At 46.0% G+C, this 143843-nt stretch overlaps 6 protein-coding genes across 9 annotated transcripts; 4 read left to right on the plus strand and 2 right to left on the minus strand.

The window, feature by feature from the left end:
* Positions 1 to 1949: 1949 nt before the first annotated feature.
* Positions 1950 to 21822, minus strand: LOC137536341 (oocyte zinc finger protein XlCOF22-like). The gene is made up of 5 exons (XM_068258518.1): positions 21714 to 21822; positions 19573 to 19668; positions 15758 to 15904; positions 15580 to 15652; positions 1950 to 3789 (listed from the first exon to the last, which is right to left on the minus strand). The coding sequence occupies exons 2-5, from the start codon at positions 19648 to 19650 to the stop codon at positions 2345 to 2347; spliced, it is 1743 nt and encodes a 580-aa protein (XP_068114619.1). The 5' UTR covers positions 19651 to 19668; positions 21714 to 21822; the 3' UTR covers positions 1950 to 2344.
* Positions 21823 to 21946: 124 nt separating this feature from the next.
* LOC137536342 (zinc finger protein 1 homolog) lies at positions 21947 to 37140 on the plus strand. Of its 3 annotated transcripts, none has more exons than XM_068258520.1 (5): positions 21947 to 22320; positions 28590 to 28702; positions 29116 to 29307; positions 29396 to 29519; positions 35181 to 37139. In XM_068258520.1, the coding sequence occupies exons 2-5, from the start codon at positions 28625 to 28627 to the stop codon at positions 36446 to 36448; spliced, it is 1662 nt and encodes a 553-aa protein (XP_068114621.1). In that variant the 5' UTR covers positions 21947 to 22320; positions 28590 to 28624; the 3' UTR covers positions 36449 to 37139. The 3 variants fall into 3 exon arrangements, with proteins under 3 accessions (XP_068114621.1, XP_068114620.1, XP_068114622.1); XM_068258519.1 differs by having other exon boundaries at positions 21947 to 22316; XM_068258521.1 differs by lacking the exon at positions 28590 to 28702 and having other exon boundaries at positions 35181 to 37140.
* A 23918-nt stretch (positions 37141 to 61058) lies between these two features.
* LOC137534584 (gastrula zinc finger protein XlCGF53.1-like) lies at positions 61059 to 84030 on the minus strand. The gene is made up of 5 exons (XM_068256150.1): positions 83428 to 84030; positions 75329 to 75447; positions 74611 to 74769; positions 69627 to 69696; positions 61059 to 63103 (listed from the first exon to the last, which is right to left on the minus strand). Exons 2-5 carry the CDS (start codon positions 75419 to 75421, stop codon positions 61707 to 61709), a joined length of 1719 nt encoding a protein of 572 aa, XP_068112251.1. The 5' UTR covers positions 75422 to 75447; positions 83428 to 84030; the 3' UTR covers positions 61059 to 61706.
* On the plus strand, positions 83845 to 93594 carry CLP1 (cleavage factor polyribonucleotide kinase subunit 1). Its single transcript, XM_068256151.1, has 3 exons — positions 83845 to 83904; positions 88739 to 89401; positions 91954 to 93594. Exons 2-3 carry the CDS (start codon positions 88748 to 88750, stop codon positions 92629 to 92631), a joined length of 1332 nt encoding a protein of 443 aa, XP_068112252.1. The 5' UTR covers positions 83845 to 83904; positions 88739 to 88747; the 3' UTR covers positions 92632 to 93594.
* Positions 93595 to 110852: 17258 nt separating this feature from the next.
* LOC137536344 (zinc finger protein 260-like) lies at positions 110853 to 120295 on the plus strand. The gene is made up of 3 exons (XM_068258523.1): positions 110853 to 110932; positions 116065 to 116153; positions 118051 to 120295. The coding sequence occupies exons 2-3, from the start codon at positions 116120 to 116122 to the stop codon at positions 119802 to 119804; spliced, it is 1788 nt and encodes a 595-aa protein (XP_068114624.1). The 5' UTR covers positions 110853 to 110932; positions 116065 to 116119; the 3' UTR covers positions 119805 to 120295.
* A 14451-nt stretch (positions 120296 to 134746) lies between these two features.
* LOC137536345 (zinc finger protein 501-like) lies at positions 134747 to 139226 on the plus strand. Of its 2 annotated transcripts, none has more exons than XM_068258525.1 (2): positions 134747 to 134828; positions 137294 to 139226. In XM_068258525.1, exon 2 carries the CDS (start codon positions 138431 to 138433, stop codon positions 139100 to 139102), a length of 672 nt encoding a protein of 223 aa, XP_068114626.1. In that variant the 5' UTR covers positions 134747 to 134828; positions 137294 to 138430; the 3' UTR covers positions 139103 to 139226. The 2 variants fall into 2 exon arrangements, with proteins under 2 accessions (XP_068114626.1, XP_068114625.1); XM_068258524.1 differs by having other exon boundaries at positions 137294 to 138432.
* Positions 139227 to 143843: the final 4617 nt, after the last annotated feature.

The raw sequence follows: 143843 nt of genomic DNA on the forward strand, positions 1-143843 counted from the left end.
GTCTACGGCGACGCGTACATTTTAAAACAATTACCGACGCGTCGTCATTCTACATTATCCGCGCTCCTGTGCAGGCGCAGTACAAGCTTCACCTTGGGCTCTGGCAGAAATAGCTGAGCCTGATCGAGTCCGCTCTACTGTTTTCAGGGACTGCCAGTGCTGGACCCCCAAGACTGAAGAGGATGGGGAAGTCTCAGTAGGATTCAGAGGCTTTCCACTCCCTAGGCAGTGCACCCCAGGGGCAGTTTTCTTCTTTACAGGATTACTACAAGTAACATACTGAACACATTGGATTTGCAGCCCCACCTGCTGGTGGTCGTTGGTAAGTTCAGGAAATACGGGCAGCAGTGGAAAAGAAAAGCATCAGGAATTAACCAAAAGTTTCTATTAGAATCTAATGATAAAAGCAGCTTAAAACAGGACACATTTTTATCTGCTCTGTTTCATCACTCCTACAGAGTAACTTCCGTAGTTTTATAGCTTTGTACAAACGCTTGGCCGATGTCAACCGAAATAAACAAGGAACGGACGAGAATCGTTCAACAAAGGCATATGTCCCAACGACAGTAAAACACCGCGATTATTAGGCTTCCTGAACACTGCAAATCAGTTTTGCGATTCCGTTTCCGATTGTCAATTCTGATTTTCCCTAAATGCAATCAACAGAAAAACGGAGGAAAAACCGCAGCATGCAGTAACAATTAAAAATCGGAGTCGAATGTAAAAAAATCAGAATCCTAAACGCATGCAGTGTGCAGGGAGCCTTACAGAGCTTAGTGGAAGGAGACTTCGAGGAATTTATAAGTAAGGGTAATTTACTTACTTCAACCAACAGTCCAGCTAACTGACAGTCGTTATGCAGACATTAATGGTTGATGTGTCTGACTGAAGGTGCTTATTGCCTTTAAAGAGACACTGAAGTGAAAAAAAAAATGATGATATAATGATTTGTAGGTGTAGTACAGCTAAGAAATAAAATATTAGGAGCAGAGACATACGTCTAATATTGTTTCCAGTACAGGAAGGGTTACGAAACTTCAGTTGTTATCTATGCAAAAGAGCCATTAAGCTTCACGATTTTCAAAGTTGCAGAGAGATCTGTCTTCTGAAGCTTGTTCTCTCAAGTGTCAGTATCTTCTTTTTCTCTCCAGAGGACAGTTCAAAAGTTCAGGCTAAGTTCACAGTGGGACGTTAAAGTCGCGCGTTAAAACAGCATTTAACGCAGAATAACTCACTGCAATGAAAAATCAATGCCCTGTTCACAGTGCACACGTTGCGTTGGTGTCTAACGCTGCACGTTAAGTAAAAGTACTGCATGCAGTGCGTTATACATGTTATTAGCTGCGTTGGACTGTTTGCACATGCTCAGTAATGACTTGGAAGCATACTTTTCATTGCCTGTATTTTTTACTGTATCTGCTGTATGCGACGGTAACGCTGCTTTGCCACTTTTTGGGCGCGTTGCGTTGTAAGCTTGCGGTGCGACTTTAACGTGGCATCAAAACGCAACGTCCCACTGTGAATCTAGCCTCAGTGGCCTGCTCTGTAAAATCATTTAGAATGCTGAGTAGTGTGTAAACTGCAAATATAAGAGAATGATACAATGTTATAAAAAACACTATGGACTTGATTCACAAAGCGGTGCAAAGTGTTTGCACGCCTGTGAAAAGCCCTTTATCACGCCTAAACTCAGTTTAGGTGTGATAAGAAGAAACTCGCGCGATCTCCCGCACGCAAAGTTTTGCGCGCGTAGCGCACCGCGCTGCGCGCGCAGTGTACCATGCTTCGCGCGCAGCGTCCATTGAGCCCTATGGGACTTTGCGCGCGGTGCGCGGTGCGCTACGCGCGCAAAACTTTGCGCGCGGGAGCTTCGCGCGAAGAGCAGCACAAATCGGTGATAACTCAGCTTTGCACGGCTTATCACGCCTAAAGTCTTTTAGGCGTGATAACTGAGTTATCACCGCTTTGTGAATCAGGGCCTATATAACTGAAAATAAAAATATGAGAATATTTTCTTTGCTACTAATATTCTAGTAATTATCCAAACTACACAACCAATTCATTATATTTTTTTTTCCGATTCAGTGTCTCTTTAAAACGTCCAGGCAAGAATGATAATACAGCATTTTAAGTTGATGATAAGCAATGTCAATGGCCCCCAGTCTTATTTTGAGGGCCAGTTATTTGGCCTCTTTTATCCACAGGCCTTTGAAAAGCTGCTGTATAGGAGTGATGAAATGTCTTCTATCCAGAACAGAAAATAATGTTCATCTGAGGCTACCTTACATTATTTTCTTTGGATATGCCAAGACCAGGTTAAATAAGAGCATTCACAGAAACATTGTTATGGGAAAAGCACCACATTGCTTTGCGTTTCCAAACTGGCCAGTGAAGCCTCTGAGGAGTGGGCTATCTGGTGGCGGTGGAGGTAGGAGATGCGAGTAAAAGACCTCCCACACTGGGAACAGATATAAGGCCGTAGCCCAGTATGGATTTTCTTATGATCAATCAGCCCCGACTTCTGTGTAAAGGATTTGCCACACTCCGTGCATGAAAACGGCTTCTCTCCAGTGTGGATTCTCTGGTGAGCAGTCAGCTGGGCGTTTGAGGTAAAAGATTTCCCACACTGAGAACACTTGTAGGGTCTCTCCCCAGTGTGAGTCCGCCTGTGCTGGTTCAGTGTGCTCTCCTGAGCAAAGCTCTTTTGGCATTCCGTACAGGAATAAGGTCTCTCTCCCGTGTGAGTACGCTGGTGTATAATAAGGTGCGACTTCTGAGAGAAACATCTCTCGCACTCCGAACAGGCAAAAGGCTTCTTGCCATTGTGCGTTCGCTGGTGCCGGATAAGGAGTGACATGAAGGCAAATAATTTCCCACAGTCAGAACAAGCGTAAGGCTTCTCCCCCGTATGGGACCTCTGATGGATGCCGAGCAATGCCTTCTGACGGAAGAATTTACCACACTCTGAACATTGAAAAGGTTTTTCCCCGGTGTGGATTCGGTAATGACGAACAAGGTTGGCCTTGTTGTCGAAACCCTTACCGCAAGCAGAGCAGGAATGCGGCTTTTCTCCAGAGTGGGATCTCACATGCGTCAAGAATGACGACTGGTGGGTAAAACACTTTCCACAATCCCTACAGGAAAATGGTTTTTCCCCAGTATGGATGCGCTGGTGCGCTATATACAGGTACCTCATCGCAAAAGTCTTTTCACACACAGGGCAAGTGAAAGGCCTGGGCCTTGTATGAATTTGCTGATGTTTCATCAGATGATCTTTTGTAGCGAAACATTTCCCACATTTTAAACAGGTCAAAGAATGAGGCCCCCTGCAGGCCACCTGATGTCTCAGGACGTCGGCGTTGCTGATGAAGTTCTGATTGCACTCCGCACAGCAGTAGATATTAGTTTCTGGGCTTTGGGATGGTGCAACTGACTCTACCACCCTCTTATATCCATCTTCAGGCATCTCAACAGAAGTTCCACTTCCTTCTTCAGTTTGGGACAACATTGAGTACAGGTTTGCATTTTCATCTTCTGAAACTGATTCCTCTTTAATATGGACAAACCTGTCGTAAGGCTCAAAAACGCAGTCACTAGATGATCCTCCAATATGACGAAACCTATTATGAGTCCAGTAGTCTCTGTCCAACATCTCATCATCTTTGTAGTCGGATTCCTGACCAACACTGACAACAGTGAAGTCAGTTTCCGTGTGAAGACCTCCATAAAAGTTAGATTCATCTTGTATAGCTCTGCATATCTCTTGCGTCCCATCTCCCTCAGATAAATCTGTTAAATAAAAATATGTTTGGATTACTGGTTTATTCATGTTTTCTAAGTTGGCTTCACAAACATCTCAATTACTTTCATGACTGAATATTGCCACAAACCCAAAGGTTCCTCTCACACCTCTCAACCTCAAACTGCACATACTGTAGATTTTCCAGCATTCGGGACTACAATCTAAGTACCAGGTGAGAGCAGGCTAACAGAAAACCAGTGCGAACACACATTCAATCAAATCACTTTTCATAACATTTCTATACAGGAGGACAACCTGAAAAGAAACAGTTCAAGTGTACCAGAGATCACAAAGTATAACGAATCGATACTTACCTGGGGCTTCCTCCTGCCACATAAACATGTGAGGCCCTTGCCGTCCTGCCGCGGTCTGCTGTTCAGCCGCAATCAGCTCCAGTAACTTGCTTAGTTGCGTAAAGTCTGGGTCTTCTGTGCATGTGCGGACCTACTGCGCATGCGCAGTAGACCCGGTCTGACGTCGCTGAGCCAGTTACCAGGGCTGATCATGGCTAAACAGCAGACCACGGGAGGACTGCGAGGGATAAGTTAATTGGCTCCCCCTAAAAAAATTGGCCCTAGACTACAGTACTTACACTACATAATATAGACATATGGCAATGGTAGGGATTAGATTGTGAGCTCCTTTGAGGGACAGCTAGTGACAAGATATATATATATACACTGTACAGCACTGCGTAATATGTCGGCGCTATATAAATACTAAATAATAATAATAGGAGGAAGCCCCAGGTAAGTATTGATTTTTTATACTTTGTGATCTCTGGTTTCCTTTAAGCAAAACTCCTTTGTTTTAGCCCCTTTTAAGCAAAGCACATTGGGCCCAATCCAATTCACTTTTTCTCCTAAGTTTTCTCATAGGAGATAATCTATTATACTCTGATTAAAATACATTTTCAGCACTCTGCAATTGATAAAAAGTACCAAAGTTAGATGAAAAAGTACTGCCAATTATTAATTATTAAGTATTTTCATGCTTTCTGGTGGCTTAAAGGCATGTTATGGATAAGATGTTAAATATCACCTTGGAGAAAAAAAACTTAGGAAAAAAAATGGATCAGGCCCAATATCTCCATGGTAGCACCCATTCAACGGAGGTGGATTCAACACTTAATACTCAGAACAGAAGATAGCCTTAAAAAGTAACTCAACCCCAGGTTTTAACTTCATTCCATGCAAAATCATTAACTTTTCTTGAACAGATCATCAGGAAGGTCTGTGTGGCTGATATTGTAGTAAACCCATAGGCAAACGCAGGGGGGTATTACAGCTGCCCAGAATCCCCCCTCAGACCAGGGCTGGTGCAGTGTTTGGGGACAGGCATGAGTTGAGACACCAGAATATCTGCAGGTATCAGTGGCGTAGCTAAGGAGCTGTGGGCCCCGATGCAAGTTTTACAATGGGGCCCCCCAAGCACTCTATACATAACAGTTGATACGGAGCACCAAAACCTGCCAATGGCAACTACAGTGTCAGAGGTGCAAGAAGGGGATGGGGAACAGTGTGCTAATGATTACTATTATTCAAAGTATCTATAGAAGTGATTATTATGAGCACAGGACCAAAAGAGAGCTAATACTGAAGTTGAGGGAGGGCCCTCCTGGGCCCCTCTGGCCCAAGGGCCCCGATGCGGTCGCTACCTCTGCAACCCCTATTGCTACGCCCCTGGCAGGTATCCTGCAGCTCACAGCATTGCCCCCTTTCTTTCCCAGCTACAGTTAACTTTGGATGGAGCAGCAGCATGTGTACAGAGCATGGAGCAGCAGCGTGTGTACAGAACATGGAGCAGCAGCGTGTGTACAGAGCATGGAGCAGCAGCGTGTGTACAGAGCATGGAGCAGCTTTGGGAAACAAAGCGGAATATTTTGTACACTGAGGCAGACCGGGCACTGTCACTTTAAATGCTTTTATTTTATCTTGCAGCCATATATACATTCATTGTTGTATGGACATCATATCATTTTCTTCCTACAACATAATTGTCACAAACCTTAAGTGATGACGGTGCTGGGGTGTTGGGGACGTGGATGACCAAGGAACAACGGACGGCATGTACTTGTTAAAGCGGAATATAACCCTGCATTTCAACTTTGCTCTAAAACATTATTTACAGTATATTATATGCAACCAGCATTTTTTTTTTACTAGACCAGCAATGGAAGGGTTACACAGAGCTTTAAAGTTCCTGGAGATTTCTGCAGACGCATCCGAAGCTGACATAGATACATTTTGTTTACATAAATGTATCTAAGTGTTGAATGTGACTCACTCTCTCTGACTGAGAAGGAGCTGGAGGACAGCCAAAGAGTGTGTAACTATTTATCAATAGATACATTTAACTAAATAGAATGTAACAATCTGAACTTCTGCATATCTCTCCATGGAACTTTAAACCTCTGTGTTTAACCCTTCCAATGCTGGTCTAGTAAAAAAAAAAATCCTTTTTGCATATAATATGCTGTAAATAATGTTTTAGAGCAAAGTTGAAATGCAGGGTTATATTCCGCTTTAACAGAATCAGGTATGAGCACAGCCCTGTTCCCTGCAGTGTAAATGCTTCACTTTCCCCTTCATTAGCAATGTTGGCTGTCCTCATTAGTATCTGTATCCAAACTGCTCTTGATCAATCTCATCGTCGATCAGGAGCAGATCGGATATTTAGGAAATAATAGTCAGATCCTGTCAGTCGGACGGGAAATTACATTATGTGTACCTAGCATGATGTCCTACCATATTATTATACTGTATTGTGCGTGGCTGAGGGAGACCTTTCAGGAATCCCCCCCTTGAAAATCCTGGGTTTGCCCCTGAACCCCCCCCCCCCCCCCCCACAGTGTGATGTCAGGGCCATGACCCTGACAGTTTCCTGTCTGTGAACCTGTGTCTCCCTCTGTGTCTCATCTTTACTACTAGCAGACAAGAAAAAAAACTAGACGGCACCAACTGCCATTATCTACCATGTTTTCCCTAAAGTAAGACATCCCCTGAGAATAAGTCCTAGCATGAATTCCTAGCATGCTTGAATATAAGACATCCCCTGAATGTAAGCCCTAGCAGCAGCCCACGTGACACCAGCAAGTCACGTTCTATGCAAACCCTTGATACGATACAGGTGAGCAGAAGTATAATGTGAGTTCTACAGTCCTGTAGAAGTATGTGTATCAGGCAATTTGTGTTTTTGTTGGAGCCAGCCCTCCTGATCTGTTGTGATAAGCATCAGCAGCACTTCTTCACCTTTTCCCAGGACACAGCTTATCCTTCCTATCATAGCTCCGGGGAGCCTGACAGAGTTCTCTGCCTGCAAGAAATAGACTCTTACCCATATAATCAGGAGAATCAATTTTTTTGTAAGTGAGAGCCAATATCTGCAAACCACAAGCTCTGTGCATGCTGCTTATGTTTCAGCATGGCATGCAGTATAAACATTTTGTATAGGAAAACTACCAGCGTTTCCCTCAAAAATAAGACATCCTCTGAAAATAAGCCCTAGCGCATCTTTTGGAGCAAAAAGACCACACTTACCTTCGGTAAGGTCTTTTCCAGTAGTCCAGGGGACAGCACCCCTCCTCTAAGACTTGTCTCCCCTCCCAATTCTGGACAGGAAGCTATTAAACAAATACATTTGCATAATGGACAGCAATACATGTATAAATACAAGCCACTCACAATGATTCCTCAGTAATAATAAAGATGACCCGGACTCACTATACAATGCTTGCAACATTTCTTTCTTAATAGCTTCCCACATAGGGTGGGAAGTAGGGGTGCTGTCCCCTGGACTACTGGAAAAGACCTTACCGAAGGTAAGTGTGGTCTTTCCCAGAACGTCCCTGGGACAGCACCCCTCCTCTGAGACGATAAACAAGATTCTCATTAGGGTGGGACCACTGCTTGTAGAACTTTTCTACCAAAGGCTAGATCACCACTTGATAATAAATTTAGTCTTTAATGCTTTACAAATGTATTTTGGCTGGACCAGGTAGCCGCTCTACAAATCTGCTCGATGGAAGCTCCAGCCCTCTCTGCCCATGAGGTTGCGACACTTCTTGTAGAAGGAGCCTTGACACAAGTTGGAAGAACTTTACCCTGTGATTGATATGCCATCAGAATAGCCTGTCTTATCCATCTAGCAATAGTTGGCTTTGACGCACGGAGCCCCCTATTCTTTCCAGCAAACAGTATGAACAAAGCATCTGTCTTCCTCCACGATTTAGATCTTTCCAAGTATTGGAGCAGACACCTTCTGACGTCCAGACAATGAAGCTGTTTCTCCTTCTCATTAGACTGTTTCTCACAAAAGGAGGGAAGAAATATCTCCTGAGTTCTGTGAAAAGTTTAAACTACTTTTGGGAGAAAAGCAATATCTGGCCATAAAGTAACCTTATCCTCTGAAATAATACAGTAGGGAGGCTTAATTGACAAGGCCTGTAACTCACCAACCCTTCTTGCTGAAGTAATTGCAAGAAGAAATGCCATTTTCAGTTGTTCCGAAATTTGGTCAATTGGCTCAAAGGGAGGACTACACATGGCCTGTAAAACTATGTTTAGATCCCAAGATGGGGTTCTAGGAACCAATACTGGACGTAACCTCTTAATTGCCTGGAAAAAAACGAAGAATTAACTCTTCCTGAGCTAGTCTTCTTTGTAAAAAAACACTGATTGCTGCTGTTTGTACCTTTAGTGTACTAATACTTAGTCCTTTTTCAAATCCTGCCTGCAAAAATTCTAAAACTGATGTTGATGAATGAACATTCATAGATCTCTCTAAACACCAGGTATTATAGATTCGCCAGGCCTTCTGATAGATTACTCTTGTCGCTTTCTTTCGACTTTGAATCAAGGTTTCCGACAGACCATCTGAAAACCCCTTAGATTTTAGAATGTTCCACTCAGGTTCCATGCAGAGAGATGCATCTGCTGAAGATTTGGATGAAAAGCTGGTCCCTGCTGCAATAGATCCAGACGTTGAGGCAAAAGCAATGGAGGACTGATAGATAACTGTAATAGACTGAACCACGGTCTTTTCGGCCAAAAGGGAACTATCAAAATTACTCGGGCCCTGTCTCGACAAATCTTGCTGATAACTCTCGGAATCTGGGATAGAGGGGGAAATGCATACATCTGCCTGACCCCCCAATCTATCGAGAAGGCGTCTATCGCCCATGGCCTGTCCTGGGGCCATAGGGAGCAAAAAAGTTGACACTTTGCATTGCTCTTCCTTGCAAATAGATCCACCTCTGGATGAGCCCAGGCTATGCAGACCTCCTGGAAAACCTCCAAGTTCAGGGACCACTCGTCCTGCAATAGAGCCGATCTGCTTAGGTAATCCGCAAGATGATTGTTCACACCCCTCAGGTGCACTGCTCTGATGGATTTTAAATTGCTTTCTGCCCACAACAGGATCCTTGATGTTTGAGACCATAACAAGTGACTCCTTGTCCCTCCCTGCCGGTTGATGTATGCCACGACACTGGCGTTGTCTGACCGCACTAGAACATGACAGTGGCTGATGTAACTGTGAAAGTGAAGTAGGCCCATCCATACTGCCTGCAACTCTCTGCTGTTTGATGATCTTCCTCTCATCAAAGTGGACTACTGACCCTGAGCTGGTAGAGAGTCTATGAGCTCCCCATCCCCAGGAGCTGGCGTCCGTCGTCATGATCTTTTCGACTGCAAAAAACCACTGTCGACCTTCTGACAGACGTACTGGATTCTGCCACCAGCTGAGAGCTGCCTTTACTCTGAAAGGAATCACTACTCTTCTTTCTAAGGATGTTATCTTTCTGTTCCAATTTTTTAGAATCCAATTTTGAAGTATTCTTGAATGGAGTTGTCCCCACTGGACTGCAGGGAAGGAGGAGGTTAGAAGGCCTAGAATTGACATCGCCCTTCTTAGCGTAATCGAACCTGTGGTCTGAAAAGAAAGAACAGCATTAAAGATAGCAGTTACCTTTCTCTGAGACAAAAACACTCTTTCGTCAAAAGTGGAAATAACAAAACCTAATTATTCAATAGTCTGTTTAGGTTGAATAGATGATTTAGACCAGTTAATAAGCCAACCTAAAGATTGGAGCAACTCCAGGGCTAAATTAATGTGGACTCTGACGGAATCTACTGACTCTCCCCAGAACAATAGATCATCCAGATAGGCTAAAACATTAATAGATTTTTACCTCAAAACAGCTAAAACCTCAGGCATGACCTTAGTGCATAACCAAGGAGCAGAGGCTAATCAAAAAGGTAGAGCATTAAACTGGAAGTGCCTTACCTCTTCCTGAACGCTGATGGCAAACCTTAGGAACTGTTGAGACTGTAGGTCTATCGGGATGTGTAGATAGGCGTCCTTGAGATCCAATGATGCCAGGAAGCAATCCTTCTGTAACAGACTTATAACAGAATTGATATTGTCCATCCTGAATTTTCGGTACTTTACGGCCTTGTTCAGGCTTTTTAGATTGAGGATGAAGCGGAACTCCCCCTGGGGTTTCTTTACAAGAAAAAATGGTGAATAATATCCCTGACCTCTTTGGCATGATGGGACCTCCCTGATAACTCTTTTTTGTAGTAACATAGTCACTTCCTTTTGTAATGCCACTGATTGGATTTCTGTTTTTGGTCTTTGATTTATCCAGAACCTTCGTGGGGGGGGGGGGGGGGGGGGGGGAATACTGAAATTCTATGACATACCCTTCCAACACAATCTTTTGTAGCCAACGATTTTGAGGAAGAAGGAACCACTGCTCGTAAAAATGGGACAGTCTTCCCCCCACCGGGATCCTGACGTCATTGTTTATTCTGCTGGGAGGTATGGGAAAGATTTGATTTGGCTTTTTGAGGCCTACTTGGCCCCCATCTTTTCCTAGAAGAAGTTTTGGGATCTTGCTCTGGTTTAGTGGCACGAAAGGAACGTTTGGGAGGAAAGGATTTCCGCTTTAAAGGAAAATTCTTTTAAGCATCAGCAGTTCTTTCCAAAGTCTGCTCCAACTTCGAGCCAAAAAGAAATTCGCCTTCACAAGGTAAACTACATAATTTAGAGCGGGAAGAGTTATCTCCCTGCCAAGTCTTTACCCATATACCACGTCTAGCAGAGTTTACTAAAGCCGTGGTCCTGGCCGTCAATTTCACCGTATCATCTGCAGCATCAGTGAGATAATTGGTGGCATTGAACAGTTTAGGAAAGTCCTTCAATATTTCTTCCCTAGGAACCCTAGAAGCAATTTTGTCCTGTGTTTCCAACAACCAGAATTTTAATGATCTCCCAACTGCTGTTGAAGCTACTGATGGTTTAAAAGTTAGTGATGAGGACTCCCATGCTCTTCTAAGGAGATTATCCGCCTTTTTGTCAATTGAATCCTTTAAATTTCCAAAATTCTCGAACTGTAAATCTTTTTTCTTTGACACCCTGGAAAAAGATGGATCTAGTTTGGGAGATGTACCCCAGAATTTCTGGTCTTCCGCACTAAACGGGTATCTACGATTTAAGGAACGAGGCCAAAAGGCTCTCTTTTCAGGTTCATCCCACTCCTTTCTAATCATATCTTTTAGAGAAGAATGAACTGGAATGAAACTGGACTGGGGATCCAAGGGCGTCAAAGTCCTCTGTTCAACAGTAAAGCAGGCCATACACTGGCTCGATTCACGGCCGTTTCGACAGCAGATCCGATCCTGGGATCGAATCTGCTGCCAATCGCTTGCGCTAAACGCACCCGCCGATCCGATTCCCTCCCGAAATCGGATCGGTCCGTTGATCGCGCCGTGCAGGAAATTACCCTCGATCGCCTGGCGGTAGGAGCGCGTCGCTTGCGGCGTACGATTCGGGCCCGATCCGAGCATGTATACATTACCTGAAGCTGGCTCCGGGGTCCTCTTCTCCTCGCTGCACCGCATTTCCGCATGTCCCAGTGTACGCTTATACTTCCTGTGTCACTCCGGTGACCAGGAAGTTGAAATAGAGGGCGCTCTATTTGAACTTCCTGGTCACGGAGTAACACAGAAAGCGCCGGGATGGAGCAAGAACAGCGGTGCGGTGCAGTGCGGAGAAGACGCCCGGGAGCCAGCCTCAGGTAATGTATACGGGGGGGGGGGGGGGGACAGGCGGCAGGAGCAGCTGAACAGATTGTGATCGGTTTCAGGCTGAAATCGATTCACAATCTGTTTGCAGTAAAGGCAGCCATACGATCCCTATCTGATCAGATTCGATCAGATAGGGATCTGTCAGCTGGTCGATCTAATGGCACATCGACCAGTGTATGGCCACCTTAATACCCATAGCCGTATGCATATCAGATAACAGATCCTTAATCAGGTCTGGAGAAAAGGCAAACTTTTGCCCTTTGTCTGGTTTATTCGCTGTATCATCAGCTGAAATTTCCTCAAAGGAAGATGTTTTACCCTCCTCCTCAGAATTATCTGAACCTTCTGAATCTTCTCCCCTCTTTCTCTTTGGACCAGGTAGGGAAGGTATAGGGATAGGGCCCTCAATATTTGACGAAGTGCCCTCCATAGGGAAAGTGCCTTCCACATGGGAAGTGTGCTCCTCAAGATCTGGAATTACAGCTGATGAGGATGATGCTATAGCAGAATCCTTCATTTCTTTTATGGCTGAAGACATTTCTGAACGCATCCAACCCATTAAGTCTTTGAAAACCACTGGGGATTCATCCTTTACAATTTTATCTGTACAATATTGACACAATTTCTTTGATGAAGGAGCAGATGATGATATACGATTGTTGCAGATAGCACATCGTCTTTCTTTGGAGGATGATGAGTGTTTACTCTGAGTGGACTGAGAAGATTTATCCTTTTCCTTATCTTTGTCAGCTTTTGAAGATTTAGGCTGCAATATATAGATAAGAAAGAAACTATCAGTCCCTTCAGTGTATACTTAACCAGCCGGGCGGTATGGACGAGCTCAGCTCGTCCATCACCACCAGAGGCTGCCGCTCAGGCCCTGCTGGGCCGATTTTTATGAAATAAAAAGCAGCACACGCAGCCGGCACTTTGCCAGCCGCGTGTGCTACCTGATCGCCGCCGCAGCGCTGCGATCCGCCGCTTGCAGCGGCGAAAGAGGGTCCCCCCAGCCGCCCGAGCCCAGCGTAGACGGAACAAACAGTTCCGGCCAGCGCTAAGGGCTGGATTGGAGGCGGCTGACATCAGGACGTCGGCTGACGTCCATGACGTCACTCCGCTCGTCGCCATGGCGACGAGGTAAGCATAACAAGGAAGGCCACTCATTGCGGTCTTCCTTGTTAATTCTGATCGCCGGAGGCGATCAGAATGACGCGCCCAGAGCGCCCTCTAGTGGGCTTTCATGCAGCCAACTTTCAGTTGGTTGCATGGATTAGTTTTTTTTAACTAAAAAAAAAACCCTCCCGCAGCCGCCCTGGCGATCTTAATAGAACACCAGGGTGGTTAAACAGCATAGTCCGCAGAAGCAGTTTAAACAATTTCTCACCAGAGAGGTTTCAGAGCCAGTCTCTGCAGATTGCAGTAAAGAAAGGCCTGCGGCGCCCTCCATGATCCACCAAACAGCATTGAGTCATGGACAAACAACAGATTATTTAAATCTTACCCTCCTCCTCCTTAACTACCATCAGCTGCCTCTGTTCCCCTGCAGCCAATCGCCGTGATGATCACCGCCGCGGCTCTGCAATCAGGCCCGATCATGTGATTAGTCATGTGGGACGCCAGCACATGACGTCATCGCACTTCTGCCGGAACTTCCGGTTAGCGCTCTGTCGTCCTTAAAACTTCCGCACTCTAAGGAGAAGCCTCCACTACGCTGGGCGCATAGCACACTGAGTCCCCTGCTCAGCCCTTCCTTGCCTGCCCCACGCGCTGCACCTGCCGCCTGACATGGGAGCACAGAGACCCCTCCATCACCTCTGTCCGGGACAGGAAAAACAACTAATGAGGAATCATTGTGAGTGGCTTGTATTTATACATGTACTGCTGTCCATTATGCAAATTTATTTGTGTAATAGCTTCCTGTCCAGAATTGGGAGGGGAGACAAGTCTCAGAGGAGGGGTGCTGTCCCAGGGACGTTCTGGGAAATTAATATAAGACAGTGTCTTATTTTCGGGGGAAACACGGTGTAACTACAACCCCCAACAATGTGATAGACTACAAGGTTTTTTTTATATATCAAGGAAACTCCACTTCACTGCATGCGTTGATAAAAGTCTGACTTTATTGAATAAACATGGACAGCAGCACCAATAAGCTTCCGCGTGTCGGAGCATAGAGTGGCTTCTTAGTCATAGCTACGGCACTCTTACATTTTGTTCTATGATGATGATAACGAGCAGGCTGATTGTGGATCAAACAACATGAACAAATTACATGTCATGCCAGGCTCTGTCTTAACCATTTGCGTATCAGCAGTTTCTGGCCCCTTTAAAGCAGAATATAACCCTGCATTTCAACTTTGCTCTAAAACATTATTTACAGTATATTATATGCAACCAGCATTTTTTTTTTACTAGACCAGCATTGGAAGGGTTACACAGAGCTTTAAAGTTCCTGGACAGAACTGCAGACGCATCTGAAGCTGACATAGATACATTTTGTTTACATAAATGTATCTAAGTGTGGCATGTGACTCACTCTCTCTGACTGAGAAGGAGCTGGAGGACAGCCAAAGAGTGTGTAACATATATCACTTGTTACATTCTATTTAGTTAAATGTACCAATCTGAACTTCTGCATATCTTTCCAAGGAACTTTAAACCTCTGTGTTTAACCCTTCCAATGCTGGTCTAGTAAAAAAAATGCTGGTTGCATATAATATGCTGTAAATAATGTTTTAGAGCAAAGTTGAAATGCAGGGTTATATTCCGCTTTAAGGAACAGAGACTGCTGGCACCAAAAACCGCCACATACCGACAAATCGCTACACATACCCCCTGCTTCCTCACTGCTGCAGGCTCCTCCCTCTGCCGTCACTATGACGGCAGGGCTGTGTGTGCAGGTCGGGAGCCGCTTTCATTGGCTCTTGACCCTGTCCGTCAATGTAAGCCAATGGGATTGGCCTACAGTGGTCATGCGGTCACATTAACTGCAGATGGCCCTTCTCTTGTGAAGTATCGCTACAGTGATACTTCACTCGCTATGTAAATTACTTCATTGCTATGTAAATTAATACAGTAGCGGCCGCGAGTGAAGTATCCCGGTAGCGATACTTCACAGAAGCGGGGCCACCCGCATTGCTTTGCGCATTACTAAAGAAGGCACACTCCTTACATGGCAGCACGCACTGCGATGTAAGGTGTGCATAGGGCACACTACGAGTCATTAAGCCGCGCTGCATTAGCAGGGCTCGATTTATCAAGCAGCTCTATGTCTGTCAGAGCCGCAGCACCACCTGCAGGACAGGTTCGTACTGCTCTGGTCCAGAAGCAGTTTATGATAAAGGACTGGGAGGTTTTTTATTACATACCTGATCAGCTGTAACTTATTCATGCAGGTGATCGCTCCGCCTCCCTCATAAAACTACGGCGGAACTTTTCAAAGTTCTGCCAAAGCTCTGGCCACCACCCACCACAATCTGTATTGCCGTGGCCCACCACCGCTCAGCAGCTGCTGGTGGCTGCTGAGCTCAGAGGCGGGCTACGGCAACGCAAGCGGAGGTTTCCAAAGAGCTTTGGAAGACTTCAGAAACATGGCCGCTATTGCATTGCCGAGGAGAGAATTGGAGCTTCACCAGTGTAACAAATTACAGTGAATCAGGTCAGTAAGTAAGATAAACTGCTACCTACCAATTGATGAGAGAGTCTGCTGGTCTACCGACTCCATGTCCTTCTGCAAAGAATTGCATTCTTCTAAAAACTCCTGCCCAGAAAAAAAAGGAAGTCACATGACAGCACATGATGTGGTTACTATAGAGACACATCCCTTGTTACAGAATACCGCCACAGAATTCCCAGAGCTACTTACCTCTCCTGACAGCAGCTCCATCAGCTGACTAATAACAGCCAGCATATTTGTTTTGTTGCGCCCTCCAGATGTTGTGGAGAAAGGGGGGAGTACTGTGGTGGGGTCCAATCCACCATTAACAGAGGATTTGTTCACCACTATGTAATCCTGTGTGAAAACAAAGGCAAAATAATGCTTTACTATAACACACTAATATTACTACTATCCTCCTCCCCTCTCCAGTCAGGTCTGTGTTTTATGAATGATGATACCAATGACATTGTATCTGGAATTAAAGTGGACCTAAACCCAGGACTTCCTCTCTGCTCTAAGAGATAAGCAACAGCATAATAACGCTTGCAGAAAAACATTTCCTTGTTAAAGCTCATAGAGCTTCTCAGAGATGCTGCAGTGCAGTTACTTTCTGGTTTGCTGAGAGCACATACAGGGTTAACCTCCCTGGCGTTATGATTATTTCCAGATTTCGGGTCTAAAAGCCGTGCATTTTTTTTTCACAAGCTTTTAGACCCTAAAAACCTAAGAAAAGAAAAATACCACAGGAAGCTCTGCAGCAGCTCCTGCATATAACTCACTCAGGCACGGGATTACCGCTCTGAGCTGTGGATTTCCATCCCGAGCCTGACTCGGGATTACCGCTAAGGAGGTTAAAGTCCTGTGTTTACATATAGCCTGTCTGACTAGCACATCGTAGCACAGTTCAGACAGAGATGACAGCTCAAATTTCAGTGGCTTATTACAAGCACATAAGGAAGAAATAGACAGGCTGTTATCTCTAAATACAGACAGGGTGGTTTTCTCTGTGTTTTCCTCCTCTCCTGTGGAAGAGTTTAGGCCCTGATGTGACGTCATCTGACATTCCTTAGAGAGGAACTGTCATGAAAATTTTAAAACACATACAAATAAGAAGTACATTTCTTCCTCAGTAAAATGAGCCATAAATTACTTTTCTCTTATGTTGCTGTCACTTACAGTAGGTAGTAGAAATATGACATTACCGACAGATTTTGCACTAGCCAATTTTCCCATAGGGGAGTTCTCAGGGTTTTCTTAATTTTTAAAAGCACTTAGTGAATAGCAGTTGTTCCGTCCAACTGCCAAAATAGTGTGCAGTGAGCAGGGAGCCTGGCCAGGATCCTCTATAATAATCTCTCTGTGTCGCTGGGTCTACTAGTCTTTGTATAAATCTTTTTCAGGGAATGTCTTTATAAAGAATAAAGGCCATGCTGAGAATCCCCTACGGAGAGATGGACTAGCCCAAAATCTGTCACTTCTGTCAGATTTCTACTGCCTACTGTAAGTGACAGAAACATAGGAGAAAAGTAATTTATGGCTCATTCTGCTCAGGAAGAAACGTACTTCTTATTTGTATGTGTTTTAAATTTTAAGATTTTCGCGACAGTTCCTCTTTAAAGGGGAACTGAAGAGAGAGCTATATGAAGGCTGTCATGTTTATTTCCTTTTAATCAATACCAGTTGCCTGGCAGCCCTGCTGGTCTATTTCTCTGCAGTAGTATCTGAATAAAACCAGAAACAAGCATGCAGCTAGTCTTGTCAGATCTGACTTATAAGTCTGAACCACTGAAACACCTGATCTGCTGAATGCTTGTTCAGGGGCTATGGTTAATAGTATTAGAGACAGAGGATCAGCAGAGCTGCCAGGCAACTGGTATTGCTTAAAAGGAAATAAACATGAAAGCCTCCATATACCTCTCTCTTCAGTTCCCCTTTAAATACTCTGCAAGGAGTTTGTATGTTCTCCCCGTGTCTGCGTGGGTTTTCCTCCGGGCACTCCGGTTTCTTCTCACATCCCACAAAACATACAGATAAGTTAATTGGCTTCCCCCTAAATTGGTCCTAGACTACAATACATACACTACACAATATACAGTATACATATGACTATGGTAGGGACTAGATTGTGAGCTCCTCCGAGGGACAGTTAGTGACAAGACTATATATATTCTGTACAGCGCTGCGGAAGATGTCGGCGCTATATAAATACTAAATAATAATAATAAATACTCCTCTGTAACTAGAGGTGTGTTTTATTAATATTAACAACAAAATATCTCTCTGTACTGAATCATAAAACGTAACTTTTATTAGGGATCAACAAAATAAAAGAATCTGGCTGAAAAATACATTAAGTATACTTGCAAGTAATGCTCGGCCTACTTAGTCAGCATATATAGGGATAATGGGATTATCCAAGGCCCTGTAGCAAAACTAGTTAAATCTAAAATTACATAACCCCCACCAAACAACCCGACATGTTTCACTTCTAACTGAAGCTTTTTCAAGGGAAAAGTGCTAAGAAAGTGCAATTAGTGATAAGGTGCAATAGTACATTGTAAAACAAGTATAGATATTAGCCGATAGGCTTATAACATTGTAGCAGCCAAACGATAATGGCGGCTTCCTCAAGCTTATATACCCTACAAAGGCAATTAGTCACATGCCACCTCCCCCTGATACTTCCCCCAAATACACCCACACGCAGGGCCAGCACTCCATTGGTACACCACCATGTCCATCAAAGAGTCCTCCAATGGGAGATGAGGGTTCATATTATAATGTAAAGGAATACAGCCCCTCTATATAGGTCCCTATTCCCCAAAATCCACATATAGGTGCCTCACCTCCAACCCTTACATCGGCATGAAAATAGAAGCGCTTACAGCCAAGCCGTAGCTAACCGCGGCAGATAACGCTAGGTTCCACAAAAGGTCTCCTCTGATTGGTGGATGGGCCGTCCTCCGCGTCATACCGCTCTGCCCTATCAGCGGCGCACAACAGCTAAACCGGACAACAGGGCGCTTCCGCATTGCGCACCCTGGAACGCACACGTCATAGTTCCTTGTCCGTGCCGGATACCAGAACGGTGATAGGCTGGTGGTTGTTACCATGGCGACATTTCAAAATAAACACAAACACGCCCCGAGGTCCCACATAAAGCTAGACCCCATAACGCGCCGCTGTCTACATACCTATAACAATATGTGGGGAGAGACAAAAGGCTCTGGCGCCATCCATTAGTATATAAACATTACCCAATACAACTCTCATCCCTGCATATAATACACATGGAAGGAGGGGAGGGGGCTAGAGGTGAAAAATAAGCACACATGTCAGTGATCCACTGGGTCCTCTACATGTAAGTGGAGGGAACCAAAAGGGGGACACTATAAACTTTCTAGTAGAGTGCTGGTACCCACAAAAGTGAGTGACATTGGGGGCACAGAGAGAGCCAGCAAAATAGAGGGTATAATCTAATAGGAACCCAAACCAAAAGACAAATTGGAGTCTGCAGGAAACCGCTAGTATTACCAAGCATACAGGCAAGTAAGGAGACTGAGGGGAACAGAGGGGAATCTGCAATGCCTGGGAAAACTATACATAATATATCATAGAAACGTCGAGAAGGTAAAACCTTCATTCAGGCCATCCGGGTTCAAAGTGCCCAGTCTGTATATCCATCTGGATTCCAATTGTCTTAACTTTTGATCCAGATTTCCCCCCCGAGGTCCCAGATGCCATTGCTGGATCACCCAGTATTTGAACATATCAATATCGCCCCCATGTTTTTCATTAAAATGGCGGGCGACGGAGGTATTTCTCTTGTGCTTAATGTCCCCAAGATATTCCAGGATCCTTGTCTTAACTGCCCTTGTGGTTTCACCGATGTACTTTTATTAACACAGGTAATAATGATGTAATCTAACAGTCCCACGGTCTTTCCCTCCTCTTCAGTCAGGTCTGTGTTTTTCTAACAGTGATATGACTGAAGTCATGTGACCCTCCATAATCCTCCTCACCTCTCCAGTCAGCAGGTAGATCATTTCAAAAGTGATCTTTAGGATCTTCTCCACCACTGGACTCTGATAATTCTCCATTCTCAATGGATCATTCAGCTGGTTAAAAGAACACAAATATTACTTTGAATTTCCACCGATTATCACACATGACAACATTTTCCAATAATGCCCACTACAGTTAACGATACATTTACAGGTCATAAAAAAATAAAGAGCAGCCTCTGAGCCTACATCATTAATAAAGTCCAGAATCCTTCCCTCTGTTCAGCTGGAACACCGATGCCAACCATTTCCAATGGCCTTCTGTTAGAAGACATATTTGTATTCAGAACAAAAGCTTTTTCTCTGCCTAAAACACAGTCCATTTCAGCTAAAGGACCACTATCGCCAAAAATTGTAAAATTTAAAATACACGGAAAAACATAAATAAAGTACATTTCTCCCAAAGTAAAATGTGGTATAAATTACTGGTTTCCTCCCACATCCCAAAAACATACAGATATGTTAATTGGCTTCCCCCTAAATTGGCCCTAGACTACGATACATACACTACACAATACATACATAGATATATGACTATGTCAGGGATTAGATTGTGAGCCCCTCTGAGGGACAGGTAAGTGACAATATACTCTGTACAGCACTGCGGAAGACAATGGCACTATGTAAACTAATAATAATAATAAATCCCATTCCATTGGGGCAGACAGAAACCTAAAGTTTTGCTGTTCTGGTGAAGGCCTTGTTCACATTAGGCAACGCACATGATCGCACGCCATCTGCGTCACTGTGCTGCTGATCCTATTCATTACAGTGAATGGGATCAGCTCTGCTCTTTACCAAAAATGCATGCAGCAGATCGATAGCGCATTGCACTGCTGCGCAGCGCATATAATCTGGACTTCAGAAGTGCTGTCTATAAACTTCTGCCATCCTTGCGTGTTGCACACAATACGCACTGCCAAAATGCGCAGGGCGTATAGTGTGAACAAGGACTAAAGCCTCCTAAAATGTATGTTTTGGCAGCAAATCCAAACATACAATAGGCAGATGGCAGATGTTCAAGGTCTGAAAAAAACCTTCTGCCCATATTGCAGGCTGTTGAAAACTGCAACTTACGGTAAATATTCAATTAAAGTATTTTCAAGATCTCCAGTACCTGTGAATAATCCACCTGGAAGCTTTCTCCAGCTCGGAGGAGACCAGCTGGCCTTTGCCAACAATCCACAATTTAGCAGGATAGATCGTACAGCAAATGACTCTTTTAGCTTTTGCCTGACAGCCATAAAATAAGAGCAAAGTTCAGCAGCTTGATGATGACTGGTCTGGGATTAGTACACAGTGGAGGGCGGTGGGGGAGTGAAGCCTGTGCACTTTTTTAACAGAAAAGTGGCTGAAAACCAACAAAATGTAGAAAATGTAGTTTTTTTTTGTTATGGTCTGTTCAGGGGCGTAACAATAGACACTGCAAGGGATGCAGCTTCAGGGGGCCAAGAAGCAGCAGGGGGGCCCATGGGGGGCGGGGGAGAAGTTTATTTTCCCTGTCCTGAGACACTGACAACTAAGGGCACGGAGAGAAAAAGAAAAAGCTTTCTGTTGACTGCACAATTGTTCCAATGACGGCCTCTGCTCAGCCATTGATAAAGAATCATACAAAGTTTTGGAGACAAAGATTTGTAGACAGTCCCTATTCAGTGTGCAACAGGGTCTTGTGTACAGCGCCCTGCCCCCAGCCTCTCTACCCCTCCCCAAGTGCTCTGTAATGTAGTGATGCTGGAGAAGTCTGAAGAGCCAGTATCCTGTCTATAGCTTTACATATTAGGTTGGTGTTAGGCTGGGGGAGGTTCAAGGTGAGGCAATTGTGATGGAGTAGGTCAAGGTTAATGCCAAAAAATAGATTAGACTTGGGGATCTGTTAACTCAGAAACAAGATCACAAGCACCCTGTAAGAGCTTGTTACTATGCACATATCTGTCATCAGCAGCCGGGTACATGCTGAATTTAAAATTTTATGTAAAAATAATGATAATAAAAAAACATATAAGCAAAATCATTTATCAAACTGTTCAGTCTACCCCAAGTTGTAATATATGCAACGGATTCATAGCTTTATAGAAATATATCCAGGTGAACTAAAATACCTCCCAGCAAGAATCCTCCCGGAAATGAATGTTCTTTTGTGACTCTGGAAATAATTACACCCTTTCCAACTTCCTGGTTTTGCGTTCCAGGACACTTCCTGATTTTAGGTTCCAGGGAACATCCTTATTTGCGTCCCACCAGCTGTCCGGCTGCATGAGCTCAGCATCGCCATCTAGCGGTGGAATCACTGCTGCGCTGCAGCCATTGGTGGGAGCTGCGCGCGCCTTCCTGTGTCCGTTGCTGAGAAGTTGAACCACAACAAGCAGCAAACAAACTGCAACGTATCCAACCGTCTGTCTGCGCGGCTTCCTGTCTGCGCATTGTGGTCCGCGCGGGTCCCCGGCACACCTACACTGCGATCTATCGCCGCATCATGGCAGCCACAGGCAGAGCCGGGCGGAACTAGAGCATCGCCGGGACCTGATTACTCGGTTAGAGTTTCGCTGGGTCATCTACATTGCACTTGGAACGAGTAAAGTCAGTTGAAACGCAGACAAGAGGAGCTTTATTGACAACGATCTGTGCAGACAGAAACAGCAGAAGACCGATAAGAAGAACCATTTCTGTACAGAAAAGGCTTGGAAGGACCCAGGGTGGCTGCAGTAGGTAATAAAATACATTACTTGCCATCATTATTTTTTACTCTATGCCTGTACATATTCTGATTGCAAAGCCATCCTTTAGGTTAGGCTGGCCATACACATACGTTTCCACCCAATTTCCCAAAACGACCTATTCCTTTCTGAATGGGATCAACTTGAGAAAGAATTGATTCCTACTACACACAGCTCATACTGAGAATCGATAGAATAATCGCAGCATTGCAGCAGTGTAACGCTACGAGCTGTGGATCACCCGCTGCGTCTGCCTTGATCAATTGATCTAGATTTTCCAATCTATAACTTCAATTTTTGGTCTTAATCGATCTGACATTTACAGGGAATCAAGTGACTGAATCTGCAGGAAATGGAATGGGAAAATCGATGTGTATGGGCACCAATGTGATCTTGCTAAAGGTGGCCACACACAATACAATAAGATGATCAGATTTTACGGCAATTCGATAAAAAAGATTGTATTTCCCATAAAACTGAAAGTTTTTGAGCAAGAAATCCGATTTCCCCGCTTTTATTTGATAAAAGTAGATTGGGAATGGTGGATTTTTCTGATTTTTTTTTTTTTTATGAAAACTGAATGGTTTGTGGTATGTATTAATATATACACCCAAGCAATTTTCTCAGTGTTTCCAATCATTTTTATCATAATTGAAGAAAAATTGAACATATGTGTGTGGTACATTGGGATTTTTGAAAAATCAGTCCGAAAAATTGATTGCTGTTCTTGAATTGAACAGATATTTTAAAAAATGTATGGTCTGCGGCCACCTTTACAAAAAAACTATTGAGCAGTATACCAGTTCCCCCAAATCAGAATAAGTTTATTACGCCAAGTAAGCACTTACAAGGACACAAACAAATCAATACAAGGACAGACAGTGTGTATATATATATATATATATATATATATATATATATATATATATATATATATATATATATATATATATATATATCTCAAGTCAAGGACAGTATGTAAGTTCTAGTGGCAGGGTGAGAAGTGTTCATTTACAGTTCTGTGCTGAATATTTTCAGAACCTAGGAGATCTAGCGTGAGTGCTGTTAAAGAGAGCCCGAGGTGGGCTAAAAAATAAAATAAAAAGTAGGCTACCATGGGCGTCCGCAGAAAATTATCGGGGGGCATGTGGCGCGCTTAGCGTGCTGTGCAAAAATAATGGGCGTGGCCATGGACCATGATGTGGGTGTGGTCACGGGTGGAGTAAAATTTACATGAACTTAGCAATGGTGGGACATTAGACTAGGACTATAGTAAACATTAGATTACGAGCGCCTCCGACACAGGTGCCCGGGTGCCCCCCCAGTTTAGGTAGTGACAGGTTCCCCACCAGTTTAGGTAGTGACAGGTTCCCCCCAGTTTAGGTAGTGACAGGGACGCCCAGTTTAGGTAGTGACAGGGACCCCCAGTTTAGGTAGTGACAGGTGCTCCTAATTTAGGTAGTGACATGTGTCCCTCAGTTCAGGTAGTGACAGGTGCCCCTCAGTTCAGGTAGTGACAGGTGCCCTCAGTTCAGGTAGTGAGAGGCGCCCCTCAGTTCAGGTAGTGACAGGCGCCCCTCAGTTCAGGTAGTGACAGGCACCCCCAGTTCAGGTAGTGTCAGGGACCCCCAGTTCAGGTAGTGTCAGGGACCCCCAGTTCAGGTAGTGACAGGGACCCCCAGTTCAGGTAGTGACAGGGTCCCCCAGATCAGGTAGTGACAGGGTCCCCCAGATCAGGTAGTGACAGGGTCCCCCAGATCAGGTAGTGACAGGGTCCCTCAGATCAGGTAGTGACAGGGTCCCCCAGATCAGGTAGTGACAGGGTCCCCCAGATCAGGTAGTGACAGGGTCCCCCAGATCAGGTAGTGACAGGGTCCCCCAGATCAGGTAGTGACAGGGTCCCCCAGATCAGGTAGTGACAGGGTCCCCCAGATCAGGTAGTGACAGGGTCCCCCAGATCAGGTAGTGACAGGGTCCCCCAGATCAGGTAGTGACAGGGACCCCCAGATCAGGTAGTGACAGGGATCCCCAGTTCAGGTAGTGACAGGGATCCCCAGTTCAGGTAGTGACAGGAGCCCCGCAGTTTAGGTAGTAGCAGGTGCCCCTCAGTTTATATAGTGACAGGGACCCCCAGTTTATGTAGTGACAGGGACCCCCAGTTTAGGTAGTGGCAGGTGCCCCTCATTGTATGTAGTGACAGGGACCCCCAGTTTAGGTAGTGACAGGGACCCCCAGTTTAGGTAGTGACAGGGACCCCCAGTTTAGGTAGTGACAGGGACCCCCAGTTTAGGTAGTGACAGGGACCCCCAGTTTAGGTAGTGACAGGGACCCCCAGTTTAGGTAGTGACAGGGACCCCCAGTTTAGGTAGTGACAGGGACCCCCAGTTTAGGTAGTGACAGGGACCCCCAGTTTAGGTAGTGACAGGGACCCCCAGTTTAGGTAGTGACAGGGACCCCCAGTTTAGGTAGTGACAAGAACCCCCAGTTTAGGTAGTGACAAGAGCCCCCAGTTTAGGTAGTGACAAGAACCCCCAGTTTAGGTAGTGACAAGAGCCCCCAGTTTAGGTAGTGACAAGAGCCCCCAGTTCAGTTAGTGGCAGGTGCCCCTCAGTGTATGTAGTGACAGGAACCCAGTTTATGTAGTGACAGGGGCCTCCAGTTTAGGTAGTGGCAGGTGCCCCTCAGTATATGTAGTGACAGGGACCCCCAGTTTAGGTAGTGACAGGGACCCCCAGTTTAGGTAGTGACAGGGACCCCCAGTTTAGGTAGTGACAAGAGCCCCCAGTTTAGGTAGTGACAAGAGCCCCCAGTTTAGGTAGTGACAGGGACCCCCAGTTTAGGTAGTGAGAGGGACCCCCAGTTTAGGTAGTGACAAGAGCCCCCAGTTTAGGTAGTGACAAGAGCCCCCAGTTTAGGTAGTGACAAGAGGCCCCAGTTTAGGTAGTGACAAGAGGCCCCAGTTCAGGTAGTGGCAGCTGCCCCTCAGTGTATGTAGTGACAGGAACCCCAGTTTATGTAGTGACGGGCCTCCAGTTTAGGTAGTGGCAGGTGCCCCTCAGTATATGTAGTGACAGGAACCCCCAGTTTATGTAGTGACAAGGACCCCCAGTGTATGTAGTGGCAGGGACCTCCAGTGTATGTAGTGACAGGGACCCCCAGTTTATGTAGTGACAGGGACCTCCAGTGTATGTAGTGGCAGGGACCTCCACTGTATGTAGTGACAGGGACCCCCAGTTTAGGTAGTGACAAGAGCCCCCAGTTTAGGTAGTGACAGGGACCCCCAGTTTAGGTAGTGACAGGGACCCCCAGTTTAGGTAGTGACAGGGACCCCCAGTTTAGGTAGTGACAGGGACCCCCAGTTTAGGTAGTGACAAGAGCCCCCAGTTTAGGTAGTGACAAGAGCCCCCAGTTTAGGTAGTGACAAGAGCCCCCAGTTTAGGTAGTGACAAGAGCCCCCAGTTTAGGTAGTGACAAGAGCCCCCAGTTTAGGTAGTGACAAGAGCCCCCAGTTTAGGTAGTGACAAGAGGCCCCAGTTTAGGTAGTGACAGGGGCCTCCAGTTTAGGTAGTGGCAGGTGCCCCTCAGTATATGTAGTGACAGGGACCCCCAGTATATGTAGTGACAGGGACCCCCAGTGTATGTAGTGACAAGGACCCCCAGTGTATGTAGTGGCAGGGACCTCCAGTGTATGTAGTGACAGGGACCCCCAGTTTATGTAGTGACAGGGACCCCCAGTTTATGTAGTGACAGGGACCTCCAGTGTATGTAGTGACAGGGACCTCTAGTGTATGTAGTGACAGGAACCTCCAGTGTATGTAGTGACAGGGACCTCCAGTGTATGTAGTGACAGGGACCCCCAGTTTATGTAGTGACAGGGACCCCCTACTCACTATAGATCCAGCAGCAGCCCAGCGTGAGCTTCAGACCTCAGAATTAGCTGGCGACCAGTTAGAGCGGACACACAGTTAGGTCTAAACGATTTTAGAAAAAAATTGAATTGAGCGATTTCTGTCCGAAATTACGATTTCAATTTGAATCACGATTTCCTTCAAATCAAGCATTGTTCCCCTCCTCTGTGCGCCTATGTCACTGTCTCTCTTTGTGCATCATCTGTGTCTGTGTGCCCCCTATGTCCCCCAAGCTGTGGCAGTGCTGGACATACCTTCCAGTAAGAGTCCAGCGATACCCATCTATCCACTTCGCCTCCTGCAGGCTCTGATACACAGCATACTTCCTGCATCTATTGTGACATACAGGAACCAGGAAGTATGCCATGCACAACAGCCCGCAGATGGCAAGAGAGGATGGACAGAGTTGAACTTGTGTCGGAAGGTATGTCCAACACTGCCGATGCCACGCGCCGCACACGCCGGGAATTGGGGTAAGTTTGAAGCCGCTTCTTCAAACGTACCCAATGTGGAAATTATGACACCACAGAAATTGTTGCTTTGACGATTCCGAAATTGTGGTCTTGGTATTCGCGATTTCGGTTTATCTTTCAGGCCTACACACAGTCCTCCTGATCGGATGTCTGACACTAGGCTGCCTGCTGGAACTTAGGCAGCGGGGACGCCCTGGGGGGGGGGGGGTGGACAGGTCAGGGGCCCCAATTTGCCTGACGTGCGGACGCCCATGTAGGCTACCTGATCCGGGGGCTGAGTGGATCAGGTAGTCGCAAAAACCGCCGCTCCTGTGGGCCGCACTGGCCCACTTTCACTTGCGTGACCTATAGGTCACAACGCTGCAATTAGAGACTGTGCTTTTCTCGCAGTGTGCAGGGAGGTTGGGGAACGGCAGGTGGCGCGGACAGGGAGTGAGAGCTGCCCAATGGCAGCTCTAGAAATCCTGCAGGAACGTTTTGTACAGCTGTTCCTGTGTCTAGAAGTTTTTGTTGTGATTGCCCAGAATCTTACTCCTGAAGGCAAGAGCTGGAAGATGGAGTGAGCAGGGCGAGGGGGTCAGAGGCAATCTTCTCTCTCTTTCTGCACCTGCTAGTGTAAAGATCCTGCAGGGAAGGTAAGCTGCAGCCAATTATTCTTTGCGCTGTTCGGATGATGCACTGTAGTCTCACCTTTTCTATAAAAGTATTAACTCTACATCACAAAGATATCAGTAATCACATCCTCATATGACCCTCCTTACAGTGCCCCTGACGTTTTGATTATACTCCTGTGTTTTGTCTTCTCTCCATTGCCACCGGGGCACCTGTACCCTGCAACCTGACTGCACATACAAGGTCATGCACGGGGCACAGGAGATAGGACAGAGGCGGAGGCAGCTGCACAGATTTCATGCTAAATATTGGAGCTCCGTGTGCAGTACACTGGCAGCAATAGATCCCTCTCTGATTATATTCGATCAGAGAGGGATTTAGATTCTCCTTTGGTACATTAATCGGCCTGATGAAGTGGGCTAGTACCCACGAAACGCGTATCCATTGCATATAATAAAATCGTTATTTATTCACCACTTGTCTTCATTGAGGTAAGCCACTTTGTCTTGTATTTTGTTTTTACTTTTATTGTTTTTAACTCAGTTTTATCATATCTTGGGCACCTCTTTACCCCCTGTGTGTTTCCACCCTCCTTTGGAGGGGTGTTCTAATTGGTCTTTGGTGGTTCAACCATTTTTTGATCTTTTGGTTATCCTTTATTTGGAGAGCAACCGCGTCCAGCTAGGCTTGACACCCGAGTGGAGTCTGGTTTGTGCATCTCCACCTGCCTACAGAGGTTGGTTGCCCGACTGCAACCTTCCTTTGCGAGTACTTCATTTTACATTACCTTGTTGCATTCCCTTATTGTGTTTTTTCCTCTCAGGTTGTATTCTGATCACCCTCCACATTTGCCTTAGGTACAAAATACTCTACCTTTTTTCACTTAACACTGGTCAGCCTGGTCACCTCCATGAGACCAAAGCAATCCATTCCTGATCTTTCTGATTGTTCTCACCACTGTTCTAACACATCCCTCTGTGGCATAAAATACTCTATTCCTCACTTTCTCTTACCACCAGAATATCAGGCCCTGCAACATGATCCTGCACAGGCAAGAATGCTATTTGGTACATATCCCAAAAATTATTATGAGAGCCCAACTATTATTTTTTCTTCTCATAAATCATGCTGTGAGGAGCAGGAGGTAATCTGCTGTCCCAATTTTGGATGGGGTCTTTCCAGATTCTATTAGCATTCAGGCTTGCAGGATTACTTCTGTCATTTTGCTTTTTGTATTTTAACGTGTATTTATTCTATTTATTTTTGAGTGGGAACCACTTTGTATACATCAAAAAAGTTAAGAATGGAGCAGGAGAAGAGCTACACAACGGAAGAAATATTAAATCTTACTTTGGAGATCATCTACTTACTGACTGGAGAGGTGAGGGGGATTCTGGGTATGTTACATCACATGACATCACTATTATCTCTGGTATTAAAACAGAGACCTGACTGGAGAGGTGAGGGGGAGTCTGTGTATGTTACATCACATGACATCACTATTATCTCTGGTAATAAAACAGAGACCTGACTGGAGAGGTGAGGAGGACTCTAGGAGTGTCACATGACCTCACTTTAATCTCTTACAATAGAACTTAGAACAGACTGGGAAGATGTGAGAAATTTTGGGAGTATCACATGATCTGATCGTTACTCATTATAAACTGACTAAATTGTAAACATCTGAAAATAATTTTGCAACACTCTTCTAAATATCGATACATTATTTTTTTAAATGTTTTAATTTGGTAAATAGAGACAAAACTGATATATTGGTTTCTTTTTTTAATATAGGATTATGTTGTAGTCAAAAAGTCATATGTGTCAAAACTGGCACCAGGCAACTGCCCCCTTGTATTAGGAGGGTGGAGCAGAAGCCAAAATATTGTTATGCTCCCTCCACCTCATTCCCTGATGCTTGAAAGGGACAATGAGAAGAAGATCCTGGAAACCACCAACAAGATGATTGAGCTGCTGACAGGAGAGGTGAGCAGTGCTCGGAATGATGGGACATTAACCAGTAAGTAACACAGGGGGTGTGTCTGAATGGTAACAGTGTTTCTGTTTGTGTCAGGTTCCTGTAAGGTGCCAGGATGTCTCCATCTATTTTTCTATGGAGGAGTGGAAGTATTTAGATGGACACAAAGACCTTTACAAGGACATAATAAAGGAGAATCAAAAGGCATGCACATCCCCAGGTAAGATCCAAGATGCCCACTGTTTCCTTAGAGGACACCGAGTGATAAATAAAGAGTGTTTTAACTTACCTCGGGCTCCTTCCAGCCCCTGTAATCTTGTAGGTCCCTAACTGTCCTCCTTTACCAGACCTTACAGTAGATCAATGAAAGCCTCCTCAACTGAGGGATTAGGATATTAAGCATCAGGGGATGGTCTCTACAAATCAGGGTGTAATGCTTGGGATACACAGTACATTTCTGTACCGTGTATCCGCTGATGCTCCCAGTAGAGTTGGGCGAACTGTTAGCGCAACTGCAGCCGAACTGTTCGGCTGCCCAACCTGTCATGTGGCTGTGGCTCTTACTACTTCCGGGTCGCAATGACCCGGAGTAGTACGTCTGCGCTGGCCCGACGGAGTGCGTCCTAGATAGGGCTCCCGTTGCCGGGCACTCTCTGCGCATGTGTGTGACGTCATGAGTGACGTCACACACATGCGCAGAGAGTGCCCGGCAACGGGGGCGTGATCTAGGACACGCTCCGCCGGGCCAGCGCAGACGTACTACTCCAGGTCATTGCGACCCGGAAGTAGTAAGAGCCACAGCCACATGACAGGTTGGGCAGCCGAACAGTTCGGCTGCAGTTGCGCTAACAGTTCGCCCAACTCTAGCTCCCAGCTGATAATTTCCGACAGGTCCGATGACCCGCCGGATCGATTCCCTGCTCGATCCCCACGAGCGGACAATAGCGGGGAGTCAAGCGGAAGATAAGGAAGCGCGTCCGGGGACGAGCGGGAATCGATCCGGACGGCGGCGGGAGTCGATTCAGCAGCTAATCAAGCCGCCAGGTCGACCCGTGTATGCCCAGCATAAGGCTAACAGACCCTGTATGAAGTTACAGATAAGTCAACAGGTAATAGATGTGAAACAAGTGAGGCCAGAAATACAAACAGTAGTTTAAACTCTCTTTTAACATAAAAATCACCCTCAAAGTTGCTGCAAAATCGATTTTAAAAAAGTGATTCAGAAGCGATTTTGCAGTGGTCCTATCTTTTGCATTGGAGCGCAATCTCTTCAGAAATGCTGCAGAACTCCTGATCAAGCTTTGTCTAAATTGCAATTGTGGGTGTGGTTCACCTCCGCTTACTTTCATCAGCGTATCGCTCTTGGGATCGCTAGGGATCACATAGTGCAGCTGAAATCAGGGATGTGGAGTCGGTACAAAAACCATCCAACTCCTCAGTTTATGAAACCTCCAACTTCAGGTACCCGAAATTGCTTCACTCCTCGACCCCGACTCCACAGCCCTGGCTGAAATCACTCCATTTGGACTTAGCAGCATCAGGACAGCTACATTAAAGGAAACCTGAGTGGTGTATTGATACTTACCTGGGGCTTCCTCTAGCCCCATGAGTTGTGTGGGCTTCCTCACCATCCTCTCTGACCCCTCTGTTCTCTTGTTATCCCCCCCGTAATGTTTTTGGCCGCGCTCTTCTGCGTATGTGCAGTTTCGCCACGCGCACACTTTCTGTGGTGGCGGAGAGCGGGTAGCCAGGTGTGCACAGAAACGCACGACTGACCACATTACGGGGGTGGATTACAAGAGAGCAGAGCGGCCGGAGAGAACAGTAAGGAAGTCCACACATCTCATGGGGCTAGAGGAAGCCCCAGGTAAGTGTAAATACACCACATTTCAGGTACACTTTAAAGGACACCTGAAGTGAAAGGTATATAGTTGGATGACAATCACTAATTGCCCATCACAAATAACATTTTGTTTAAAGTGACACTGAAGCGGATAAAAAAAAATGATATAACTAGTAGACCCAAGCCCGTTTAAAAACAGGCTCTAGGTCTTTTTCCTACCGCCAGTGCGCATGCGCGCGCCCGCACCTGCCGCGCTTGCTCCCTGGTCCCCTCCAGCTGTCCGTACTGCGCACATGCGCAGTAGCAAATACCAGGGTCAGCTGGACGCAGCAACACAGGGAGATTATTATAGAGGATGAATTGGATGTGTAGTACGGATAATTAATAGAACATTGGTAACAAAGAAAATAGTCTCATATATTTATTTTCAGTTATATAGTTTTCTTTATAACATTGCATCATTCTCTAATATTTGCAGTTTACGCACTACTCAGCATTCTAAATGATTTCACAGAGCAGGCTAATTACATTTTCATCTTTCCTCTGCAGAAAAAACTAAATACAGTGACTTACACTTGAGATAATAAGCTTCAGAAGACAGAGCTCTCTGTGACTTTCAAGTCAGAGAGCTCAGTGAAGCTCTTTTGCATAGATAACAACTGGAGTTTCTTAACTCTTCCAGTACTGGAAACACTATTAGACTCGTATCTCCGCTGCTAATGTTTTATTTCTTAGCTGTACTACACATACAAATCATTATATCATAAGATTATTTTCACTTCAGATTCCCTTTCAGAAGAATTACAAGTTTCACATTCATATATGCAGCAAGCTGTTATGCACTGTGTGTTCTGATGCGCCTCTTCCATAGCCAGTATTAAATGTAACATGAATTAGTGCCACAGTAGCTCTTCTGTGGGATCAGAGCATAAGGGCAAATCGCAGCTTCCGCTATACTTCACTGAGCTTTGGGTGGCCAGGATCTTGTCGTCAGTTCACCAGGTGACTTCTTTTGGTCCACTTCTGTTAGGTAATATTAACCACTGCATTCTGGGAAAATCCCACCAGACCTGCCATCAGAGGAGTAGCTATTGGGGGGGGGGGGGGGGGGGGGGGGGCAAGGGGTAGGTCTGTCCCCGGGTGCAGCATCTGGAGCGCGCAGTTACAGGTTTTTCCTTCCCTGATACGTCTCCGAAGAGTCTATGAAAGTCGGTGGAAGGATCCAAAATTCTCCCCTGCTTCCTCCTGCTCATTGCCCCGGAGTTTTGTTTTACCTCCCTGCTGTCAATCAGCGCTTGCCATGTTTGCATCAGCAAAGTAGATCATGTTTATTTCTGCATGTCTCCCAACTGTCTAATGCCTGGTACACACGATGCAATTTCCTGCCAGGTGGATGGGTCAAATTGATCACAGGATCGATTCTGTGCAGTGCTGTTTTGAAAATCGATCCTGTTCTTAATCAGGTGCAGATCGGACATGCCGAAAATTATTCTAAAATTTAAACATCTCTGGGAAAGCATGATGGACCCCTTCATGGTTCACACCTTGTCACGAGAGGGCGCAAAAACTGACTTTGTCCCCGGGTGCTTAAAGGGAAACTTAACTGGTGGGGGAAAAAAAATTCACTTACCTTGGGGCTTTCCCAAGCCTCCTGCAGCCGTCCTGTGCCCGCGCCGGTCCTTTGGTGCCCTCCGGTCTCCCTCCACGGCTAAGTTTCGTTTTTGGACGACTGCCAGTCGTCCTCGGGCAAAGTGTCCTCTTCTTCCGCATTCCCTGTCGTAAAGAGCCGTAAAGCGCGTCCGCATGACGCAAGACGCGTCATGCGGACGCGCTTTACGGCTCTTTACGATGGGGAATGCGGAAGAAGAGGACGCTTTGCCCGAGGACGACTGGCAGTCATCCGAAAACGAAACTTAGCCGTGGAGGGAGACCGGAGGGCACCGAAGGACCGGCGCGGGCACAGGACGGCTGCAGGAGGCTCGGGAAAGCCCCCAGGTAAGTGAATTTTTTTCCCCCCCACCAGTTAAGGTTCCCTTTAAAACCGTAGCTACGCCTCTGTCTGCCATTTTGGAGAAGCTCCAATACAGTCATCTATTTATCACAAGGTTTCCTTTGTCATAGCATCTCCTATCTTTATACTTGCCCATTTTTCTTGCTTCCAACACATCACTTTCAAGAACTGATGCATGGTACACACCATGCAATTCTTCATTAGATTTCGGGCTGAATCCATAATTTCCAACATGACCAATCAGATTTCCGGTCGTTTTTCTGATCGATTTTTGTACAGAATCACATTGGACCTATCAGAAATTATCGATTTGACCTGAATCTGACGGGAAATTGCATGGTGTGTACCAGGCATTATGTTTCTCATGCTTTGAGTGTTGCTCTTGTGACAAGATAATTAATGTTTACTTGTGAGTGGTTTTAAGGTGGACCTGAACTCTTGCACAGGACAAAAGGAGAACCTAGAGAAATGCACCCTGTATGTAGAGAGTTTAGCCTGTCTAATTCCCCCTCATCTGTGACTTATCACCTCTGTAATTTGATCTCTTCAGCTGTGTCAGCTCTGAAATCTCCTCTGCTATTGCTGAGCTGCTAATTTGTAAATACAAGATGTTAGCAGGAAATAGACACTCTGGGGCCCGCCCAGCGCCGTTTTGGGGGGCAGGAGGGGTTGCAGCGTATGAGGGGAGAGCAATGGCCACCCAAAGCGGCGAGGTGGGCACTCCCTCATTTCGGGCTCTTTCTTCAGCGCTTCCCCCTCCAGCATCAATTGGTGGTAGCAGCAGCGGGCAGGAACACGGAACAAGGACGTACCTCTTCCATGCGTTCCATACGTGGGAGGTTCCTTTCTGTAAGGGTCTGACACTAATTCCTGTTTATCAGGAAGTAGCGTGCGACGCTTACAGAGATCAGACCTCCGGCGCATGGAAGAGGTATGTCCGTGTTCCATACCCGCTGCTGCTGCCGATTGAGGCTGGAGGGCTGAAGGGAGAGCTCAAGGTGTGGGAGTGCCCTAACCCCGACCCCCCCCCCCCCCCCCCGGCGCTGTTGGTGGCCATTGCTCTCACCTAATGCGCTGCGACCGTGGGGGCACCTAACTGGCTAGCTATACTGGGGCCACCTATACCTAGCTATACTGAGGGCACCTATACCTGGCTTTACTGGGGCCGTCCATTCCTGACTATACTGAGGGCACCTATACCTGGCTATACTGGGCCCACCCATGCCTGATTATACTGAGGGCATCTATACCTAGCTATACTGAGGGCACCTGTACTTAGCTATACTGAGGGCACCTGTACTTAGCTAAACTGAGGGCACCTGTATCTAGCTATACTGAGGGCACCTGTATCTGGCTATACTGAGGGCACCTATACCTGGCTATACTGAAGGCACCTATACCTGGCTATTCTGTGGGCACCTATACCTGGCTATACTGAGGGCACCTATTCCTAGCTATACTGTGGGCACCCATGCCTGGCTATACTGTGGGCATCCATGCCTGGCTATACTGTGGGCATCCATGCCTGGCTATACTGTGGGCATCCATGCCTGGCTATACTGTGGGCACCCATGCTTGGCTATACTGAGGGCACCCATGCCTGGCTATACTGGGGATGGGCACCTATACCTGGCTATACTGGGGGCAACTATACCTGGCTATCTGCACTGGGGGCATGCGGCAGTGAGCTCCATGCACCAAAACCACCTGCTTCGGCACCTATACCTGGGGTGGGGGGGCATCCACATTTTTGCAGGGGGGCCCAATAATTTCTAGTTATGCCCCTGATCCAAAGATATTATGCATGCAATCTTTTGTATTATTTTATTTATTTTTTCACTAAGAATGCTTGGTAGTTTACAGGAAAAAGCTAATATTCACATATAAGACAGGGGTTCTTGTAAATGGGGAGACACGCTTTTTCATACATTTCAGGCACTCAACGATCCACCATGTGTAGAAGGCAGGAATTGTGTTCCTCTTCTGAAGCATGCATCTTCTTAACACTATGACATTCTTTCCAACAGATGCAGTTAGTGGAACGCCATCCCCTTCAGTTTCTCCATCATCAGGTAGTCAAAATAAAGATCACTGTGCGGTCATCAGCCCACAAACTGCCAAAACCTCACTTGAAGGACCAAAGATGACCCTGACTCCAGAGAACATCACCGTGACAAAAATTTCAGTTAGAGAACAAGAATATCTCCCATCTTCTGACACCTCCAAGCAAAAAGGTCATCTTCGGAATACTCCAACCCAGAGAAAACCGGAACAGTTGTTTTACAAAGGTGATGGACTCACCAATACTAATCTCCACAATGTGCATTCTACTTCAATTAAGAAAGAACCGGTCCTGCATCAGGAAGGGCATCTCAAAAACTCTGTTGAGTTGTCACAAGTTCATCATTCACAGTCGTCTTCTTCTTCTACAAGCGAAAAATCGCCCTCAAATGATAAAGTCAATCACTCTGAGAATGAATACATATCTGTTATTATTAAGGAAGAACCAGAGTCATGGGTTGAAGAACATCAACAATCCAAAAATAATACATCACCCGGGCAGAGCCAAACCCAGTGGGTAACAAGCTTTGGAAAAACTGTACAAGAGAGTCGTTCGGACAACACAAAGTGTTACATATGTAATACATACCTCTCTCTGCAGGAAATGGCCCATGCCGGAGGTGGACTGTATCCATATTCTATCTGTGGTGGATGCTTTGCGGCCAATTCCCAGATTATAACACCTCAGGCGATGCTTTCAGAAGAGAAACTTCATTTGTGCTCTGCCTGCGGGAGGTCCTTTGCAAACAAGCATCACCTTATCCGACACCAGCGAGTTCACTCGGGTGATAAACCGTTCTCCTGCGTCGAGTGTGGGAAATGTCTGTCCAGCAAACAGAACCTGGACCGCCATAAGAGGATTCACACCGGTGAAAAACCCTACGAGTGTTCCATCTGTAAGAGGTGCTTTGCCCACAAGTCGGCCGTCATCAAGCACGAGCGCATCCACACAGGGGAGCGTCCGTACAGGTGCAGCCACTGCGGCAAGGGCTTTGTGGCCAAGTCAGAACTCGTGAAACATGAGAGGACTCATACTGGAGAGAAGCCATACTGCTGCACTGAGTGCGGAAAACGTTTCAGCCGCAACTATATCCTCCGCCTGCACCAGAATAGCCACTTGGGAGAGACAAAGTATGGCTGTGCCGATTGCGGGAAAACCTTTCTCAGGAAATATGACCTTGTTCTGCACCAGCGATTGCACGTGTCAGAAAATCCATTGGCGGTGCAGATTTAAAGGGACAATTCCACTTCAGTTGAGGGGAAAACCTGTTACTTTCAGTATGACTCTACAGTCATGGCCGAAATCGTTGGCACCCCAGAAATTTTTCCAGAAAAGTAAGTATTTTTCGCAGAAAAGTATTGGAGTAACACATGTTTTGCTATACACGTGATTCCCTTTGTGTGTATATTGGAACAATCAAAAACAGGGAGGAAAAAAAGCAAATTGGACATAATGTCACACAAAACTCCAAAATGGGCTGGTCAAAATTATTGGTACCCTTTGAAAACTGTGGATAACTAAAATAGTTTCAAGCATATGATGCTCCTTTTAACCACTTGCCGACCGCACACTCATACCGTGCGGCGGCAAAGTGGTAGCTGGAGGACCAGCGACGCAGTTCTGCGTCGCCAGGTGCCTCCCTAATTAATCAGGAAAGGCCGCTCGCGCGAGCGGCCGTTTCCTGTCAGATCACGGAGCGGGTCTCCGTGAATAGCCTGCGAGCCGCTGATTGCGGCTCGCAGACTAAATGTAAATGTAGGAGACACATGTCTCCTTTGTTTACATTGTACGGCGCTGCTGCGCAGCAGCGCCGTAAGGCAGATCGGCGATCCCCGGCCAATCAGCGGCCGGGGATCGCCGCCATGTGAAAGGGGACAGCCTGTCACTGGCTGCACAGGACGGATAGCATCCTGTGCAGCCCCGATCACCGGGGGGGGAGCAGGTAGGAGAGGGAGGGGGAATTTCGCCGCGGAGGGGGGCTTTGAGGTGCCCCCCCCCCCGCAACACCCAGGCAGGCAGAAGAGATCAGACCCCCCCAGCACATCATCCCCATAGGGGGGAAAAAAGGGGGGCAATCTGATCTCTCTGCCTGCTACCTGATCTGTGCTGGGGGCTGCAGAGCCCACCCAGCACAGATCACTAAAAACAGCGCTGGTCCTTAAGGGGGGGGTAAAGGGTGGGTCATCAAGTGGTTAAACTCACCTTAATTATCCAGGCCATTTTTGGAGTTCGTTTAACATTATGTCTAATTTGCTTTTTTTGCCCCCTTTTTTGTTTTGTTCCAATACACACAAAGGTAATAAACATGTGTATAGCAAAACGTGCTACTGCCATACTTTTCTTTAAAAAATACTTGATTTTCTGGAAACATTTCTGGGGTGCCAACAATTTCGGCCATGACTGTATATAGTGCAAGAATTGATGGCAATCATTATCGCAGCTTGATTACATATAAAACACAGCCATTCCTCTGAGCTTCTTTCAGAAATAGGAGCGTCCGTGTCGCTGCCAGACAGTGGATTAGTCCAGGGGCCATATGCAATTCACTTTTTCACCTGAGTTTTCTCCTAGAAGATAAGTTTTCATCTTCAATTTAAAATAACTTTCAAGCACTTTTCAACTAAAAAAAATACCAAAACGTAGGTTAAAAAGTACTATCAAAATTATTTTGAGTATTTTCTTGCTTGTTGGTGGCTTAAAGAGACTCCGTAACAAAAATTGCATCCTGTTTTTTATCATCCTACAAGTTCCAAAAGCTATTCTAATGTGTTCTGGCTTACTGCAGCACGTTCTACTATCACCATCTCTGTAATAAATCAACTTATCTCTCTCTTGTCAGACTTGTCAGGCCTGTGTCTGGAAGGCTGCCAAGTTCTTCAGTGTTGTGGTTCTGTGATGCATCTCCCCCCTCCAGGCCCCTCTCTGCACACTGCCTGTGTATTATTTAGATTAGTGCAGCTTCTCTCTGCTCTATTATCTTTTACAAGCTGGATAAATCCTCCTATGAGCTGGCTGGGCTTTCACATACAGAGGAATTACATACAGGCAGAGCTGTCTGCACTCTGCAGGAAGAAACAGCCTGACACTTCAGTGGAAGATAGCTGCAGGGGGAAAGAAACACACAAATGATCTCTTGAGATACAAAAGGAAGGCTGTATACAGCCTGCTTGTGTAGGGATGTATTTTCTATGTGTGGACATACTGTACATCAATCTACTTCCTGTTTTGGTGGCCATTTTGTTTGTTTATAAACAAACTTTTAAAAACTGTTTTTAACCACTTTTAATGCGGCGGGGAGCGGCGAAATTGTGACAGAGGGTAATAGGAGATGTCCCCTAACGCACTGGTATGTTTACTTTTGTGCGATTTTAACAATACAGATTCTCTTTAAAAGGCATTTTATTGACAAGTCAAAAAATTTCACCTAGGAGGAAACTCAGGTGAAAAAGTGAATTGCATATGGCCCCAGGTGTTTAAAATAAGTAACATTGGCCCCTACTCAGTGCACCTATTTACTCCTGCAGTTAGGTATGAGTTTTTGAAAGGTTTACAAACCAAATACAAAGAGTATTGTTGCCAACATTTCAAAGAAAAGCAATTTCATATATAAGCCCATAAATGAAGATTCCTCGGCTTATGAGCTTCTGTAGAAGAGAAAATAGGGCTATACTAAGTGAGACAGCAAATCTGGGCAGAATTTTAAAACTTGTCTTTTGTTAGATGATTATTCCCCTTCCATAACAGGGGCATCCAGAGAGGAGAGTGATGTCACTTTCAGCTGATGCCATGCCTCCCTACTGACTGATAGGCTGTGATTGTATAGTTTGGAGATGTGGCTTTAGACTGATAGCCTTTCATAGCTGTCATTCTTTATTGTGGAGGTGTGGCTTCAAATATATAGCCTATCATGGCTGTCATTCTTTAGTGTGGAGATGTGGCGTCAGAATTATAGGTCTGGAGGTGTGGTTTTTAAACTAATAGCCTATAAGGGCTGTCATTTTTTAGTATGGAGGTGTGGCTTCAGACCGATGGCCTATCATGGCAGTGATTCTTAAGTGTGAAGGTGTGGCTCAAGACTGATACCCTATTATGGCTGTTATTCTTTAGTGTGGAGGTGTGGCTTCAGACTGCTAAGGGAGTAGTGAGCACATACCTCAGGAAGTTTAGTGAAAAAAAGTGTACAGCTAAACTTCCTGAGGTATGTGCTCACTACTCCCTTGGCAGTCTGAAGCCACACCTCCATACTGAAGAATGACAGCTATGATAGGCTGTCTGAAGCCACACCTCCATACTAAAGAATGGTCTTTAGTATGGAGGTGTGGCTTCAGACAGCCTATCATAGCTCTCATTCCTCAGTATGGAAGTGTGGCTTCAGACTGCCAAGGGAGTAGTGAGCATATACCTCAGGAAGTTTAGTGGAAAAAAAAATGCATATTGGTGATATCACTACATTATGTTTAAAAACTGCTATTCTTTATTGTAGCTAGTGCCAGTTATCAAACTCCACAGGGCAACATGTGCAATGCTCCCATGTAGCACATTAAAGCAAACCTGAACTGTAAATAAACTTATGAGATCATTTTTTAACAATAAATCTTATGAGATGATTAATTGTATGTGTTGCAGTACAAGTTTCTAAGATTGAATTCTAAGCAGTAGCCATGTTAGGCTGATGTAAAATCTACTTTATTCAGCTGCAAAACAAAAAAAATAAGAGCTGCTTGAACTTCACAGCCCGCCTTATTTCCAGCAGTGTTTCCCCAGCCAGATAGAAGTGTTTTGGCTTCTGTTCACTTTTCAGGAGAGCATGAGCTGAATTTGGCTGCTGTTTGATTGCCTTATTTGCACAAATAAAATTACTGTTTTTTAACCCTTGCAATGCAAAAAAAAATAGAAATGAACCTTAGACAAGTTATTAATAGGACTAGTAAAATATGTACATACGTTTATCTTGTCAGGTCACGTCAGTTCAAGTGCTCTTTAAAAGTGTAATACAACTAATGTGTGTATTAATGGCATACACCTGCCTTACCTGTTTTGATGCATTAATTCAATAGTTTATAATGCTGTAACCAACAAATAGCATTATAGGTAGCAAAAGACAGATGAATTGCTCTGAGATTTTGAAAAGTGCCATTCCTGAACTTTTTTTTGGGCACAAAATAATATTGCGTATTAAAGAGAACCCGAGGTGTGTTTAAAGAATGTTATCTGCATACAGAGGCTGGATCTGCCTATACAGCCTAGCGTCTGTTGCTATCCCAAACCCCACTAAGGTCTCCCTGCACTCTGCAATCCCTCATAAATGCTGTGAGGCTGTGTTTACATCTGTAGTGTCAGTTTCAGCTGCTCCCCCCGCCTCCTGCATAGCTCCGGTCCCTGCCCCCGTCCCTTCCCTCCAATCAGCAGGGAGGGAAGGGATGCAGGCGGGGACTGGAGTTCTGCAGGAGGCGGGGAGAGCAGCAGACTGACACTATAGAGATAAACACAGCCAGCTCTGACAAGCTGTTTGTCAGCAGCGTGGCTGTGATTTATGAGGGATTGCAGAGTGCAGGGGGACCTTAGGGGGGTTTGGGATAGCAACAGAGGCTGGGCTGTATAGGCAGATCCAGCCTCTGTATGCAGATAACATTCTTCAAACCCACCTCGGGTTCTCTTTAAAGGGAAGGTCCAGAATACACAAGAAGTAAAAATCTACTTACCTGGGGCTTCCTCCAGCCACTGGCAGCCGTCCTGTGCCCTCGCCACAACTCCGGTGGCTCCCGGTCTCCTCCAGTGCAGATGTCGGCCTCGCCAGGTCGGCATCTGCTTGTGCTTCAACATGCAGCTCAGTGAGTCGCACTGACATCATCCGGACTGTATTGCGCAGGCAGTACAGTCCGGATGACTTCAGCGCGACTACTTGAGCCGCACCGGAGGGGAGCGGAGCTGTGGCGAGGGCGCAGGACGGCTGCCTGGGGCTGGAGGAAGCTCCAGGTAAGTAGATTTTTACTTTTTATTCATCTTGGACGTTTCCTTTAAATTCTCCTGCTGATACAGTACATGAATGATTATAAGAGTAGTAGAAGGCAAGGTTTTCACTATGGGGATTGGGTGAGACAGAGTAATATTTTATAATGATAATAATGTTAAGCATGATGGGTATGACCCAGATGTATGTATGTCTGGCCTGTTTCTGGCATAACATTTCACTGAGACCTTTTCCATTAGAAATATCACTGCTGTACAGACTAGTTTGTAGTTTTTGTGGTTGTGATTGGAATTGATTTGCTGCGACATTTACAGAAGTATTGTGCACGAATTTACACAAATAAAACAGTTATTTGTCTAAAAATATAAAACTGGGCCTTACTCTGAGTACAGAGATATGGCCACTGCGGCCTAGCGCTCCTCAAATCCACACTGGTAGTTGTCAACAGAACCCCACTGTCTACCTCCTGCCTTCTGTGAGTATACAGGAGGTAACATCACTTCTGTTCACTGTCAGAATGGATCTCAGGGGCAATATGCCACAGTAGGCAAATCTCTGTATCTGAAATGAGAAGCAAATTACAGTGCTATTACAGTATATATAAATACATCCACCTCCTACTAATGCATAGTCACCAACTGTGCTTTTTTGGAGGGACACTTCCTCTTTGGGAACTAAATCCCTCTGTCCCTCTTTCTTCTTCCTTTGTCCCTCTTTCAGGACCGGTGTACAGATCTATGTAAAATGTATTTTTCTTCTAATAAATGTGCTCATTTGACTCGAATCCCAATACTTGCACCTAAAAGCATGCTCAACAATAAATTTGGTGTGTCCCTCTTTTAACAGCAGAATCGGCACATATAAAGTTATTTTATTCACCCCCCGCCCTAATGCAGAGAGGTTCCTGAAATCCTGCCTTAGGTTTTCCCCAAAGCCTTGTAGAATCAGCCCTCCATTGTGCTGCCACAGCCTTCCCCAAGCTCTGTGGCCACCCCCAGCTTTGTTGCTGCAGCCCATCTCCAGTTTTACAGCCACCCCCAGTTGTGTTGCTGCCGGCCGCCCTTAGCTCGCTGGCCACCCCCAGCTGTGTTGCTGCAGCCCATCCCCATCTGTGTTCCCGAAGCTCGCTCCCAGCTTTACAGCCACCTCCAGCTGTGTTGCTGCAGCCCATCCCCATCTGTGTTCCCGCAGCCCGCCCCCAGCTTTACAGCCACTCCCAGTTGTGTTGCTGCCGGCCGCCCTTAGCTCGCTGGCCACCCCCAGCTGTGTTGCTGCAGCCCATCCCCATCTGTGTTCCCGAAGCCCGCTCCCAGCTTTACAGCCACCTCCAGCTGTGTTGCTGCAGCCCATCCCCATCTGTGTTCCCGCAGCCCGCCCCCAGCTTTACAGCCACTCCCAGTTGTGTTGCCGCAGGCTGCCCTTAGCTCGCTGGCCACCCCCAGTTGTGTTTCTGTGGCCACCCCAGTTGTGCTGCCGCAGGCCACTCTTAGCTAATTGCCCACCCCAGCTGTATTGCTGCAGCCTCCCCTTAGCTCTGTGGCTACCCCCAGTTGTGTTGCCGCAGTTGCCCTTAGCTCGTTGGCCACCCCCAGTTGTGTTGCTGCAGCTCCCCTTAGCTCTGTGGCCACCCCCAGTTGTGTTGCTGCAGCCCCCCTTAGCTCCACCCCCAGTTGTGTTGCCACAGGCCGCCTTAGATTGTTGGCCACCCTCAGCTGTGTTGCTGCAGCCCCCCTTAGCTCTGTGGCCACCTCCAGCTGTGTTGCTGCAGGCCGCACTTAGCTCGCTGGCCACCCCCAGCTGTGTCGCTGCAACCCATCCCTAGCTGAGTTCCCGCAGCCCGCCCCCAGCTTTACAGCCACCTCCAGCTGTGTTGCTGCAGTCCATCCCCATCTGTGTTCCCACAGCCCACCCCCAGCTTTACAGCCACCCACAGTTGTGTTGCCGCAGGCCATCCTTAGCTAATTGGCCACCACAGCTGTGTTGCTGCAGCCCCCCCCCCCCTTAGCTCTGTGGCTACCCCCAGCTGTGTTGCTGCAGCCCCTCTTAGCTCTGTGGCCACCCCCAGTTGTGTTGCTGCAGCCGCCTTAGCTTGTTGGCCACCCCCAGCTGTGTTGAAGCAGCCCCCCCTCAGCGCTGTGGCCACCCCCAGTTGTTGTCGCAGCCTTCCCCAGTTTAGTGCCCGCCTATTAGGATTTCAGGCCCCCCCCTTTAGCTCTGTGGCTACCCCCAGTTGTGTTGCCGCAGTTGCCCTTAGCTCGTTGGCCACCCCCAGCTGTGTTGCTGCAGCCCCCCTTAGCTCTGTGGCCACCCCCAGCTGTGTTGCTGCAGCCCCCCTAGCTCTGTGGCCACCCCCAGTTGTGTTGCCGCAGCCCCCCTTAGCTCTGTGGCCACCCCCAGTTGTGTTGCCGCAGCCCCCCTTAGCTCTGTGGCCACCCCCAGTTGTGTTGCTGCAGCCCCCCTTAGCTCTGTGGCCACCCCCAGCTGTGTTGCTGCAGCCCCCCCTTCGCTCTGTGGCCACCTCCAGTTGTGTTGCTGCTGGCCACCCCCAGCTGTGTGGCTGCAACCCATCCCTAGCTGTGTTCCCGCAGCCCGCCCCCAGCTTTACAGCCACCTCCAGCTGTGTTGCTGCAGCCCATCCCCATCTGTGTTCCCGCAGCCCACCCTCAGCTTTACAGCCACTCCCAGTTGTGTTGCTGCAGGCTGCCCTTGGCTAATTGGCCACCACATCTGTGTTGCTGCAGCCCCCCCCCCCCCTTAACTCTGTGGCTACCCCCCAGTCGTGTTGCCCTTAGTTCATTGGCCACCCCCAGCTGTGTTGCTGCAGCCCCCCCATAGCTCTGTGGCCACCCCCAGTTGTGTTGCTGCAGCCCCCCCATAGCTCTGTGGCCACCCCCAGTTGTGTTGCTGCAGCCCCCCTTAGCTCTGTGGCCACCCCCAGTTGTGTTGCCGCAGGCCGCATTAGCTTGTTGGCCACCCCCAGCTGTGTTGCTGCAGCCCCCCCCCCCCCTTAGCTCTGTGGCCACCTCCAATTGTGTTGCCGCTGGCCACCCCCAGCTGTGTGGCTGCAACCCATCCCTAGCTGTGTTCCCGCAGCCCGCATCCAGCTTTACAGCCACCTCCAGCTGTATTGCTGCAGCCCATCCCCCATCTGTGTTCCCGCAGCCCACCCCCAGCTTTACAGCCAACCCTAGTTGTGTTGCCGCAGTTGCCCTTAGCTCGTTGGCCACCCCCAGCTGTGTTGCTGCAGCCCCCCTTAGCTCTGTGGCCACCCCCAGTTGTGTTGCCGCAGGCCGCATTAGCTTGTTGGCCAACCGCAGCTGTGTTGCTGCAGCCCCCCCTTAGCTCTGTGGCCACCCCCAGCTGTGTTGCCGCAGGCCGCCCTTAGCTCGCTGGCCACCCCCAGCTGTGTTGCCGTAGGCCACCTCCAGCTGTGTTGCTGCAGCCCATCCATACACAATCAATCGATTCCGGACTCAACCCTTGCACGAATAATCTTTAGAATTTATTGTAATAATGTATGCGGTTATACAGCAGACAAAAAAGCACAACGTTTCGGGCAACATCTGGAACAGCTAATTGGCCACCCCCAGCTATGTTGCTGCAGCCCCCCCCCCCCCTTAGTTCTGTGGCTACCCCCAGCTGTGTTGCAGCAGCCCCCTTAGCTCTGTGGCCACCCCCAGTTGTGTTGCTGCAGCCGCCTTAGCTTGTTGGCCACCCCCAGCTGTGTTGCTGCAGCCCCCCCTTAGCGCTGTGGCCACCCCCAGTTGTGTTGCCGCAGCCTTCCCCAGTTTGGTGCCCGCCTATTAGGATTTCAGGCACATCTTCGCATTAGGTCAAGCGGGTGAATGAAATTACTTTTTATTTGCCGATTCTGTGTCAATGTTAAAATGGGTACACACCAAATTTATTGTTGAGCAGGCTTAATTTTTTAATGTATTGATATTTTTTTTAATGAAAATGAAAAAATAAAACAACTAATTAATATTACTTATTATGAAGGAAAAACTAATGAAGATAAAAAGCACCAGTGTTGTTTGTATTGTAAAACTTTTTTTTTACTATGAATTCTTTGAGGTGTGCGTTGCTAGGGGTGTGGTTAAAGGTGTGACAGGGGCGTGTCTTAAAGGTCTCCCTCTTTTTTTCTCTCAGAAAGTTGTCAGGTATGCTAATGTTTAAACAAAAAAAAATGATTTCAGTGATTCACCAGGAATGTAAATAACGATGTCATAAAACCATATCAGTTCCAAGCCTTAATATAAAGGTTGGTACACACCATGCAATTTTTCCTTCAGATCCTATTCCAGCAAATGATCAGATCGACATTCACATCTGACATCAATCGGATACAGAAGAAAGCTAACTTACACGTATTCAATTTTTCCAAATTATGATTGGATATCAATTGCAAATGTATTAAAACGTCACACACGGATCAATAGCCACTATTTCATTTTATATTTTGCAGCACGTCTGATCTGCTGCGGATAGAGAAAGAGATTTTGAGCTAGAGTTGATCGCTGGCAATCAGATGGCTGCACATGATTTGATGTTTTTCTCAATCGCAAATAGGATCTGACGCAATATTTGCATGGTGTGTAACAGCCTTAGGGCCTGTACACACTGCTGCGCTTGCGTTGCGTTTTTAAAAACGCATGCGTTTTTAAAAACGCAAGGTCTTTTGAAAAAGAATGAAAATCGTGATGACTTGTACACACTGGTGCGATGCGTTTTTAAAAAAACGCAAACGCAGTGCCTGCTGCGCTTTTTTAAGCACAGCGCATGAAAAACGCATTAAAAACGCATGCGCTTGCGTTTTTGCCTGCGTTTTTCAGAAGTCAGTATCCCAGAAGACTCTGCAATCTCCTGATTCCTGTTGAAATGTAAACTAGAAAAAAAACAAAGGATTCTTTAGCCAATCAGCAATTACAAGAAAAACGCAAACGCACAAAAAACGCAGGCAAAAGCGCATGCGTTTTTAAAACTACAGGCACTTTAAAAACGCATGCGCTTGCGTTTTTGCCTGCGTTTTTCAGTGTGTACAGGCCCTTAAAGGATATTTTAGTCCTTAAAGGACACCCGAAGTGAAAATAAACGAATGAAATAAACAATTGTATCTATCCTCCTCCTCTTAAAAATGACCTTTTGAAGATATTCTACAGTTTTATTGTATATTTAAATCTACTTTTTAAGTTTTTATTGTTTTTGCTCAATGACACATTCATTGAAGTATACCAGAGCTAAAATATATGAACTATTGAACCTTTTATCTCTTTCCTGCTCTCAGAAGCCATTTTCTGCTAGGAAGTGTTTTATAGTTGTAATGTCTTATCAGTGAGGGTCACACTGTAGTCTGGCCCAGTCCTGACTCAGACAGGAACTGCCACTTACATACCTGATGTTAAAAGCTTTCAGGCAGAGAAAGGAAAAAAAAGGAACACAGCAGTTATTTGTGTGCAAGGCATTGTACATACACATGTCTATCTCATCATGTCACTTCGGGTAGCCTTTAATTGATTTGGTAATTGATGCCCTGTGTGTGTGGGGAGGTGTGCATAGGCTTACCACACCTCGGGGTTGATTCACTATCACTGTAGCTCCCCTTACTGCATGCTTAGCGTGCCTTTTCAGAGTTAACGTGCCTTATCAGAGTTAACATGCCTTATCAGAGTTAGTGCGCCTTATCAGGGTAGCATAACGAGCGCTATAAACTTATGCCTGCTAATTGGCAATGACGAGAGCTCCACTTGTCCTGCTCTGAACCCCTGCGGGTCCAATCACTTTAAAGGACACTGTCCCCGCACTTTGATTGGCCCAATAGGCTGCCTGTCACTTGACAGGAAACTTGACAAGCAGCCTATTGGGCCAAAGTGCGGGGGTAATTTCCTTTAAAGTGATTGGATCCGCAGGGGCTCAGGGCAGGACGAGTGTACCTCTCTCGTCATAACCAATTAGCAGGCATAAGTTTGTAGCGCTCGATATGCTACTCTGATAAGGCATGCTAACTGCTAAGGCACGTTATTTGTTATAGTGAATCAACCCCTATGTGTGTAATTATTGCTTTGTTCTTTGTATTTAATATACGGTCTGATAGTTCAGTAAGCAGAGAGCCCACACGTTACCTTATTTTGTCAAGTGGGGCTTCAGCTGCTAAAAATCCCATTTTAAAAATGCATTTGAAGTGAGCTGAAGCAGCCTAGCTGAAAGAGTTAATGTCAGCCTTTGAGGGCAGGGTTGCCGCTTGGCTAGGGGTCATCATGGTGGTCAGACTGCAAGAGGGAGAGGCTCAGACAGACCAGGAACTTTAAAGGACACCTGAAGTGAGAGGTGTATGGAGGCTGCCAAATTTATTTCATTTTAAACAATATCAGATTCCTGGCAACTAGTATTCGAACAAGCGGAAAAATCAAGATTTCCCTGATCAAAAAATAAAAAAGGGAATAGTGTATGGCCACCTTAAAGGGGAATTGAAGTAAGAGGTATACGGAGGCTGCCATATTTATTTCCTTTTAATCAATACCAGTTGCCTGGCAGCCCTGCTGGTCTATTTCTCTGCAGTAGTATCTGACTTACACCAGAAACAAGCATGCAGCTAGTCTTGTCAGATCTGACTTTGAAGTCTGAAACACCTGATCTGCTGCATGCCTGTTCAGGAGCTATGGCTAGGGCCCGTTTCCACTAGGGCAGTTTCGCGGCGATTCTGCAGAGTTTCCCCGCACATCATTCGCACGGGGAAACTCTGCCATAGGGGATGACGGCGCTGCGGCGGAATCGCTTGCGGGAGCGATTCGCCCGGAACCCCCCGCAGATTTCGCCACGGAGGCTGCGAATCCCATAGCCGTGCATGGCACGGCTCATGGGATTCGCCTGCGATCCCGCCCACCGGCTCAGTGCGGTGTGCGTCTGCGAGACGCATAGTATTAGAGGCAGAGGATCAGCAGGGCTTCCAGGCAACTGGTATTGCTTAAAAGGAAATAAACATGGCAGCCTCCATATACTTCTCTCTTCAGTTCCCCTTTAAAGGACACCTGTAGTGAGAGGGATATGGAGGCTGCATAAGGTAGGTTGTCTCACACTCACTATGGGATAAAACCATGTAATGTCCCTTGGAGTGCAGCAGCAGAAGAAAGGGGATGACGCTCCTATAGACCATATGTATATAAAGGCTGGCACTGGCACATCACATGCAATACTTTTATTGTAACTTTTAAAAAAGTTCAAAGCCAACGTTTCTGAACTTCTTAGAGTCCCTTTATCAAGGCAATAGGTGCTCTAGGCAATTATGCTGCTGCTCGCTCAGTACATATCACAAAGTGTAAGTGCTTAGGGTGATCTCACCCTGACCTGCAAATTAAGCAGTATTGCTTAGTGTGTGGCGGACAGATTAGTGCCTAGAGCACATATTCCTTGATAAAGGGACCCTACGCGGTTCTGAACCATTGGCTGTGAACTTTTAAAACATTACAGTAAAGTATTGCATGGGATGCGCCAGACTTTGTATGGATATGGAGGCTGTCATATTTGTTTCCTTTTAAAGCGGGATTGTCACCATAAAAATCAAATTTCAACAGCAACTGTTCTGAGTGTATTAAGTGATAAAGATGCTAATCCTGCATTCAAAACTTTCAAAACTTTTTCTGCTGTTATGGTTTGGAGTTATCACATACCTTAGGAGTACTGGCTCTTTAATAGCAATTGCCAAACAGTTGCATGCTGTGGGTTCTATTTATCTATAATATATTCCTCCTCTTCCATTTATTTCCCTGCCTAGCTGCCTATCTGAAACACGATCCTCTGCTCACTTGTGCTTACAAGCAAGGCTGAGGTGACTCAGTGATTGGAGGAGAAAAGAAAAAAAGTTAAGGGCAGAAATGACAACAGGATTTAGCCTTAAACTGTGGGCAAAAGACATTGCCCCCACCAGGAACAGAATTCTCTTCATTTACTATATAAAATTCACTGAAATCAAAACGTGGACAGTACAATACATGTGTTATGTAAGTAGATCAAGTATTTATCTACTTATATACTGTATGGCCATATGCAATTCACTTTTTCACCTGAGTTTTCTCCTAGGTGATCATTTTAAACTTGTCAATAAAACGCCTTACAAGCCACTGAAAGCGGGAGAATACTCAAAATAATGTTGATAGTACTTTCTCACCTCCGGTACTTTTGGGAAATTTTTTTTAGGTGAAAAGTGCTGGAAAGTTATTTCAAATCGAGAATGAAAAATTATCTCCTAGGAGAAAACTTAGGTGAAAAAGTGAATTGCATATGGGCCTATGTGTTTTTTCTGTGACATAGTATGGCTAATCCCTACTGCTTCAAGCAATACCAGTTGCCTGCTGTCCTGCTGATCATTCCAGCATCAGTAGGGTCTGTATTAGTGATGATCGAACACCTAGATGTTCGGGTTCGGTTAGGTTCGGCTGACGTCATCCAGCCCGCCTTCCCCCTCCCGCCACCAGGGGGCGCCGGTCCTCCCGAGAGCCAGCCTAAGCGCCCCTCCCGCGCCACCGCCTGGCGGTAGCGTGGGAGGGGCAGGTCCGGCTCTCGGGAGGACCCCGGCGCCCCCTGGTGACGGGAGGGGGCAGGCGGGCTGGATGACGTCGGCCGAACCTAACCGAACCCGAACATCTAGGTGTTCGATCATCACTAGTCTGTATCACAAAACTGAAGCAAGCATGCAGCTAACCTTGTCAGAGCACCTGATCTGCATTGTTCAGGGTCTATGGCTCAAAGTATAATGCCTGGTACACACCATGCAATTTCCCATCAGATAGATGGGGCGATAGATAATTTCCGACAGATTTTCTGATCACTTCTATGCAAATCGTTCAGAAAAATGAATTGAAATCAGATCGGACTTGTAGGAAATTATCTATTTCACCCATCTATCTGATGGGAAATTGCATGGTGTGAACCAGGCTTTATGCTGGGAATACACGGCTCGATTCTGCAGGCGATTCTCTTATCTTTTGCTCGTTTTTCTTATCTTTTTCCATTGTCTCCCGTTCAGAATCGAGCGCGGAAACGATCGGGCAGGAGATTGGATGTGTTCGAAATGATCAATCGAGTCATCTAAATGGCTCTAAATCGAGCCGCGTATTCCTAGAATTAGAGGCAGAGGATCAACAGGACAGCCAGGCAATGTGCATTGCTAAAAAGTAAATAAATATGATGGCCTCCATATCCCTCTCACTTCTGGTGTCTTTTAAGACTCTTTCAAACAACTGGTGTTGCATGACAAGTCTATGTGGCTATGGATCATCTACTGCTCTTCCACCTGCCCATTCAACAAAGATTTTCCGACATGCCTGATCACCCTTCTTGATAAACTGCATGCTGTAGGACTGACATTCTCTCACTGTATGTGTATTGTGGATGGAATGCAGCTACCCCCATTCCTGACCACAAGTCACACAGCTGCTGCTTTCTGCTAGTCCCACCCGGCCACACAACAGAGCCTGCCTAGTGTCATCCAGCAATCCCCAACAGCTGGGACAGTGAGGGGTGTTACCACAGGGAACCAGTGTGACTCGCAGTGCACCTTGCCTTCATCCGGCAGAAATGACATGAATGCATGTTACTGGTTTCTGCGCAGGAGTACAGTGCGTTCTCAGATTTCCAGCAATGATTTCCCCAGTGGTAGATTCTGCAAGCATATGAGGAGCCATGTTGTATCCTTCTCTTTTTAATATGACTCCAGAATGTCCTAGGTACATCCAACAAAGCATTGTAACAATAACTTGATAAAAGCCCTTTTTGCCCATGTAGGACATGAAAGTCAATTAATTTGGCCAAGCAAGTTTGCACTTACAAGGAATTTGACTTGGCAGTTGCTTAACAGACACAAACAAAACAATACAAGGACAGACAGTATATATAGTACAAGTCAAGGACAGAATGTAAGTTCTAGTGGCAGTGAACAGGGTGAGAAGTGTTCATTTACAGTTCTGTGCTGAATGTTTTCGAGACCTAGGAGATCTAGCGTGGTTCTGCATTAACCTCCCTGATGAGCATTTCTGTCTGGAATTAGGAGTCAAAAGCGGTATATTGTTTTTCAAGAATTGTAGGCATCCAATTCTTAAGTCATAACTCACCAAAATATACCAGAATAAAAGCCTGGTAGACTTTCTGCATATAAAAAGACTACAACACAAATTTGTTGAATTAATTAAATGTATGAATAAACTAAAAAAATTGTGAAACTGTACAAAAAGGCAGACAGGGAGTAGTCAAAATCCAGGCAGAGGTCGGTGCAGGTGGTAGGCAAAAAGTAGTCAAAATCCAGGAAGAGGTTAGTGCAGGCGGCAGGCAGAGAGTAGTCCACAACATCCAGGCAGAGGTCAGTGCAGGCGGCAGGCAGAGAGTAGTCAAAATCCAGGCAGAGGTCAGTGCAGGCGGCAGGCAGAGAGTAATAATGGCAGTATTTGTATAGCGCCTTTCTCCTGTCGGACTCAAAGCGCTTGCGAGGCAGCCACTAGAGCGCACTCAGTAGGCAGTAGCAGTGTTAGGGAGTCTTGCCCAATGAACTCCTTACTGAATTACTGGCTTACTGAACAGGCAGAGCCAAGATTCGAACCCAGGTCTCCCATGTCAGAGGCAGAGCCCTTAACCAGTACACCATCCAGCCACTGAGTAGTTGACAACATCCAGACAGAGGTCAGTGCAGGCGGCAGGCAGAGAGTAGTTGACAACATCCAGACAGAGGTCAGTGCAGGCGGCAGGCAGAGAGTAGTCAACATCCAGGCAGAGGTCAATGCAGGCGGCAGGCAGTGAGTAGTCAAAATCCAGGCAGACGTCGGTGCAGGCAGAAGAAAAAAAATTTCTATATATATATATATATATATATATATATATATATATATATATATATATATATATATATATATATATATGCATATAATAATTAATAATAATAATTCCTTTTTTTGTATAGCGCTTTTCTCCTGTCGGACTCAAAGCGCTTGTGAGGCAGCCACTAGAGCGCACTCAGTAGGCAGTAGCAGTGTTAGGGAGACTCACCCAAAGAACTCCTTACTGAATAGGTGCTGGCTTACTGAAGAGGCAGAGCTGAGATTCGAACCCTGGTCTCCTGTGTCAGAGGCAGAGCCCTTAACTATTACACTATCCAGCCACTGTATATACTGTCTGCATATACATGTGTATACATATGTATATACATGTACATATAAACGGCTCACTTCCTTCTTTTTCCCCCTAACAGTCCAGGTCCCCTTTGAAAGTAAGACCCCCCCCCCCCCCCCCCCCCTAAGACGTCACACCGCTCCGCCACACTGATTGGCCGCCAGGTCCACGGAACAAGAGTAGGGAAATTTGGAAAACTTGGCAGCCAGAGATAAGCCGCAGACAGCGGCGAAAAGGCAGGGAGGAAGGCTGGATTGCGCGCGGGACTCAAAAACAATTAATTCCCTACCCTGACCTGAGCTTGGGCTTACCGCTCGCAGCTCTTTATTCCTACCCCGAGCTCAGGTCGGGGTTACTGCCAGGGAGGTTAAGGATGGCTACCACCTGAGGGAAAAAGCTGTCTTCCAGTAATCGAGTCAGCGCCATCTGTAATCTTATAGCTCATGAGGGAAAAAGCTGTTCCTGTGTCTAGATGATTTGGTTGACCTGAATCTCACTCCTGAAGGCATAAGTTGGAAGATGGAGTGAGCAGGGTTAGAGGGGTCAGAGGCAATCTTGGTCGCTCTCTTTCTGCACCTGCTAGCGTAAAGATCCTGCAGGGAAAGTAAGCTTCAGCCGATTATCCTTTCCGCTGTTCGGATGATGCGCTGCAGTCTCACCTTTTCTAGTACTAAGCAGGCGCCTAACCATACAGGCATAGATGATGTCATGACGGATTCAATGATTGCAGTGTAGAACGACAACATTCATTTTTGAGGTAGGCCAAACTTTTCCAGGTGCCGTGAGCATTACATCCTCTGATGCGCTTTCTTGATGATAACAGAGTAACCAAGCAGCTTGGGGTGATCCAAAACCACAAGGAAAGTATAGGGGACCAAAAGAGACTCCCTCCTACTAAAAAGCAATGCTTAGTTTGGTTTGCCTTCTTAAGACAGAAGGTATTTGCGATAAGTCAGCTTTAAGTGAACATCTGTGGTTACCCACAATGCACCGCTACTGAATATGCCGATTATCTCTTTACGCGAACCGCTTGTACATAGAAAGCCTATAGCTTTAAATTTTACAGAGCCACATCAACCCCACATGCAGACAGCCTGTTTCTTGATGGTAGTGACAGTATTTTCCCATTTTAGGACATCACTTTTACTTTTATTAAGCTACTCCTGTAACTTTAAAAAAAAAAAAAAAAACTTACCGTACATACGTACGTCAGTAGGGAGCAGCCTCTGGATGTCAGAGGCTTCCCTGGTCCACAGTGCCCCTTTGCGGCTGGCTGGTACCCTCTTCATCTCCATGACTGTGTTCCCCCTCCGTATACGAGCACGGCCAATCTGCACAGTCGGTTCACGTCTGCGCAGCAGCACAGAGCCGCTGGTGCACAGATAGAAAAGTTGTGCGCATGTGGCACAAGCCGTAATTCACATCTGCACCTTGTGATCACTCACAGTACACAGAGGGAAGTCCGCCCGCGAGCAATCTTCAGCATTAAAGTCGAATATTGTTTAAAGGATCCCAACAGAAAAACAGAGGGGTGAAGGAAGACCTTACTGAGGTAACTTTTTTTTTAGTTATTTTTTTTTTTTAAGTTATAAGTGTCCTTTAAAGCCCTTCAAAATATGGACATACTCAAAACAACCTGTCTCAGATTCTCTGGATGCGAACACAGTGAATCCAGCGCAGGAGATTTGGGCGCACAGGGAGTAATTTCGTCGCCGTCAGAAGACGGACCTGAAGTTACTTATAACACACTATAATTCAGCCTCCTGCAATCGCTGGAAGCCAAATTATATAATTCCCCCACAATCCATGGCGGCCTGGAGGGGGAATAGTAAGTAATATGGCCCGGACTTGTGCAGAAGCCGGATCAGCCATGTACTGCGCTGATTCCTCTCGTACGCCTCTGGATGAGCTCTATCCTGGGCTATATACAGTACATACATGGGGCATTTAAGCGCTGGCGAGTTCTTCATTCAGGCGACTGATCAATAAAAATTGACACCCGGCAGGGTGGAAAAAAAACTTGCTTAGGCCCAGTGCACACTGGGCAGATCCGCCAGCCGCATCTGCCTGAAAATCCGCATGGCTAATGTATCTCTATGGGCTGGTGCACACCGGCGGTTTGAGGTTTTTAGCAAGCCGCAAACGTACCTCTTGCTGCACGTTTGCGGTTTGCTTAAAACCTCCAACCGCCGGTGTGCACAAGCCCATAGAGATACATTAGCCACGTGGATGTGGCCGGCGGATTGCATCAAGATCCGCCCGGTGTGCACTGGGACTAAACTCTGTCATCCACACCCAAAACCGCTAGCGTTTTGTGGATCTGCTAGCTGTTTTGGTGTGCACTGGGCCTTAGATCATTTTCAAGCGATTTCTCCCCTATGCAGTTGCTGATTTCATGCTGCCAGAAAAAAAAACATGAAGGCAAATGAGCACAAGCTTATCACCAGCTTGGAACAAGTGAAAAGGCCCTACTGCTCACCTGCTGCTGGCCTGTTTTTTTGGGGGGGTGGGGGGGGTTAAGGAATGAAACATGACTTGAAACGTGAAAGAAGGCACATCGGATAGTTCTTGTGCGCAGCAAAACCCGCACGATAATGGGCAAAGGGCACACGTTGCTATAGCAATGCATATATATATATATATATATATATATATATATATATATATATATATATATATTCGCATCAAGTTAAAGCGTTAGGCTAGGTTTTCGTCACAAATTCTTGAAGAGTTAATTCGCGACATACAACCAACAGAGATCCAGCCAGCGTGTTTACTTTGGTGGATCCACTGAGTTTATCAGCTTTAGTTTGACGATTTTGTGTAGATTGTAGGGTGGGAATGGGCGCGCTTTTCATAATATGTTGTTCCCTGCCTACCTTTATACCGCTTTCTACTGTTTTTTTACTGGCTGAGCTGAGATGTAGCTGAGCCAAGCGCTTCTCAGCTACAGAGAAGCTTGGCTCAGCGACAGACCTGCACTGTACCTACTCCTACCTATTGCCTGATGAAGCCAGGTCATACCAGTGAAAATGCATTGTATTTTCCCCTGGAGTATGTAAATCAATTTGTTCTGCTAAACTTTGTTGGTATATCTTGTGTCTGTTTGGAGGAGGTAAGTCCACCACTGCCTCCACAAATTAACTTTTTAGACCTATGTATTCTTTTGGCGCCTCTGTATCCGTTACTTTGTTCGAAGTCCATCCTTAGTGGAGGGCTGTCATCCCCTTTTTTACCTGATCTACAGAGAGCGACTTCTTAATCCTTAGTGGGATGGGGGAGAGCATGAGACTATTGCATCTAGATATCTACATGGCAGCATCCGTTCACTGTCCAGTAACCGCACCGCATCAGCCACTGACATAAAACATGCAGTCACAGGCTGAGACCAATGGCGCTATTTGGTTGTATAATCCAGCAAATTAATGACAGGGGAATGCCGTAGATCTCTGGTAGAGTGGGAGTGGAACTATGGTTGTCATTGGTAACTGTTAGTTCAGCCAGCTGTGTAAACTGGCCCTGAGTAATTATTTTCACAGCATAGCAACCCTTGTTAGGTCTAGTTCACATTATAAATTGCCAGTGCAAGCACTGAGCACTTTTGTAAGTGCTTTTCTGAGCGCTTTCTGAGTGATCTCCGATTGAGTAAAGCTCTTTTGTGTGGCAATTAGCATTTTTTTCCCTTTCAGTCAATCAGGAAGTGAACTCTGACCTGGAACTGAATCACTTTAATGTTATTTTTTTTTAAAAACACATACAAAATTGCTTTTCTCAAGCGCTTTTTAAAATTGCCAGCGCTTTTAAAAAAACTCAAAGTGCTCATAGTGTGAACAAACCCTACACATTTTCCACACCTTGACTAATCCATTCACAGGCAACAGACTTTGCGCCCGATCCAATTCACTTTCTCTCATACATGATAGTCCACACCTTATCGATAAAATGCATTTTAAGCCACCAGCAAACAAGAAAATACTCTGAATAATTTGGACAGTACCTTTATGTCTACTTTTTCATTTGCAGAGTGCTGAAAAAGTTATTTTATACAGAAGATGAAAAATGATCTCTTTGGAGAAAACATAGAAGAAAGGTGGTATTGGGCCGTTTAAAGCTCCCATATTACACACTCTGTTCAAGCAGCCACACGTTTCATGTTTTTTATATATTAATTTTATTTTATTTACAAATTATTGATTTTTGGAATCAAACATTTCCAAAAGAGTTCCAATCGATTACAATGTTTCAGTCAAATAATTATCAAATGAATGACAAAAGTGAACGGTTTATCAAATAAACATAGAACGTTTAGTAGTGTGGTGTGTGGCCAGGGCCAGTTCTGTCATGAAGCAAGGTGATACATTTGCATCAGGCTCTAAAATTTTAGGGACAGCATTTTTGTACTTTCCTGAGGAGGAATGGAGAGGCTGAGGGTGAGCAGTGTGTTTGTCCCAGACTCACAGCTAGCCAGTGTGCTATTGTGTTGACCAGCAGCATGTCATGTGTGAACATTAAATGAAGCAGAGTAAATTGTCAGGGCTGTGCAATCATTCCCAATCGGGAGGGGGGAGAGCATCCTCACAAGTTTACCTCAGGCAGCAAAAAGTCTAGAACCGGCCCTGTGTGTGGTCACATTGAGGAAACCTGGAAAGTACCATTTTACCTTTATCAAACAAGATATTTGCAAGTATTCGGCTCCACGTGATAAAAAAAAGTCATGTAAACAGTTATAGAAGCTGGTGTACGCAAAGCAGCAAAAATGGGCAAGTATAAAGGTCCGAATGATTTTGACAAGCACTAGATTGTGGTAACTAGATCACAGGATCTGCAAAATGGCAAAGGGTCTCATGGGGTAAACAGCAGTCAGTACCTACAAAAGAGGTGCAGGTAAAGACAGCTGGTGATGGGGACATGTGTGCAAGGCTCACCCGTGTGCGTGAGGAGAGAAGGCAAGCCTGTCCAATCCCACACCAGAGCTAGTGCAGCACACATTTATTAAAAACATAATGCAGCCATGAGATAGATGTGCACCTCAGCTTGCTGCATGTAGAGCTGCATAGCCACAGACCAGTCATAGTGCCCATGATGAAGCCTCTCCACCGCCAAATATGCCTACAGTGGTACTGGAAAAGACAAAAATCTGAGGCCCCACTTCACAAGACTTACAGCACAACTGCCTTGGGTAGGAAAAAAGTGGATTTTTACTTACCTGGGGCTTCTCCCAGTCTTTGAGCTTTGTTGTCCTTTGGATCTCCTCCGTTGTGCCTCTCAGAAAGATCCAAGCGCCTCCTCAGATGCGTTCCTGCCATTGGGAGCATTCTGGGCATGCACGGTACAATTCTTTTGAGGACCATGCAAGAGCGGAATGCTTCCAGCTACAAGAGCGCGATCGAAAAGGCCAGAGATTTGAAAGTAGGCCCAGGTAAGTACAAATCCGCTATTTTTCCCCCCAATTCAGGTGTGCTTAAAAGTGGACCTGAACACTTGCACAAGATAGAAGGAAAACAGAAATGCACCGTGTGTTTTTAGAACGTTTAGTCTATTTAACCATTTCAGCCGCCCAGACGTGATCCTCACGTCCTCACGTCCAGGTGGCTGCTCTGCTACGGTGCCGCGCTTCAACGCGCTCCCGTGCGCGATCGTGGGTGCAACCCCGTGCTGTCCCCCGGTAGCCCTGAGATCAGTGAACAGGAACATGGTTCCTGATCACGGATCCGTGTCCCCAGCAGAAAAACCGAAGCGCTTTTACTAGAGGCTTCAGTCTTTTCTGCAAATAAAATTTTCCGCGTCTTTGTGCTTCTGGTGATCGAGAAGCAAAAGGAGAAAAAAAATAAACTCAAGGTGGCCATCTTGTGGCCAAATAGTAAAACTACATCTACATATTTTTTTACATTACAATTTACACATATAATAACATTAAAAATTAACTGTTTATTTCCCACACCAAAATATTACCCAAATAAAATTTTTCATAGGAAAAAAAAAATTTACAATTAAAAAACAAACAAACAAATAGTTACCTAAGGGTCTGAACTTTTTAAATATGCACTTGAAGGGGGTATACTACGAACATTTTTAAAATTATAAGCTTGTAAATAGTGATGGACGCAAAACAGAACAAGTGCACCTTTATTGCCAAATAAAATATTGGCGCCATACATTGTGATAGGAACAAAATGTAAATGGTGTCATAACCGAGACAAACGGGCAAATAAAATACATAGGTTTTAATTATGGTAGCTTGGATTATTTTAAAGCTATAATGGCCGAAACCTGAGAAATAATGAATTTTTTTCCATTTTTTCTTATTAATCCTGTTAAAATGCATGTATAAAAAATAATTCTTAGCAAAATGTACCACCCAAAGAAAGCCTAATTAATGGTGGAAAAAACAAGATATAGATCAATAAAGTGTGTTAAGAAGTAATAAAGTTATTAGCAAATGAATGGGAGGTGAAAATTGCTCTGATGTACAAGGTGAAAAATCCCAGCGGGCTGAAATGGTTAATTCCCCTTCATTTGTGTCTAATCACGAGTTGTAATTTGATCTCTCCCACGTGCCACATGACTGCCACGGCAGAGATGGCAGATAAGCTCATTTGAAAGCACAGGCTGTTAACAATATGTGTGCTTCCTTGAAAGAAGGAAGTAGAAACCGTGCAGATTTATTGTAGGATTTTTGTCAGCTGTAACAGAAATGTTTTTCTGTAAAGGTTATTATGCTGATGTGTATCTTTTAGAGCAGAGAGGACGTTTTGTGTTCAGGTCCACTTTAAATGATCTGCTGCTAACATCTTGGTGCCAGACACCACAGAATACCTTCAAAGAAGACCTCTGGAGCTTTTTGGTGGCACACGATATTAGGCAGGTGGTTTTAAGATTTTCTCTGATCAGTTTATCTTGTATGATGTAGATTCTTGTTTCAAAGTAGAGTAATCCTTTAAAATGGACCTATACTTCTCCTGCTTACTTGCCTTTGTTGGGAGGAAAGGTTGTAGATTCTTTGCAGTGTCCAATGTCTATGTACAAGTTTCATAGATATTATACTTTCATTTAAAAGTGAGATAAATCAAACCTGAAGGGAGAGGAAACTCACTGGTTTCCTCTCACTTCAAGTGGAAACTGATAGCTGCCATATTTTTTTCTTTCTAAACAATACCAGTTGCCTGGCAGTCCTGCTGATCTCTTTGGTGGCAGTAGTGTCTGAAACCGCACACCTGAAACAAGCATATCTGACTTCAGCCAGAAACATCTGATCTGCATGCCTGTTCAGGGTCTATGGCTAATGGTATTAGAGGCAGTGTTTCAGCAGGACAGCCAGGGAATGTGTATTGTTTAAAAGGAAATTAATGTCAGGCTTTCTCAGTTCAGGTATACTGTAACAGGATATCATGATGACACTTGGTCTCATAATACAGTTCCCCTTTATTCCTTTAGGTTCCTGCCATATCGTGCTGACCTTCCTCCACAGTATTCCACCACACCGTCTGTGCAGCTGAAGGCCATGCTAATGTGTATCACACGGTGCGCACACTTACCTTCGCCCTCTCTCCTGCATGTCATGTGCTGGTTTACTTGCTGCTGCAGCCTCACAAGATGAGGAGACATCATGCGTGTTGACTACTGATTGTTTCTGCCTCCGAGGAAGTGGCGTCTGGTTGTGAAACCCGGCGGGAATTCATTCAGAAAATATCTGGACGTATCTTTACATTTGTTTTATAGAGATTTCCTTATTTAATGGACTTTTAAAAGGATGTAATTTTTCAAAATGTATAATGGTGTACAATGGTTTGCTCTGTTATAGAAATCCTATTCTGAAGCATTCATCTATGTATGTAAATTTGAGGGGAGGAGCCTACAGCAATTTTCATTTGTGCAGCGACTATTACTTACAGTAAGTGTTTTTATTGACGGTTCTGATATCTTAATGACTGGCTTTGGACTGGTTCATATCCTCATGGTGGATTAATACGGTTTTCTTTATTTTCAAAATCACTTACTAAATCGCAGTTGCTCATTCCAACTGGCAGAATAGCGTGCTAGTGAGAAGGCTGCCTGTCTGGCATCTTTGTAGTGATCCTTGCCAGGGAATACGTTTAAAGGTGGCCACTCGAACGATCCAATTTCTAACGAAAAATCGTTCGAGCGATCAAAAATTCTGATCGGATTGGTTGTAAATAATCTCCATTGATGGGCACAATCAATTATGATCTATTATAAAGCTAGTCGTCAGACTGAATTTTGGTTAAATTAAAATTTGGATCTTCTTGATGGTTGTGATAGATAGGAAGCAAAGATTGGTTCATTGGTGTAGTGAACGATTTTTCTTCCGATCAGAATGATCTGATCGCTCAAAAGATTTTTCGCTAGAAATTGTTAGTGGCCACTTTAAGAGAATAAATTAAACATTTAGGTCCCCCTGAGGTGAAAGATTGATCCAAATCCTGCCGGTAAAAAGTAAAGGTGGCCACAATTTCTAGCGAAAAATCGTTTGAGCGATCAGATAATTCTGATCGGAAGAAAAATCGTTCATTGCACCATCAACGAACCAATCTTTGCTTCCTATCTATCACAACCAACAAGAAAATCCAAATTTTGATTTGATGAAAATCCAGTCCGACGACTATTTTTATAATTGCATTTAATCTGTTGTGACCATTAACAGAGATCATTTACAACCAATCAGACCAGAATTTCTGATTGCTCAAACGATTTTCCGCTAGAAATTGGTTCGTTAGTGGCTACCTTAAGAACCATCAGATTATCAATTCTTACTGTTAGTGACAGCTATATGGTTACAAAGTCATTTACAGTGTATTTCACTCTGGAAGAAATGCAAATCTGTAAATGTAACAGTTTTTTTTCATCATAGTGCCCCTTTATGACGAAAGGGATGAAGGGAACCTGAGATGACAAGAAAAAAAAATTAATACCGGTACATAACTGGGGCTTCCTCCAGCCCCTTCAGCCTGACCGCTCCGTCAGCGCCGTCCTCCGGCTCTGGGATCTTCCATAAGGGCTCCTGGTATGTTCGTCCAGTCGGCGCATGCGCAGTGCAGCCACGCGTGATCCCCTCTCCCACTCCCATGGCCAGGAGAGTTCTGGGCTTGTTCAGTAATACTGTGCAGGCGCAGAGAGCTCCTGGCGACGGGAGTGTGGCAGGCGACCGTCGCAGGGCCACGCATGCGCACTAAGCCCCGACAAGCTGAAGATGCCGGGAGCCATTACAGAAGATCCTGGAGCAGGAGGACGGCGCCGAGGGAGCAATCAGGCTGAAGGGAACTGGAGGAGCCCCAGGTATGTATGATTTTTTTTTTCTTGTCATCTTAGGTTCCCTTTAAGATCAGAAGTGTTTATTTACGTTCTCCAACATTAGGGATCCTCTTGTTGCTGAGCTGCTGTCTCGTGACTTTGTAGATGTACAGCTAAAGCACATTTGCTAAAGTAAAACATCCCACACTGCAAGCAGGAGTACGGTTTGCCACTAGGTTGTCTTCTTTGGTGTCTAGCCAGATAAGATTTGTAATAGTAAGATTTCCCACAATCCGGACAAGAATATGGCTTGTCTCCAGTGTGGAATTTCTGGTGGCGGATGAGATTGGAGGTGCTGATGAAACTCTTGCCACACTCTGAGCAACAGTAAGGCTTCTCGCCAGTGTGAACTCTCTGGTGCGTGGCGAGGTGGGAGCTGCAGTTGAAAGACTTCCCACACTCTGAACACGAGAATGGCTTTTCTCCAGTGTGAGTTCTGTGGTGAAGAGTGAGGTGGTACTTGCTGTTGAAGCATTTCCCGCACACAAAGCAAGAAAAAGGCTTTTCTTCACTGTGAGTGCGCTGATGGTGAACCAGTACTGACTTCCAATTGGAAGACTTTCCACACACTGAGCAGAAAAAGGTCTTTCCTCTTCGAAGAATCATCATTTGTTTCCCATGACCCGTATGAGTTTCAGTAGACCTCTCACCAACCCCAAAGGTCCCAGAGAGATTGAGATCCGCAGCAGAATCCATTTCAGTGGGGGGAGACTCTTTCTTTGGCAAGCTAGAAAAATAGCTCAAAGAAGAAGCTACATTTTTAGCTACATTTTCTGAGGTTGATCCATCAGATAACACTGAAGTCATGTCCCTTGTTTTATTGGGATGTGGGACATTATCATTTTCTTCTTCACTTGAAAGGTGTTCATCTTTAATAATAAAACAAGTATGTTGTGCACCCTCTTCAGGGGAATAAAGATCTGATTCATCAGAATGTCCTTCCTCGTGAAATAATTCCTCAACCTGCGACTGTGGTGATGTATGAGGTACAGGTATAGAGCTGTCACCATGGTAAAGATGTCCTTCCTTATGAAATAATTCCTCAACCTGTGACTGTGGTGATGTATGAGGTACAGGTATAGAGCTGTCACCATGGTGAAGATGTCCTTCCTTATGAAATAATTCCTCAACCTGTGACTGTGGTGGTGTATTCTGTACAGGTATAGAGCTGTCACCATGGTGAAGATGTCCTTCCTTATGAAAGAGTTCCTTAACCTGTGACTGTGGTGGTGTATTCTGTACAGGTATGTGGCTGTCACAATGGTGAAGATGTTCTTCAAAAGAGAGGTCTTCCATCTTAACATGAGTCAGTTTGTAGCTATCAAGGTCCACAAAATGTTCTTCTTCTGAAGAGTTGGTCTTAGTGGATGTGTTTTGAGTACCATCTTGAGGCACAGATGGGTCAGTGTCAATGAGATCTGATCCTTCTCTACTGGGTGGCCCATCATGAGCAATACCTGTAGAAAAGAAAACTACTTTCATAAGAGTTTTCAAAAATACCTTTAAGTGGAATTTCAGCCAAAATGAAAGTAGAGAAAAGTTTTGCTTTTTTTGTGGACCCACTAAAGATTCTCCTCACTTCCATAGGAGACTGGATGTGAGTAAATCTCTCCATCTAGAACAGCTTTTCTTAGACATTTTTATCCTGGTAGATTCCTTCAAATAATGTTCAGATCTTAGGAAAACCCTGCATAAATACGACAAAGAATGCTAGTGCAGGGATAGGCGATCCTTTAAATGTAAATCTAATCAGAAGCATGGAAGTGACAAAATATAAAACTCCTGCTAAAGTGCAATTTGTGTCCCTCTAAGTGAAATCACACATTACATTGGCGGCTGAGAGTTGAGGGACATCTACAACATAATTATGGTTCATCTAAAAGTCATTATGGCAGATTTGCAATTAGGGTCCTAAAAAAAGTTTTATTATAACAATTACTAAAAGTGGGAACCATCTATAAATGAAAGAAGATATTGAGGCTGCCTGCTACTGCCACAAGCAATAAGGCCACCTGCTACTGCTAGGTGAGATTGGGGCTGCCTGTGACTGCCAGAAGCAAGAAGACCCCCTGTTACTGCTGGGTGAGATTGGGCTGCCAGAAGCAATAATGCCACCTGCTACTGCTGGATGAGATTGGGACTGCCACAAGCAATAAGGCTAACTGCTACTGCTGGATGAGATTGGGACTGCCACAAGTAATAATGCCACCTGCTACTGCTGGATGAGATTGGGACTGCCACAAGCAATAAGGCTAACTGCTACTGCTGGATGAGATTGGGACTGCCACAAGTAATAATGCCACCTGCTACTGCTGGATGAGATTGCAACTGCCACAAATAATAAGGCCATCTGTTACTGCTGGGCGAGATTGGGGCTGCCTGTGACTGCCAGAAGAAATAAGGCCACCTGTTACTGCTGGGTGAGATTGGGGCTGCCTGTGACTGCCACAAGTAATAAGGCCACCTGCTACTGCTGGGTGAGATTGGGGCTGCCTGCTACTGCCAGAAGAAATAAGGCCATCTGTACCTGCTGGGCGAGATTGGGGCTGCCTGTGACTGCCACAAGCAATAAGGCCACCTGTTACTGCTGGGTGAGATTGGGGCTGCCTGTGACTGCCACAAGCAATAAGGCCACCTGTTACTGCTGGGTGAGATTGGGCTGCCTGTGACTGCCACAAGCAATAAGGCCACCTGCTACTGCTGGGTGAGATTGGGCTGCCTGTGACTGCCACAAGCAATAAGGCCACCTGCTACTGCTGGGTGAGATTGGGGCTGCCTGTGACTGCCACAAGCAATAAGGCCACCTGTTACTGCTGGGTGAGATTGGGCTGCCTGTGACTGCCACAAGTAATAAGGCCACCTGCTACTGCTGGGTGAGATTGGGGCTGCCTGCTACTGCCAGAAGAAATAAGGCCATCTGTAACTGCTGGGCGAGATTGGGGCTGCCTGTGACTGCCACAAGCAATAAGGCCACCTGTTACTGCTGGGTGAGATTGGGCTGCCTGTGACTGCCACAAGCAATAAGGCCACCTGCTACTGCTGGGTGAGATTGGGCTGCCTGTGACTGCTACAAGCAATAAGGCCACCTGCTACTGCTGGGTGAGATTGGGGCTGCCTGTGACTGCCACAAGCAATAAGGCCACCTGTTACTGCTGGGTGAGATTGGGCTGCCTGTGACTGCCACAAGCAATAAGGCCACCTGCTACTGCTGGGTGAGATTGGGGCTGCCTGTGACTGCCACAAGCAATAAGGCCACCTGTTACTGCTGGGTGAAATTGGGGCTGCCTGTGACTGCCACAAGCAATAAGGCCACCTGTCACTGCTGGGTGAGATTGGGCTGCCTGTGACTGCCACAAGCAATAAGGCCACCTGCTACTGCTGGGTAAGATTGGTACTGCCTGTGACTGCCACAAGCAACAAGGCCACCTGCTACTGCTGGGTGAGATTGGGGCTGCCTGTGACTGCCAAAAGTAATAAGGCCAACTGTTACTACTGGATGAGATTGGGGCTGCCCGTGACTGCCAGAAACATGTGGGCCATCTGTTAAACACATCCAATTTTAATTAGCCAATAATTGACCAATATTACCATCTCCACATAGTTTTAGCGCTTAACTAAACAATCTGTTCATAGGATCCAAAATCTGTTGGCTCTCAGAATACATGGAGGTGGTAAAATTGGCCAAGGGCTGGCCGATCAAAATTGAAGGTGTATACTGGCCAGGCTTTTTTGCTGAGGAAAATGGTAGCTGCCTGCGACTGCAAGAAAAAATAGGGACACTTGTGATTTCTGTGGCCTACCTGTGACTGCAGGGGAAATGGGCTGCTTGTAGTGTTGGGCGAACACCTGGATGTTCGGGTTCGGGCCGAACAGGCCGAACATGGGCCAGATGTTCGGCATGTTCGGCCCGAACGCCGAACTCAATGGAAGTCAATGGGACCCCCGAACATGCCCATTTTGGGGGCCCTATGGGGTCGCAGGCATAAGGGGGGAGCATGCCCCGATCGCGGGGGGGGGGGTCGGAAATTCCCCCCACCCCCTCCGCTAGCTCTCCCCCCTCTGCCCGCTTCCCCATACAAAAGTTTAAGGCAAGTTAAATAGTACTTGGTGGCTGGCAGTGGAGTGAGGAGGAGGAAGAGTCCGAGTAGCAGAGTGACGCGTTGAGGCCGGGCAGCGGGCGGTTCAGCGGTAGTACCCTTGTGGTACTTCCGCCCTTTCTCTGACCTCACGTCCTCTGCATACGGGGTACGCATCACGCGTACCCTCGTATGCGTCATCACGTAGAGGACGTGAGGTCAGAGAAAGGGCGGAAGTACCACAAGGGTACTACCGCTGAACCGCCCGCTGCCCGGCCTCAACGCGTCACTCTGCTACTCGGACTCCTCCTCCTCTTCACTCCACTGCCAGTGCCAGCCACCAAGTACTATTTAACTTGCCTTAAACTTTTGTATGGGGAAGCGGGCAGAGGGGGGAGCGCTAGCGGAGGGGGTGGGGGGAATTTCCGACCCCCCTCCCCGCGATCGGGGCATGCTCCCCCCTTATGCCTGCGACCCCATAGGGGGGCCGTATTGCGGCATGTTCGGGCGAACAGGGCCCTGTTCGGCCGAACAGGGGCCCTGTTCGGCGGCCATTCAGTAGTTCGGGGCGAACCCGAACTTAAAAGGCCGAACACCATCAGGTGTTCGGCCGAACTCGAACATCACCCGAACAGGGTGATGTTCTGCAGAACCCGAACAGTGGCGAACACTGTTCACCCAACACTAGCTGCTTGTGATGTCAGGGTAAATAAAAGCCACCTGTAATTGGTGGGAAAGACCGGATTGTGTGTGGCTGCTAGGAGGGAGAGAGGTGGGTTCACCTATAACTGCTGGGGGACACTTGTGACATCCAGGGAGATATCGGGCCATCTGTGTTTCTGCCAGGCAGGAGCATGTGGGCATCCTCTATAGGTGCTGCCTGTGATTGCTGAGGAGATGGAAGTTGCCTTTATCACTGCTGGGGAGATGGAGGCCACCTTTGTGTCTGCGGTGACAGAGCAGGGTTGTCAACCTAATTTCTAATTTTTGACGGACAAAAGTCCTAAAAAAGCAAGACGCCCAAAATTTTGGACGGACAGGGGGCGGGGTTTGGGGCGGAGTCAAAAGCGCACTTTTAAAGTGCACCTAAACTGAAAGGGATATGGAGGTTTCCTTTTAAACAATACCAGTTGCCTGGCAGTCCTGCTGATGCCTTTGGCAGCAGCAGTGGCTGAATCACACACCTGAAACAAGCATGTAGCTTATCCAGTCTGACTTCAATCAGAGCACCTGATCTGCATGCTTGTTCAGGGGCTGTGGCTAAAAGTATTAGAGACACAGGATCAGTAGGAGAGTCAGGCAACTGGTATTATTTTAAAAGGAAAAATCCATATCTATCTCAGTTTAGGTTCACATCAAGTAGAGTTGACATGTTAGTATTGACATGATCTTCCACAGCATTTTACATAGTCAGGTCACTCACTGTGCTCAGGGGAGCTCACAATCTAATCCCTACCACAGTCATAATGCAATGCCTGCTGTATTATGTAGTTATATAGTACTGACCTCTTCTGCAGCACTGTACAGAGTACATAGTCATGTCACTGACTGCCCTCAGAGGAGCTCACACTCTCCACTCAGTCTAACGTCCTACCATATTATTATGTAGTTATATAGCACTGACCTCTTCTGCAGCACTTTACTGTCCTCAGACTAGCTCACAATCTATAGACCCCAGCTTCTATAGCAGTGGGGAAAGCTGCCTGCCTGATCAGAGCAGCTCACAACAAGCCATTATATAAAGTGACACCATGCATTTCCCTTTCTGAGCAGGATCCTAGTGATTTTATCTTTACAAAGCTCGGCTATGGTTTCAGCTGTGAATCACTCTGGCTGGCTCTTCACTCCTTGTCAATGTAAATAACCCCCATGCCCTACCTATAGAACGGCTTCCCTGCTCCCATCCCTCCTGTGACCCCATCTAGGTTACTGAGGAATGCTGCCCACCAGATAACAGTGCAGAGCAGAGGAGGATTCCTCCAGCTGAAGTGCCGCTGCATGCCACACTGATCAGCTTCCCCATGACCTGTAGGAAAGCTGAATTTATGCTGACAGGCTGTGAGCAGCAGAGAGAAGGATTGCAGAGCAGCGATACCTGGAGAAGGACTTCAGGAATAAATAGTTACCTCCGCATGGCAGAGACCAGGACTCTGGAGACTCGTTCCTGGCAGGTGGCGGAGGGCTGCTGGGCTGTGGGAGGGCATACCTCACAACATTTTGAGATGAGAAAGAGGGACATTTAAGCCACGCCCCTGATCACGCCCCCGTCACACCCCTAGTCACACATACCATAAAGATTTCGTAAGAAAAATATGTTGTTTTATAATTCAAACCACACTGGTCATTTCTATCCTGGTTCATTTTCCTTCATATTAACACTTTAAAATTGGTAATAGATCAATTTAAAGGATGGGAATAAAGTTTAGAGGCAATCAAACACATTTTTCAGTAGAAAAAAATATATATTTATAGAAAGAGGGACAAAGTCTTGAAAGAGGGACAAATGAAGATTAAAGAGTGACAGTCAGGAGCTATGTATATATTACTTCACCATTTGTTTATGGTGTGTGTGGAATATGGACGGAGCTGAGCCTGTCTGTGTGCCCAGCGTTTCCCCATGCCTTACCTCAAAGCACGGTCCCTGCAGTGCAGCCAGGCAGTGTCCCTCCCCTCCTCCGGTGATTGTGCAGAGAGTGTAGATGAGGAGGGGGAGGGAAGGTCAGAGGGCACTAGCTGCTACTGTGTCAGCCCGGGCAGTGGACAGCGAGGGAAGTAGCTGCCTGCAACTGCAAGTGTCAGAAGTTGAGGCAGCGAGGTGAGAAGAATGTGTGCAGATCAGAGCAGTCACCGCGGGGCTTTGTAAATTTCATCATTACTCTGTATAGGAAGCAAGTCCCGCGGTGACTGCTCTTTCTCCGTAATAATCACTCTGCCGCTCTCCATCCTGATTGCTCAGCCCGGGACTCAGGCAGGCTATAGCGGGAGGGGGGGGGGGGGGATCAAGCCTCCCGTACTGGGACCATCCCGACGAAATTGGGGCGGTTGCGGAGTATGGGAGGGGCGGGCTCCAATCAGTCTGCTGTAGACTGAGACTCACTCTGCCAAGGCTCAGGCTGCTGATCTGCTCCTTCTCGGTCGGCTGCTGCTGATCTGCTCCTGCTCTGCTGCTGGTGGGTGGCTCAGCGGCTGTGTGCCTGAGTGCTGTGCTGCGACCTCAGCTCCGACCTGGCTGCCGCTCGTGTGACACACTCGCCCTCCTCCTCGTGACACTCGCTGCTGTGCTCAGTGGGCTGGGCCGGCTCCCGGCTTCCACATCTCTTATTGGGCAGCGAGTGGCACCGGCGCCAAAAAGAGGTTAGCTGATTGGAGGGGACACCCGGGGAGGAGAGGGCGGCTGAGGGGAGACTGAGGGAGGGGGGGGGGGGAAGAGCTGCATAGCGCAAGGCGCATGCGCAGAATAGATTGGAAGATTTTATGCACTTTTGGACGGACGACTGAACAGGAAATACGGTCTGTACGGACAGCTCTATTTTAAGAGCTTCTGTACGGACAGTCCGTCATTTGACGGACGCTTGGCAACCCTGTGACAGAGGCCGCCATCTGTCTGCTACGCACAGGCAGCCTCAGCATTGCATTTACTCTTGTAGTGGCTGGCATTCTCCGCAGAGAAGAAACCAAACTAAGAAATCCTAAACTAGAACACAGCACAGATTTTTTTTTTCAGCAGTTCAAGACAGGAGTGAGTACCTTCATCTCTTTCCACAGATTATGTTCTCCTCACTTCCTGGCACAACACCAACATCAGGAAGTGACATAACCCCAGTAGAGGTCTTACACTTACCTTCTGTAAAATGATGTCCTATTCATGGGTGGTAGAAAAAAAAGCAATTAGACTCCCTCTTACCTTGTGACTGATAGTCTTCTTTCTCGGTATGGTCAGTAATAAGTGTTCTTTCGCCCAAAAACTTCCACACCTGCAGAAAAGAAAGAGATCTTGATGATGCTTATGCACCTTTTTTTTTTGTTTATCTGGATTGTTTTTGTCTTTGCTGTGGTTGACCTTCTTCTGACCTCGTAATCCTGAGTAACTATAGCATTTTTTGTTTTGGGTAACTGTTCAGACCCCACTTACAGGTAAATGTAGGTGGTTAGTTGTAAGTTAACCTGTGATTACATATAAACTCATATGTGTAGGAGAATCTCACTGTAGAGAAAGCCATTAACCTGCCTGGCGTTCTGATTCCCGCGGCCCTGTGGCCGCGGGAACGTTTTTTGCACATTTTTTTTTCTTCATGTAGCTAGCCTAGCTACATGATTCCCCCCCCCCCCCCCCCCCCGCGGCGTCCCTCTCAACCCTCCGATCGCCGCCGGCGCACTGGCCCGTCCGAAAATCCCGTTCTGAACGGGATTTCCTGGAGGGCTTCCCCCGTCGCCATGGCGACGTCACAGGGAGACCCGATCCACCCTTCAGCGCTGCCTGGCACTGATTGGCCAGGCAGTGCACGGGGTCTCGGCTGGGGGGGGGGCGCTCTATCGCGGCGGATCGACGGCGGCGATCGGGTAAGGCACGCAGCAAGCAAAAAATTATTCAAATCTGCCTAGCGGGGCCTGAGCGGTCACCTCCAGCGTCTCTGGACGAGTCTAGCTCGTCCAGAACGCTAGGGAGGTAGAGTAACGGTCGGGAATAAAATAAAAAAATCAATTCTTTACTTTTATCTGGTAAACAAGTAATACGGATGCTAACCAGGCAATCCAAAAATCTCTATTACTTTTCTAGTTTATAAATGATTTAAATGATCATTCCCCAGTTTACCTGACTCTTATTTGGTACGTTGCTGCACAAAGGAAGTTGCAGGGCATGCTGGGTTGTCCTTTTTTTTGCTTCTTTATTTCCCCTCAAACTTAAAGGAGAACTGTAGAGAGAGGTGTATGGAGGCTGCCATATTTATTTCTATTTAAGCTATAACAGTTACCTGGCTATCCTGCTGATCCTCTGCCTTTAATACTTTCAGCCACAGACCCTGAACAAGCATGCAGCAGATCAGGTTTTTCTGACAATTTTGACAGATAGGACAAGATTATCTCCATGGTTGATTCTGGTATGATTCAGACACTTCTTCAGCCAAATAGATCAGCAGTGTTGCCAGGCAACTGGTATTGCTTAACCACTTTGTCCTCCTTGACGTATAAAAACGTCAAGGAGGACAGGCGCGCTCCCGCTGCTGATCGCGCGCATGCACGCGCACTCCCGGCCGCGGAGTCGGTAGCCACGGAATCAATGTATCGGGCTATGGAGCCTGATCATTGATTCCTCTCCCCCGCTGAAAAAGCGACAGCTTCTCTCGGAAGCTTCGCTCTTTTTGAAGCTGTGTCCCTCTAAGCGTACATTGTACGCTTAGATTGACGTCATGTAAAAAAAATCGAGATTGCCATCTTGTGGCCAAAAAGTAAAACTACAAGTAAATGCCCCAAAACATTACAATACACCAATATTTCCCCAAATAAAACACTTTTATATCCCACCCTCCCAAAAATGCCCACATAAAATGTTTAATAAAAAAAAAAAAAACATTACTATAAAAAAAAAAAAAAAAAACACAAATATTTACCTAAGGGTCTAAACTTTTTAAATATCTATGTAAAGATGAAATATTTCTCTCTATTTTTTTTTTTATAAGCTTGTAAATAGTGATGTATGCAAAACGGAAAAAATGCTCATTTCCAAATAAAATATTGTCGCGATACATTGTGATAGGGACATAATTTAAATGGTGAAATAACCGTGACAAATGGGCAATAACGATACGTGGGTTTTAATTATGGAGGCATGTATTATTTTAAAACTATAATGGCCGAAAACTGACAAATAATGAATTTTCTCATTTTTTTTCTTATTCTTCCTGTTAAAATGCATTTACAGTAAAGTGGCTCTTAGCAAAATGTACCCCCCCAAAGAAAGCCTAATTGGTGGCGGAAAAAACAAGATATAGATCAGTTCATTGTGATAAGTAGTGATAAAGTCATAGGCTAATGAATGGGAGGTGAACATTGCTCGGATGCATAAGCTGAAAACGACTGAGATGTTAAGTGGTTAAAGGGAAAGAAATATGGCAACCTCCATTTACCTCTCACTACAGTTCTCCTTTAACTAATGTACAGAAGCAAAAAATGACAATCCAGCGTGCCCTGCAACTTCCTTTTTGTGTACCAAATTTTGTGTGCACCAGTCAGGTAAACTGGGGAATGATCATTTATAAACAAGAAAAGTAGTAGAGATTTTAACTTTTGGAATGCCTGGTTAGCATCTTTATTACTTGTTTATCAGATACAAATGAATTGATTTTTGATTTTATGTTACACTTTAAAGTAAACCTGAGACAAAGTAAAAAGTTGGCTTCTACTCATCGGGGGCTTCTTCCTGCCCTAGGTAGTTTCTTAGCTCCCTCAGTGTCCTCCCGGCCTTGCACATTGTTCTGCTGTTAGCTCCGTCAAACTCTGCAACCCGTCGTTTCCTTGATCCTGCCTGGGAGAGTTCTGTGAGTGTGCAGTTAGAAGTCTTGACTAATTGCGCAGGACACTCCCAGCAACAGGAGCACGATTGAGAAGGCGCGTGGCAGGAACCGTGCATATGCAGTAGGCCGATCCAGCTGAGTCATGGACTTTACCGGGGCTGACAGTGAAATGAACGGGACCAAGAGAACAAAGAGGGACCTAACAGACTTCGTGGAGCCGGTAGAAGCCCCAGGTCAGTAAAAGGCAATTTCTTCCTTCATCTCAGGTTTACTTTAAAAAAGGAGGCTTACCACCAGAAGCAAGCCATAGATCTCCCACATTATAACACTCAAATACAGAATGTGAAGTGCCACTCTAGTGGCCATTGGTATTTTCTGAAGGTAAGCCTTCTTTTTAATTTTTGTTTTTGAACATTTTAATCGACATTGGGCATCTCCAGTGGCGTACTTAGGGCATTTTACACGTGGTGCTGGGTATTATAAGACCCCCCCCCCCCAAAAAGGAAAGGAACGAGTGCTGCATACTAAGCACACCACTGTAGGTAATGCCAGGTATAGGTGCCCCCATTATATGTAATATAGTTGCCCCAGTATATGTAATAAAGTTGCCCCTAGTATAGGTAGCTATTATAGTTGCCCCCAGTATAGGTAGTATAGTTGTCCGTAGTATAGCTAATATACAGGGTGGGCCATTTATATGGATACACCTTAATAAAATGGGAATGGTTGGTGATATTAACTTCCTGTTTGTGGCACATTAGTATATGTGAGGGGGACAACTTTTCAAAATGGGTGGAGACCATGGTGGCCATTTTGAATCCAACTTTTGTTTTTTCAATAGGAAGAGGGTCATGTGACACGTCAAACTTATTGGGAATTTCACAAGAAAAACAATGGTGTGCTTGGTTTTAACGTAACTTTATTCTTTCATGAGTTATTTACAAGTTTCTGACCACTTATAAAATGTGTGCAATGTGCTGCCCATTGCGTTGGATTGTCAATGCAACCCTCTTCTCCCACTCTTCACACACTGATAGCAACACCGCAGGAGAAATGCTAGCACAGGCTTCCAGGTGTATCCATATAAATGGCCCACCCAGTAATTGCCAGCAGTATAGCTAGTATAGTTGCCCCCAGTATGGATAGCATAATTGCCCCCAGTGTAGCTAGTATAGTTTCCCTAGTATAGTTGCCCCCAGTGTAGCTAGTATAGTTGCCCCCAATGTAGGTAGTATAGTTGCCCCCAGTGTAGCTAGTATACTTGCCCTAGTATAGTTGTCCCCAGTGTAGTTAGTATAGTTGCCCCAGAAGGGTGAATCAGCGCAAGTAGGAAGGACAGCGGCGGGGAGGGGGGGGGCCAGAACCTGATTTGCAAATGCAAAGTGAGCGTCATTGAACGCGGAGACCTGTGCCAACGGTGACGCTGTGCTCCAGCGCTTGGAACGCAGAAGTCAGGTGAGTTATTCTTTGCCTGCCGCACCTGCTTGCTGTCCGCATATCTGGACAGGACCCAGGTGAGGGAGGGGGGATCTGACCTTCCTCCCCGCCACTGTCCCCGCTGCCCTGCAGGGCCGGTTTAAGCAACTATGGGGCCCCAGGGCAAAATAAACCTGGGCCCCCCCCCCCCAACATATACACCGGAACAAAAATCGGCATTAGGGGACCTTTTTTGCAGCTGGTATAGTCAGGGTGTGAAGTCCCAATCGGTCGGAGCTCCACATTCTGGCTATCCCAGCCTGCATGGGGGACAAGGGGTTAAAAAGTTTCAGGAGGGGGGACCCCACATAATTTTTTTTTTTTTTTTTTTTTTTTTAAATTCCCACACTCTAAACATAAAAAAAAATTGGGAAAATTGGAAAAAAATGCCAGGGATCTTCATACACTAATCAGGGATATACCAAAGACACGGAAGATCAAAAATTGAAAAATTACTTTTTCTTTTTTATTTGCAAAAAGGTGCAGAAATATATACACAAAATTTTTAATCACGTAAAAAGTGCTTATGATTGATTGAAAAAAAGGCCTTTTTTTTCAATCAATCATAAGCACTTTTTACGTGATTAAAGATTTTGTGTATATATTTCTGCACCTTTTTGCAAATAAATTGCCCAGCCTCATCCTGACTTTTCCTCCTGCGGCCCCCATGTAAATTGAGTTTGAGACCCCTGCTCTAAGGCAATCACAGTGGATGAAAAATTTATAGTACCATCTATTTTTCTTCTTTGAACACAATATTCAATGACAAAACCATATAGGACTCAACCCGCCCGCCTTTTTATACCTTCCAGTAGGATTACTCATTAGATACCTCAATATTTATGAGTTCTAATGAGGTTGAGATTTAGCGGTACTATGCAATGTCCCAACAGTTCTTACCTCTCCAGTCAGTGTGTGAATGACCTGGTTTGTAAGTTCTAGAATTTTCTTGTCATTTCTCTCTTGTTTCTTGGAATGAGGAATCTTTGTGGTGGGACTCTCCTTCCTGGACCCAAGGGAGGCCAACTCATCATCTGGTCTCTTTATTACTTCATAATTCTGAATATAAACAGATAAAAGAAGAGGTAATAACCACTGTGATCCTCCTAACTTTCTCTCCAGTCAGGGCTGTGTTTTTTTTTAATAAAGATATGAGTTATTTCATGTGGCCCTGGGTCCTAGTACCCTCCTCACCTCTCCAGTCATGTATGCGTTTTATTAATAGTGATAACATTATGTCATGTGACCCTCCCAGAATCCTCATCTCTTCAGTCATGTCTGTGTTTTATTAATAAAGATAAGCTTTTGTCAAGTGGTACTGGTTACTTGGGGGAGGGGGGGGGGGGGTAATAACCTTTCTGGGCCCCCAAGTGCAGCCAATAACTCTTCTAGTTCCGTACGTGCAGCAATTAACCTTGGTTCCCACGTGCAGCCCTTTACTCCACCTGGTTTTCAAGTGCAGACACTAACTTTGCTGGATAGACTTTTACTCGAGTCATTAAGAAATTCCAGCTTAAGAGAGTCACATATTGGGGTCCACTTATACTCGAGGTCGACTTATTTTAAAGCACATACAGTATGTCTAAGAAAGACGTCACATGAAAACCCAGGTCCTCACCTCTCCAGACAGAAGGTAGATGGTCTCCAGGGTGAGATTTAAAATGATTTGGTTAATGTTATTCTTGTCCTTCTCCATCCTCGGTGAAGCCATTTAATAATTTTCAAATATTCAAAACTCTGCAATGAATAATAAGTGAATGTGAAATCACCTCTATGTTATAACAACACGCTATTTGGCTTTTACTTGAAGTACTCCTTAACTGAGGCCAAAGAAACTGACTGAAACTCATGGTGGGCTAGATTAACTTTGTAGAAGCGTGCTGCCGCTGCTCGTTGTCTTCGGTGTCCCCCTGTTCCCGGTCATCTTCGTATTTGATGGAATCCACCAGTCGAATATGAAAACCAGAAAGCTACCTCTAGCGATGGTGCAAGTTCTGGACCGTGCGAGCACAGAGACCGCTTATTCACGTGTGCTTCCTTTCACTGCGCAGGCGCAGCTGGAAACTTGCACCTGCACACTCCCAGGTGGCACGGGAGCTATGAGGACCAGGAACGTGTGGGACCCCTAGGACAAGGAGCAGTGGCAGCAAACTTTAACAAAGGTAATCTAGCCCACCATTTAATAGAATTCACTCCAGGTCAGGGGTACTTTAAGATGTACGGTATTAAAACATATATCATTGCTCCTACTGAAATCATATGTTTCAGGACAGTGTCGTTAGTTCTTTTATTTGTTTACAACAAAATGTTCCTCATAAAACCAAGAGTTAAAGCTCTCACATTCTGAAATTGTGTTGTAATATTGGGGGTAATGCACAAAAGTGTGGTAACATTACTGTGTGCTGTCTGTGTACAGCAATATTACCACACTTTTCTGCATTACCCCCATAGTGACCAAACCCCACAAAGCAAAGCCATGTCATTATTCGCAAGACTCAGTGTTCTTGACCAGGAATGTGGAACTCCAGTCCTCAAGGGCCGAGATCCTCACACATTTTTTGCACAGCTCAGATTAACTGATGGGACTGAATCAGGAAAGGTGTGCTTCGTCAATAGAACTGATTTCTCTATTTTTCAATTCATTCTAAACACTGGCATGGGTATAGGCCTTGAGGACTGGAGTTTGAACCCTGTGTTTTAGATGAAATGCCTCTCAAGATACAGTGGTTTGCAAAAGTATTCGGCCCCCTTGATGTTTTCCACATTTTGTCATGCTAAAACATGAATCAATTATATTGGAATTCCACGTGAAAGACCAATACAAGGTGGTGTACACAAAAGAAGTGGAACGAAAATCATACATGATTCCAAACATTAAAAAAACTGCAAAGTGGGGTGTGCGTAATTATTCAGCCCTCTCAGTCAATACTTTGTAGAACCACCTTTTGCTGCAATTACAGCTGCCAGTCTTTTAGGGTATGTCTCTACCAGCTTTGCACATTTAGAGACTGAAATCCTTGCCCATTCTTCTTTGCAAAACAGCTCCAGCTCAGTCAGATTAGATCAGCCTTTCTCAACCTTCTTACCCTGGAGGAACCCTGCAAATACATTTTGGATCCGAAGGAACCGCTGCAAGTAATTTTTGGATCTCAAGGAAGCCCTGCATTTATTTTGCAGGTGGCATCGTCTTAAAAGCTGGTGTGGCTGTTTATGTCACTACCACCTATTACAGTGCCCTTCATTATAATGTCTCCTTATTCTAGTGCTTTATATTAATGTGCTCATTATTATTCTGAATGTAATGCTTCTTTTTACAGTAGGCTATAGTGCTCTCTATCATACTTCCCCCAACCCCCACGATGGGGAAAATGCCAAGGAACCCCTGCAGAGTACTCAGGGAACAATGGGGTTCCAGGGAACCTTGGTTGAGAAAGCCTGGATTAGATGGACAGCGTTTGTGAATATCAGTTTTTAGATCTTGACACAGATTCTCGATTGGATTTAGATCTGGACTTTGACTGGGACATTCTAACACATGGATATGTTTTGTTTTAAACAATCCCATTGTTGCCCTGGCTTTATGTTTAGGGTCATTGTCCTGCTGGAAGGTGAACCTCCGCCCCAGTCTCAAGTCTTTTGCAGACTCCAAGAGGTATTCTTCCAAGATTGCCCTGTATTTGGCTCCATCCATCTTCCCATCAACTCTGACCAGCTTCCCTGTCCCTGCTGAAGAGAAGCACCCCCAGAGCATGATGCTGCCACCACCATATTTGACAGTCGGTATGGTGTGTTCAGAGTGATGTGCAGTGTTAGTTTTCTGCCACACATAGCATTTTGCATTTTGGCCAAAAAGTTCCATTTTGGTCTCATCTGACCAGAGCACCTTCTTCCACATGTTTGCTGTGTCCCCCACATGGCTTGTGGCAAACTGCAAACGGGACTTCTTATGCTTTTCTGTTAACAATGGCTTTCTTCTTGCCACTCTTCCATAAAGGCCAGCTTTGTGCAGTGCATGACTAATAGTTGTCCTATGGACAGATTCCCACACCTGAGCTGTAGATCTCTGCAGCTCGTCCAGAGTCACCATGGGCCTCTTGAATGCATTTCTGATCAGCGCTCTCCTTGTTCGGCCTGTGATTTTAGGTGGACGGCCTTGTCTTGGTAGGTTTACAGTTGTGCCATACTCCTTCCATTTCTGAATGATCGCTTGAACAGTGCTCTGTGGGAAGTTCAAGGCTTTGAAAATATTTTTGTAGCCTTAGCCTGCTTTAAATTTCTCAATAACTTTATCCCTGACCTGTCTGGTGTGTTCTTTGGACTTCATGGTGTTTTTGCTCCCAATATTCTCTTAGACAACCTCTGAGGCCTTCACAGAGCAGCTGTATTTGTAATGACATTAGATTACACACAGGTGCACTCTATTTACTCATTAGCACTCATTAGGCAATGTCTATGGTCAACTGACTGCACTCAGACTAAAGAATAATTACACACACCCCCCTTTGCAGTTATTTATTTGTATAAAATGTTTGGAATCGTATGATTTTCGTTCCACTTCTCACGTGTACACCACTTTGTATTGGTCTTTCATGTGGAATTCCAATAAAGTTGATTCATGTTTGTGGCAGGAATATGACAAATTGTGGAAAACTTCAAGGGGGCCGAATACTTTTGCAAACCACTGTAAAAATCCTTAAAGGGAACCTGAACTGAGTAAAATGATTTAAAATAAACACCTGAGGTACCGTAACTTCAAATTAACATTACATAGTTCCCTCGCCATCAGTTCCTCTCAGAAGCTCACCATTTTCTTCTGACAACGATCCCTTCTAGTTTTGACAACATTTTGTCAGAACTGAAATACATCAGTTGCTGTCAGTCATAGCTGAGAGGACAACTGATGTGCCAGGTAATGTCCATGTTTTCCTATGGCTCAAGTGGATGATATTACAGTTTAACAGTGTGCTGACCAGAAAGCTGGTGTGGCAATTGCCATTTTCAAAATGGAGGACAGAGAATTCCCTTGATCACAGTGGACAAACAGGATGCAGGAGAGGAGAAGAAGATCCATGAGTAGACTACGCAGGAGGCAAGTATGACCTGTGTATGTTTATTTTGACTTTTCATTTTCAGTTTTTCTTTAATGAATCACTATTTAGCGTTTAGGGATACCCATCATGAGGAAACCCCTAGTACAATAGAACAGTGAGAGCCATGGTACAAACATCGGCCCTTACCTGGGTAGTGACATTATGGTGACCCCAAGTTCTATCTAAGTGAGAACATGACTATCTCCATGCCTGTCCATAATGCAATGCAGGGCAATGGTGCTGTGCTGCCTGTTGCCAGACTTTACTGAATCAAGCCCACTGTGTCTGTTTTCTGCTGAGTGTTCTGAGGTCAGTCTTGAATATTCAGTCTTAGCACGATGTGAGGAAAAGCAAGCCAATCACTATTAGGTCTGGTTCACACTACAAATTGCAATCGCTAATTGTTTAGTGATTTTGCAATGCGATTTTCAGAGCGATTCATGAAGGGATGTGCATTTTTGAAAATTAATTCAGGAAGGGATCACACTTGAGTTGGCTTTTTTTCTTTGATGTGCAATTTTCCGCACACCTCAGCACACTTTTTTTTACCTGCGGGAACCGCAATTAAAGGTCACGCAGCCCATTGATTAACATGGGCTGTCACATCTAGTTTGATTCTGCTTGTGGGAAAACCATGTGTGGTTCCCTCAAGTCTGACCCCTGCATCAAGCACAATTGCTCTGAAAAAATGCTGCAAACAGCACAATTGCGATTTTATACAACTCACAACGCTGCTGTGAAAACACCCTCATAGGGTAACCTTGTGCTTTGCCAATAGGCCTTGCTACACTACAATGTGGGGAACAATATAATGAGGTGCATTGTAAGCAGAGCACTATAATCCGGGACAATGGAGGTAACACTATGAGGAGCTTTATAATAGGGAATACAATACTTTAATTTGGGCATTATAATGAGGCACGCTTGGGACATATTTCAGGAGCCCTAGAATGCTAAGACGGTGGGATGGTAGGAAAGAGTTTAGGTGAAATTTGGGTCATACAATAGGGAGGTTAAGAATGCTGCAGTGCCACCAGCTGTCTATGGCAAGATGGCATCAAGAATACGGATTTCATCAATAAAGTGTTTTGGATTTCCTTGAAGGATTTAGTACCAAGGTGATCACTACACCAGTTATTATTAGCGTTAGAAAACCGTTACACCTAAGGCTTTGTGATGCAAAAACAACTATTTTAATCCTAAATCCAGTCAAAACCAATAAGCCTCTTTCAAGAAAGTCAACATTTTCCGACAGATCGTCTGTTTCAGGTCCTCCTCTCCAGTTGCCTTTCATTATGGTGACGAATGCCACCTCATAGTTTTGTATGGATTCATTTTGCTTGACAAAGGGACCTAGTGATCCGAAACAGACTTGACTCATTACATAATTTTGACTTTCTTCTTATTATTACTATTAAACTAATTTATATAGCGCCAACATATTATGCAGCGCTGTACAGTACATTAGATTACAGACAATAACAGGAGTGACCAACAACACAATACAGTTAATAAAGCAATAAGATACACAACACAGTACAGGTAGTAATACAATGCCGGATCATACACTGGAGTAGTAGTCCCAAAAGTACAAGTTCACATTATTCTGTGGGTAGAGTGCACAATCAAGTATGATACACAAGGAGAGAGAGCCCAGCCAAAGGGAGGGGGTGGTGAGCCACTTGGAAGACCACATGAATATGGCCATATGGGATTGAGGAACTTGGAATGGTATCGATAGCATTTGTATGTATGGATCAATAAAATTACTTCAGGGCTCGTTCCCACTGTTGCGACGCGATTTCGGCCGCATTCCGACGCTTGTAAAAACGCATGCGGATGAGTTTCCGCATGCGTTTTTACCCGCGATTTCGCATGCGATTTCGCATGGCAGGGTGCCATGCGAAATTAACCATGACACTGCCAGGGCTAAATAAAATTGAAAAAGGTGCGAAATCGCACGCGAAATCGCGGGTAAAAACGCATGTAACAAACGCATGCGTTTTTACTATTAAATACATTAGCGGCGATTCGCACGGATTCCCGACGCAGGCGAAATCGTTGGCTCTTTTGTGCGTTTTTTTCACGCTGAAAAAAACGCACCTGAACAACGCTACAGTGGAAACAGGCCCATCCACTTGCATTACATGTGCGGATCTGCATGCGTTGGACGCATGCAGATTCGCGATAGTGGGAACGAGCCCTAAATAAGAGCACACTGTGCAACTGCCCAGGGCTCCTGAGCCAGCTTCTGGGCCCCCAAGGTCTCCCTCTAAGTGTACAGTGGTCCCCTGCTTAGAATGCAGGGCTGTGGAGTTGGAGTCTAGGAGTCAGAGCAATTTAGGGTATCCGGAGTAGGAGTTGGAGATTTCATAAACTGAGGAGTCGGAGTCAGGAGTCGGATGATTTTTGTACAAAATCCACAGCCCTGGCAAGTATTAGACTAAGGAGTCGGAGCCGAGGATTCGGAGCCATTTTGGGTACCCGGAGTTGGAGTCGGAGGTTTCATAAACTGAGGAGACGGAGTCGGAAGATTTTTGTACCGACTCCACAGCCCTGTTAGAATGCGGCAGCGGTACGACACACCTGTCCCAGGCGGTGCCCTCCTCCATCAGTCTACGCACTCTCCATCTTTATCAACACCAGCCACATCTTTTCAGTGACCTGTTAAGTAAGTTACATGTGCAGTGTTCTCCCCAGAATTTTTTTCCAGCCGGGTGGCATGAAACAGTAGCCGGGTGGGGCGAGTTGAAAATGCAGGGCAACTGTGCTTACAGCATAGGAGGAGGTGAGGAGGTGAGCCGATGACAGCCGGGTGGTCACGAAATCCAGCCGGGTGGAGCACCCGGCTAAAATAGCCTGGGGAGAACACTGTGTGCCGGGTCATTGAGAAGAGGCACCGGTGGGGATGAAGACATGAAGCGGGCAGACTGAAGAAGTTTACAATCAAGATAAACACTGCGCTGGCTACAACAAGTAGGGTAAATGACAGAAGGTAAAAACACCAATACAACTGCATGAAAAACACACAGAAAAACTGCTGAGAGCTGATAGTCCAGAGATAGGAGTAGGGTCCATGCCACGCCACCACGCGTTTCCACGGAAACAGACTGGTGTGCGGACTCTGGCACTACGCTGTAGCAGCGTAATCCTGAGTTGCCCAGGCCACCAACTCTATGCTTGATGTAGAGGGTTCTAACATGTGAGTGACCATTTATAATTTATATACATTTTCAAATAGTTTTACGCTATGGAGTGATGCATTATTTATCTTTGAGGTGTTGTGTGTGGAACAAGTACAGTGGATAGATGCTTCTGAAGGATCGTGACAGGCAGAGGGTGGGCTTTAGTGACCCTGCAAGAGCTGCAGACTCAATATTACTGAGTGTCCCCTTCTAGGGGTGAGGTGGTGGCACTGAAAAGAATAATCTTACGTTTGTCACAGTGGTTTTGAATTTGTAGAGCGGACTATGAGAGACTTTGCAAACCCTATTCATATCTCTGGACTATCTGCACTGAGCGGTTTTCCTGTGTGTTTTTCATGAAGAAGTTTAGTGAGTCATTCCGCTGCCATATTCTCTACAGGGACCCTGGGGACCACTATGCACCTGGAAGGAAGGGGCAGAGGACATGTCATCCATTTCCAGGGTCCCACTGAGGCTAGGACCGATGCACTGCCCTGACATACCCCCAGGTGTACCAGTTTTATTACTCAGCAATGGAGAATATGGATCCGCAGAAGTGGTCAGATGTATAAAGAGATGCAGAAAAAAATACTTACAAAATAGGGTTCTTTACCGTTAGCCGGGCGCATCCACTAGGTGGTGATAAAACTCCACCAGAGTTACATCTTCCCCTACTATCCATTGCGGCCTGGAGGGGGAATAGTAATTAACGCCACCTGGTGGTTGCGCCAGGCTAACGGAATAGTACCCAAAATAGATTAGCTCACACAGAGCTTCTTAAAGGATACCCGAAGTGACATGTGACATGATGAGATAGACATGTGTATGTACAGTGCCCAGCACACAAATAACTAGGCAGTGTTCCTTTTTTTCTTTCTCTGCCTGAAAGAGTTAAATATCAGGTATGTACGTGGCTGACTCAGTCCTGACTCAGACAGGAAGTTACTACAGTGTGACCCTCACTGATATGATATTCCCCTTTGTTACCTCTTTCCTGCTCTCAGAAGCCATTTTCTGCTAGGAAAGTGTTTTATAGTAGGAATATCTTTTCAGTGAGGGTCACACTGTAGTGACTGAGTCAGGACTGAATCAGCCACTTGCATACCTGATATTTAACTCTTTCAGGCAGAGAAAGAAAAAAAGGAACACATCATAGTTATTAGTGTGCTTGGCACTGTACATACCCATGTCTATCTCATCATGTCACACGTCACTTCGGGTATCCTTTAATATTATATCCATATGAATCAGAATCCTATTTATTTCACCAAGTGCGGCCGTTGCCACACCCGGAATTGTGTGTGGTACACTTCAGCATTGAGCATAATGCAAGAACAGCATTAAAACATAGTATTGTATGCATTGAAGAAGAGACATAGGCAATGAAACATTGTAGTGCTGAAGAAATACATGTTGAAGAAAAATATATTAGTTGTCCTCACCGCATACTCAGTTTACCATCACATTACAGGTCCTCTTAAATAACTCAGTCCTGACTGACTCTGGAGACGGTGACACAAGGGGTATTACAGCTTCTATCAATGACCAGAGACGGGGCAGAGTTATTTTTGTTCTTGTATGAAGCGTATGGATAGAGAAAGCAGCAGGAAACAGCCCTTAGTATTAGTAACCAGGTGGCTACAACAAAATGGCTGCCACGTTCCAAAACTGAGGACACTTATTTCTTTGTCGCAAATAACGGAGACGGCGGAACGCTAGAAGATTTGTCTTTTGTTGCTTGTTATTAATAAACAGTGGGAGATAACTACAAAGCTAAAACCGCAATTATCTGTCCGTTTTGGAAAGCGGCTGGGCTACGACAATATGGCGTCAATGTCAGCCCTCTTTGGTTTGTGACCCAGGAAGTGATAGTGAACCGCGTTTGACTTCCGGTTTCTGTGCATCTTGACTTGTTGCAGGTGAGTTTACTGATGTGGTTGGTGATGGTGACCATTATATGAAATGATGATGAGGGGCCAGCAAAGCCTTAATGGAATGATGATGAGGGGACAACAGAGCCTTTCAGAGATTCCTTGAAGTATTGATGTGTGATGATGGTCCTGGAAACCCGAGATCAGAAGCCACCCCCATCCCTTGGGAAGCTGGAACTTGATGGGTCACTATAGGCAGCAGCTCCACATTAGCAGTGATTGATCCACATTAGCAGTCAATCTCTCTAGGGCACAGGTGTGACTGAGCAAGAGAGGAATTTGTTCTACCTGATGGGCCACACCTTTCCTGAATCAGACCCATCAATTAATTTGAGCTGTGTCAAATATGTTTGAGGACCTTGGCCCTCTGAAGGACCGGTTTGACATGCCTGCTCTAGGGCAATTTTTGCTATCAGATCACGAAACTCTATGCTTCCGTTAGTGTGCACGGGTCTGCGACATGATCGCAGGCATTTTACCTGCTGCATTTTTCGTGGGATTGACTCCCTATACAATATATGGCGTATTAAAACGCAGACCAATCACGCCGCTATGCAATTACTTCTTGATTCAGCAAGTCAAAATATTTTTTCCACCTGTTCTTTTTTTCCCCTGTTGTAAATAGCAAACACAAGTTCATTGCGCCCATACTTCTGTTGGATCATAGTGCAATCGCTGCAGTGGTAAATAAGAGAAACAGGATCGAAATGCAGCGCGATCCCGATTGTAATTGCATTTTCAGAGGAAAACAGCCATAAGGAATAGCTGTTGTAAGGAGAATGATTGGTCAGAATGATGTGACCTCTCACTTTCAGTTTCAGTTGCAGTCTAACTGAGAAAATAGTGTGCAAGTGAATAGGGAGATTGGCTGGTATCTTACTATTTTTTTACAGTGAAACTGCTGTTCAGGAAATGCTGTTGAAAACCCGGAGAATCCCCCATGAGGAGATGAACTGGCCCAAAACCTGTCAGTTCTGTCAGATTTTAACTGCCTTTTTTTTTTCTTTGTTTTTACAAGCATTTCCTGAACAGCAGTTTAACTGCCAAAATAGTAACATACCAGCCAGAATCCCTACTCACTTGCACATTATTTTAGCAGTTAGATTTAGCAACTGCCATTCAGGCAGGGAACACACTTGATTGTTTTCGTGTGCGTTTTCTGCACAGAAGATCTAAGAACTCATGTTAATCAATGTGCTAGTTAACACTTACTGCATTTTTCGTGCGCAAGAAAAAAAAAAACTGACATTGTGCATGATAATTTTGCACATTTGTCAGATTTCTCTATCAATTTCATTGGCTGCTGTGAAAAAACATGCATGTTTTTCTGCATAGAAACACACTTTATGTGCAGAAAATTGTGCACAGAAAACTGAAAGACAAGTGTGTCCCCTGCCTTAGGAAATGCTTTTGAAAACAAAGAAAACCCTGAGAATCTCCCACGAGGAGATGGACTATTCCAAAACCTACCGGTTCTGTTAGATTTCACAGCTTACTGGTTTTGCTGGAGTGGACCTGAACTCTTGCACAGGAAGGAAGGAAAACAAAGAGAAATGCACCCTGTATGTAGTTAGTTTAGACTGTCTAATTCCCCCTCATCTGTGTCTAATCACAAGTTGTAATTTGAGCCCTCAGCTGTGTCACATGAATGCCACGGCAGATAAGCTCATTTGAAAGCACAGGCTGTTAACAATATATCTGCTTCCATGAATCAGGAAGTAGAAACAGTGCAGATTTATTGCAGAATCCATATCAGCTGTAGGTAGGAAATGTTTTTCTTTAAAGGTTATTATGCGGTTTCTTATCTTTTAGAGCTGAGAGGACATTCTGAGTTCAGATCCGCTTTAATGTGAAAGCTGATTATTATAAACTTTTGCACGGCTGATAACCCTTTTAAAACACAGGGAAAACCTATAAACACCTAACAAGTTTTCTGACCCGGCTCTGATACTGAAGTGTGTCTTGAGGTTTTTTTTCTCTCCCTCACCTTTCCCTCACTTCTTGTTCCTGCATGTGCTATGCATATTATTGATTAATTCGTTGAGCCCATGGAGCTGGGCTGTTGTAATTCTTTAACCCTCCTGGCGGTTATTTTTTTCTGCCAAACAGGCAGAAATCCATTTTTAAGAAAAAAAAAAATTTTTTGGTTTCATGTAAAGCTACCAGAGTGGTAGCTACATGAAACACCACTAGAGGGCGCATGTGTCCCTCTAGTGCGATCGTCGCCGGCATCAATAGCAAACGGGAACGCGTATATAACGCGTTCCCCTGTTTGGCTTCTCCTGTCGCCATGGCGATGATCGAAATGACGTCATGGACGTCAGCCGACGTCCTGACGTCAGACGCCTCCGATCCAGCCCATAGCGCTGCCTGGAACTCATTGGTCCGGGCAGTGCAGGGCTCTGGCGGGGGGGCCCTCTTCCGCCGCTGCGTGCGGGCGATCGCTGCAGAGCGGCGGCGATCAAGCTGTGCGCTCGGCTAGCAAAGTGCTAGCTGCGCGTACAGCACTTTGAATGGTGCAAATCGCCCCACCAGGGGCTGAGATATCCTCCTGCGCGGCATAGCCCGAGCTCAGCTCGGGCTTACCGCCAGGAAGGTTGAAGTCAATGGGAACCTATATAAAAATTCAGACTGATACCTAAGGAGAGGGAAGGCTCTGGGTTCTATAGAGCCTTCCTGCTCCTCTCACGGATCCCTCATTCCCATCATGGCTCCCCCATTATCAGTAATCGTCTAATTGGTCAAATACTGCTTTCTGCCATGGAAGGAGGCTTTTGAGGTCTTCGGTAGGCCGAGTGCTCCTGAAGACAGGTGGCACCATACTGTGCATACGCGAGCACCCTCTCACGCATGCACAGTACATAGCCACCCTTCTTTGGGAGCACTCGGCTTCCAAAGCCTTTTCTGGCGGGGTATTCAAACATGGGAGCCAGCGCTGTAATGAGGGGACCGAGAGAGGAGCAGTAAGGCTCTGTAGCACCCAGAGCCTTCCCTCGCCTTAGGTAGGTGGCTGGATAGTGTCCTGGTTAAGGGCTCTGCCTCTGACACAGGAGACCAGGGATTCGAATCTCGGCTTTGCCTGTTCAATAAGCCAGCACCTATTCAGTAAGGAGTTATTTGGACGAGACTCCCTAACACTGCTGCTGCCTACTGAGTGCGCTCTAGTGGCTGCCTCATAAGCGCTTTGAGTCCGACAGGAGAAAAGCACTATACAAAAAAGGAATTATTATTATTATTAGGTATCTGTTAGATTTTTTTTTTTTTCAAGTTCCCAAGTGCACCTGAACTTAGAACTTCCTCTCTGCTCTAAAAGATAAGCATCAGCATAATAACCTTTAAAGAAAAAACATTTGTTTGTTACAGCTTACAGAACTCCTGCAATAAATCTGCAGTGTCTACTTCCTGCTTTCATGGAAGCATATGTTTACAAATTAGCTGTGCCTGCTGAAGTTCTCAGCTGGCACAACTGAGAGCTCAAATTACACTTGTGATTACTTACAGATGAGGGGAAATTAGCAGGGCGTCGGAGTCGAGGAGTCGGAGTCGGGGCACTTTTGGACACTCTGAGTTGGAGTCGTGGTTTCAGAAACTGAGGAGTCGGAGTCTGGAGTCGGAGTCGCATGATTTTTGTACAAAATCCACAGCCCTGTTAAGTATTAGACTAAGGAGTCGGAGTCTGAGCAATTTTGGGTACCCGGAGTTGGAGTCGAGTCGTGGTTTCAGAAACTGAAGAGTCTGAGTCGGAGTTGGAGTTGGAAGATTTTTGTACTGACTCCACAGCCCTGGAAATTAGACAGGCTATTCTCTCTAAAGACAAAACGGGTGGATTATTTGTGCATTCCTTATGTCCTGTGCACGATATGCAACTGTTGGGGGTGGTTGTTAAAGCCCTACAAGGAAACAACACAGAGACAACATGAGCCCAAATGATGCCGGGTGTCACAGTGATGAGTGAATAATACTTACAAAGGTGGGTTGCAGATGGGCAACTGACCACTGTAGGCAGGTGGAGATGTACAACCCGACTCCACTCGGGTTTCCAGGTGCAACTGGAGATGGTCGCGCTCTTGTAGAAAAAAACACAACCCAATTAACCTGGTTGGTGGTCAAGGCCACCAGGGGTCACAGATGGGTAATACCGCTCCAAAGGTGGGAATAAGGGGGAAGAGGCGCCCAGAGGTAATAAAACCAGGTTACCTCATTGAAGACCAGTTCATATATGCAATGAATATTTATTATGCTTTTCGTGCGTACGTGTCCACTTCCTCAGGTCAAGTAAAAAGTGCCTAAGATCATTAAACAAGCCTCGTTTTATTACCTCTGGGTGCCTCTTCCCCTCTACCGTGTCCTGTGCTACTTTAATGTACATGTCATCTATGCCAGATCATCATCACAAGTCTGGCCAATTCCAACCAAATCAAGGTAGAGTTTTGTGTCTGTGGGCACAGCAGTTTTCAGTGAACTGTTTGTTTTAATGGGGGATCTGTGCCTCATTGGGCTTGATTCACAAAGCGGTGCTAACCTAGTTAGCAGGCCTAGAGACTTTTAGGCGTGATAAGCATTGCACTAAGTAGGTTAGCACCGCTTTGAGGGAAAAACTTTAGCGCAAAGTCCGGTGCGCACGAAAGGTCGCATAGGGTTTAATGGCGTTGCCCGCATAAACTTTACGCGCAAGTTTATTTTATCACGCCTAAACGGAGTTTAGGCGCGATAATGGGCTTTTCACCAGCGTGCTAACAGTTAGCATGGCTTTGTGAATCAAGCCCATTGTCTTTACCGTAAAGTACTAGGGAAATTAACTCATATTTTATTTTTGTTTTAGATAGTGGCCATGGCAGAGGATGCCCTTGGTGGAAATTCAGAGGCCAGCGGCACCTGGCCATCATCAACATCATCATCCTCTAGTGGTCCTTCCACCAAGTTTGAATTGGAGAAGGAGACAGAGCTTCGACTGGAGGTGGAAGGCTCAAACCCTGTGCAGGTGGAGTTAGTCTCAGGCCTTGCTGAGGTTTTTGGAACCGAATTGGTGAAGAATAAGAAGTACACTTTTCCACCAGGAAGCAGGGCCGCAGTCTTCACTTGGCATGGATGCACCGTACAGCTGTATGGAAGCCCAGACGTGGGATATGTCTCCAAGGATACCCCTATGCTGCTTTACCTTAATACTCATGTGGCACTTGAGCAGATGCGGGTGCAAGCTGAGCGGGAAGGAGAGAGGGGTCCACGAGTTCTAGTGGCTGGTCCTGGAGATGTTGGCAAATCTACATTCTGTCGGTTGCTGTTAAACTACGCCGTACGTATCGGTCGGCGCACAGCTCTGGTGGAGCTCGATGTTGGGCAAGGCTCTGTGTCTGTCCCAGGGACAGTTGGGGCTTTATGTGTGGAACGACCAGCAGATGTAGAGGAAGGGTTCTCTACCCAGGCTCCTCTTGTTTATCACTTTGGATCTACAACACCAATGACCAACATCAAGCTGTATAACAAGGTGAGGAGCAAGAGATAGTTCAACTAATGGGAAGCAAGGACGGGTGATCTTGTTCATAACACTTATATAGTATCTAATCACAACCAATTTCAGGTTTTATTTGTAGCCCTGGTTTTTATGAAATGTAAAGCTCTTAGGTTATTGGCTGTTGTAGGTTGGTTTATGTAGCCACCCTATCATGTTGGCTTGGACTTCTTACTGTAGGACAACCAATATTAAAGTGGACCTGAACTATTGCACAGAACACAAGGAAACACAGAAACATCCACCCTGTGTATATTTAAAGAGAAGAGCCTGTCTAATTCCTCCTCATCTTCAATTGTAATTTGAGCTCTCAACTGTGTCAGTACAGGAATTCGGCAGCCTCGGCAGACACAGCTAATTTGTAAACACAGGAGGTTAACCCTTTCTGTGCTTCCAGGAAGTAGAAACACTGCAGATTTATTGCAGGAACTCTATAAGCTGTAACAAAGAAATGGTTTTCTATACAGGTTTTTTGCTGTTGTTTATCTTCTAGAGCTGAGAGGAAGGTCTGAATTCAGGTCCGCTTTAAAGATCTTATATTAGATGTTGGCTCAATATACTGTAAAGCCAAAATAATTATATTTATGCTGCTTATCGCAATTAGTGTACTAGCCAGATTTGGTAGATATTTTGTCTAGGGCAGTGATAGGCAAACTTGGCTCTCCAGCAGTTAAAGTAGATCCAAGATAAACTTTTACTAATTGCATAATTGTGTTCCTATCATATAGTTTATAGTGCATTTCTCAAGCCAAATACTTTTTTTTTGTTTTGTTTTAATACTCTAATTCCCTATAAACTAAACAAGGCTCGCCCACAGCTTCTCCAGAGTGCCTTGGCACTCTTGCTCTGTAGCAAGGGTTTATGGGAGCTCAGTCTGGGCAGGAGGAGGAGGAGGAGGTTACTAGCCAGAGATTTCAGAGGCAGAGGGGAGGAGGGAGGATGAGAGGGGAGGGAAGTTTTCACAGGCTGAGGGCTGGAGATGCACAGCAGTTTGCCTGTGTATAATGTGACAAACAGAACATGGCCACTCTCATTGTATCACAGGAATAAATAATCATAATCTGTTGAAGCTGTTTGCAGCTAGATTTGCTGTGTAAACTATCTAAACTTTAGATAAGATATATAGACAAGTTACTTGTTGTAGTTAGTTTTCTATCTTGGATCCGCTCTAGTCCCACAATGCATTTGCCTTTATAAATCTTGACTGTGGCTGTCAGATTCCTGCAATGCATTCTGGGACTTGTAGTTCCCTAACAGCTGGAGAGCCAAGTTTGCCTATCACTGGTCTAGGGTATGAGGTATTTTATATCCAGTTCTACAAAAAAGCCAGCTTTTACAGTCAGTAAAGATTGCACATTGAAGCTCTCTCGTTTGTTAGCTTAGCCTTATTTGCTGGCCTCCCATCTTCTCCTGGACCCAACCACTGCTCTATTGCGCACATGCGAGTACAGCTGCACTTTCGCAGAAGCATGAATGAGCGGCTTTGGGTTACTGTGCAGGCGCGACCATACTCCTACTCGAAGGGGTACGTGGGCACGAGTACATATGCAATAAGCTGTTGCTGGATATATTGAGAGGGTTCCTGCATGGCAAGGGTGGGGTCTATTTATCTATATACTTAAAGTGAACCTGAACTGTTTTTAAAATAAAAAAAAATATACTTACCCAAGGAGAGGGAAGGCTGTGGATCCTATAGATCTTCTCCTGGTCCCCGCATCCAGCGCTGGCTCCCCCATTAGCAGTCTCTAACCGATGGGTCACAGACTGCTCTCTACCGCTGCGGGAGTCTCCGGAAGCCTTCGGGAGCCCAAGTGCTCCCAAAGATGGGTGGCTCCGCGGTGGCCACGCATTCGCGCATGCGCAGTGTGGAGCCGCCTGTGCTCCTGAAGCCTCCCGCGGTGGGAGATTTTAATGGTGGAGATAGCGTTAGAACAAGGGGACTGTGAGAGGAACGGGAATGCTCAATAGGTCCCAGAGCCTTCCCCCTCCTTAGGTAAATATCTGTTTCTATTTTAAAAAAAATGCTTTAAGTTTGCTTTAAAGGATATGCGAAGCAAGCAATAAAATCTGTCTTTACTTACCTGGGGCTTCTTTCAGCCCCTAGAAGTTATTACTGCAGCTCTGGTCCTCTCCAGGGTCCCGCTGGCAGACTCCAAGGGTCGCCAACCCATGATGGGTCGGTGTCTTCTGCGCATGCATGGGAGTGTGCCCATATCATTGCAGCGTACTGTGACGTGAGCATATTTCCGAGCAGGGTGGGCGCAAGCCTATTGGGGTTCGGCGATCCTTAGAGGCTGTTGGCGGGACCTGGAGAAGACCGGAGCTGTGGTGTGGGACACAAATGACTTCTAGGGACTGGAAGAAGCCACAGGTAAGTTAAGACAGATTTTATTGTTGCGTTCGATATCCTTTAAATGATTGAACTTTACTGTTATGGAGGCTATAGAGTTCCTCATTATCTCTGTATTCTTCCTAACACAAATATTTACATCATTTATGTGATCCTGTTTCTACTTCTCCTTCTATAGTTGACCTCTCGCCTAGCTCATGTCTTCAACCTGCGATGTGAAGCTAACCGCCGAGCAGCAGTCAGTGGTTGCATCATCAACACCTGTGGCTGGGTCAAAGGTGGCGGATACCAGGCCATAATTCATGCAGCGTCTGCTTTCGAGGTAGATGTGGTGGTTGTGCTGGATCAAGAGCGTCTTTATAACGACTTGCGTAGAGATCTACCGCATTTTGTCCACACCGTGTTACTTCCAAAATCTGGTGGTGCTTCTGAGAGGTCCAAGGAATGCCGCAGAGAGGCCAGAGATCAGCGGGTGAGAGAGTACTTCTATGGCCCTCGTAATTCCCTCTACCCTCACGCCTTTGAGGTGAAGTTCTCTGAGGTCAAGGTCTACAAAGTTGGTGCTCCATCGATTCCAGATTCCTGCCTTCCTCTGGGCATGTCACAGGAGGACAATCAGCTGAAGCTGGTGCCAGTGACACCTGGCAGAGACATGGCGCACCACCTGCTTAGTGTGGTGCCCCTGGATGGTGGTCTGCCAGATGAAAGCATTGAGGAGAAGAACGTGGCAGGTTTTATTGTCATCACTGGTGTGGACATGGAACGACAGACTCTTACTGTCCTCTCCCCAGCTCCTCGACCACTTCCCAAGTGTGTCCTACTGATCATGGACATACGATTCATGGACCTGAAATAAGCTTCCTACATGACAAATTCAGTTGTTTTGACAAAAATAAGAGTTATTTAGTATTTTAATAAGCTGTATTTTTATATTTGATCTGTTTCAACTTGTTTTAAAGTTCTCTTGTAAGAAAAAACAAACAATTTCTGTTTCACATCTATCATAAACAAGCCGTCTTCTTACCAATGCCAATCTGCCCCCAAAGTCCCCCTTTAAAAAAATAATTACCGCTTCTCATCCATTTTCCTATTTTCTAGAATGGGAGGGTGTGGCCATCCATTCTGACAGTTGGTGAGGTCACTTCCTGATATGAGAGTGATGAGGGTTTTCAGGAAGGTTGCGAAACATTTTCTATTAAAAATATGGGTGTGATGTTGAAAGTCCTATCCTCCACTTTAACGCCCAGTGACGTCTGTATATCACTGGACAGCCATGCTATAGGTCACTTGGCCACACCTCCCAATTCTTGGTATCAGAGAAGAAGCCTGACTAGCACCCATCTTTGAGGCGGACGTGTGGAAAGAAGTATAATTGTATCAATGTTTGTAAGGACATTAAGGCTGGGTTCCCACTTGTGCAGAAAACACACCTGTTCAGTATGTTTTTTTTGCACCTCCGCTAAATACAGGAAGAGGATCCAACTGTTAAAAATAGGATCCGCTTCTGCATTTTTTCCCTGCAGTTGTGGTTTTCTGTTTGGCTTTTATGTGTGTTTTTCCTGCATTCCGGTTTGAATTTTGTAATAACTACTAAATCAGAATTTTTTTTTTACAAAATGCATGCAAATCGAATGAGATTTGTATGTGTTTTTTATTTACCATACTATAACATTGTATGTGAATTGCCTGCATCCTATGCGGGAAGAAGGAAGTTGCAGTGCGATTTTAAAATGCACATAAAATTGCATTGGAATTCTCACACCATGTAATTTTTGTGTGGCCCATAGACTTAAAGGGACACTTAAAGGGAATGTCCAAGCAAAATAAAAAAATGAGTTTCACTTACCTGGGGCTTCTACCAGCCCCATGCAGCCATCCTGTGCCCTCGTAGTCACTCACTGTTGCTCCAGTCCCCCGCTGGCAGCTTGCTGACCTCGGAGGTCGGCGTGCCGCATTGCGTACATTTTTACGCATTCCTGCTAGTGCAGGAACATTGACACGTACATTTTTACGCGTTAGTGGTTCAATGCATAAAAATTTACGCATTGAACCAGTAACGCGTAAAAATGTATGTGTCAATGTTCCTGCACTAGCGGGAATGCGTAACAATGTACGCAATGCGGCCCGCCGACCTCCGAGGTTGGCAAGCTGCCAGTGGGGGACTGGAGCAGCAGTGAGTGACTACGAGGGCACAGGATGGCTGCATGGGGCTGGCAGAAGCCCCAGGTCAGTGAAACTCATTTTTTTATTTTGCTTGGACCTTCCCTTTAAGTAAAAAAAAAAATGAGTTTTACTCATCTGGGGCTTCCAATAGCCCCCTGCAGCTGTCCGGTGCCCTCGCCGTCTCCCTCCGATCCTCCTGGCCCTGCCGGCAGCCACTTCCTGTTTCGGTGACAGGAGCTGACAGGCTGGGGACGCGAGTGATTCTTTGCGTTCCTGGCCACAATAGCGCCATCTATGCTGCTATAGCATATATCATATACCATATAGCAGCATAGAGGGTGCTAATGTGTCTGGGAACGCGAAGAATCACTCGCGTCCCCAGCCTGTCAGCTCCTGTCACCGAAACAGGAAGTAGCTGCCGGCGGGGCCAGGAGGATCGGAGGGAGACGGCGAGGGCACCGGACAGCTGCAGGGGGCTATTGGAAGCCCTAGGTGAGTAAAACTCATTTTTTTTGTTTGACTTACGTGTCCCTTTAAGTGGAAAACGCATGCAAAGCAGTGTTCTCCCCAGGCTCTTTTAGCCGGGTGCTCCACTCGGCTAGTTTTGATAAGCACCCGGCTGTCAACAGCTCGCCTCCTCCTATGCTATAAGCAGAGTTGCGCACAGAAGCACCAGCCCTGCATTCTCTCATATTGTCCCACCCGACTACTTTTTCATTCCACCCCACTGGAAAAAAATTCTGGAGAGAACACTGCAAAAACTAATAAGTGCTCCCAGCCTCTATGGTAAATCATGAGGACTCCATTGGTGTGATCTCTGTGTTTGCATTTTAGCATCTGTATGTAATCTGCACAAGTCAGTTTTTATGTAGATGTCTTTTTGTTTTTCTTCCTGAGTGAAGTTTTTGTTCTTTATCAATAAAAAAAGCTTTTGTTGAAAAAAAAAGAAGCCCTTTTTATATCACCTCAGGAAGGTTTGTGCTCCATTGTGGATGTTCTTCTGAGACCTCATCTGGTATTCTATCTGCACGTAGGCTGAAAACTGTTTTGGTGGGATTTAGAGATGCCTAGATGCTAACTCTTGAGCTGATGGAAATTCCTGAAGCTTAAAATTGGATAATTTTCATTAGTCATATCCAAGCTGCATACATTTGCATACAATTAACATAAAAATTTCATTGCCTTTAAATTATTACGATCCCACTGCCCACCTCTACTGGGCACCTGTGCAAGTCACAGTCCTAATTGGTTTCCCCCAAACTGTAGTGTGTAATTGTATCTCTGAAGTGTTTCCATTCCAATGTATCAAGACAAGTCCACACAAGAAAAAGTGAAGCGGGCCATCTTTTTGATCCACATCAGACTTTTTTGTCCACATCAGTGCATGGCAGGGATTGATATGGCTCTATTGGATTGGGCTTGGACCAGTACTGCAAAATACTCAGACAGCTCAGGGTGACCCAGAACTAAAGGGCTTAATGAGCCCAAAAAGCCCTCTGTTAAACAAAATGCTAAATATAATTTTGCCTTCTTAAAACAGAAGGTATTTGCGATGTAAGTGAGCAACTGTGGTTTCCCATAATGGATCGCTCTCCAATATGCAAATCATCACTTTATGCTCCTGAAAGCAAATACCTTCTGTTTTAAAGGGAATCGGTAATGAAGAAAACTTGTCCTGGAGAGTAATTACCTGAAGAGGGGGAAGCCTCTGGATCCTAAAGAAGCTTCCCCCATACTCCTAAGCCTCTTCAATCCAGCGCTGGCAGCCTCCGTATAGCACACGTCAATATTTACCATCTGCGCAGGCGCAGTAGCGGCTTTCCGATGAAATAGCCTAGCCCGACTGGGTCTGCTCTACTGCGCAGTTGACTCACACCTGTGCAGTAGAGCAAACCTGACCGGGCTTGGCTATTGCACCGCTACTGCACCTGCGCAGGAGCACAGACTGTAAATATTGCTGCATTCTTCTCATGTACTGTGCCTTCGTGCACCGCCGAAGCTTGTCGGCTGATTTTTTTGGGGCTCCCAGCGCTGGATCCCTGAGGCTTAGGAGAAGCCTGCCTACCAAGGTAAGTACCCCCCAGGGGCTTATTTTTTTTGTGTAAAACAGTTTGATTTTTGAACATAGAAAAAGAACCGTACAACAAACAAACAACTCTTCCCCCTCCCCCTTCCAGCAATCTCCCCAAGTCTCAAGGGTTAGTAATGCAAGTCGTACAGAGAATAAATGGGTGTACAGTAAATATAACTGAAGGCTTACAGTAGAGAACATATATAAATTAAAAAAGGTCATAGGAATACAGCCATTCTGTAGTACTGGCAAGACCACAGCATACAAGAAAAAAAGATATTGAAATTACATATCAATTTTAAATTTGGACAACCATCAGGTCTATTGTTTTTCTTAGATCCTCTATTCTCATGTACAGCCTTATATACCAGTAGATCTAGATGGACAGAGTTAATAAAATTAGCAAAGGTTGGAAGGTTATTTTTCCATTTCAGACCTATCTGTCTCCTTGCATAGAACAAGAGTAATTTTATTAGAAGCAATGTTTTCTCCTGCAGTACCAAAGATATTGAGCAAAATGGCACTAGAAGTGTAAGGGATAGAGGAATCCACAAGGGGCTCATTTTTTAGTTACAGATTTCCATCAAGAAGGCAAAATTTCATTAATAGAGGGCTTTTTGGTCTCTTTAAAGAGAACCCGAGGTGGGTTTGAAGAATATTATCTGCATACAGAGGCTGGATATGCCTATACAGCCCAGCCTCTGTTGCTATCCCAAACCCCCCTAAGGTCCCCCTGCACTCTGCAATCCCTCATAAATCACAGCCACACTGCTGACAAACAGCTTGTCAGTGCTGGCTGTGTTTATCTCTATAGTGTCAGTCTGCTGCTCTCCCCGCCTCCTGCAAAACTCCAGTCCCCGCCTGCATCCCTTCCCTCCCTGCTGATTGGAGGGAAGGGACGGGGGCAGGGACCGGAGCTATGCAGGAGGCGGGGGAGCATCTGAGACTGACACTACAGATGTAAACACAGCCTCACAGCACGGCTGTGATTTATAAGGGATTGCAGAGTGCAGGGGGACCTTAGTGGGGTTTGGGATAGCAACAGAGGCTGGGCTGTATAGGCAGATCCAGCCTCTGTATGCAGATAACATTCTTTAAACACACCTCGGGTTCTCTTTAAACCCTTTATACTTATACTTCCAGGTGGTTAAAGGTCACCCTGAGCTGTCTGGGTATCACTAATAAGCAAGAACAATCTTTTGAAAAGCAAAATTGTCCCTGAGTGTGTGTGGTAGGGGGAGGGAGGTGGGCAGTGTAAGCAGAAGTTTACTCCCCTAGGCTGCTGCTTCCCTTCCGATACGCTCCATGTCGCTCTTCATCTTCCGACACTTTCCGCCTTCTCAACCGGAACTTCTGCTGTGAAGGTGAAATTATCACAAATGGAGAGCAGTGTGGAGCTCATCTGTAGGGAGGTGGCAGCCTAGGTGAGATGGCCCCGCCTACACAGCCCATACCCCTCACCTATCCATGCTCAGAGATGATCTTGCTTTTCTCAAAATCATTCTCGCTTATCCCTGGCTCCAATCTGGGCCAGGACACTTTGTTTGTACTTGATGCTCTTCTCATGTTTGCACCTCAGTTTGCTCTCGCATTCCAAAAATGTACTTGTACTACTACTGACAGTGAACGGCTCCTATTGTATAAAAAAAAAAAAAAAAAAAAAGTCAACCTACTGACTGCGAGCGACTGATCCCAGCTCAAATCATTCTCTATCGGAAACTAATCAGACATGCTGAAAATTATCACTGGCTATTGTTCCGGGTGTATGTCTTTTTAATATATTTTTTATTGATGTCCATTCGGAAATCTGATCGGATTTTGAAAAAATTGCATATGTGTGTGTGACGGATTGCGGAGAAACCGCCGCGCGTTCTGGCAGTGAGGCGGCGGAATCCACGCACAGAGCGGCGGTTTCCCCGCAGCAACATGCGTCTGGTTTGTCTGGACCTAATAGTGCACACAGATGGAGAGCTGCGCGCGCCGCAAGACAGGCTTTTTATGCCAATAGGAGAAGGGTCAGCTGATCGGGACGGTCAGCTGATCCCAGCTCAGCAGGTGATTGGTTGATGGGAGCTGGGCGGCGCTGTGGAGCGCTTCACTATATATATCTCTTGCTATTCAGTTGCTGGTTGTCTGGCGTTGCGAATACCTATGTGTTAGCACTCAGACCTTAGTCAGATCCTTCAGTGTGGTGGAACCAGGAGGACCTGGGAATCCACACTTAGCCAGTTCACTGTATTATTATCTGTGTTATTCTCTAGCATAGTTCCAGGGTGTAGAGACCACGGACCTCACACCCCAGACTAGGAATATTGTATATCATCTGTGTTATTCCTTAGACTAGTCCCTGTGTGTGAGACCACGGACCTCACACTCAAGACTAGGCATTATTGGATATCTGTTTATGAATTGTATCTCTCCTGACTTCTCTTCTGTTTTCTGATTCGGTACCTTCGCACATCTGATCTACTGTTGCCGACCCTGCCTGTCCCTGGTTACCGAATCTGTCTCCTGTCTCTGTACTTTATCTGCCTGTGTGTTGCCGACCCGGCCTGCCCGACCCTTCTGGCTGTCACCCAACCTTTGGGTGCTCAGTCCTCCTGCAGGGGTCCCCTGCTCCTCAGAGGGGGGCCCTGCTGCAAAACCAGTCGGGGACTCTCCCTCCTGGAGCCCTTGACTGCAGTAGAGTCTTTCTCTACTTATTGGACCACCTGCTACCCCGGTGGTTCAATTCCTACTGTTACACCAAACACACGCTTCAGGTGTCTAGAGGTTAGTACTATATCTGTATTATTGGTGATTCTGCAGATCATCCATAATCAGGTATAGATTTGTATTCTTGGTGATACTGCAGATCGCCAATAATCAGATTCTCTCTGGTTGCTGACACCTATCGTTACAGTGTGTACCCTAACCTTCTACTATAGCCAATCGTTGTCAGATCTGAATATCAATCTGATTACTCGTTCAAATTGGATCTGATGTAAAAATTCCATGGGGTGTACCCTCCTTACATCACGCATGGACTTGCAGTCCAGCTAAGGCTAACACCCCTTTCTCACACCTAGCTATGATTGCAGATCAAAGAGGTTGCTTTTATTGCTCTGAAAAGACAATGGTGTTCAGAATACAAGAACTATACAGGACCTTTTTACAGCTTCTGGTAGTCTTTCCATAGTGCTCCTATTAATGTGTTTCTTCAGCTCTGCTACGCCTCTCACACCTCATCAGACAGCAGTAACCATGCAGAATCTCTTCACGCCTAGTAATATCCAGGAAGTGATGTCACTTATTAGTTCCTTAGGAGGGCCGCACTGATGCTGTATGACATACATCTGGTTCCGCCATCTGATGAAGTCTACTGTGGAAATATGTTTATGGGAATGACATACAGGAAGACCAAGCCACTGATCTAAATGAGCCCTGTGAGGCGTGAGCACCAGTGTACACTGAAAAAAAAAATACATTGTGCAGCAGGAGGGCCTCAGCAGGTGGCCTGGTGGGTCAAGTGTGGTGACCTGTTGTCCCCCTGATGGACATTGCCCATTTAACATGACACGACCTACTTGCCAAAATAAAGTTTTTGGTTTTGGCTCATACAGATTCTGGAAGGATGGGGGGGATAATGTCCGAAAGCCAAGAGCCGAGGCTGCCATACTACGGTGCCACCAGTTGCACTTGGCAATCATCTGTCATCCCTAAGGAGACATCCGGGGGGCACAGAGGAAGGCAAAATTGAAGGGGACAAATTCAATTCTCTCTCCTGCCCATGCAGTGGTTGTCTTTGGAACAACCTGTGTTTGAGAGTAGTCGCCTTATATTTACTATCACATAATTTGGAAGTACTTCACTGTTGCTCCCTTTTGAAGTGTTTGACCCAACCGGTTTTAATAAGGTTAGCCTTTGTTGTTTGACCAAATAATGCCCATGTGAAAATCACTTGCCCATTCTACACTCTTGTTAAATCGACTTTTATTGAGAGAATTTAGCAAAGAAGAATAACAACAAACGATGCGGGATGTGCAACAGCACATTACAGGTACAGGACTAAATTAGAGTAAAGTCTTCCAAATATCTTCAAATGATGTTATAAGTTGTGGGGATTATGAGAACACAGTCAGATAGTGTCCTACCCACACAAAGACCGCAAGATTTTACACATTGTGGGAAATTGGAAGGGTGTAAGTAAAGAGGATTTACTGTGGCTTGCAAAAGTATTCAGCCCCCTTAAAGTTTTCCACATTTTGTCACATTACTGCCACAAACATGAATCAATTTTATTGGAATTTCACGTGAAAGACCAATACAAAGTAGTGTACACGTGAGAAGTGGAACGAAAATCATACAAGATTCCAAACATTTTTTTACACATAAATAACTGCAAAGTGGGGTGTGCGTAATTATTCAGCCCCCTTTGGTCTGAGTGCAGGAGGTTGCCCATAGACATTGCCTGATGAGTGCTAATGACTAAATAGAGTGCACCTGTGTGTAATCTAATGTCAATACAAATACAGCTGCTCTGTGACGGCCTCAGAGGTTGTCTAAGAGAATATTGGGAGCAACAACACCATGAAGTCCAAAGAAGATGCCAGACAGGTCAGGGATAAAGTTATTGAGAAATGTAAAGCAAGCTTAGGCTACAAAAAGATTTCCAAAGCCTTGAACATCTCAAGGAGCACTGTTCAAGCGATCATTCAGAAATGGAAGGAGTATGGCACAACTGTAAACCTAACAAGACAAGGCCGTCCACCTAAACTCACAGGCCGAACAAGGAGAGCGCTGATCAGAAATGCAGTCAAGAGGCCCATGGTGACTGGACGAGCTGCAGAGAACTACAGCTCAGGTGGGGGGAATCTGTCTATAGGACAACTATTAGTCATGCACTGCACAAAGTTGGCCATTATGGAAGAGTGGCAAGAAGAAAGCAATTGTGAACGGAAATGCATAAGAAGTCCCGTTTGCAGTTTGCCACAAGCCATGTGGGGGACACAGCAAACATGTGGAAAAACGTGCTCTGGTCAGATGAGACCAAAATGGAATTTTTGGCCAAAATGCAAAACCCTATGTGTGGTGGAAAACTAACACTGCACATCACTCTGAACACACCATCCCCACTGTCAAATATGGTGGTGGCAGCATCATGCTCTGGGGGTGCTTCTCTTCAGCAGGGACAGGGAAGCTGGTCAGAGTTGATGGGAAGATGGATGGAGCCAAATACAGGGCAATCTTGGAAGATAACCTCTTGGAGTCTGCAAAAGACTTGAGACTGGGGCGGAGGTTCACCTTCCAGCAGGACAACGACCCTAAACATAAAGCCAGGGCAACAATGGAATGGTTTAAAACAAAACATATTCATGTGTTAGAATGGCCCAGTCAAAGTCCAGATCTAAATCCAATCGAGAATCTGTGGTAAGATCTGAAACTGCTGTTCACAAACTCTGTTCATCTAATCTGACTGCGCTGGAGCTGTTTTGCAAAGAAGAATGGGCAAGGATTTCAGTCTCTAGATGTGCAAAGCTGGTAGAGACATACCCTAAAAGACTGACAGCTGTAATTGCAGCAAAAGGTGGTTCTACAAAGTGTTGACTCAGGTGGCTGAATAATTACACACACCCCACTTTGCAGTTATTGATTTGTAAAAAATGTTTGGAATCATCTATGATTTTCGTTCCACTTCTCACTTGTACACCACTTTGAATTGGTCTTTCACGTGGAATTCCAATGAAATCGATTCATGTTTGTGGCAGTAATATGACAAAATGTGGAAAACTTCAAGGGGGCCGAATACTTTTGCAAGCCACTGTATAGTCCAAGATCAGTTAAGAGACCACCTGTAAACAAAGAATGTTAAATGCAAGTGGAAACAGATAAAATAATAAAAATAACCAATGGTTTAGGTTTCTAATGGAAAAGTTATGATTAATTAATAAACCATACGTTAACAATGCTGAATACCTATACATTGGTATAAACAAAGAAAAACAACTCACAGCAAAACATAACACAAGTCCTTTGGTCTCATTATCTAATTGAACAAATTTTGGAATAGCGGTTAATTTTGGATTAGGGTCTCAACTTTAGACAGCGAAGGTTCATGTATAGATTAATGATCTAAGGCATACATGTCAAACTCCGGCCCGTGGGGCAAATGTGGCCCTCCGAGCCATTCAATTTGGCCCTCAAGTGGTTTCCCCACTTTGCATTATGTTTGGCCCACTCTAGACCACCAGGGAAGCTATATTGGAGGTGAAGCCCTAGAACACCAGGGAAGCCATATGGGGTAAATAACTACTAGAGAACTATATAGGGTGGGGGCCTCTAGACACCAAGGAAATGTATTGGGGAGGGAGGACTACTAGACAACAGGGAACTGTATAGGGGCAGAAGAGGGGCCATTAGACACCTGGGAATTTTATAAGGGAGGAAGGTGGCCAGTAAACATTGAGGTTGGCTCGCGACTAGGTCCCAGTATACAATTTCGGCCCACTTTGTATTTGAGTTTGACAACCCTGATCGAAGGTCTCAGAGATAGGGGTATAATATCTTTGTGTCACCAGTTATAGGCTACAAATTAGAAGATGAGGGAGGGGATGTATGTACTAACCTTTGAAATTCTTGGGAATCTCTGAAATCTATCCATGCCACCCAATCTACAGTAAAGGAGTCTAGCGTGTTATCATCAGAGGCCATCAGCTCCTCCATACGCATTATATCGTTTAATGACGCCGCCCAATGGGAGATATTTGGTGAGGAGGGAGATTTCCAGGTTCTAGCTATCGCTGTTCTGGCAGCTGTCAGCGCATGTCTCAAGAAGGACTTTTTGAGTGATGATATAGAACCCAGGAGCATGGTAAGTAAAGCGGCTTCAGGTGTAATTGTATAGGAGGAGCTGGTAATCCTCTGATAGCATGCGGAAATGGTTTGCCAAAAGGGTTGGATTTCCTTACAACCCCACCAAATGTGTTCTTGTGTTCCAGGAGCTGATTTACGTGCCCATACTACATTCTTAACGTGCTTCTGTTTTCATGTAACACTGTCATTGTCATGTTCCTTATCTTCATTGCTTTATGGAGAAGGAATCCGGGCACCAGGTAATATCCAGGCTTTATAAATCTCCAAGATCAAAAGACAACCATTTCAGCACTGAGGGTACTCATGCAGCCTGACGGCCGTTTCGGGGACTTCTGCTTCTTCAGACGCACTAATGCATTAGTGCCTCTGAAGAATTGGAAGTCCGTGAAGCGGCTGTCAGGCTGCATGTGTACCCTCAGTGCTGAAATGGTTGTCTTTTGATGTGCCTTTGATCTTGGAGATTTATAAAGCCTGGATATTGCCTAGTGCCCGGATTCCTTCTTCATAATTCAAGGTTCTGCCTCACCGTGAGCACAGGTCTTTTGACTTCTTGGGCACCACCGATTGATGCCTCTAGTGCCAGCGACTAGCCTCTTTAAGTGTTATCTTCATTGCACTCTTGTTGATTTGTTGGAGAACATCAAGTGAATAATCTTCTTAAAGACTTCAAACCAAGACACAATGTAATAATGATATAAACCTTCACTGTCATTATTCTAGAAGTGAACCCTGGAGAAGATTCTCTTCTTATTCCTGGTACACGTCATTTAATTTTCCTGCCAGATCGTCTGGAAGTTTCCCATCGTTTGATAATTTCCACTTGAGAAAGGGATCTTTGTTGAAATTAGCACTGCAAACAATCAATCCCTTTCTCAATTGGAACCAGATTGGTCATGCTGGAAATTATCGAACGATGGGAAATTTCCTGTTAATCTGATCGGAAAATTGTGTGGTGTATACAACAAATCAGTTCATCTCGGCGCACAGCTCTAAGAGCCGAAGCTGGGCGCTGTCATAGCAGCAATGCTATGATGCGCGCCCCGTGTAGCAGTATTCAGGGCTCTTGCAGCTGCCAGACCCTGAATTACACCTCCCTCTGAGCTGCGACAACCCGGAGGGGGAATAGTATTTAACGCCGCCTGTGAGTTTAGCGGCAGTAGGGAGAGCCGTCAATCGGCTCTCCCCGTGCCGAACTGAGCGGCGCCGAAATAATATGTACTTGTATACAAGGCATTACAGAGAAAAATCAACATTCTTTAAATGAAAGCTGCCTAATATGGTTGGTCACCAGAAAAAAACAGTAATCCAACATTATAAAGACCCTGCAATTAAGACATTGTTTTCAGAAATGAAAACAGTCGTATTCTGCTTGGGATGAGTTTTCTGATGCCGACCAAGACCAGAGACATTCACAAAATGTCTCCCACACTTGGGGCAAGAAAATGGCTTTTCTCCGGGGTGGGTTCTGCGGTGTATGTCAAGCGACCACTTGCTTACAAAGGATTTCTGACATTCGGGGCAGGTAAAGGGTTTCACTCCCTGATGGATCATCTGATGGATGGTGAAGTAAGAGCTTCCAATAAAGGACTTGCCACATTCTGTGCACGAATAAGGCTTCAGTCCAGTGTGGGTCCGATGGTCCTTGGCTAGATTAGAGTTAGTCAAGAAACTTTTCCCACATTCAGTACAAGTACATGGCCACTCCCCTGTATGCTGTTTATGATGCCTGATGAGGTTAGACCGAAATCGAAAACATCTTCCACACATATGGTTTGAGGCCCTGGTTGATCCTCTCATGCTTAGCAAACACCTTGTAGCTGACAAAACAATTCCCTCACGCGGGGCAGGAAAATTATTTCTCACCTGTATGTTTCTTCCTGTGGATGTCAAGGTCCGACTAGCTGGTGAAGCACTTGCCGCACTCCTCGCAAAGGTGTGGTTTGCGGATCCTCAAATCTCCCATGTGGGTTCTCTCATGCCTCAGGAGTTCCGAGTGAGTTAGAAAACGCTTCTCACAGATGAGGCAGAGGTAAGGGTGCTCTCCAGAGTGGATTCTTTCATGGACAATGAGGCTAGAGTGGACAGTGACTGATTTCTCACAAACAGAACAGGTGTAAGGTTTCTCTCTGGTGTGAATCCTCCAATGGACGGCGAGGTTGTAGTTAGAGCATGACTCCAGCATGAAGTCTCTTGTGGATGATGGTGGATTTTTTTGTAGAATGACTTGCCACACTCAGAACAAGAGAAAGTCTCCTTTCTTGAATGTCCTTCCAGGTGCTTCCTAAAATTTGCCCTGTGGTAGAAGCCTCGCCCACACTGAGGACAGATATGTGGCCTAACACCATTGTGAGACTTCTGGTGACTCCTAAGATTTGAGTTTCTGGTAAAGCGCTTACCACATTCAGAACAGGAAAGGGCTACTGTGCCTTTGTGTGCTTCTGATGGTTCTCTAAAGGCTTCTGTAAATTGGAGAAATCTTCTTCAAAGGTGACTGTTACCACCTTGATATCAGGATTGTCAGATTCAGAAGGAGCTTCTTTATTGTGCGAGTGTGGTTCTTCCTTAATAAGGCCTAATGCACACCAGAGCGGTTCTGCTGCGGTTTGCGATCCGCTTGCGGGTGCGGATCCGCTAGGGTAATGCATTTCAATGGGCTGGTGCACACCAGAGCGGGAGGTGTTTTGCAGAAACGCATACTCCCGGGCTGCTGCAGATTTTGGATTGCGGATGCGTTTCTGCCTCACGGTTAAGTATAGGAAAAACGCAAACCGCTCTGAAAAACGGCACTTCAGAGCGGTTTGCCAGGCGTTTTTTGTTACAGTAGCTGTTCAGTAACAGCTTTACTGTAACAATACATGAAATCTACTACACCAAAAACGCTTCACAAAACCGCAAAATGCTAGCTGAAACGCTGCAGAAAAAGAAGAAAAAGCGTTTCAAAATCTGCTAGCATTTTGCGGATCTGCTAGCGGTTTTTGGTGTGCACTAGGCCTAAGAGAAGATATACAGTGTGTATGATGCATAGGCATGGAGACACCAGAGTGGAACAGATGTTCTTTAGCTGATGGGGGTTTCTCTTTAATAGAAGTAAATAGCAGTGCTTCATGTCCAGGAGTTGCATCATCAAGGTGGGGTAGATGTTCTTCAACTGAGAAAGGTTCAGTTGGAGATTGTTTATAATTTGTCATTGTGGATATGTCAGTATGGGGGAGATATTCCTCATCTGATCTGGGTTCCTCCTTAATAGTCTGCATGATGTATAGATGTGAAGCTGTCTTGAGGACGGAGAGGTTCTTCAGCTAAAATAGGTGCCTTTTTCATATCGGAATATTAATTTTCAGATGCTTGATCTACATTTAGACCTGCAGAGAAATAAATAGGATTAACTATTTAAAATCTGAATCGGATCTTTACATTTCTCGCCAGCTCTCAGCTGCTTCAGCAGAGGCAGACACAGCTAATATGTAAACACAGGAGGTTAACCCTTTCTCCACTTCCATAAAAGCAGGAAGTAGACACACTGCAGAGTCAGTGCAGGAGTTCTGTAAGCTGTAACAAATAAATGTTTTTCTTTAAAGATTATTATGATGTTGCTTATCTTTCAGAGCAGAGAAGTTCTGAGTTCAGGTCTACTTTAAAGAGGAGCTTTACGAATATAACTTGATGAATAAAATTGCGTTCTTTTTACAATATTAATTTATTAATTACTAGGTATGAGTCTGCCCATTTAAAACAGGCGCCAGGGTTCACCCGAGACTCCTCTCACCACCACCTTGCCCATGCCGCAAGCCTCCACCTCGAGTGCGCTCCCCGCCGCTTGTGTGCACAACCGTGCTCCCCCTGCACCTGTCCTTCTGCTCTCCAACATCCGCCCGCGTGCCACACATGCGCAGTAGCACGAACGCAGGGACACAGGGACCGGAGAGGACGCAGGGACATAGGGATTTTATTATAGAGGATTTAGTTGATGTTTGCCCATTGTAAAATTTTTCCTCCTCCTGATTTATTTTCTGATATTGATCAGAGACGCATCTTTACTGCTTCCCTTTTTACATACTGTCACTCCTCCATCCATGTATAAATAGAATGGATCAGTGTATAACTGTAAAATATATTATATCGTACACTGACCATATAAATAAAATACACACATTCACATACATAACATGAGATATAAAATACCACCTATTAAGCTCGGTGATGTCCCACTCAAAGGGGTTTTAGACTCTGTTATGTCACAGACAGCGAGAGTTTATTCTAAATGGGAATATGAAAAGTTTTCTGAAATCTACTAGAACTGCCTAGCCATGTGGGAGTTGTGCCATTGCGGGAGTTGTAGCCCACTGGACAGGGGCGTTTCTAGGGTCCTTGGAGATCAGTGGCACCTGTGGGCACCAGGCGGGGAGGTACATGCGGCGGCAAAAAAATGGGCGTGGCCATGCAGTGAGTGGGCGTGGTCGTGGGTGGGGCCAAATGTACATGAACTTAGCAGCGGTGTAAGCTACGGATAACGGGCCTGCCCATCGAAATATTGGACGGAGCCCCCTGTCCTTTATTTCGATCATTTACAATCAGTATAGGCATAGATCAAAGATGTATACGCACATACAATTTTGATTGGTCAATCACTGACCCCCAATTTCCCACCCCCGTGCAGTAAGTGGGCCAACAGACAATGAATTTTATGAACAGAGCTAAAATTGGCTAATCAAAATTGTATGTGTGTACCAGGCTTTACAGCTAATACTGTACATACTGAAAGTAGCAGGGATCAGCATACAATACAGCTGGTTTACAATCAATAAAGGCACAGAGTAACACCTTACACTGTACACACTGGAGGTAAATCAGCACACAGTGCAAGCACTAGAGAACAGCGTATACTGTACATACTGTAGGCAGCAGAATTCAGCACACTGCAGCTAGCGTGCCAAAAATATGACGATCACGTTGTGCGGCGTGCTTATCGCGCAGCACCAAAAAATGGGTGGGCCATGGACCAGAATATAGGTGTGGTAACGGGTGGAGACAAATTTACATGAACCTAGCAATGGTGGGACATCAGATTAGGACAGTGGTGGCGAACCTTTTGGAGGCCGAGTGCCCAAACTGCAACCCAAAAGTCACTTACCGGTATCTATCGCAAAGTGGCAACAGCAATTTAAACTAAATACTGTACAAACGTTTTAACTCATACATGAACATTATGGAAAATCCAAGTTGAAAATAAACTGTGAAGATAAACAATTTCATCCATCCTACTCCTGAAAAATGTATTCAATTTTTTAGAACCTCCCAGTTTTATTTTCTGTTTTAAAACGCTAAAAAAGTAGGTTTAATGCTATTGTCTCATATGATAAGGATTCAGCTTTTCCCATAGTCTCGCAGTTAGCAATCATGTGACCCCCAACAAGACATATTCAGCAATCATGAGGCCCCCAACAAATCAGGAGGCCCCCAACAAGACAAATTCAGCAATCATGAGGCCTCCAACAAATCATGAGGCCCCCAACAAGACAAATTCAGCAATCATGAGGCCCCCAACAAGACAAATTCAGCAATCATGAGGCCCCCAACAAATCATGAGGCCCCCAACAAGACAAATTCAGCAATCATGAGGCCCCCAACAAATCATAAGGCTCCCAACAAGACACATTCAGCAGTCATGAGGCACATAAATAGACAGCATTTCACATAAATAGGCAGAATGCCCCCTTAATATGGTAGCCCCCCCAAGTTAGGTAGCGAGTGACAGGGACCCCCAGGTTAGCTAGTGAGTGACAGGCGCCTCCAGTTAGGTAGTAAGTGACAGGGACCCCGATAGTGAGTGACAGGGAGCACCTTTAGGTAGTGAGTGAGTGCCAGGGAGCCCCTTTAGGCAGTGAGTGAGTGACAGGAAGCCCCTTTAGGCAGTGAGTGAGTGACAGGGAGCCCCTTTAGGCAGTGAGTGAGTGACAGGAAGCCCCTTTAGGCAGTGAGTGAGTGACAGGGAGCCCCTTTAGGGAGTGAGTGAGTGACAGGAAGCCCCTTTAGGGAGTGAGTGAGTGACAGGGAGGCCCTTTAGGGAGTGAGTGAGTGACAGGGAGGCCCTTTAGGGAGTGAGTGAGTGACAGGGAGGCCCTTTAGGGAGTGAGTGAATGCCAGGGAGCCCCTTTAGGAAGTGAGTGCGTGCCAGGGAGCCCCTTTAGTGAGTGAGTGCGTGCCAGGGAGCCCCTTTAGGGAGTGAGTGCGTGCCAGGGAGCCCCTTTAGGGAGTGAGTGACAGGGAGCCCCTTTAGGGAGTGAGTGAGTGACAGGGAGCCCCTTTAGGGAGTGAGTGACAGGGAGCCCCTTTAGTGAGTGAGTGACAGGGAGCCCCTTTAGGGAGTGGGTGCGTGCCAGGGAGCCCCTTTAGGGAGTGGGTGCGTGCCAGGGAGCCCCTTTAGGGAGTGAGTGACAGGGAGCCCCTTTAGGGAGTGAGTGCGTGCCAGGGAGCCCCTTTAGGGAGTGGGTGCGTGCCAGGGAGCCCCTTTAGGGAGTGGGTGCGTGCCAGGGAGCCCCTTTAGGGAGTGGGTGCGTGCCAGGGAGCCCCTTTAGGGAGTGAGTGAGTGAGTGACAGGGAGCCCCTTTAGGGAGTGAGTGCGTGCCAGGGAGCCCCTTTAGGGAGTGGGTGCGTGCCAGGGAGCCCCTTTAGGGAGTGGGTGCGTGCCAGGGAGCCCCTTTAGGGAGTGAGTGAGTGACAGGGAGCCCCTTTAGGGAGTGAGTGAGTGAGTGACAGGGAGCCCCTTTAGGGAGTGAGTGAGTGACAGGGAGCCCCTTTAGGGAGTGAGTGAGTGACAGGGAGCCCCTTTAGGGAGTGAGTGCGTGCCAGGGAGCCCCTTTAGGGAGTGGGTGCGTGCCAGGGAGCCCCTTTAGGGAGTGAGTGAGTGACAGGGAGCCCCTTTAGGGAGTGAGTGAGTGCCAGGGAGCCCCTTTAGGGAGTGAGTGCGTGCCAGGGAGCCCCTTTAGGGAGTGAGTGAGTGCCAGGGAGCCCCTTTAGGGAGTGAGTGAGTGCCAGGGAGCCCCTTTAGGGAGTGAGTGAGTGCCAGGGGAGCCCCTTTAGGGAGTGAGTGAGTGACAGGGAGCCCCTTTAGGGAGTGAGTGAGTGACAGGTAGCCCCTTTAGGGAGTGAGTGACAGGGAGCCCCTTTAGGCAGTGAGTGAGTGACAGGGAGCCCCTTTAGGGAGTGAGTGACAGGGAGCCCCTTTAGGCAGTGAGTGAGTGACAGGGAGCCCCTTTAGGGAGTGAGTGCGTGCCAGGAAGCCCCTTTAGGGAGTGAGTGCGTGCCAGGGAGCCCCTTTAGTGAGCGAGTGAGTGAGTGACAGGGAGCCCCCCCCCCCTCTAGCCGCCGCCGCTCCCCCCCTACCTCTCAGCAGACCTCAGGATCAGCGGCGACCCGACCAGATGTACGAGCGGGCGCTGCCTGGAAGCACCAGCTCGATATGCGGAAGTGATGTCACTTCCGCATATCAGTGCGGGCGCTGGGTCCTAGCGCCCGCACGATTGGTCGCCGGCTCGCCGCCTGATCCTGAGGTCTGAGACTGTCAGTGACGCGGCGGCTGGAGGGAGCCGCTGAGTCTTGACAGAGGGGGCGGCCGGGCGGAGATCCGTGGCACCCCAGGAAAGATTGGGGGCACGTGCCCCCCTAAAACAGGGCTAGCGACGCCCCTGCTACGGGAATTGGGATAATAAAGAATAGAAATACAAATCCTACAATGCAACTACCCCTGATCACTATACCATATCACTTTGAGTTAGCACCACCCTCATGCAACAGTATAGTGTCTGAAAATAAATTTCCCTCCACCACCAATCAAAATCAGAAATGCCTGAAAGAGCAGTGGATAGCCACTAGAGGCCGCCGATGTTCAGGCAGCATGCATAGAGCGCAGAGCAGCTGAAACGCACGCATAGGGAATGTCAGGAAATAGGTGGAACGCATGGGCAGGAAAAACTTTATTAGCAATTTCCGGATGTGACAGGACAGTGAAGAAGCAGAAGCACCAGTCCAGCAGCAGGAGAAGAGGGAGGTGTACGGAGAGGGGGCACGTATGGTGAGAGCTCCCTCGTTGTAACCTGTACTGTTCCCTGATGTTTCCTTAGCTTGATCTGTCCTACTCCCCCATCGCTACCCTTACTATGCATTGTAGTTATATGGCTTATCATGACAGGCGTACTTGTAATCACTGTATAATGTGAGGTACCCCCTTCCATATTATGAACCCCAAATATAATGTACTGCTTACTGTAATTCATCATCACTAAAGCACCACCACACACACTAGTTATCTGCTTGTTTTACATAGCTATTTTCCTTTCACAGCTAATTCTTCTCTCTGTGTTCTGAGTATGTATTGTATAGGCTAGGGACTAGATTGTGAGCTCCTCCGAGGGACAGTTAGTGACAAGACTATATATATATATATATATATATATATATATATATATATATATACTCTGTACAGCGCTGCGGAAAATGTCTGCGCTATATAAATACTAATAATAGGCTCTCTTCTGCTTTGACACCCGGTGAAGCCGATAATATCGGTAGTGTTCGATTACCAGTATTACATCATCTGGCCTGCCTATACAATACTGAAACCCAGCTATGTAAAAGCTGGACACTTGCTCTTAGCTACCTTCCGACTAATATACTTAACTCTAACCCTCCCTCTGAAACGTCTAATCTGACCTACGTCTACTCTATCCTCTTACCCCAACCCTCTCACCAATATACCTAACACTAACCCTCCTCCTGAAACGCCTAACCTGACCTACGCCTACTCTATCCTCTTACCCCAACCCTCTCACCAATATACCTACCACTAACCCTCCTCCTGAAACGCCTGACCTACGCCTACTCTATCCTCTTACCCCAACCCTCTCACCAATATACCTAACACTAACCCTCCTCCTGAAACGCCTAACCTGACCTACGCCTACTCTATCCTCTTACCCCAACCCTCTCACCAATATACCTAACACTAACCCTCCTCCTGAAATGCCTAACCTGACCTACGCCTACTCTATCCTCTTACCCCAACCCTCTCACCAATATACCTAACACTAACCCTCCTCCTGAAACGCCTAACCTGACCTACGCTATCCTCTTACCCCAACCCTCCCACCAATATACCTAACACTAACCCTCCTCCTGAAACGCCTAACCTGACCTACGCTATCCTCTTACCCCAACCCTCCCACCAATATACCTAACACTAACCCTCCTGAAACGTCTAACCTGACCTACGCTATCCTCTTACCCCAACCCTCCCACCAATATACCTAACACTAACCCTCCTCCTGAAACGCCTAACCTGACCTACGCTATCCTCTTACCCCAACCCTCCCACCAATATACCTAACACTAACCCTCCTGAAACGTCTAACCTGACCTACGCTATCCTCTTACCCAAACCCTCCCACCGATATACCTAACACTAACCCTCCTCCTTAATTGCCTAACCTGACCTACGCCTACCCTATCCTTTTACCCCAACCCTCCCACCGATATACCTAACACTAACCCTCCTCCTGAAACGTCTAACCTGACCTACGCTATCCTCTTACCCAAACCCTCCCACCGATATACCTAACACTAACCCTCTTACCGATACACAAATCTAACCATCCTACTGATATACCTAACCTCCATACCCTAGACCACTTTATTCAGGCTATGCTTCACGGTGAATCACTCGGAAAGCTGCTGTTCTTGACTGTCGCTTATTGATGAGTTTCAATGCTGCGTATGCATGCAAGATTCCCCATGGTTTTGAGCATCCCTCCTTCCTATCACGTGGATTCTAGTAATCCTGTAAAGCTTTAGGATTGCAAGTGGAGCAATACATTTGAATTCTGCTTGCTGCAGGCATTTGAACCAATTAGAATAGCAGGTCAAGGAGAATTCTTAGTATCTTTAGCAGCAAGCTGTATACTGTTACCATAGTTTCCAGGAAGATTCCAAAAACATTATTGCAGCAGCTTCAAAGATGCTAGTCTTCTTTAGGGGACCCAGTAGAAAACCCCATAGGGAACAGTTCTCTAATCACAGCACCTTCTACAGCACGAAGTGTTGTGCTTGGCTGAATACTGTGGGCGTAGTTTACTACAACCTATTGGAAACCTAGCAGTTTAAGAGGGTGCTATCCACCCAATCACGTTAGCAGAATTTCCCTATGAGGTTTCCTACTGGGTCCCCTAAAGTAGACTTCAAAAAGATAATATTTAATGACATTTATTTTAAAAAAATAACTTGTATACTGATAATATATAAATATTATACAGAAGTTTATACTTAAAGGGATACTTAAAGAGAGTCTGAAGCGAGAATAAATCTCGCTTCAGACCTCATAAATAGCAGGGGCACGTGTGCCCCTGCTAAAACGCCGCTATAGCGCGGCTTAACGGGGGTCCCTTCACCCCCAAATCCCCCTCGATACACCCGGGGAGCGCTTCCTGGTTGGGGCAGGGCTAACCGCCGCAGCCCTGCCCCACGCGCGTCTGTCAGCGCGTATCTCCGCCTCTCCCCCGCCCCTCTCAGTCTTCCTTCACTGAGAGGGGCGGGGGAGAGGCGGCGATGCGCCGCTGACAGACGCGACTGGAGGCAGGGCTGCAGCCGTTAGCCCTGCCTCCAGGAAGGGAAATTCTGCGACCTTTCTACGACACACTTTTGCGGGGGGTGGGTTGGGGGTGAAGGGACCCCCGTTTAGCCGCGGGATAGCGGCGTTTTAGCAGGGGCACACGTGCCCCTGCTATTTATGAGCTCTGAAGCGAGATTTATTCTCGCTTCAGAGTCTCTTTAAGTGAAAATAAAAAAATTATTTTACTCACCTGGGGCTTCCCTCACCCCCCTGCAGCTGTCCGATGCCCTCGCTGCATCGCTCCGATCCTTCTGTCCCCGCCGGCGGCTACTTACGGGTTCGGCGACAGCTGCCGACAGGCTGGGAACATGAGTGATTCTTCGCGTTCCCAGCCACAATATATCCCCTCCTATGCTGCTATTGCCTTCTTGCCACAATAGCAGCATAGGGGGCGATATATTGTGGCTGGGAACACGAAAAATCACTCGCGTTCCCAGCCTGTCGGCGGCTGTCGCCAAACCCGCAAGTAGCCGCCGGCGGGGACAGAAGGATCAGAGCGAGGCTGCGAGGGCACCGGACAGCTGCAGGGGGCTGGTAGATGCCCCAGGTGAGTAAAAAATCATTTTTTTTATTTTCACTTAAGTATCCCTTTAAAGTGAACCTTCAGAAAAAAAATGAGTTTTACTCACCTGGGGCTTCTACCAGCCCCCTGCAGCAGTCCTGTGCCCTCGCAGCCACTCCCTAACCCTCTGGTCCCCCACTGCCAGCTAGTTTTGTTTTTGTTTTTGCCGACAGGCCCATCAGGACTGGCCACGTGTAGCTTTTTCCGCATTCCCAACTGCAATTAGCGCTATTGCGGGCCGCAACGCCTACAAAAATACGCGTTGCTGCATATCTATGTGTTCGTAATGCGGCAATGCGTATTTTTGTAATAGCGCTAATTGCAGTCGGGAATGCGGAAAAAGCTACGCGTTGCCAGTCCTGACGGGCCTGTTGGCAAACACGAAACTAGCTGGCAGCAGGGGACCAGAGGATTAGTGAGTGGCTGCAAGGACACAGGACTGCTGCAGGGGGCTGGTAGATGCCCCAGGTGAGTAAAACTCATTTTTTTTCTGGCTTAAGTGTCCCTTTAAGGCGAGTAACTCTTTGGGAGCCTGTAGCAGCTTGAGATGCATACATATTACTCTACCCTCCTGATGTTTGTTATAATAAAGAGTGCTTTGTTAAGAAGTCCATGGCTGCTTGCTTACCCATCTATATAGATCTGTGCATCCATGTACTCCATCCTTATATAACCTCCTGTGCAAAACCTCTTCTTCTCTCTCTAGCCTTGTATACATATCTGCTAGGACTGCACAATATATCGTTTTAAAATGAATATCACAATTTGCGGCAAGACTATTTCCTAATCGTCAAAGTGGCAATCTTTTCATGTGTACTATTTTAAGCATGCAGACTTTTTACGCATACTATTTTAAGCGTTCCATGTGTAGCATTATTTGTGTTGGCTGCATGGCCCGCTTCCTCCTTCCGGCCAGAAGGAGTTAGAGCGATAGTAGTGTAATGCGGTCAGCATGTTGCTGTTGGAGGAGAAGGATCCACTCATAAGGCACTCCTGTTCTGCACTTACACCTGTCTCCCATGGTCACACTGTGTACTGTACATTTGCTCACTGCCCAGGATCTGTTATCTCTCCACTATCCTGTCGAACAAACAACTTGGATCACCTCCACTGCCCATGATTTGCTGTGGTGCTCAGCTTTGCATTTAGTAATAGCTGATATGTTTTGATAAATTCACAATGCAGTAACATTTATAAACATGACAGAAAATGACATCATACTATCAATTTGATAGCATGAAGTAATTTTCTGTCAATGTCTGTTTGTAAATGTAACTGTACATTGTGAACGTAATGCTATAGCTTGATTTGAAGAAAATCGTGAATAAAATCAAAATCACAATTTTTGACAGAGAAATTTGCTATTTCATTTCTTCCTAAAATAGTGCAGGCCTAATATCTGCCTTTGCAGCCACTTACTTCCCACTTTAGTTTCCTATATACCCTAGTGCAGGGCTTCTCGGTTTTCTCCCTAGGCTCTTTTAGCTGGGTGCTCCACCTGGCTAATTTTGGTACTCCACCCGACTGCCATCTGCTCGCTTCCTCATCCTCCTCCATTGCCCTGTCGCATCCCACTCGGCTACTTTTTCATGCCACCTGGCTGGAACAAAATTCTGGGTAGAAAACTTCCCAACCCTGTCCTCAAGTACCACCAACAGTACTTGTTTTGCACAAAACCAGAAACATTCACAGGTTATTAGTGTATTAGCAGAGCTGAGTACCTATACCTCTCTGGATTTCCACAAAACATGCACTGTGTGTGGTACGTGGGGACAGGGTTGAGAAGCCCTGCCCTTGTGCAACCACTTATCCACCTTTAGCCTCACGTATTCAGCTTATGACCTCTCCATATGCTACATTATGCTATGGTTTTTGTGCCACCCTGAGGGGGAGTTGTTTTCAATAAACTGGACTGTGTCTGTAACAGGATCAGTATTGCTACAACTAATTGTTTTTTGCCTACCTTATTTTATGTTTATAGGCTGAGCTCTGGGCTCTCAGCACAAAAGGACTATAAAGATTGGTAGAAGAATTTCATGATGGAACATGTGCAATATCTCACACCACCAGGTAAGAGAGAGGGCTGGACTGACAGCACTGACTTTATAGAAGAAGAGGTATCACCGATATGGCTATATACCTTCATCATGATCTGTGGGGAGGGTAAGGGCTGTTTAATAGGCAACTAATGAAATGATGACAGTGCAGAGTACATTAGCAGTGGGAAGGGGTATATTCCTGTTTATAGTTAGTGTTCCCGGATTCTTATTACCAGAACCTTTTTATAATCTTGCAGGGAGGTTGACAAGCCTACATAACTTTCTGTAATGTAGGACAGAGTTCCCATCTCTCTGATGTACAAAAGAAAAGTGTTGTGGAGTGGAGGACAGTCCACCTCGCAGGACTTTACAGAAGAGTCTTGGAGGAGAGCTTAAAACTTGTCAGAAAGTTCTTGTAGGACAGACAGGCTTCCTTACAAAAGATTTCTTTGTAGGATCTGGGGATGAGGATTTTCTGGAAAGGTGCCCTAACCTCTGTCCCACACGACTTCAGTAGTGTTCTAGGAAGGTGCGCTCTCATCCCTGTAGCACAAAACTTCTCTGTAGTATCCTGAGACGGTATACGCTACTTTACACTAGAAGACCCTTCTGTAATGTAGGGCACAGAGTCCATCACCCAGAGACAGAGAAGAAAAGTGTTCGGGACAGTGTACCTTGAGAAAAAAAAGTCTTCTAGGAAAGAGTCCTCCTGAAGAGTCTCATAAGAGAGTGGAATGCTCCAAATTTGGAAGAAGGTTTATTGTAGGGTCCAGAAACAAGGGTTCTTCTATCTCCAACCTGTAGACCTCTGTATTTCACAAAAAGTCCATCTCCATGGTACATAGAATAATAGTTTCTAGGAAAAAGGACAGTCTGCAACCTTGGAAGTTTGCAGAAGAGTCTTATGGAAGAAAGGAAAGCTCCCTGAGAAACTTTCAGAAGAATATTGTACAACACATAGTCAACCTCCCTTAGACAATATTGTTTTTTCTTTAGGGTCTAGAGAGAAGGGAATTCCTTTCTCCCATTGGACTATTCTGCAAGTCCCTGGTGAGATAGACTCTCTTCTTTCTCACAAGACTTTTCAGTAAGGTGCCAGGGAGATGGACTCGCCTACAAGGTTTATCTTTTGTAGAGGGAAAAGTTATCGACTCTCAGCTCTATATTTTGAAACCATAAATGGCAAACATTTGTTTCCACCTCATTGTTTTGTTTTAAATGTGGTTTTAAACAAAATCCTGGGACATAGGAGTGACAGAGTTTGCTGCCAGCCACTGGATTGTTAAGTTGTTAAAAATGAGTGCACATCTTATTACTCTTGCAGCAAGGAGGGTATTACGGAAGTCTCAAAACAACTGTAGCCTTGATAGAGTACAGAGAGTACTGCTGCTAAGGCTGTCAAACAGAGCAATTTGAGTTTACAGTCAGTTTTTGTAATGTGTATCTGGCTGCAGAATAGAATAGGATAGATTTCTTTTTTTTCCAAAAGTGGTATTTAATTTAACCTTGAAGACTATTCTTTGGTAGCCTTCAAGATTGTTATTTGGAATGCCTGAATACTCATGATTAGCGCTGTTCAGCACCAAACAAGCGGACAGGGTCAGGGAGAGTTCACTCACTTACATGTCACATGACTCAGATGCTTCCTCTTTCTGGTTTGGAAGGAGGAAGTATCGGAGTCATGTGAAATGAAGCGTGGCACGCAAGGGGGTGAGCTCTCCTCTGACTCTGACTACTTGTTTGTGCTGAATAGTGGTGAACAGGAGTTTTTGGATGTTCAGAATTAGCTATGCCGAATTCGAACACCAACACCATTCTTTGGTGTCCTGGGAAGGCTGCCTTACATTATTAATTAGTAGGGGGAGGAGGTTTACGTTTATGTGGCCTGCTTTCCTACCTTCTGACCACTGCTTGTTTCTCTATAACAGATTCCTACTATTCCAGAGGATCCCACCCTTCTCTATCACCACATCACGTGAATGAAGATCATGAGTCTATCAATCTCCAGACAGACGTTTCCTCCTCACCTGAGGAGCAAAACTTGACTTGCACTGTGGAGAACTTCAGTAAAACTGAGACATCAAATGAGAGTACTCTGAACCCCTTACCCTTAGATCATACAGACTTACTTAAAGAAGAGGCAACTGAGGATAAGCCTAGTGAAATTAAGGAAGAACCTCTTTCGTGTGAAGGAGAAGATCATGTACTACCATCTTTTGCCTATTATCAAGAAGAATTTCTCCAGAATCAAGAACACTTTTCTGATAGTCAAAGAAATACCAGTTCACAATCTATAGCTAGTCCTGTTAAGGAGGAGACCATTTCATTTGAGGAAAATCTACCCAAAATAGACCTTTCTCCTTCTAAAAACCATACTCCACCAACATCTTTTTGTGTTAAGGAGGAGCCTTACTGGGGTGAAGATGATGTTCTCCACCCTGATAGTTCTGTCAGTATGCCAGAACAACCAACTGACATTAAGGAGGAATCTGGCTCAGTGGTTGAAGATTCAGTTCCTGAGAGTAATGGAGTAGAGACACATATTACCCCCAATTCAGAGAATTACATGGAGGGACAGCTATGTGAAAATAGTACCTCCCACACTAATTCTGGAGAAAAAGCATGCATTTGCTCAGAATGTGGACTATACTTCTCAAGGATCTCTGAACTTCAAGACCATCACCGGGCGGTCCATCCCGAGAAAAAGCCCCATTTTTGCACAGTTTGTGGAAAGAATTTCAGCAGTAACGCCAATCTCCTCAAGCATCAGACGATTCATAGCAGTGAGATGCCGTTTACCTGTGGCGAGTGTGGTCGCCGATTTCCTGACGCCATCAAGCTGGTCAAGCATGAGCGGATTCACTCAGGGCGTAAACCGTTTGCGTGTGCCGAGTGTGGGAAAGGCTTCTTTTCTCAGCAAGGACTGATAAGACACCGCAAGATCCATACCGGGGTGAAGCCTTATTCTTGCAGTGAGTGCGGCAAATCGTTTATCATGAAGGGAGAGCTGATTGTTCACCAGCGCACACATACTGGGGAGAGGCCTTACCCATGTTCAGAGTGTGGGAAATGCTTCTCCCAGTTTGCTAGCCTTTCCCAGCATCTGAAATGTCACGTGGGGCAGAGGCCCTTTGTTTGCCATGAATGTGGGAGGGCCTTTACCCATAAGGCCTATCTCTTAAGCCACAAGAAAACTCACTGGGCAGAAAAGCCATATCCATGTCCTGAGTGCGGGCAAGGATTCAGCACCAGCACGTATCTGAAGGAGCACCTGCGCAGCCACAGGGGTGAGAATCCCTACTGCGAAGTGTGCAGAAAGTACTTTACCAGCAACACCTCCCTGGCAGTCCACCGGCGCATGCACACAGGGGAGAAACTGTTCATATGTCCCATCTGCCTGAAGGGCTGCTGTACCAAAGCAAACTTTGAGGCCCACCAGCGGGTTCACACGAGGGAGACCAGGGAGCGGCGCTTCACCTGCCGGAAATGTGGAGAACGTTTTGATGCAAAATTCAAACTGGTTGAGCACCAAAAAAGACATAAATTACCACCAGAATCATCAACATCACAGTCACCACCACTGTTACAGCTTCCACCACCATCTTCACAATCTTTACTACCATCAGTGCCAATAACATCACAACTGCCACTATCACCACCACCACCAATGTCACAGTCATAAAATCTGCCCTACTGTCCCTAATGTTAATAGGTGAAGAGTCATGTACATTGACAGAAAGACGTACATGATCCGCTGCTGATTTTGCTTGTTTGCTATCTGACCAAGCCATGACTAGTCTATAGTTGTAATGGCAGGTTTATTGTAGCTGTGAGAAATAGAATAACAACAAAAGAGCCCTCTAAAACTCATGTGCATTGTAATGAGTGATATACGTATTTGATCCCCTATCAAAAGAGGACTTAGTACTTTGTGGCAAAACCCTTGTTGGCAATCTTAGTATTCAGATGCTTTTTGTAGTTGGCCACCAGGTTTGCACACATATTTTGGCCCACTTTTCTTTGCAGATCCTCTTCAAGTCAGTGAGGTTTCAAGGCTGATGTTTGGCAACTCGTACCTTCAGCTCCCTCCACAGATTTTTTATTGGAATAACATTTGGTGACCAGAGATGTGGCGAACGGTTCCCGAACCGTTCGCCGGCAAACATCTCTAAATCCCTGGGGCTTTTACTACTTCCGGGTCGCTCTGACCCGGAGTAGTACGCCTGCGCTGCCCGGCGGAGCGCGTCCTAGATCGCGCTCCTGTTGCCGGGCACTTTCTGCGCATGTGCGTGACGTCATGAACGACGTCACGCTCATGTGCAGAGAGTGCCCGGCAACAAGAGCGCGATCTAGGACGCGCTCCGCCGGGCAGCGCAGGCGTACTACTCTGGGTCAGAGTGACCCGGAAGTAGCAAAAGCCTCAGAGATGTTCGCCGGGCGAACAGTTCGCCACATCTCTATTGGTGGCTGGCTAGGCCACTGTAGGACCTTCATGTGCTTCTTCTCAAGCCACTTCTTTATGGCCATGTGCTTTGGGTCATTGAGCTCGATTCACTAAGCATTACCGCATTTGGTAAGGCAGAAAAGATCAGAAAACAGATGATTTTAACAAACATTTTATCAAATGTCAATTCACTAAGGCTGTTACCGCATGGCAAGCTAAAATGACCGACTTGTTTGGTAAATACCTCAATGTCAAGAAATGTTAATTCACAAAGATAAGAGGATTCTGTACAAATGTTTGGTGTTTATCTCTAGTCTTGAGCTATCGCTAACCAACAATCAGCATTTGGTTAAATGTTACAGACAAAGAAGCCAACCAATAGGAGAAGTCAACCAGTTCTATGACTCCCTCCATTGGTGCTGATATACTCCTGGGCGGGATGGGACAAGTTTCTATCCCTCAGGCAGCAGAGAGGAGAGCCGGCACAAAAAGCGGTTTCTCCTGAAGCCCTGAAGATTTTAACCCTTTAGACTTTGGCTCCAAGAGCAACTGTTTGAAAGCATGGTGTGTCTTATGTTTATTGAAAGTTCATATAAACAGACTTATAGACAGATTCAGAGGGTCTAGAAAGGGACATGCAGGCAGGGCCGGATTTACCATAAGGCACTGCAGGCACCTTGCTACAGGCACCTGAGGATGGAGAGGTGGCTCTCTCCCCTCCCCTAGTGCATCCCTCCTTCCCTATGCAGAGTCCCAAGCAGAGTGTAATTGAGGCTACTCATCCAGCTCTTGGCATTGCACTGATGAGACCTTCCTTCATTAGCTACTTAATACTGAGGATACGTCTGCCTACCTAATGCTAAGGGGCACCTGTAGCTACCTGTGACAGACAAGGGAAGTAAGGGAGAAGTGACAGCTGGACCAGCCAGCACACTTGTGGCGCTATTCAGCAGGGGTTTGTAGGTTCATGGAGGGCAAGGTCTAGGGTGCCAGGACATCTGTGCCTATAGGCTCTTGTGATATAAATCCGGGCCTGCATGCAGGTCTAAAGGGATGCGGCAGATGCCTCTTACTATTGTAACGCTGTCATAGCACAGAAGTGAGAGAACATTACCATAACAGAACACAGGTTGCTTCACAGACTCCACTGGTTAGACTGTTAGACTGTTTACTGAACTGGTCTTCGTGAATTGAAGGCATGCTTTTCAGTAAATTACTAAACTACTTCTGCATGTGTGAAATCTAGTGAATACTAACAAAAATGTGTTTTTCTGCGTGAGGTAATTTACCTCACATTACATTTTTACCGAACAGGTGTTAGTGAATCGAGCCCATTGTCATCCTGGAATAGTTTGGAATCTGATTGATTGCTCTTGTCTTTTCTATATACAGATCTGGTAACAAGCTGGGATTAGGAGCACTCCATTACAGAGGGTGCTCCTAATCTCAGCTTGTTGCCTGCATACAGTAAAGACACCTGGGAGCCTGAAATCATGCTGGTTGATAAGGGATCAAGTACTTATTTTGCTCATTACAATGCACCACAAGCTCTGACCTAGGGGCACTGGGTTTTGAGTTTTTTTTTGTTATTCTGTCTCTCAGCTTCAATAAATGTAGCATTACAATTAGACTGGTGATTTCTTGACCAAAGGGCAAACAAGCAAAATCAGCAGGGGGTTTAATATTTTTCCCTCAATGTAAGTGTTTATACCATTGCTGACACTTGACTACACTGTAATTGGTTCTTAACCTCCTGAGTGGTATGCCTGACACTGTGTCGGGCATGCTGCTTCAGGCATTTTGCTGACCTCATGAGTCCACCGCTATAAAACAAAACTATCTGTTTGCACTGATAAATAAGCTGTTAGCCAGCACTAGGCTAGCTAGTATATGTGGCCGGCACCCACCGATTGCCCAGAATCCCCCCCATCATCCCGCTTATAAATTACCCAGCCTGGCTCCAGCGATCGGTGCAGCCTCCCCGCACAGCTCCAGTCTCTCTATGGGGAGGATCGGGTCTCTGCATGACGTCAGTGACGTCATGTGCGATTCTCCCCATAGTGAAGACCAGAGCTGTGCGGGGAGGCTGCGCCGATCGCTGGAGCCAGGCTGGGTAATGTATAAGCGGGGGATTGGGATGATTCTAGGCGATCGGTGGGCGCCGGCCACATATACTAGCTAGCCTAGTGCTGGCTAACAGCTTTTTTATCAGTGCAAACACAAAGTTTCATAGCGGCGGACTCAGGCTAGCAAAACCTTCTGAGCGGCGTAATGCTCAGGAGGTTAATTGGAGTAACTTTTTCTGAAGTCATTCAGGTTATCTTGAGACGCTCTCAAAGAATATAAATCATTGAGAGCGAAGTAGCTGAGCTTCTGCTATGTGAGTGGAAGGATTGATCATTCCAGATCCTCAAATATAGGACTGTTGTATCATTTTGGCCTACAATATAGAAGTCTACTATTTAAAAATATTAGAATTACTGACTAGTGAGGTAAATTACTGACTTGTGTAGTAAATACCTCAAGAAGTGTCAAGAAATTGCAATTCACAACGATTAAAGAATTTGGTAAATCAAATAAAAGTGTTCAGTATTTATCTTCAGCTCTGACCAGCTGGTAACTCACAATCTCCAGGCGGTAACACTGACAGATGTAGCAGACAGCCAATAGGGAGAGCCACAAAGCCCTGCTTCTCACCCCATTTGACCCGATACTTGGGAAGTGTGGGACTTCAGGACTGCAGAGCAGGGGAAGGAGACATTTTATAAGGCTTTTCTGTATCCCTTTAGATGTGAATATCTGTATACTAGTATACAGTGGAGTTCCCTCTGGTGGCTTCAGCACATCTAAAGGGAAGCTGGGGATGCACTGGACAGAAAAACCACACTCATGCACACAGACTCACAGATCCTGCCTGACCTGCTCCACAGCTGATAAGTGAGACTTACCAAGCAGTTCTTAGTGAATTGAAGCATGTTTGTTCGGTAAATTACCGAACGTCTTCCGAATGCAGGAGATCTTAGTTAATTTGGAAAAAGTGTAAAATACCAAATGCTGTATTTTTTTTACGACTTAAATTATTGACTGAACGGCCGTTAGTAAATTGAGGCCACAGTGTTCTGCAAATTGGATCTGCCTGCAGACACCAAACCAATTACCAAGAAAATGATTATGAATAGCATTTTTCACAGTGTTTTATAGAGTCCATAGTTGTGTTGCTAACTCTTCTTCAGAGGGCCTCCTACCATGGTCTGTCTAAGGCCCACACAAACACAAAGAACACATACACACTCCATGAAGATAGTGTACTGGTCTGGATTTGAACTGAGTACGTACACTTATTTGTAACACTAAAGTGCTATCCTCGATATACTCCTGTGCTGGCCATATATTTATAAACCTGTTCTGAAATCCAGGTTGGCTGCAGTGAAGAGACACAACCACTGTCAAGCCTTTGGGAGCAGTGCTGATGTTGTTTCACTCATGGAAGGGAAGACTTGAACTTATTAACTGGCTTCTATTATCTCTTTCCATCTAGTGACATTCTTAGAAGAAGATAACAGGATAAGGTTGTCATATATTCTTCAGACACTTGAGGCAAGTTTCACATATGGGGCTTGATTCACTAAACCGTGATAACTCCTATCACGGCCACGCTAGCGTTTTTCAAGTTTTTGCACGCAATAGCGCAATTAGCGATTGCGCACAAAAATGCTAGTGCGGCAGTGATAGGAGTTATCGCGGTTTAGTGAATCATGCCCATGGTGTGGTGTGATTGTCCTGCAGCAGGAGAGCCTGGGGGCAGGACAATCGCACGGCACCACTCTTCCATGCACATTACCCTGCGGCAGAGCGCGCTGACAAGGTAATATGCATTGCTCCACCCCCCAGAACCGTGATGTGCTTCCTGCTGGACAGGAAGTGCATCACTGTTTCATGCCCGCCGCACCGCCACTGCAACAATCTTAATAGACTCTTGCAGTGCTATAGACTCCAATGCAGCACGGTGGTGTAGTGGTTAGCTCTCTCGCCTTGCAGCGCTGGGTCCCCGGTTCGAATCCCAGCCAGGGTGCTATCTGCAAAGAGTTTGTATGTTCTCTCCGTGTCTGCGTGGGTTTCCTCCGGGCACTCCGGTTTCCTCTCACATTCCAAAAACATACGGATAAGTTAATTGGCTCTCCCTAAAAAAATTGGCCCTAGACTACAGTACTTACACTACATAATATAGACATGGCAATGGTAGGGATTAGATTGTGAGCTCCTTTGAGGGACAGTTAGCAACAAGACAATATATATATATATACACTGTACAGCGCTGCGTAATATGTCAGCGCTATATAAATACTAAATAATAATAATAATAATAATGCAAATGCCTGACGTGTGTGGTACCACTCGTACCGCACGTCGAACGCACTTCAGAATGTGCCTTGTAACGACTTCTGAAGCACTGTGGGTAATGTGGCCAATCTCATTGAGATTAATGGCCACAGTGACGGGGAAGCGTACCGCAAAGCAATGTGATGCTGTATGTCTGAAAGTAGCCTTGAAGAGAAATGGGAAGCAATCTTTAGCAGCCAAACAGAATTGCGTTCACTGAAGCTAGACCTCTCATTTGTCCTGTCACCAAATTAGACACTGAAACCATGAAATCCACTGGTCTCCATGTCCTGGACACTCCAGATTATGCTGGACTTAAGGTGGCCATATATTTTTAGATGGCCACCAGATTTAACCATCTGACAGATCCCTCTCCAATCCAATCTGATCAGCGAGGGATCTGTTACCTGCCCACACACTGCAAACAGACTTTTAAAGCCACCTCCGCTTGCCGGACCCCTCAGGTCTCCCCCCAAGTAATATCTAACCCCTGTGCTGTGCAATGTGTTGCAGGCTCACCTGTCTGCCACCACGTGTGGTTTGCGTCTTTCTCCAATGCCACCGGGGGTGTCTTTACCCTGTGACTCTGTTGCATGTACTGATGTCACATACATACGGTGAGGTCACAGAGTACAGACACCCCCGGCGGCAATGGAGACACAGGAGGAGGCACCCCGGCGGACTGGTGAGCAATACTCACTACGGCTCCGGGGAGGGGGGTCCGCCAGTCATTAGGAAATGGATCACTGCTACCGCCGAGCACCCAACCGTACACTTTGATCAGTTTTAGACAGAGATTGATTGAAATGACGATCGGGGGAACTTGTTGCGGCCTTTTGCCAGATTTGATCATTATGATCCAATCAGCCTGATAGCGATGCCGCAAATGGAGTAATGCATGAGCTGCTTTACTCCAGCAACTGTTCTCAGATGTTACAATATTATGTTGTGTATGGTAAACACAACCGTTGCTTCCTGTCTTCCTAATTTGGGTATATAATGTAACACCCCTGTCAAATAAAAACATGTTTTGCTCCCATAAGGTTTGTACGGTATGTTTGTCACTAGATTGCAGTGGTAAATGGCAGGCTGGTCTAACTTATTAGTGCACTTAAAGAACAACTGAAGTGAGAAGAATATGCTGCTGACCTATTTGGCTAAAGTAGTATTTGAATCCCACCCGAGAAACAAGTATGCAGCTAATCTTGTCAGATCTGAAAATATTGTCAGAAATACCTTACCTGCTGCATGCTTGTTCAGGGGCTATGACTAAAAGTATTAGAGGCAGAGGATCAGCAGGATAGCCAGGCAACCGGTATTGCTTAAAAGGAAATAAATATGGCAGCCTCCAGATCCCTCTCGTTATAGTTGTCCTTCAAAGGTAACCAAACATGGGCTATATGCCAGTATGTATACTTACCTGGGGCTTCCTCCAACCCCATGAGATCGGTGGGCTTTCTCTGTGTCCTCTCCGGCCGTTCAGTAGCAATCCCCTCCGGTATTCTGTCCGGCCACGCTCTTCTGCGCATGTGCGGCTCGGGCGCGTGTGCACCCCCGTAGTGCTACCGCAGCTGGCAGTGTTCTACATCTGGGCAGTAGTACTGCCTAGACAAAGAACACTCCCGGGGACAGGAGTGCGCTTGCGGGCGGCCGCGTATGCACTCCAGGGGCACGACTGGCCAGAATGCCGGAGGATTGCTACTGAATGGAGACACCGGAGAGGATGGCAAGGAAGCCCCTGGTAAGTTTAAATGCTGACATATAGCCTGTCTCAGGTACACTTTAAGCTGAAGCATGGTTTAAATGACTTAAAGAATAAGTGACCTAATGTAAAGTTTACTTATCCATCCCCCCTGCCCTGCTTAGTAAAGATATCATTTGCACTCCCAGTGTGAAAGCTGCTAAACTAACAGCCAATGAATTGGCAGCTTTCCAATCTGATAAGCACCTACATAGTTCCAGTTCCGTCCCTGCAGATTCTGGTTCATGTCTAGTTTGGCTGTCCAACCAGAGCAGGATCATCCACCAGGCAACCTAGGCAGGTGCTTGGGGCCTAGTGGGTTTCAAGGGGCCCATCTTCCACCTTTTTTTAACCTCTCTCTACTTCAGCTTACCAAAAACATTACAAGGGGCCCCCAAATCTACAATCAGACAGGCTAGCCTTCACTCACTTCATCAGTGAACAGTGGGTGCCCATGACTGTTGGCTCACCTTGCCTGGACCACTTTTAGCACGGACTAACCACTGCCTACCAGCGACATTCTATGAGACCTGCCACTCTAGAGATGGTCTAGCCCAGCTGTCCAGCCATCCCAATGTGTAAGTTGTCAGTCACTCAGATGATATGGCTTCATCATATTTCCTACTAGGGAAAATAAGTCATCCCTAGGCCTCTTTCACATGGGATGCTGAAGATGGTGAATTCACTGCTTGTCAGCTGCTCCTGTGGTCCTGTTTGGGTGCTTGCAGGGCCGTTTTTTCTATAACGCACTGTAGGCTTGTGCCTACAGGTGCCTGATGATGGAAAGGCGGCTCCCCTCCCTTAGTGCTTCCCTCCTGCCCTCCCTATGCAGAGTGTAAATGAGAGGTTACTCTATCAGCTCTCGGCATCCCACTGACAATATCTCCCTTCAACCGGACATCTCAAGCAACCTAATAATGGGGACACCTCGGCTGCCAAGTGGTAAGGGGGAACCTGTGGCTACCTATGCTGGACAGGGAAAGTCAGGTAGAAGTGACAGCTGGGTCAACCAGCACACTGGATTGTGCAGCGGGGGTTTGTGGGTTTGTAAAGGGTGAAGTGTAGGGTACCAGAACATCTGTGCCTATAGGCTCCTGTGTAGAGTTGGGCCGAACCTCCGATTTTAGGTTCGCGAACCCTGTTCACGAACTTCCGCGAAAGGTTCGGTTCGCGAAAAAGTTCGCGAACCGCCATAGACTTCAATGGGGAGGCGAACTTTCAAAGTTTTAAAAAATTCTATCAACTGGAAAAATGATAGAAAACATGTTTCAAAAGCTCTAATACCTGGAGCCACACCTAATTGAGTGAAATACACATCACTGCTGGAGGACCCGCCCACAAGCAAGGTCCTTTATACCATTTGCCTACCTACACTAATTAGTTATGGGACAGCTGCTACACACTCTGCTAGGGAGATTTTAATTCCCCCTCCCCTTCTACCTATTCCCTCCTACCGGAGGGAGGAGGGTCTCTTCTGCCAGGGAATTATACTATTTTAAAAACCAGTATACATCATACCATAGCTGGTACATCATACCATAGCTGGGAATACATACATGAGTATACATCATACCATAGCTGGGAATCGAACCCAGATCTCACTGTGTGGTAGACACGTCACCCTAAGCACTGTACCACTACAGAAGTAAGTGAAGCTAGCCTAAAATTTAACATTTATGCTCAATGCAATAGAACCATTAGGTTGCTTAAAGGAGAACTGTAGTGAGAGGTATATGGAGGCTGCCATATTGATTTCCTTTTAAGCTATACCAGTTGCCTGGCAGCCCTGCTGATCTATTTGGCTGCAGTAGTGTGAATCACACCAGAAACAAGCATGCAGCTAATCTTGTCAGATCTTACAAAAATGTCAAACACCAGATCATACCATAGCTGGGAATCGAACCCAGATCTCACTGTGTGGTGGGCACGTCACCCTAAGCACTGTACCACTACAGAAGTAAGTGAAGCTAGCCTAAAATTTAACATTTATGCTCAATGCAATAGAACCATTAGGTTGCTTAACCTCCTTAGCGGTAACCCCGTGTGTGACACGGGGTAAGCCGCCGGAGGGTGCCGCTCAGGCCCTGCTGGGCCGATTTACATAATTTTTTTTTTGCTGGACGCAGCTAGCACTTTGCTAGCTGCGCCAGCACCCCGATCGCCGCCGCCGCGCGCCCGATCGCCGCTATCCGGTGCGGCGCGCGCCCCCCCCCCCCCAGACCCCTGCGCTGCCTGGCCAATCAGTGCCAGGCAGCGCCAAGGGGTGGATCGGGTCTCCCAATGACGTCCCGACGTCGCTGACGTCGGTGACGTCATTCCCCCCCCGTCGCCATGGCGACGGGGGAAGCCCTCCAGGAAATCCCGTTCTTTGAACGGGATTTCCTGATCGCCTATCGCCGGAGGCTATCATGTAGCGAGCCCTCGGCTCGCTGCATAATTTAAAAAAAAAAAAAATTTAAAAAAAACTGCTGCGCTGCCCCCTGGCGGTATTTTTCATACCGCCAAGGGGGTTAAAGGAGAACTGTAGTGAGAGGTATATGGAGGCTGCCATATTGATTTCCTTTTAAGCTATACCAGTTGCCTGGCAGCCCTGCTGATCTATTTGGCTGCAGTAGTGTGAATCACACCAGAAACAAGCATGCAGCTAATTTTTCCTTTTAAAATAATACCAGTTGCCTGAATTGCCTGCTGATCCTGTGTCTCTAATACTTTTAGCCACAGCCCCTGAACAAGCATGCAGATCAGGTGCTCTGACTGAAGTCAGACTGGATTAGCTGCATGCTTGTTTCAGGGTGTGATTCAGCCACTATTGCAGTCACAAAGATCAGCTGGACTGCCAGGCAACTGGTATTGTTTGAACACACACTAGCCGAATGGTTACCAGGGTAAAAATATCAGACACTATGTCTAAAAAGACAAACCCTATAGGTATAAATAGGAGGTTAAATAGACTCCAAAATAAAAACACCAAGTGGTGCTAAAAAATGGGTCACCCTGCGGTGCGGGGCCCAAACGGTGTGTACCCTATTAGCGTAGCAGGGGCGCACCAATGCCAATATAGAGGGTCTTTGCTGATCCCCCCCGTTAAAAGAAAGCGGGGTGTAGCTATCTCATAGATGGCTGGTGCTTACACACTGGATATCGCAGTGCAGGATATGGGATATCACCCCTGGCCAACTGTGCATCAATAGTGGCCAGCGGGGTACCCAGAGTACTGCCGGCACTGCCAATCCCAGAGTGGGGCAGTAATGGAGGGTAGAAAGTGCACAGTGCTATACAAATGTGAATCACCCTAATATGAACATATTTCACCCTAACAGGCTTCCTCAGAAGGTGCTATACAATATATACAATGCTATACACAATATATACAAAGAACCCCCAATCACAGCCCCAGTAGCTTAAGTCAAAGCTACCTGTGTACTGACAAGCCACTGCTTAAATACCTGGTCCAGCAGGAAATGGGTCACACCCGGTGGGTGGGAAGGGGGTAGCCACACCCGGTGGGTGGAAAGGGGGTAGCCACTCCCTCCTAAACAACTCCCCCAAAGGTGTAATGGAGGCCAGCCCTCATCTGCGTAATAGGCCAAATGGCACATCCTGCAGCAGCCCACTGTAGTTATCTGGCCAATTTGTATCCTGGCCGATCCATGCAATAGATGTACAGTGGCTGTAAATGTGTATAGCGGCGGCTGCTCGGTATATCACTTTCGCCCCCCGTGTAGCCAAATGCGTGCAGGTGTTACCATGGCAATAGGAGACACCCCCATGTGACGCAGCGCGGCTGGACCAATAGTCTAGAGGCCACAGCTGCACTGAAGCTGAATGTGTGTCGAATGCCGCTGTGACGTCACAGCGCATCCGCCCACTTGCTCGCACGCCCAACGTACGTGCGGGTAGCCATAGCAACGGGCGCTCGCTGTCACATACAGCGCGTCCCTGCATCATCGTACGTGCGGGTAGCCATAGCAACGGACGCTCGCTGTCACGTACAGCGCGTCCCTGCATCATCAGCCGTCAGAGATGGTCATGGCAACAACGCCCCCTACCAGTGGGCGTGTGGGGTGTCGTGCACTGAGCAGCGGCACTCCCACTCGCATCTGACAGGGTGATGAGGAGTGTGTGCTGGGTTACCATGCCAACCACCTCTTGCCATTATACATATCCCAGAAACCAGAGGAGGTTGCCTGTGGCACAATTGACAGCATATATAGACATAAAACGATGCATGGGCTGATTATATACACATGGAGCTGGCCACAAGGGGGGTTTAGAGGGGGGGGGGGCAGACGTGGATTCGGAAGGAATCCCTCCCGCTACACCAGGCGCAGTGGACATCAGATGGGAGGCCAAATGGAGGCAACAATAAAATAAAATAAATATAAATGCTGTAATGCAACCGTGTTAACCAATGTTAAGCAATGCAGAATAATGACACTAGGTGAAACACCCAAACCCATAAATGTTGATCGCTCAACCCCATAATATGTTATAAAATCAATGCAATACCAACTGGATGTTACACACATAGATATGGAGAATGGTAAGAGGTTCACAGAAAACATGCCAGATTGAAATCCTCATTGAGGCCACGGGGAGCGATGGTATCCAGACAGAAAATCCACTCAGATTCAATCTGTGTGAGTTTACGGTCTGCTGCATGCTTGTTTCAGGGTGTGATTCAGCCACTATTGCAGTCACAAAGATCAGCTGGACTGCCAGGCAACTGGTATTGTTTACAGGAAACAGCCATATCACTCTCAGTTAAGGTTCCCTTTAAAGGAGAACTGTAGTGAAAGGTATATGGAGGCTACCATATTGATTTCCTTTTAAGCAATACGAGTTACCTGGCTATCCTGCAGATCCTCTGCCTCCAATACTTTTAGCCCTAGACCCTGAACAAGCATGCAGCAGATCTGGTGTTTGACATTTTTGTAAGATCTGACAAGATTAGCTGCATGCTTGTTTCTGGTGTGATTCACACTACTGCAGCCAAATAGATCAGCAGGGCTGCCAGGCAACTGGTATAGCTTAAAAGGAAATCAATATGGCAGCCTCCATATACCTCTCACTACAGTTCTCCTTTAAGCAACCTAAATGTTAAATTTTAGGCTAGCTTCACTTACTTCTGTAGTGGTACAGTGCTTAGGGTGATGTGTCCACCACACAGTGAGATCTGGGTTTGATTCCCAGCTATGGTATGATGTATACTCATGTATGTATTCCCAGCTATGGTATGATGTACCAGCTATGGTATGATGTATACTGGTTTTTAAAATAGTATAATTCCCTGGCAGAAGAGACCCTCCTCCCTGGGTGGTAGAAGGGTGGTAGAAGGAATTAAAATCTCCCTAGCAGAGTGTGTACCAGCTGTCCCATAATTAATTAGTGTAGGCAGACAGCTGAGTCAAATGGTATAAAGGACCTAGCTTGAAGGGAGGGTGTGCGGGTTCTAACACTGAAAGCAGTGTGTTTGACAATAACATGTCTGCTGACAGTGAAATGGAGGCTAAAAATTTTGCTCAATACAGCATTATGGGGCGAATCGAACTTCCGCAAAAGTTCGCCTGATGCAGGCGAACGCGAACCCCCAAAGTTCGCCTGGAACCGTTCGCAGACGAACCGTTCGGCCCAACTCTACTCCTGTGATGTAAATCCGAGCCCTGCTGTGTGAATGCTTCACTTTCCTCTTCATTAGCAATGTCGACTGTCCTCATTATTATCTGTATCCAAACTGCTCTTGATTGATCCTGTTGTCGATCTGGAGCAGATCGGACATTTAGGAAATAATGGTCAGATCATGTCAGTCGGATAGGACTGTATTGTGCAAGACTGAGGGAGACCTTTCAGGAATCCCCCCTTGAAAATCCTGGGTTTGACCCTGTTGATAGTATAGTTTATGCATTATGCATCATACCTCCCAACTTTTAGAGCCAGGAAAGGGGGACACTAAGACAAACCCCTGCCACACATTTAGCCACGCCCCAATTTTTCAAAACCACACCCCTCCCTTACAGTTTCCCCCTCCATTCTATGCAGAGATTGGTGCATGGAGCGATGGTAGGCAAGCTATTTAAATAATAATCACAACACACATATGTGATCAAGGATATAAATTAGAGTAAACAGCTCTAAATGAAGAGTTATGAATATATTAACCTTCCTGGCGGTAAGCCCGAGCTGAGCTCAGGCTATGCCGCGCAAGAGGATTTCTCAGGCCCTGCTTGGCACTTTGCTAGCTGCGTGTACTGCCCGATCGCCGCCGCCCCCCCCCCCCCCCCGACTCCATGCGCTGCCTGGCCAATCAGTGCCAGGCAGCGCTGAGGGGTGTTTAATTAACCGCCAGGAGGGTTAAATAAGAAAATAAAGACTGAAATGTTCAAAATATTAAATTCTTTATCTCTGGCAAAAAAAAAAAACTTCACATAACAGAAATGTTAACAAAGGCCTATTGCACACCAGAGCGGTTCGGTCGCGTTTTCAGATCCGATTGCGGATGTGGAAACGCTAGGGTAATGTATTTCAATGGGGTGGTGCACACCAGAGCGGGAGGCGTTTTGCTGAAACGCATACTCCCGGGCTGCTGCAGATTTTGGATTGCGGGGAGTTTCTGCCTCTAATGTAAAGTATAGGAAAACCACAAACCGCTCTGAAAAACGGCAGTTCAGAGCGGTTTTGCAGGCGTTTTTGTTACAGAAGCTGTTCAGTAACAGCTTTACTGTAACAATATCTGAAATCTACTACACCAAAAACGCTTCCCAAAACCGCAAAATGCTGGGTAAAACGCTACAGAAAAATAAGAAAAAGCGTTTCAAAATCTGCTAGCATTTTGCAGATCTGCTAGCGGTTTTTGGTGTGCACCAGGCCACAATGCTGACAAGTGCTTAAAGAGAACCTGTACTGAGTAAAAATATTTAAAATAAACACACGAGGTAACTTCAAATGAACATTACATAGTTACCTTGCCGTCAGTTCCTCTCAGAAGCTCACCATTTTTTTCTGACAATAATCCCTTCCAGTTCTGACAATATTTTGTCAGATCTGAAATATATCAGTTGCTGTCAAAAAAATATCAGTTGCCGTCAGTTATAGCAGAGAGGAATGTCCATGTTTCCCTATGGCTCAAGTGGGCGATGTTACAGTTTAACTGTGTGCTGACCAGAAAGCTGTTATGGGTAATGACCATTTTCAAAATGGAGGACGGAAAATTCCCTTGATCACAGTGAACAAACAGGATGCGGGACAGGAGAAAGACACTGAGGAGCAGACTACATGGAAGGTAAGTATGACTTGTGTATGCTTATTTTGACTTTTAATTTTCAGTACAGGTTTTCTTTAACTCTAGTCCCAGGACTGTAAATGCATAAAATCACACAGTTATCCCTAATTAAGGATCTTGTTATTATTATTATCTGGTTATTAATAAAAGCAATAGCACAGAGGAATGCAGCCGATATGATTGATCCATACAGGATTTCTAGCACTTCACAAGCATATTGAAAGAGAAGATATCCACCACACTGTTCAGATGCTCTGTAACCAGATAGCGGGTAGAGATCCCTGTCTCACTCTGTCTCAACTTCAAAGAAATTCCTTGCTGAGCCTCTGTAGTTTTATGTTGTGCTGCTGATGAAGGTCAGTGTGAGGCAAAGCTGCAGAGTGTGATGTGATGCATGTTGTAGTGTTTTCTGCAAAGACTCTGGGCTGTGAAACAGTTAACTGCAAACTCTCCTGCTCTGTGAAGAGGCATTTCACCAGTGCCCTGTGATCCTGTGATAAAGGCTGCAAATCATTAGAGCCACAGAGAAACCTTGACACTTGGCCGGTCTATATGCATATATTGTACATAGGAAGCACTGGTAATCTTGATTTTATGAAAAAAGTATAGTAGTCCCTATTACCCGCAGGTGATGCAAAATAAATCATTTCACAAGCTTGACTGTAATGCAGCAACTGGCCGCTAGTGGTCGTCAGTATGCAAGCAGCAAGAGAGGAAGAACAGCTGAAGCACATGGCCAGGAAGTGATAGTTGGATACAGGTGGAACGCAAGATTAGGAAATACCATATTAATCAGTTCCGGTTGGAACAAAGCTGCAGAAGGAAGAAAAGAGGTGATCTGAGTGAGAAGAGAGGATGTCAGGTGATATTGAAGCCCTCTGTTATACTAAGTTCTGTACCCCTGCGTGCTAAAGATTGCTGCAGCAGCCTCTCCAGCAGTCGCAGTCTCCTCCTCAAGGGGACTCCAGTCCTCACACTCCAGTCTGTGGAGGGTATGCAATACCCAAGTCCGGTGTAATGTCTGATTGCGCTGCCCGGAAGCTCCCTTTCACACTGAGTAGCACGCATGCTCAGTGTGAAGTTAATGATGCTGCTGGGGGTAAAATACTAAATATCTCCGCTCCCACACCTCTTACACTCCCCAAATTTTTAGGGTAGGGAAGGGACCCCCCCCCCCCGAACGACCTTTATGCCAAATTGCAGCCCCCGAGACCCATTGGTTCAGGAGATAGATTAGAGAAATCTATCTCGGGAACCAGCGGGTCTCGGGGGCTGCAATTTGGCATAGAGGTCGTTCGGGGGGTCCCCTCCCTACCCTGAAAATTTGGGGATTGTAAGAGGTGTGGGAGCGGAGATATTTAGTATTTTACCTCCAGCAGCATCATTCTATAGGAGATGTGGCCGCACAGTCTCCTACTGCGCATGCGGGGCAGTGCAAATCCACAGGCAGCGTAATCTGACACAACACCGGCCAGCAGGCGTCGTATGCATGTCAAGGATAGAATGCTCATTTATTATTTATAGCCACCAAAACACTTATTGTGTCATGCCACTGGACTGGACACCAAATAGAGATGGGAAGTTTGGATCTTTTCAATGATTCGAATCGGATCATTGAAAAGATCCGGATCTTTGATCCGAATCTCAGATCATTGTACTAGAGAAGCATTCGGGGGTGAAATGACTAGCAGGACAGGACTTTCCCTGCAGTGGACAGAGAAGGGGCCCCGCCCCCCTGTGGACACACAGAGAAGGGGAAATGGTGGGCAGGGAGTGGACAGAGAAGGGAGGAGGGACGAGCAGAGAGCAGAAATGTTTTTTGCACACAATACCCACATGTTGCAATCATATGCTTTACATCTATTTCACCTATATGTTCATCTGTATACACTTTGAATGCAAACATCGCACAGTGAAAGAAAGCATTCCCCAAAGCATTCCCAGAAGTGAAGTGCAGCTGTATAGAGCAGTGCAGGAGGATCATATTGCCCTGCAATCACAGTGCCCCTGTCATTCTTGCCCAGCACGCTGTTTGCAAAGTTACTGAGCTGTGCTTCTGAGACAAGTGCCTAAAATGAGCAGCACATTGCAGCCAGTACGTGTGCTCTACACTTATCTGGCAGTGGCACCCATGTCCCCTCTCTCTCATCTACCTGTCCCTGCAAAGCTGGCTCCCCTCCAACTGAGCGATCCATCTATAGTCAGCTTCCAGGAACCTGCTGCCCGCGGAGAGGGGGGGGGGCGTGCCGCTCCTGGCCCTGCCCCCTTTGTGATCCGAATCACTCATTTTGATGATTCGGATGATTCGACTCACGAAAAAGATTCGGATCAAAGATCCGAATCGTTCATGATCCGGACAACACTAACACCAAGCATTTTGGACGGGTGAGGGAGGGGGAGTCAGCAGCACAATGTAGAGTTTGGGTGGAGCTATTTTTGTGGCTATTATTAGTAATTTTAAGTATTTATATAGTGCTGATATCTTCTGCAGCAGCAGCAGCACTTTACAGAGTACTTAGTCATGGCACGGACTGTCCCCAGAGGAGATTACAGTTCAGAGGTAGCCATACATCTAACGATTATGGGCAGATTCGATCAAGAGACAAATCTCTCTCTGATCGATCTGATTCGAAAGAGATCTGTCGGCTGCTCGTAAACCTCAGGCTGATGATTCCCAATTGATTTCATGGTGAAATCGATCAGGAATTGGCCTTATGACGCTGCATCTGTAGCCTCTCCAGCTTGACGCTGTCCCCCTAATGTCAAATGTGCCCCTGTGCACTATAATCTACCTTTCCCCCTCTGGCTCCGGGCTCTGTTAGCAATCTGCAGACACATGCACTACATGGTTGCTGGCGTAGATGTGGGCACGTGTGTGTGACTGTTACTCTGGCAACCATTGGGGGCCCATAGATTTGAATTGCGGATGGAGCCCAGAGCCAGCGGTGGACAGGTAAAGTATAGGGGGGGGGGGCGCATATTTGACATTAGGGGGGACATCATTGGGTGTTTTGTCGCGTTGGATGGTCATCCCAATATTGCTCGCCATTACCACTGTCCTCCCGTGAAGTGTCCTAGAGGTGGACTGAGAGATGGACTCCCCTCTGATCTATAAGACTTTTTCTAGCTCCCTGGGGATTGTGCTTTGTTCTGCTAGAGTCTCTTATACAAAGGATTTGAGATGTGTTGGATCTCCTTTACTCTACAATTCTTTAGGATTGCAGCAATAATACATTCTGTTGTTCATGGGTAAAGGAGTAGATATTGATGTTACTGTAGCCTGTCTTCTTACTTGTCTCACCACCCTGTCTTTTTGATTTTCAACAGATTCTCCTTCCAGAGGACCCCAGCACAGAGCTCCACCTTCACCAGATAACACGAATGGGGATCAAAAGATTGGAATCAGTCCCCAGATGGACAGTTCCTCCTCACCAGTGGAAGAAAACATGTTGACGCTCACAAAGACACCATCTTCATGCAAGAGAAGCCTGAACGCCAACATCATGTTGCCTTCAGATCATACAGGCTTCACACTTAAAGTGGAAGCAGCTGAAAATAAATCAACTAACATTAAGTTAGAACATTTTTTATATGAAGGACAAGATGGTGTACTACCTGTTTCTAGTCATATTAAGGATGAACCTCACTGGTCACAAGAACATTCCCCTGACAGACATACAACAAATTTACAACACGCAGCTAATTATATTAAGGAGGAGATCTCTACATCTGAAGACGATGTCACCAACATAAAGCTTTCATCACCTGGTGATCAGGTGCTGCCAACATCTGGAGATATTAAAAAGGAACCTTATTGGGGAGAAAAGGAAAAATATTGCCTTCACCCTGATGATTCTACACCAATGGATCAGACTCCAGGTTCCTATACTAACATTAAAAAAGAGTTGGACTCAAGTAATGATGGATCCTTTAATGGTAGTAATGGGGCAGATACACGTTATATTACAGATATGGACATTTATGCATCAGACAAGCCAAATAGCAATGGTGAGTTTACTAGCCTACACACTGACCTTAGGGAAGAAGCTTACATCTGTACTGAGTGTGGCCTGGCGTTCCCCAGCATTTCCACACTTCATGCCCACCACCAAGCAACCCATCCTAATAAAGAGTATGGGAAGAGTGTGACCCCCCCATCATGAAAATCTACATAAGAGGGCGGCAATCTGTCTTGAAAAAAACTATGTAAAGGGAGTGGGATCTCACTCTGAAAACGAGTGTGGGAATAAAAGTGGCAATGCCTGCCTCCTCAAACCACAGCCCCCTAATAGCAGCAAAGACCTGTTCACCTGCAGCAAATGTGAGCAGCAATTTCTGGACAGCACTAAGCTGGCCAAACATGAATGTACCCATTCAGGCGCTAAGCTGTATGACTGTGAAGAGTGTGGGAAATGCTTCCTTAATGAACCTGATCTGGTGATACACCACAAGGTCCACTCAGAAATGAAACCTTATTTCTGCAGCGAATGCGATAAGTCATTCGTTACCAAGGCAGTGCTTACTGTGCATCAACGCACTCATACCGGAGAGAAGCCTTACTCCTGTTCAGAGTGTGGGAAATGCTTCTCTCAGTTAGCCAGCCTTTCCCGACACTTGAAGTGCCATGATGGACAGAGAACTTTTGCTTGCCATGAATGTGGGAAAGCCTTTACCCATAAGGCCTATCTCCTCAGCCATCAGAAAACTCACCGGGCGGAGAAGCCGTACCCTTGCCCTGAGTGCCGGCAGGGATTCAGCACCAGCACGTATCTAAAGGAGCACCTGCGCAGCCACAGGGGTGAGCATCCCTACTGTGAAGAATGTGGGAAATACTTTACCAGCAGCACCTCCCTGGCCATCCACCGGCGCATGCACACAGGGGAGAAACTGTTTGTGTGCCCCATCTGCACCAAGGGCTTCTGCACCAAAGCCAACTTCGAGTCCCACCAGCGGGTTCACACCAGGGAGACCAAAGAGAAGCGCCTCACCTGCCGGAAGTGCGGCCAATTTTTCAATGCAAAGTTCAAACTGGTTGAACATCAGAAGATCCACAAATTGCCACCATCATCATTATTGCCACCATCATTGCCTTCATCATCTCAGTCACCTGTCCCTTCATTGCCTCTGACGTCATAGCTCACCTCATAGCTGCCAGCATCACAGCCATTTCATCATTCTAATGTGAATGCATTAAACGTCACATCAAAAGAGGAACAGTAGTGAAAATAACATAATGAATAAAATTGCTTATGGTTTACAATATTCATCATTAATCAGTGTTTGGCCATTGTAAAGTCTTTTTTCTCATTAACCACCCTGGCGTTCTATTAAGATCGCCAGGGCGGCTGCGGGAGGGTTTTTTTTAATAAAAAAAAAACTATTTCATGCAGCCAACTGAAAGTTGGCTGCATGAAAGCCCACTAGAGAGCGCTCCGGAGGCGTTCTTCTGATCGCCTCCGGCAAGCATAAGTAACAAGGAAGGCTGCAATGAGCAGCCTTCCTTGTTTGGCTTTCCTCGTCGCCATGGCGACGAGCGGAGTGACGTCAGCCGACGTCCTGACGTCAGCCGCCTCCAATCCAGCCCTTAGCGCTGGCCGGAACTATTTGTTCCGGCTGCGATCAGGCAGCACACGCGGCTGGCAAAGTGCCGGCTGCATGTGCTGCTTTTTATTTTCTCAAAATCGGCCCAACAGGGCCTGAGCGGCACCCTCTGGCGGTAATGGACGAGCTGAGCTCGTCCATACCGCTAATTTTTACATTCTGAAATTTATGACGGGTGGAGTGACATCTTTAGTTCTGCCAGGTGATCAGTATAGAATGTAAGTTACTGAGAGTTCTATGCACAGAGGGAGATATTGCTGGCTTGGCAGTTGGAAAAATATGTTATTTCCAACAATGCAATGGGGTTCAAAGACCGCAAACTGTCATGGCCATGACATCACACTGTGGGAGGGGTTTTACCACAATACAGACTTCCCTGATGATATATTGGAGAAAAGGTAAAGATTTCTTGTGGCAAAGGGGGTATCAGCTACTGATTGGGATAAAATTCAAATCTTGGTTAAAATTCCTCTTTAAAGTGGACCTTAAGTAAATTACCAAAGTGAAAAACAGTCAGAGTGACTCCTACCATGACTGTTCACCCATTTTTTACCCATTGCAGCAACAGGTGATTTCTGTATTCAGCAGTAGAGAAGCGATGCGGCTTCCCTAGTCTGCTCCATTTGTGTCTCTTGCTGTGAATACTTTAGTTGGCACTACACACTCTTCTCCCTTCCTCTTCCTGATTGACTGGCTCAGTGGCACACAACATACCTGGGCTGATTTAAGAGCTACCTCCTGCCCTCCTATGGCACAATCTCTTAGAAGCTTTTGCAATGGCAGAAACGTGCCAGGGCAGTTTTTATAGAGGGGGTGTGGCTAAACAACAAAACCTGTATTTTCTGGCACACAAGTTCAATTTTATTAAACATTTAATCTTGCTCCTCTATTATAACTTTTACAGATTCTTCTGGTAGCATGGAATTTATATTTACATGGAGAGATGGATTAAGATGTAATTGGGCCCTAGGCAAGGTAGTAAATTTGGTGCCCTCTTATGGTTCCGGTGAAAGGTCAGAGAAGGTGGCAGGTGGGCCCCTTGACACCCACTTGGACCAAGGCACCTGCCTAGGTTGCCTGGTGGATGATCCTGCTTTGTTTACACGTTAGGTCCACTTTAGAAGAAACAGGAACTAAAGTTTAATTCACTTTAAATTACTGTATCTCTGCCATGTTCTAAATGCTTAAAGGGACACTTAAGTCTCTGTAAACAAATGAGTTTTACTCACCTGGGGCTTCCAGCAGCCCCCTGCAGCTGTATTGTGCCCAGGCAGACTCCATCAGATGTTCCTGGCCCTGCCGGCAGCCACTTCTGGTTGCGGCGACAGGAGCCGAGTGATTATTTGAGTTCCCGGCCACAATAGCGCCCTCTATGCTGCTATATGGTATATGCTATAGCAGCATAGAGGGCGCTATTGTGGCCGCTATTGTGCCTGTAATGAGGTATATAAATGCACTATGCACACAGGTAATGTTAGAAGTAATAGGGGTGTGATGTGTAATGTGACTGCACAGTGCCTGTAATGAGGTATAAACACACGATGTACACAGGGAATGTGAGACGTTATGGGGGTGTGATGTGTGTAATGTGACTGTACACTGTGCCTGTAATGAGGTATAAATACACTATGCACACAGGTAATGTTAGAAGTAATAGGGGTGTGATGTGTAATGTGACTGCACAGTGTGCCTGTAATGAGGTATAAACACACGATGTACACAGGGAATGTGAGACGTTATGGGGGTGTGATGTGTGTAATGTGACTGTACACTGTGCCTGTAATGAGGTATAAATACACTATGCACACAGGTAATGTTAGAAGTAATAGGGGTGTGATGTGTAATGTGACTGCACAGTGCCTGTAGTGAGGTATAAACACACGATGTACACAGGGAATGTGAGACGTTATAGGGGTGTGATGTGTGTAATGTGACTGCACTGTATGGCTGTAATGAGGTATAAATACACTATGCACACAGGGAATGTTAGAAGTAAGATGGGTGTTATGTGTGTATTGTGACTGCACGGTGTGCTTGTAATGAGTTATAAACACACTATGCACAGAGGGAATGTCAGAAGTAGAGATATGCTGTGTGTAATGTGACTGCATGGTGTGCCTGTAATGAGGTATAGACACACTATGTACACAGGGGATGTGAGAAGTAATAGAGATATGATGTGTGTAGTGTGACTGCACAGTGTGCCTGTAATGGTATAAGCACACTATGTGCACAGGGAATGTGAGAAGTAATAGGGATGTAATGTGTGTAGTGTGACTGCACAGTGTGCCTGTAATGAGGTATAAACACACTATGTGCACAGGGAATGTGAGAAGTAATAGGGGTGTAATGTGTAATGTGACTGCACAGTGTGCCTGTAATGGTATAAGCACACTATGTGCGCAGGGAATGTGAGAAGTAATAGGGGTGTAATGTGTGTAGTGTGACTGCACAGTGTGCCTGTAATGGTATAAGCACACTATGTGCACAGGGAATGTGAGAAGTAATAGGGGTGTAATGTGTGTAGTGTGACTGCACAGTGTGCCTGTAATGGTATAAGCACACTATGTGCACAGGGAATGTGAGAAGTAATAGGGGTGTAATGTGTGTAGTGTGACTGCACAGTGTGCCTGTAATGGTATAAGCACACTATGTGCACAGGGAATGTGAGAAGTAATAGGGGTGTAAAGTGTGTAGTGTGACTGCACAGTGTGCCTGTAATGGTATAAGCACACTATGTGCACAGGGAATGTGAGAAGTAATAGGGGTGTAATGTGTGTAGTGTGACTGCACAGTGTGCCTGTAATGGTATAAGCACACTATGTGCACAGAGAATATGAGAAGTAATAGGGGTGTAATGTGTGTAGTGTGACTGCACAGTGTGCCTGTAATGGTATAAGCACACTATGTGCACAGAGAATATGAGAAGTAATAGGGGTGTAATGTGTGTAGTGTGACTGCACAGTGTGCCTGTAATGGTATAAGCACACTATGTGCACAGAGAATGTGAGAAGTAATAGGGGTGTAATGTGTGTAGTGTGACTGCACAGTGTGCCTGTAATGGTATAAGCACACTATGTGCGCAGGGAATGTGAGAAGTAATAGGGGTGTAATGTGTGTAGTGTGACTGCACAGTGTGCCTGTAATGGTATAAACACACTATGTACACAGGGAATGTGAGAAGTAATAGGGGTGTAATGTGTGTAGTGTGACTGCACAGTGTGCCTGTAATGGTATAAGCACACTATGTGCACAGAGAATGTGAGAAGTAATAGGGGTGTAATGTGTGTAGTGTGACTGCACAGTGTGCCTGTAATGGTATAAGCACACTATGTGCACAGGGAATGTGAGAAGTAATAGGGGTGTAATGTGTGTAGTGTGACTGCACAGTGTGCCTGTAATGGTATAAGCACACTATGTACACAGGGAATGTGAGAAGTAATAGGGGTGTAATGTGTGTAGTGTGACTGCACAGTGTGCCTGTAATGGTATAAGCACACTATGTGCACAGGGAATGTGAGAAGTAATAGGGGTGTAATGTGTGTAGTGTGACTGCACAGTGTGCCTGTAATGGTATAAGCACACTATGTGCACAGGGAATGTGAGAAGTAATAGGGGTGTAATGTGTGTAGTGTGACTGCACAGTGTGCCTGTAATGGTATAAGCACACTATGTGCACAGAGAATATGAGAAGTAATAGGGGTGTAATGTGTGTAGTGTGACTGCACAGTGTGCCTGTAATGGTATAAGCACACTATGTACACAGGGAATGTGAGAAGTAATAGGGGTGTAATGTGTGTAGTGTGACTGCACAGTGTGCCTGTAATGGTATAAGCACACTATGTGCACAGAGAATGTGAGAAGTAATAGGGGTGTAATGTGTGTAGTGTGACTGCACAGTGTGCCTGTAATGGTATAAGCACACTATGTGCACAGGGAATGTGAGAAGTAATAGGGGTGTAATGTGTGTAGTGTGACTGCACAGTGTGCCTGTAATGGTATAAGCACACTATGTACACAGGGAATGTGAGAAGTAATAGGGGTGTAATGTGTGTAGTGTGACTGCACAGTGTGCCTGTAATGGTATAAGCACACTATGTGCACAGGGAATGTGAGAAGTAATAGGGGTGTAATGTGTGTAGTGTGACTGCACAGTGTGCCTGTAATGGTATAAGCACACTATGTGCACAGGGAATGTGAGAAGTAATAGGGGTGTAATGTGTGTAGTGTGACTGCACAGTGTGCCTGTAATGGTATAAGCACACTATGTGCACAG

The sequence above is a fragment of the Hyperolius riggenbachi genome, chromosome 10 (assembly GCF_040937935.1).
Source record: "Hyperolius riggenbachi isolate aHypRig1 chromosome 10, aHypRig1.pri, whole genome shotgun sequence".
NCBI classification, from domain to species: domain Eukaryota; kingdom Metazoa; phylum Chordata; class Amphibia; order Anura; family Hyperoliidae; genus Hyperolius; species Hyperolius riggenbachi.

Coding starts and splice junctions, on each gene's coding strand:
- LOC137536341 (XM_068258518.1), bottom strand. CDS start 19,650: ATGGAGAATTATCAGAGTCCAGTGGTGGAGAAGATCCTAAAGATCACT. Junction 15,905..19,572: donor TCTACCTGCTGACTGGAGAG/GTGAGGAGGATT, acceptor GTTTTCACACAG/GATTACATAGTGGTGAACAA. Junction 3,790..15,579: donor GCAGACTCTCTCATCAATTG/GTAGGTAGCAGT, acceptor TTTATTTAACAG/ATTTATCTGAGGGAGATGGG.
- LOC137536342 (XM_068258519.1), top strand. Junction 29,308..29,395: donor TTGAGCTGCTGACAGGAGAG/GTGAGCAGTGCT, acceptor TGTTTGTGTCAG/GTTCCTGTAAGGTGCCAGGA. Junction 29,520..35,180: donor AAAGGCATGCACATCCCCAG/GTAAGATCCAAG, acceptor TCTTTCCAACAG/ATGCAGTTAGTGGAACGCCA.
- LOC137534584 (XM_068256150.1), bottom strand. CDS start 75,421: ATGGCTTCACCGAGGATGGAGAAGGACAAGAATAACATTAACCAAATC. Junction 69,697..74,610: donor TTCACACACTGACTGGAGAG/GTAAGAACTGTT, acceptor TCTTTTCTGCAG/GTGTGGAAGTTTTTGGGCGA. Junction 63,104..69,626: donor AGAAGACTATCAGTCACAAG/GTAAGAGGGAGT, acceptor TCTTTTCTACAG/GTATTGCTCATGATGGGCCA.
- CLP1 (XM_068256151.1), top strand. CDS start 88,748: ATGGCAGAGGATGCCCTTGGTGGAAATTCAGAGGCCAGCGGCACCTGG. Junction 89,402..91,953: donor ACATCAAGCTGTATAACAAG/GTGAGGAGCAAG, acceptor CTCCTTCTATAG/TTGACCTCTCGCCTAGCTCA.
- LOC137536344 (XM_068258523.1), top strand. CDS start 116,120: ATGATGGAACATGTGCAATATCTCACACCACCAG. Junction 116,154..118,050: donor GCAATATCTCACACCACCAG/GTAAGAGAGAGG, acceptor TCTCTATAACAG/ATTCCTACTATTCCAGAGGA.